This window comes from Phalacrocorax carbo, chromosome 18 (genome assembly GCF_963921805.1).
Source record: "Phalacrocorax carbo chromosome 18, bPhaCar2.1, whole genome shotgun sequence".
Taxonomy (NCBI): domain Eukaryota; kingdom Metazoa; phylum Chordata; class Aves; order Suliformes; family Phalacrocoracidae; genus Phalacrocorax; species Phalacrocorax carbo.
In genome coordinates this window covers 3727575-3864316 of record NC_087530.1, presented here as the reverse complement: position 1 = coordinate 3864316, position 136742 = coordinate 3727575, and the positions used below count along the sequence as shown (strand labels likewise).

The following is a 136742-nucleotide window of genomic DNA, read 5'->3' as shown; positions in this document are numbered from 1 at the left end:
GCTCATGAGGAAAGGCAATGGGGAGCGTGGAGAAGGCGGGGGGAGAATAAATATATATTTATAAAAAATGGAAAAAGCTAAAAAAAAAATAATAATAATGCCCAAACCTACCCTGTAAATTGTTCCTTTGATCTAATCCAGAATAAATTATACATAATGGAGCTGGTTGGTTTTGCTTGCCGACAGCATGAATAAAAAAATAGAAAGCAAGAAAGAAAGCCAAATCATTTGGGCTAATAAAAATGTGCTCAGTGTATATGCTTCATCTGGTATTATTTTGCAACAGCTAGCACAGATTTTCATGTGAAAGAAACCAATTTTTAAACCGGGGATGTGCTGTGCAGGCGATGCGCTGGCGGTAATGCTCCATGATGCCTGGAGCATCCGAGGAGAATCTTTTTCTTTCTCATGTAAGACCAAGAGATCCGCCAATATCTTCCACTAAAGGATCTGGAGGTCACCAGGTTTTTCAAGACAACGCTTTGCTGCCAGCCTTAGGGCAGATGCATTTACCAAAATGCTGAAACAAGGTCGATTCAACAAAAGCCAAACTTTTTGATTTACAAAAGAGATCCACAGGCAAGTTTTGAGAACTCCGGATTATTTTCCCAAAGCCTTTGCCCTCCCTTCTCTTCCTCCTCTCTCCTCCCTCCATCCTCCTTCCCCCTCCCATGCAAGGGAAGTATTGAGTGAGGCAACTTAACAGAACTGATCTTTCATGAAGAGCTTAGTTTATTGGTCCAGGATGCAGATTCATCAAGAAACGCAGTCCATAAAGAATTCCCACCCAGCTCGGGAGCCGACTGAATTTCAAAGGCTAATGGAAAAATCACTACCGTTAAGAAGTCAGGCTGCACGCTTGCACTGACTTTCTCAGGCGAGCAGGGTATTGACCAAATAGCCAATGCTCCAAGAATAAAAATAGTCCCCCAGGGTTGGTTTCAGCATCCAATTAAAAATCCTAGCGAAAATACCAGCCCTTTTAAGCATGCAATTACAGAGCCAGGGAATCAGCAGGCGCTGATATGGGGACAGCCAGGGTCAGCAGCTAGCCAAAAATGCCCCCTCAAATTTACTCTTTTGTCATGAAATGAGAGAGAAAGAGATCATCAGTGGCAAATGGCAATCAATTAGCTTGGGAAGAATAAAAGGTCTCTGAAGACTTGCACTTAATCAGCATCCTCAGCTAAGGAGGGCTGCAGCCTCTCCCCAGCGATGCTGATGCCGGCTCAGCCCTCGCAGCCATTGCTCCCGCCGGCGCTTTCAGGAAAAATCAGCCTGCTCTTTATTTTTTTTGAAGGAAAGCCACAGTTTTCCTTCTGGATCGCTGCTTTGGGAGCAGGGAGAGTTTCCATCACAACCAGTCGCCTGCTCTGGACAGCTGCTGCCTGCGCAGGGGCCGCGCGGGCGTGGGGATAAGCCAGCACCTCGCTCCCTGCACCGTGAGCTCACCGCGAGCGCGCCGCGAGCCTCCGCAGCTGATCGCCTTTCGGAAAATCCACACGAGGAGGCTCACGACAAAACCAAGGGTGAACTCAGTGCCTGCCATGTGAAGTTTTACTGCGTATCAACACTCAGTCGCGTCTGTGCAAAGGGAATGGGCTGCTTCGCAGCTCTTTGAGCCGTGACCCTCTTTTTCACCATTTGAAATGTCTTGTTTATTTGTTCGCAGTTCTTTTAAAATCCACCTTGGGGGAATTCGCTTTCCTCCTCCCATCCCATCCTCAGGCCACGATGCTGCAGCTGCAGCACCAGATGTGTGAGGGGAGAAATGGCAGTGCTCACTGCCTTCATCCCAGGCTCCAGAGCGTCCTGAGGACAGCAGTGCTCACACAGCCCTGGAGAGGTGCTGAACGTGTCTTAGCTGCACCCTAAAGGTGCTCAGCCATGCAGGAGGCGAAGAAGCATTGGTAATGATGCTTAATTCTTCTCTATAATTTATTCAGTGGTGGACCCAAGGGGGTCTGAGCTATTCTCATCATTTTATAGGTGGGCAGCCAGCTTGTGAGGTGGCTTAGGAGCTCGTGACCTGTGGAAGAGGAGCGATGTAGGGACGAGATTTGGCTGGTCGTCATCGAGCTTTGGGAGGGCATCCACATCTCATAGATGCACAGAAAAGACCAGGTCACAGCAGCACCTAAAGCCTTTTCAGGCATCAACCATGCAGCGCTGATTTGTGCTCCAGGAGGATGTGACCAGTTGTTTGCCAAACTAAAGCACCGTGCTGTGGCTCGGACCCACCCAGGGAATTTCCATTCGCTTCGGGTTCAGGGGGCCTTGCTTGTGAGCGAGGGACGTGTCGCTAATTGGTACCCGGTCGCTGTGAGTCGTTCAAAGGCAATATTAGGCCTGAAGCCTGGGTCGAAGGAAACAAGTTACCTGCAGCCGAGTGGAGACATGGAACAAGCCAAGCAAAGCTTCAGCACCTTGCAGATCAATCACAATTATAACTCTAGTTAGAAGCAGGTGAATGTTCACCGAGGTCACTTAAGGGCACTCTTCTTGGAGAAGTCTATTAGCAAAGCGGCTAATAATATATGTTAGGCTGCCAAATTGTCTAATTACAAACATCACATGGTGGCACAGGCACTTCTGCTCCCTGCTGGTGCCTTGCTTTGCTCCAGACACTGGCTTTGTGCTGGAGGTGACACATTTTCTTGGGGAAGACGCAGATGTTCCTGCAGTATCTATGGGTCCGGTTGTGCCTGTCTGTGCCCCACCATTCAACAGGCTGCCTCTGCCAGCTCATCAGCAGCCCTCTGCTCCGGGACCGGGGGCTTGGCTGGGGTCAGGCTGGAGCTGGCGGAGACCACCAGCACTGCGAGAGGCAGACAGAAAGCTGCAGAGCCATGTTTTCAGGGACAGGGAACTGTGCAGAACATCTCACTCATTTCAGACCCCTTTTTTCCTGGAGAGGTGGTGTAGGTTATCACAGTTTACATGGGACACCACCTGCCACATGTAACTTCGCTAATCACTGGGAGCGCGGTTTCCAAGATAGTGCTGCTTGTGTGTTTGACCTCAGTGCAACCAAGCCCTCCTGGATTCATGACCTTCGGCCAAATTTGGGGGTTTTGCTTTCTTTAAAGCTCTGCCTTTACTTTTTGACACTGTAACAGCCTTGGTTTGGATTAAATCATAAAAATTCCTCCACCCGCTGGGGAAATGTGACCCCCCTGATGTTGGTGTTAAATCCCGCAGCTCCAGGCCGCCAGCAGCGAGCTCTGCTCTGTTCTGCGAGCCCCTCTTGGCCCCTTGCAGCCCACCATGCCCATGCACGGCTGGCGTTGGACCACTGGCCCTGAGCTGTGTCCAGCCTGGAAAGGCAGGATAGATCAGGAGCTTTGGATGTGTTTTCACATGAAGAAGCTCCAGGGTGAAGCTGAGCCAGTTGCAGAGATTAGTCTAATGCACACACTTCCCCTCTGTCCGCAGAGTGGAGAGCAAGGGGTATAAATGACTTCTAGGCTGAATTTCTACCTTACCATGATCTGCATTTTCACCGTGTGCCTGGCATGGGCTCAGTGGGGCTGTCGGTTGCTCTGCTTCATACAGGAAAGCTGACAGTCGAAGCCGTGCCCCAGGTTTCCAAGGACAAGGCATTGCATAACGTCTGCCCCCAGCACGTGCTGGATCAGCTCCCCGGCTGGTATAAATCAAGAGAGATCCACTGAGGTCAGTCCTGGCCAATTGTATCCACTTAATCTCCTCTCAGGAGGCATCACTTAATTGATTTGCAGAGCTTGCAGGGAGTGGACTGCATTCGCTAGGCATCCTCTGCTACCCACCCATCTTCAGAGCCCACTCGAAACCTCTTCCCAAAAGTACCAGAACAGAAGCATCTTAAGCAACAGCTTCTTTCTGGCTGTCCGTGCCACAGCCCGTCTGGCAGAGAGCCGAGAAGCAGCTTGTTTCGGCTGGGATCTGGGATGGGGAGCCAGGCATCTGGGCACCCGGTGCTGCCAAACCACACTGGTCCGGCGTGAAACAGAACCAGCTGCCCTTAAAACCATCAGTTTGTTCCAGAGGATCACGGGTAACTCCTGGTGAGCACCCCTCACCCATCAACAGCCCTTTTTCTCCAATAATAATTTTATTTTTTGTATCATGGCAGGAAAAGATTCCTGGACGTTGCAAACTGCCATGGATGTCTCCAGCTGATGAATTTTTGTCAGGAAGTTCTGTACGAGCTGGGGTTTGACAAGTTCATTCTGGGAAGGAGAGAGGCATCAAAATGGTGTGCTTTGGCTTCCTGCTTTGGTGGTCCCTGCCAGCAGCCCCCGAGGTACCAGCACTCACAATGCCAGGGCCAGCAATGCCCCCACTGTCCTGGCCCCCACCCCAAACAGCCTTCACTGGAAATAGCATGGAATCTATTAATTTAAAAGTAAGCAGGATGAAAATTGTCCCCATCAAAGCAGCCAGCAGGCTGGGAGGGCTCTTCAGCTGCTGGGGGGTTCTCTTGCAATTGTGGTTTTGGGGGTTTTTTTAAACATGGATTTATTTTTCCATTTCATTTGCCTGAAACGCCTGGGGGCTGGGGTGGAAAGAACAAACATCTGGGAAGGAGGATTCTTGATAATTCATATTCCAGGATGGTCCTGCTTGCAACCCCAGCAGGGTTCTCATATTTAATTAAAAACTGTAAAATATTTACACCTATTAAGCGCAGTGATTTCTCTCCCTCCCCAACCCTTCTCCCCATCTGAGAGCAAGGGAGATGGAGCGAGGCAGTGATATTTGTGAGGGATCCTTCACAAACAGCAAAGTAATTAACAGCTGGGGAGTTTATGGCCAGGTTATTTTTTCTGGTGGATGTTTCCATCACCATAACTGCTGTAGCAGCTCTCAACTCTAATACAAAGCAAAGGGAGGCTTTGTGTGGTGCTGAAAGCGTTGGGGCTTTGTAGGGGAGTTCTGCACAGTCTTCAATGCTGGGAAAAAACTGAGTCCTGGAAGAAGCAGCTTTCCCCAGCAGGTGATCGCTGTGACCAGCCCAGAAGCAGCTGGATCAGGCCATGGGATGCAGCCGGGACACAGCATGGGAGAGGCAGCTCAGGAGTCCCACGTGGGGAGCTTCACGGTGCGGGTGCTGAGTTACAGTGTTGTCGTTCAATCATTTATTCCTGAATTTCTCAGTGCCCGGGAAACTAGAGAAAAAAGGAACAACACTGTTTTTCCATGCTTTCACTGTTTGTTTTAATCAGCTTGGTAAAGATTGTAATATTTCATAAACAGCTGCGTTTTCTTATGGGAGAAGATTACTGTAGACAAATTTATTCCACAATAGGAAAACTGCACTGGAGAGCTGGTGTGTGTCCATCCTGGGGCCCAGGGAAGGTGCTGCTCTTGCTCTCGGCTGAGCAAACATGCATGGCTCCAGGTGCAGTGGTGGCACAACGTGGCTCCCAGGGCCAAGCACGTGCTGCAGCCTGCAGGCTTGGACCCTTGGATTGGACTGGGAAAAAATAGCAGAGACCCCATGATGTCCCCAGTGCCAGGCAGCACCATGAGTTTCCCTGGGGTGCTGCAGGTCTATGCTCAGCCTGCACCTGCAGCCAAGGGAGCTGAGCACGTCAGGGAGTCGCTGGGTGAAGAAGAGCGACTGCAGGCATCGCTCCCCATCACCAGCCCTGTCTGCCCCCCTCGGCATCTACCTCCCCATCGCTGTGCCCCGTGATCAGCCTCGCTGACCCACTTCCACAAAACTAGCTGGATTTTTCTAAAGCCTCTCTTACAGCTGGCTAGTTTGCAGGCTGAATGCTCTCGCTCCCCCAAGGATTTACCAGCCTCGAGGGGAGAGCGCCTGTGGCTTGGGGATGCTTCGCTCCCAGAGGGCTGCTCTGCAGCTCCCACATGGGTCTCATCCCACACCCGGGGACACGGCTGCCCCGTGGGATCCCCACGGCACAGGGCAGCGGCACGCTGGCCTGCCGGGCTGTGGTTGCCTCCAGCTCCCACAGCTGGTGAGGCAGTGGATCCAGCTGATCCGTGGTTAATTTAACCTCACTAATGAACCCCCCTGGCTAATCTAACACAGCAAAGTATGGGAGGGCAGTTTGTTTCTGGATTAGTGTGTGCGAGAGGCACGGAGAGATGCAGACAGCATCCCTGTGCCCAGCTGGGCTCGGACACGCAGTGTGTCCCGGCCAGGGACTGTGGCAGGCAGAGGCTGGACCCCCAGCGCTGGTCACTGTTCCCATGCTGCAGCAGCCGGAGGTGATGGGAGTCTTATCTTTGCAACCAGAAGGTGATGGAGGGCAAAAGTGGTTTGCATCTGCCAGATAAAAATAGTCTTTGAAAGCCCCATCTAATGGTCTGTAAATTTTACACGCGCCTAATGGGGTGATGAGTACTACAAAGCTCATGGCTCATGTTTTCACAATATAATTACCTTTCTTTCGCCTGCATCTGCCTCCTCCCTGTGCTCTTGCTGCTGTAAACACCCGTTCCCACAAGCATGCCTCCTACCCTGGGGATTCTCCCTATCTCCTTCATCCCTCCTCTAAATACATCACAAATCTTTTCTCCTCTAATGGGTAGCATCCTTCTTCAGGATATTTAAAAATCAGGTTTTGCTATGTACTGCTGCTGTCTGTTGTCTTTTTTCTAATCTTGTAAAAAAACAGCAGCGCTTTCCTTTATTGCGAGCCGCGATTCGCTGCCTGCAGCGTGGCAGCTCTCTGCACCGGTCCCAGGCATGGGCAAGCTGGAGCTACCCTGACACGGCGAGCTGCGGAGCCCCCCATGCGTGCAAACCCAGACCCCCTTGCCGGTAACTCGGCGTGTGAGCGCAGCGGTGTGACAGCAGAGAACTGTTCTCCCTTTTCGGGTTTCGTTGTTTCTCCTTAGAGGAGCACAAAGTCCAGCATCAGACCGATGCGGCCCGGTTCACCCTGCCCCTCGCGCATCACCCGCGCCCTTCCCGCTTGGCTTCTTTCACAGGGCTGTTTTGCAGAGCATTTCTGGTCGCTGTTTTGGCGCATCCTCAAGGCCACGGTGACATTACCCGCCGTAAGCCGCTGTCTATCTTCAGAGGAAGGCTGTGTCCAGCAGAGACGGCAATGTCTGACTGTACCCAGCTCTGATTTCCAGACCAACACTGGAGCTGAGACCAGCAAAATCCTCTCTGCCAGTAAATGCCGACCACATCCCAAAACACAGCCCGCCATGGAAAGCCTCTGCTCTGATGTCCCTCCGCTTGCATCCGTGTGTGGGAAGGGGCTCCCCAAGAACGGGTGGTGGTGGGGCATAGGAATAAGCATCCCGTCTTCCCAAAGCCCCACAGCTGCAAAGTGCCCTGAAATCCCCAGATTGGCTGTAGGGCTTTATATTTGTTTTACACCAAGGTCAAGAAACCCAGACTGAGCTGGGGCTTAGAGCAGGTCAAAAGCATAAAATGGGCAGGTCAAACACATAAAACAGGCAGGCAGCGAGCTCGGAGCAGACACGCGATGCTGCCAAGGGCAGTGTTATCGTGTCCTTTGCACGGATGAGAAATGAAGACCGAGGTCCCCCAGCACGCTGGCAGAGCCACCCTTGCCCGCAGTGCCTCCTCGAAACACAGCCAAAGCCCCTCACCAAAGTCCTGGCCTCAAGCTTCACTCGCCCTAGAAGCCTCTCCTGGATGGCCTCTGCCTCGTGTTCCCTCACCTCAAGCAAGGGGCAGCCGGGAAGGGCTCACCCACCCCCCAAAATGTCCCCCTGGGACCGTGCACTGCCCTGCTCACTGGTCAGCCCCCGCGAAGGGATGTGTTGGTATCAGGGGCTCAGGAGCATCAGCGAAGGTGTTGGAGCGGAGGCAGGGAGAGCAAGGCTGACCCCGGGTGCTTTGATAGAGACATCTTTCAAGGAATCCTAAACAGCCTTATTAGATGTTTTATTCAGTTTTTATAAGTATTCCTTGCTGTAAAAGAGTAAATGAGGAGCCTGGGGCAATGCCAAGGGGTCTCTTTTTGTTCCTCTTGGCAGTACATCAGCTTTCAAATGATTTTTGCCATAAGGAAAAACAACATGCAAATGCAGGCCCCTCTCCTTTTTATCCCCCCCTCCCCTCTCCTTTTCCTTCTGCTGATTCCCCCTCTTTTAAATGCAGATCAGCCCTGGAATTCCTCATTCACTCTCTCCCTGTTGGGAGGTGGCAACTGCATTTTTCCTATTCAAGCTGTTATTTGGGGAGTTCCTTCTTTCTGTCCTTCCTTTTCCCGTGGCAGGGTGTGGGGCAGGACGTGGTGCACAGGCAAGTCAAGGAGGTCAGAGAAATAGGGCCGGGGTGATGCACTCCTGCTGCACCGGACCGCACCAGAGCATCACAAATTGCCATGTTGCTGGGTCCACGCACCTGCCTGAGCTGCTGGCAAGCATGCTTGACGGTATATGAGAAATGCCAATATCTGGAGCAAACTGGGTGTGGGAGAGGGATGACGAGTTCCCTAAGGGGGAAAAGGGTCACGCTGGGTGTGAAACATCTGTTTTCACCATCCTACATAAGATCCAAAGCGATGCTGCTGGGGAGAGACCGAGCTGCTGCCAGAGCAAAGGTTTAACCTGAATCCAAGCATTGTCACCAAAGCAGGTAGAAGAAATAATTGCTGCCCTCAGCATGCCAACAAGGAGGGAGAGCGGGGCCGGACTCTGCTGTGCAGGGTGGTGAGTGGAGTCAGGCTCTCCACTGATGGAAATTCATTCACTGTGAGCATAAAGTCTCACTCTTCAGAGCACCAAACGTGTTTCCCTGCGAGCATGAGTCTGAGGAATCCTCTACCGCTCTTTTTTCCTATTTGAAAAGCCATTTTAAAAAAGAAACACTGCAAACATCTATAAAAGTTGTAAATAAATTATAAAAGCAACAGAAGGGAAAGCTGAAGAGGAAAATCCATCGGTGGCTGAGAGGCAGCAATGTTCTCTCGGGGCTCGCAGCTGCCCCAGGCACTGGCCCAGCACCCACCGGCTGATGTTGTATTTGAGATGGGACTCACTCCTCCATGTCTGTGTAGCTCAAAGGGCTTTGGGTAAGACCGGATCTTCTCTTCTGATCCTGCCCGGAGAGCTTGAGTCAGACACAAGCATTTCTCAAAGTGCAGTAAGGACAAAACCAACCCATCAGCTATTCAAAGCCTTGCAGTGCTGTGCCTAATGGTACCCTGGGTGCCTCCCGACAGCATCCCGAGCCCTGCGGGATGCTGATGTGAACAGCAGCTCTCCATATGTTTGAGCTGGGATTTGAATCTCCTTCCAGCATTTAAATTTCCCAGAAAACCCAAGGAGTTAATGGGAAAGCTTTCCTCTTTACCCAGGAACCAGAAGAGGCAGGTATGTTGCATCCACAGCATGAACACTACCCTTTGGCAGTAATTTCACAAAGAGAGGAACTCTCAGCCAGGGTGAGGCTGGGAATACATCCAGCGTTGTGTAGCTCAGTGGGTAGCGGCAGCAATGGACATTAAACCAAAAGGCATGCTCCTGGCACCTGTGGGCAGATCCAGGGATGGGGCAGGCGGGAGGCTGGATGCACAAGGTGTTTGTGACCTTGCTGTGACCACCGTCTCCTAGCACGGCCACAGGAAACCCAACTCAAGGGTGTTGACTGTGGGAATGAGCAAGTTTTCAGCCAGTTTTTGTTTGCGGGGAGGGGGTGGAGAGGAGTCGGCCAGGCTGGTGATTTCTGAGCTCCTCCGCCCTCCTGCACCATCCATCAGCCCTTTTGCTCGCACGAGTCTCACGCTGATAGGGATAAAACCAAGTGGATCTATTCCATGTGCACGCCATGAACTCTAACGTCTTGCAATTATTTCTGCAGACAGAAAAATACTCTGGTAGAAACTGAGTGAACTGAACCCCACTGCACCAGCCGGGCAGCCCTTCTCCATCCACTCTTCAGGCATCTTAGTCTCTCTCAGTCTTTTCTTGGGACAAAAAAACCCTGAATATCTAACCTTGTCCTAGAAACATGTAGTATCTAAAAGCTTCCAGCCAACACTCCTCTCCAGCACTTCTGCTCCGGTACATTTGCATCCTGCTCCACCGCTGGTCAGGATGAAAGGGAGGGTTTGCTCCACTGGGGCAACGGGTTTCAAGCACTGCCAGGGCCCCTGAGCCCAGAAACCAAACTCGCCCAGCTCCCTCCACCTTCTCCCACTGCAAATGTGCCTGGAGATTTGCGTCACTGCAATAGGTGAGAGAGAAACCAGGCGGTATGGCGGGGAAATGAGCGTTATACCCAGGGGGGCTGGAATTGCAGCAGGCGGGGATCCAGCAGGGGTCCTGAGCAGTTTGATCCAAAACACAAATAAAAAGAGAAAAGTTGCTCTGAAGAGCAGTCTTAGAGATGCAGACGGCTCCAGTCACAGGGGGCTGGAAGGTCACATCCCCAGTATATATAAATCAATGTGGTACCGTTAAATCCCAGGCAGCTTTTCGCCTCCCGGAGCTCTGACCCACTCGCCTACTGGCTGTCCTCTTGCCTCCTGGCTGTCCTCTCGCCTCTCAGCCTTTATTAAAAACCTGCCTCAGGAGATGTGAATGGCATGAAATATTGCCGGAGATTTGCATAAATAAAACTCCCTGAAACAAATTACTTTCATGGTGCAAAAGTTCACAGCAGAACGGCCCATGGGGCAGCGGGGTGACTTCGGGAACATTTCAGCATTGCTTAATGCCATCAGCATCACACTCTGGTGTTCCCAGTGACAAGGCAGGAGCAGAGCCATGCTGATGGGACTGAGACCAACCTCTCCCGAGAGCCAGCCTGCTTCTTGAACCGCTTGGTACCTGCTGGGCAAACGAGCCTTGCCGTGGGGCTCGCGCCAAAGCCACCAGCAAGCAAAGGTAGGACACGGTGCGCGTGGCTGGATGCCTGCGTGGGTGCTTTTGGGGCTGCGAAAGGACCCTCGTTGGCTTTAGTGACCCTGTCCAAGGGGTGTCTCGGCCGCTGCATGGCTGGTCAGCCCGGGGAAGGCATCCAGACCCCGCACGGAGCAGAGAGCCCTTCCCGGGGCCAAGCCCAGGTGACAGCCCTTGGGTCCCGCTGATGCATGGCTCCCTCCGGGGCTGGTTTGATTTGCAATTTGGCATCGCAGTGTCTGCCTGGGCAGGTCGGAGCGAGCTCTCAGCTCCTGGAAATAACTCTGCCGCCGCTATTCCATCAATACCAGCCTCAGCACAGCCGATTGCTTTTTGTGTTTCTTCCCAATGCACTGCAGCACATGTACACACATATGAAAACACAAACTAGTATGAATTACCTTCCAGGCAAAGCCTGAGGACTTATAAATTGCTTAAAAATCAAAGCACATTCCAAGGGGGAAATGCAGTAAATTAGAAGGGGAAAAATGTGCATATAGACTTTTAATAAAAACAGTGTCATGGAGAAATCTCACAGCCCTTTCAAGATGTTAATTAACCGAGTCCCTGTGCACCCCTTCGAGGCAGAGAAGAGTTAATGCCCCTAACCATTTTCCAGACGGGTGTGTACATCCAAGCCTGCTGAGCCACCCCACCCCGTGGCGGGGGGAGCATTTTGGGGTGCCCTCCTGGGGCGTTGGAGAAGCAGCGATTTCGCAGCTCCGCTGCACTCTGAGCACGCCAAGAGCCAGCGCTGAACGCCGCTCTCCCGGGTGTGCGAGCCAACAACGGCTTTTCCAGGGGAAGGCAATAGGAACAGAGGGAAAAGAGCTTGGAAGAACAGCAAAAACTCCAACAAAAATAAAAAGGGTTTTCTAAATGAAAAATGCCAATTTGAAGTGCAACACCAGCTTTTTTCATTTCAAAGTGATGAGGTTTTAATGTCTGAAGATGGAAGACAACCAGCAAGTGATGGAAAGGAGGTTCAGCCTGAATATCCCTGTTGGGAAAGCAGAGACCTTCGCGCTCCCTTGACTTCAGGATCTGGAGCCGTGATCAATACACGCAGCATTGCAAGCCGTGGGATCGTAAAACATTTGCTTCAATTACTCACATACTGCAGCTGAAGAGCAAGCCCAGATTAAGGACCCACGGCCTCCCTGGGGCTGCCGGTGGGAGCCTCGGGAAGGGCCGCGGTGGCTTTGCCAGGCAGCCCCTGCCCACCCCGGCGTGGCCACCACACGCAGGACCTGCCCGGGGCTCCCGCAGCCGCCGCGCCGTGTTTCGCTGCCATACTCACCCTGGGTCTGGCCTGCTGCTGACCTACCCCCGCAAGCCTTAATATTTTCCTGGCTAAGCTTAGCAAAGCCTGAGACGGAATAGGGATCGATGCGTGAAACGGAATATGTTGAGATATATTCTCAATATATAACTGGGAGCGTTTCACGATGCATTTCATGAAGCCAGCCATGACTCTAGCAGTGTTTTGACCCAGACTTAATCTTGGCACACGTTGGCTTTTCCTCCCAAGGACCCATTAGTCACTCCTCTGGATACAAACCAGGCTTGCGTGTAGCAAACCAGCCAGTTCCTTCAGTCTTGCAAAGATCCCCCGCATTGTAATTCCAAAATAACATTGCACTTCTTTAATGATCAATAGCAATTACTAAGTCATTTATATCCAATAAAGGCTGCAGCAGGAGGTCTGTGTGATACATTACTGTATAAATTCACACTGTGAAACAGATTAACAAAGCATTATGAAAAGCAAGCCTATTATTTGCATGAACACGAGGCTCAAGAGCTAATTGAAGCAATCCAGCAAAATGTCAATGACTTCTTTTGTATATGAAATATTCATTAAAGGCGAGCACTTATTTGTGAGCGATTGTTTATTTATACCTTTTCATTTGCATTCTGCTATAAAACTGGTTGTCTTTCCATTAGGTCACAGCCAGCACCGCTTTCGTTTGGAAACCCTCCGTCTTTAAAATTGCCTCCTGTGCTGTGAGAGCAGTGGGGGATTTTTCTTAAGCAATGGTTGCACCAGATGCATCAGGGCTGATAGGGAGGGAAGGGGAGCAGCTGCATGAGTGACGAGCATCCTCACCCCTCCTCATCCTCCCTCTGCCCTCTTCCCAGGTGCTGCCCTGCTTGTCGTGGCTTGGAGGTGTGCACTGGAAGAGCCTCGTTTGAGGGCAGGTTGGGCACCCTGACCCTCTACGGGAAGACCTGGGGGAAGTGCCAGCCTTGCAATGTTCTTTTTTCCTGCATGTTGGTTTAATATTTTTATGTGTTTATTAAGGCTAATGCGTACCATTTGTCCCATGCAACGGCCATGCAGTGTGCTCGGCCACGCTGGGCAGGGAGAGGCATCTGCTCCCTTCAGAGCCCCCCCAGACACAACCCCTGGTGATGTACTTGCAGCCAGGCTCCGCCGCGCTGCCCCGTGGACCTGCAACCGCTGAGGCTGGTGCAGGATCAGGCCCTCATGGTGTCACCGCCCTCTTGGCACCTCCCTGCAGGGTGAGCCCGAGGCTGGTGGGGCACATGGGGCGGGGGGGGGCTGTGCTCAGCCTAGAAAGATGGCTGGTCCTCTTCCCTCTCCCCAAACCCACTGGAAATGGCTGGTTCGGTTTTTATTGCTCTTGGTGTTGCGTCCAAGCGCAGGGCAGCGAGTGCTGAGCAGAGCACAGGGAGCTGGGGAAGATCCCGCGGAGATGTAAGGAAAAGCATCCCAAAAACAAGCGAGATGGAGGCACAGCCCCAGTTTTGCACCCCCTCGTGCCACGTGCCCCCAGGGAGGAGGAGCAGCGGGACACAGAGGGTCGAGGCACCGTACCCCCTCCCCACGCTTGCTGCATTCTCCATTTTAAGTCACAAATGAAGTTTTTTCCAAGCCCATCTATTTGCGAGGACAGCTCGCAGACTACAAATCAATGCACCACCGTATCTTATTTGCTCTGCAGCCAGCTGAGCAAAACAATGTAGCACCAACAGAGACATGAATCTCCTTCATTTATCTTCGCGCTAGAAAAATTTCAAGGCTGAAGCTTTTTTTGGCTATTTGGTGGCGCTGCCAGGAGCGTGATGTGTTACAGATGGCTGGATGGGGGCTCCGTATTTGTTTTCTCCTTGATTTCCTTGGTCTAAATTGCAGTTTTACTAACACACGTCCGCAGTTACCAGAGAAACAAATGTTTGACCAACAGCTTAGGACGGGACACGGGGATGCTGCAGGGGAGATAAGATTATAATTATCCCTAATAACACTGAGGGGAAATGCCTGTGCATGCGCCAGCAGAAGACCCCGTGGCTGAGGACCAGCTCTCGGGGGGTCGGGGACTCGCTCCTCCACCGTACCAGGGGGTGCAGGGGGGGAGCTGCCGCGGGGAGAGCGAGGCGCATTCTGCTGCCCCTGAACAGAGCCGCTCCTGAGCTGTGGCTTTCCTTCTCCTCCAGACCACCAGCAGGACCTCCTGTACCTCACCCCCAAAAATCCCATTGGAAAATCCCTTCCCGGCAGCAACTTTTAGGATTGCAGCCACGGGCATTTCACCCAGCGTTTCGCTGCTCCCCTGAGCTCCCTCCCCCATGGAGGGGGCTTTGCCCGGACCCCATCCCACCACTCACCCAGCGACAGGAGAGAGCAGGCTCTTGGCCGGCCCTTCCCAAAGCTCTCGGCACATTCCGGGAGCAGTGAACCCCCAGGGCCCCTGCAGCCGCGCAGCATGGACGTGTCAGGTCCTCGCAGCTGGGAGCGCAGCCTCCATTTCTTGAGCCTCAGCAGGAAACACCAGACAAACACAGGCAATAACCCGCTGGCCGCGCAGCCCCCACACGTCCAGCCTGCCATTAACAGCAGCTGTTGTTTTTATTGCCACTTTATTAGCAGAGGTACTGAGAGGCAGAGACTCCATTTATTTTCTTAAAAGAGCCTACCAAGCCCTGCTGGATGCTCTCCCCAGAAGTGGGAGTCCATGGGACAGAGCACGATGGAAGAATACCTGCTCCTGTAGCGGGAGTCCAGCCCCAGGTGCCCCAGCAAGCAGAAGCAAGCCCAAGGATGCAGGGGATGAGCGTGCCTGAGGATGCAGGGGATGAGCATGACCTAGGATGCAGGGGATGAGTGTGCCCGAGGATGCAGGGGATGAGCGTGCCCGAGGATGCAGGGGATGAGCGTGCCCGGGGATGCAGGGGATGAGCGTGCCCGAGGATGCAGGGGATGAGCGTGCCCGAGGATGCAGGGGATGAGCATGACCTAGGATGCAGGGGATGAGCGTGCCCGGGGATGCAGGGGATGAGTGTGCCCGAGGATGCAGGGGATGATCGTGCCCGAGGATGCAGGGGATGAGCGTGCCCGAGGATGCAGGGGATGAGCGTGCCCGAGGATGCAGGGGATGAGCGTGCCCGAGGATGCAGGGGATGAGCATGACCTAGGATGCAGGGGATGAGCGTGCCCGGGGATGCAGGGGATGAGCGTGCCCGAGGATGCAGGGGATGAGCGTGCCCGGGGATGCAGGGGATGAGCGTGCCCGAGGATGCAGGGGATGAGCGTGCCCGAGGATGCAGTGGATGAGCGTGCCCGAGGATGCAGGGGATGAGCATGACCGAGGATGCAGGGGATGAGCGTGCCCAAGGATGCAGGGGATGAGCGTGCCCGAGGATGCAGGGGATGAGCATGACCGAGGATGCAGGGGATGAGCATGCCCAAGGATGCAGGGGATGAGCGTGCCCGAGGATGCAGGGGATGAGCGTGCCCGAGGATGCACAGGGCAGCAGGCTGTCCCTTGTGTGGGCAGCTCATCTCAGCCCAGACTGCTGGAAGTGCCTGATGGTGTAGAGGCAGCCGATGCCCATCCTGCACTGCAGAGCGGGAGGGGAAGGATCCGCGTGCTACTGAAGCCATACAGCAGTGAGTAAATGGCTTTGGGAGCCACGAGCAGCACTAGGAAACTGCTGACACCAGTGCACTGGCTGGGCCCTTTAGCGGCTTTTAAATCACAGAAGTTCAACAGGAAAAAAACAACCCCTAATGTTTACTCACACTTGTGCAGTCTCTTATTTGCATATAATTGCTTCCTATCACAACATGTACCATCCAGCGCCACCTTAATTACAGCAGTCAGACACAGCAGTGTACAGGGCATGCTAGCAGACAAGTCCTCTGGCGCTGTGGAGCTGTGGCCATGGCCGTGGCCGTGTCCTGTGGCAGTGCAGGGGCCCGTGTGGACATTGCAGCTGGGGATTAGTTAGAGAAAGAAGAACAGAAAAAATAATTAAAAAAAAAGAGGCAGGTGAAAACAGGGGATCTCCTTTTTTTCTTGATTGATAGCTATCAGTTTTGGGGATACCAGGAACAGCCGTTGCCAGCATCCAAGCACAGTTCACTTCTGCAGCAGACTTTTTTTCCTATTTAGCATGCAAACCCCTATCATTTAACTTCAGAAGCACATAAAAATTTCCCAATAATGACATTAAATTGGGGTGATCACACAGACCAGCTGCCTGACCCGGCTCAGTCCCTCACTGTGTGCACACCCCGCTGCTGCAGCCTGGACCAGACCCAGCACCCTCCAGCCCAGACATGGTTTTTACGGTGCATTTGCCAGTGGCCTGGGCCAGCTGCAGGGTTTTCTGTTGCTCCTGTTTTTCAAATTAGAAGATAAATAAACTCACTGCAATGCCTCCCAAGCCTTTTAGAGGAGAAACAACTGCTGGAACCCCCCCGGGACTGGATTTGAGGTGAGGCATCGATGGCATGGGATGGCTCAGATGGTCCAGGACTTCCGAAGCAGCACCAGTTACCCAGCACTAGTGGGGGTAGGAAAGCACGTGGCACACATCGTGCCTGTCCTACTTTCCTGCTCATGTGATGGTGCTGACGATGATGCAGCCACGTTGCATTTTTTAAAAACCCAAGTCTGTCTTGAGGATTTAACTCTAGAGACATTTTCTGAGGATGAGTGCTAGAGATGTTGGAAAACGTCATTTCTAGGGAGGGCTGAGAAACAGCTGAAACCAGTCCTCTGTGGACCTGTGAAGCTGTTAATTAGACAAGAATTAACATCCTGGGAAACACTTGATTCCTAACAAGGGCACACCTCCGTTTCATTGGGATTAGCATCACCTGGACTCCTCAAGCTCAGTAACATCTTCCAGTCCATATATCTGCTTTCCCATCTCTGCCTCTCTTAATGCTTTGGTGTTTAAAAGTTTCTTATGGTTTTCAATCTCCCTCTTTCCTTTACAGAGAGCATTTGAGGCTTGGGGGAAACTTTGGTGAAGAAAATCTGGTTACAACAGGGCCTGTGCAAGGTTGTAGCTGTGCCCTCTGCTGCCCCCCCGCCCCTCGCCCCCCCACCCCAGCCTGGGGCTGGAGGAAGGACCCCAGAAAAGCAAAGGATGATGCTGGGGAGACTGTAGGAGCTGCGTAGTCTGGCTGGCCTTTCTTACGTCCTTATGGCGCGGCATGGAAAATGAGGTGTTTTTCTTAGAATCACCGATGTTATTTTTCCTTCCAGCAAGCAGCCTGTGGGGAGTACACCGGCCTCTCCAGGCAGAGGGAAAATAAAAACCAGATCCTTCCCAGGTCAGTTTTGTTACCAGTTTTCACTCTTATGCAAAATGTTGATGCACGTTAGCAAACCAAGCGGTCTGTTTTATTTTGCAATTAAATATTCAGCTCCGCCACAACTGCCTGCCCCTCAGACGCGCTGGAAGGCGATCAGACACTGAACAGGAGCGGGTTTCAGGTTCACTTGGCAGCCCGTTGAGTTTTAGAGCATCTCTTGAGCAAAGTTTCGAGCGTGTGGTGTTCCCTGCATGTCGTTTCTGCCTGCAGGTCCCCAGCTCCGGGGAAGCACCGTGGTCCCAGGACTTCAGCGTTTCGCCTGACAAGCCACCGGTTACGCAGGGACCGTGACATTTTAACCAAGTTTGCCAAGACACACGCCTGTTCGGGCACAGTGGATGGGCTGATAAAAGACAAACGAGGGAACAGATTGAGGCTGATCTGCTATAGGAGGTTGAGATGAGCTAATTATTTCCCTAACAAAAGCTCTTGGGGGGAAAAGTGCCCTGTATTTCGTTTTATTGCATTTTATTTTTCCTCTTTCCTAGTCCCATGCTCTTCCCTCAAAGACGTCACTGCGAGTGAGCACATGTGTTAGCTCCGATGATTTATTCAGAAGCCACGTCGGCTCTGCCTTCCCCTCTGACAGTCTCAGGATCTCAATATTTTATATGGAAATCTCCAGCTTCCTGCCCCTATTTCTGGTTAAAGCTGCTTGTTTTGTACACTCATCTCCGGGGTGCAAAGACGTAATAGGTGCAGCGCTCCTCTGCTGCTCCAAAGTTTTTTTCCGAGTTTTCTGGATGCTTTTGAATCTCTCCCTCCCCTCGGTACCTCCAGCAGCCTGGCCCGTCAGCGGTGTGACGGAGCGTGTGACGAACCTGGGATGGCACCACGTCCCCTGCCAGTGCCACCGTCCCCGTTCCGTGCCTGCAGTTCATCCACGAGCTGCTTCTCCGGGTGACAGCCGCGGCAGGTGCAGCCCTCCAAGCTTGGGCCTGGAGTTAACCAGGTTTTACCTGGTAGGGACCCCCCTTGTGCTTTGGCCCTTCTCTTTTGGGTAAAGAAACTGTCTTTCCTGGAGCTGAAGAAATGGCTGTTTTCAGAGTGGGTGCAGGGGATGGAGGGCAGGTTTTGTCTTTTTCTGCACTGAAATGTGCAAGGATTTGCTTTGTGCACGGAAAACCACACCTGCGATTTATGTTGTACTGGGGGATGCTGAAACCACTGCATTTCTGGGGCTTACAGGGGCCGCAGCCTGGCCGGCATCCTGGGCACCGTGCCGGGCTCCGGGGCTGCAGGCAGCGACGCTTTCCCTGCCCGAAGCCACCGGCAGCACCCACGCGTTGATTGGCATGTGGGATGAGAAACTCTTCCGAGGAACAAGACAAAGAAGCATGTACAACCTAATTTCTCCTAGGGAGGGGGTGATAGTGTTGATTAAAAGCATTCATGGAGAATAATATTAATCAGGCCTCGCAGAAACTCTTGGCAGCGGCACCGTGTAACTCGTTACCAGTGATGAGCTGCTCTAACTCCGCTCAAACTTTGGGAGGAGAAGCGGGATGGAGACCTTCAGCGGGTGAGGAAGGGTGCTGCGACGAGCTGGTCTCTCCCCCCAGAAACCAGCACGGTCCTGTCCCACAGTGAAGCACTGGTCCAGGTGGAGCAGAGGGGCTGAGACAACGCCTCCCTTGGGGCAGACCCTTCTTACGGCTGGATGAAAGTTGGGGACTTTTTAATTTTAAGGTTTGCATTACTCCAAAAATAAAAAGAAAATTCTCTTTTCAAAAGCAATGACAAGCCCACCCCAAATCCGTGGTTTCTCAGGCTACCTTTTGAGGTCCTTGGCACTTTTTTAACTTTTTGAACCTAAATTTCGGTTTCAGTTGAAAGCAATGAGGGATGTCAACCAGCTCGACACAAGCAAACCAGACAGGGAGGTTCAACAAACTCCTGTTCTCCCCCCGGAATATATCACAGATAAGGGGGAGGGGGTGCCCAGGGGAGCAAGGAGGCCTCAGCACCAGGGGCACGCACCTGATTTCTGCTCTGTATTTACATCCCGCTGCATCCCACAGCATCCATATGGAACAGGGCCGCTAGTGAGGGAGACGAGAGCAACCAGAAAGTTATGGTTCAATTGGAGAGAATAAAGGAAACAACCGAGATAAATCAATTTCAAGTGGGGGAAAAATTCATATCTTTTACTGCTCTCCCAACAAAAACATAAACCACAAACAAATCAAAGGGCTGGAAGTGTTTCCAGTCCAGGACATGACCTGACTGAACAACAGGCTTTAATGTGGAGGGAGCTCCCATGAGGATTTAACCGCTGATAATAAATTATTGAGAAATATTAGGCGGTGAATAGGCCTGACGCCAGATTGATTCACAGCAACGTTTGCAAAGAACAAATGTAGCAAAGCAAAAAAAACACTGAAAGAGAAGCAAAGCGGCAACAAGACCATGAGCTTTGAGCCAAGAAAAAGGGAATGGAAGCCTCACCCAGCGGTTGTTTTGGGACATGAAAGGAGCAGGGGCTTGTGCTCACAGGGAGGATCTTGAAATCCACAGGGATTCAAATGGGCAGCAGAGCATGGCTGGGAGCAAACCGGCAATTTTCCCCCATCGTCATCCTCCCTACCATGGGCACCCCCAGCCTTCCTCTGCAGGCAGCTGTGCCCAGCTCTGGGTTCTCCTCGGTTTGGCTGCAAAATCTGCCGAGGAGTAAGAAACCTGCCAGGTGCCTGTGCTGCCGTGCGCGAGCATCCCTGGTGCACGGGGCGCGGGAGCGACCCTGCCCGCTCGCTGGCTGCCTGCTGTCGTGAAGGGAACAAAGGAGCCACACGCAGATGCAGCCATTAAAGGCGGCTCGATGAATTTAATTTAATTTATTTTTTTTTTGTTAATGCTATTAATCACCATAGGCACACGTCAGGAGCCTTATGCATATTTAAACTGGGCCAGGAGCCAGTGATTTCTCGTATGTAATTTCCTAATGTTAATAATGTTTCCATTAGCCATATTCAGGAAATCTGCCATTTTTTGTCCCCTTCTGGCCCATACCTTTTACTTTTAATTATGACCTAGTGTCAGCTATTGAATAGGTTGACGCATTTGAAGCGTCTGCAGAGATTTCTTTTTAATAATGCAATTTCTTGGCTGTAATAGCCCTATAACTTGAGTAACTAATGAGCCACGCCGGCAGTGTGCTCTCAGATGCTACCCATTCATCTGCAGCAACTTGCTGGTGGAAAAGGTGCTCCAAACCAGGAGAGATCCAGGAAAAATCCAACAGGGACTGTTGCTCCCCTCTTCCTTGGAAGAGCAGAGCTGGGTGCCACTATAGCACCATTGCAGATGATGCTCAAGCAGCAAATGGGGGTCTCACCCCTCTCCCCACCACTTATTGCCCATGGGGACGGCTCCATTTTTCCTGGGGGTCTCTCTCCCCCCTCCACACTATCGCCGCTCGGCGCTGCTGCCACGGCAGCGCTGTGCCCCCACGGGGGACAGACGTGGGGGGACAGACTGGAGGGACACAGCGGCAGGGCTGCCTGAATGGTTGGTGGTGGGCTGTGCTAAATGTCGAGCATCCCAAGGAGAAGGGAAGGGCGCTGGGCAGTGGGTGGCACGCAGGGGGCTTTGAGCCATCCTCGTGTGTCGCTGGGACACTGGCAGCATGTGTCCCCCCCCGGCAGCGATGGTGGGGTGGTGACAGCCATGCCATGGGATCCAGCCGGCCCAGCGATGTATCACCAGCCCCTGGCATGCAGCGTCCTTTCCTCCGCAGGGCTGCTTAGCAAAATTAGCCTTGGTACATGAGGAGGCTCTGAAATAGGGACTCATCCTGCCTGCCTCATGCACGGCCCTGCCGAGCGATGCTCCCGGCACTGCAGGAGCGGGGGGGGGGACTCGTCTGGGGCCAGCCCCACACGAGTGACTGAGGTGGGATTACATGATGACAACAGTCCCTCCTGGTTTTAAAACCCATGGATCTGGGCTTCCAGGATCAGGGAATCATTCCCCAGGAGCTACGAGGGAATGTTTAATTCATGCATGTGTCCCAGTTGTCTGATTGCATTGCTTTGCATCACAGAAAAATGATACATGCTGAGATTTGGGGGAGAATTGGGATGTTTTTCTGATCTGTGCTCTTCTCTAGCCTCAGCCCCTTCAAGTGCGGCTGTTTGTTGCTCTCGGTGCTGCTTGTTTCGGAGCTGGTTTACACTGCCCCAACAGAAGCTCTCACTGAGGAAGTCATGTAAGGAACAGAGCAAAGGGAAATCTATTGCTGAATGTATTGATCTGTACATTTTTTTGAGGCGAAGCAGGCTGAGATAGTGGCAGCTGCTCTCAACGTCTGCAGTGCCGGGGGCTGCCGGGGAGGAGGCGGGAGGGAGAGAGGCTCTGGCAGAAATAGCAGCCTGCAAGGGGGGCCGGGATGCCGAAATGCAGCGCCAGGAGCCCCGTCTGCCAGAATCCTGCTCAGGGCCGAGGGGCAGCAATCCCCAGAGCAGCAGGCCTCTGTGTCCCCGTCCCCGTTCCCTTCCCCATCTTTTATGTACAAAGCACCACAGGGGGTCCGATGGGTACATCGCATCCTGGGCAGCCCCTTAGCCCAGTAGCTTCCATGATAATCTAAGGCCACCTTCACAACCTCCCACCACTCCAAAAGTTATGGGTCAAGGAAATACAGCAGCAGAGAAAGCAGATCGTTCGTTAGAAATTGACTCCCTCGTAGCGGGATTTACCATTTATTTTGTACAGACGTGGCAATCCGTTGCACTGATGGGGTACAACGAATTTCACCAATCACTTTGCTACTAATAAAAATACCTCTAAAAGCAAGAAATGCCCATAAGGGAAAGGCCTGGGGGCTCGGAGGGGCTCCTGCGCTGCCAGGCAGGGGTTTGGGCTATGGGGCTGGCAGCTGCAGTATTACACACCGGTTTTCTGCTTCCCCCATTTTTCTCCCGACTGCTGAGCCATGTGAGACAGATCATTAGAGCGGCCGCAGATTTGAGCAGAAGAGATGATCAAGTTGTATGGGAAAAAACAATATACCATTTTAAAAGTGGCTGGTTTTGGCTCACAGCTGTCTGTGACATTAATAACATAATCACAGCCCGTCTCCGCGCTGGCTGGGTGGGTAGGAAAAGTTTGCTTTGCCCAGCGTGGTGCAGCCACATCTGGGGCAGGAGCAGTTTTGAGGAATCATATTGAGTTTTGACTGATGGAGAGGAAGATTCGGGCCAGGGCTCAGGATATAAAAACCTTTCTTCCTCCCCAGGGCACCTCTGAGTCCGTGCAGGGGCTCGGGAGCCAGAGCCTCAGCTGTACAGCTCGGACGGGGCTCCCAGCAGCAGGTATCAGCTGGCACGCTCGGCCCCGGCTCCCTGCCGCCGGGCACGGCTCAGTGCGGAGCTGGGCTCTGCCTTGGCAGGCAGCGATGCGGCGTGTTTCTCGGCTGGCTGCCTGGGAAGCGCCGGGGAGCCGGGCTGGTGACACCTCTTGGCTGTCACAAGAAGCTGGGATGTCCTGGATGAATTTTTAAAATGTGGGGGAGGAAATCAAACAGCTACTCTTGGCTCAGGTCTTCTTCAACGCCTAGACACCAGTGAAACCCTGGGGATATTCAGCCAAGGCTTGCACTGTCATTGTCACCGAAGTCATCAGCTAGGGGGGGACACCAGCACCCGGTGCCGTGGACACCAATGCTCGTGGGCTGGTGCCTTCCCCGGCACTGCACCCACACTGGCACCTGGAATGCTGTCCTTTCCCAGACCGTCCCTCCTGCCAGCCCTGCTCCCAGCAGATGAGTAGAAAATAATCTGATAAAACACATCAGCCGCGGGGAGAGGCCAGGAGAGACGCTGCTCCTGTGCAGGGCTTGTGCAGCGCTGCACCGTGGCCGAGCGTCCCGCTGGGCCCCCACGTCCCGCTGGCCCCTGCATCGCACCAGGCCCCCACATCCCACCATCAGAGCACCCAGCCCGCGTCCGTGGGTCGGATGAAACCTGACAGCAAATGTAAAATTAGCCTTTGGGGAACTAAATGGGGGTTTTGCAGCAAAGAGCCATGAATCAGCCTCCTTGTTCAGAGCTATTAGTGTCTAACTTGTCCTAACTTCAGACACCCTTTGCTGGATTTCATGGCAGGGAACATGCTGTATGTGTGTTATTAAACCAAAGGGGCCAAAAAGCACGTTAATAAATAAGCAACTATCCAGTCACCCCACCTGGCTTATGTCTTAAAAAGGAGTTGGGTTTTCAGGGCTGGGGTGTATCACAGAAATTAATTCACCATGTCCTTCACCCAGGAGGAGGGGACAGACCTGGACGGCTGCGACATGGGGAGAGGTGGCAGCTTCCCGGTCCCCGCAGCGGGGTGGGGGCCCTGCAGCACCTCCGCAGCCGTCCCACCTGGCCGCACACTGCCACCGCTGCCGGTGGCACTTTAATTCCTGCAAACTCACCACCATTTATTAGACAAGTGCATTGGGACAGCAGCAAACCAATGGTGCACCTGAGGTACTGCTGAAACCTGATTCATTCAAATTTCTCAACGAGAGGAGTCCTGGCCCTGCTGGGGACAGTGCTCTGGCTCCGTCCTCCTGCCACACAGCCCGGGGTGGCCACCGAGGCCACGGTGATGGGCACAGGGCTGCAGGGAAAGCGGAAAGGGGAGGGGAGAGGCCGTTTCTGGGTAGCGTGGGTCGGGGCATCCCACGCTTCATATTTGGCAAGAGGTTAATTTATCTGAAATGCAGGGCAAATGTACAGTGCTCTGGTCTTTTTTAGCAACCAAATTCCAAAAGGGAAATATTTTACTGTAAGATAAAAAATACCCCCATCACCTTGCCAGCACGGTGCCTGGGGAGCGCCAGTGCCCGCACCTCCAAGGACCATCCTTTACCACGGCAGCATCTGATGCCCAGGGTGGAGAGGAACAGGACAAATCCCAGCTTCACCAAGCAGCTGGCTCTGCTCGATGCTGATATTAAAAAGATTGAGAAGGGAAATGAAGAGAGCCCTGAGAATCCCAAAAGGTAATTAAGGTAAAACTCGTTAATATTTCAAGCCAGTGCTGTGCCTATTACAGCAAAAGGCCTGGCTGAAGCCGGGGAAGTGACTGGAAAGAGCTTGTCTTGTTGCATAACGGCACATTACGGGATCAAAGCAATAAAACCTAAGAAACCTGCTGAAAGCCTTTGCAGGGCGAGGGGGGATGGCGCCTCTGGAAAAGCCTGGGAGAGCAGAAAATAAAAAAGCTGCCAGTTCTTGTTAGACATGAATAATCACGGAGAAAAATTCCCTGCGATCCTCTTAACATTTTGCTAAGTCTCCTCCAGCCCAGAGGAGCTGGTGCGGGGAAGAAGGCTGCTGCTCCTGGGCTGCCATGGTTTTGGGGGCCGTCGGGAAGGACATCAGCCCCAGCTGGTGCAGGGGGTATCCCAGGGGTAGCTAGAGCTGGGGAAACTGGCCAGCAGCTCCCTGGGACCCCCTGAGCCCCCCAGCATTCCCCACGGGCAAGGTGCTGCTGGGGCAGTCCAGCCTGTGCAGGGTTGGAGGGGCTCAGCTAAATATCAAGGTTGGAAGGGCTTGACTGATAATTGGGGTTGGAGGAGCTCAGTTAATTATTGGGGTTGGAAGGGTTCAATTCATTATCAGGGTTGGAGGAGCTCAACTAATTATCTCTTGCAGTTATTGCTATTCCAGCAGTGGCGGTGAGGGCAGCTCAGCTCTCCGGAGCGGCTCAATCTCCGTTTTAATCTCCACAGGGAGGGGAGGGGAGGGGAAACATGGCTTTTCCTCTGCTTTAAAATTTTTCAGCAATCTTCTGGTCACTGCTGTCAGCGCAGGCTGCTTGGCTCCCCCGAAACCCCCGGGAGGGAAGATGGCAGCATGTTCTGGGGGCTACCAGCCCCTGGTCAGTGCCTGTTCCCAGGACTGAGCCCACCCCTATTCCCCCCCTTCTTTTGCAGAGGAGAAGAGCCCACAAGGGCCCGGTGCCCTGGGCTTCCCAGGTCCTGTCAAAGGGTTGGGGCTGGAAGCAAGAGTCCGGCATCTCCTGGGACAGGGCTTCCCCGCAGGCTGTCCTGAAACTCAATCTCAGCCTCCTCTGAAATACTCTCAATGTGGGCTGTCTTCCAAATATTGGATTAGCAGATATGAGAGCAGAGACTTGCCGAGGTGTGGAGTGGATTACAGGCACTCCAGTGCTCTGGTACCCAGTAATTAATGTCCTAGATTTGCCAAGAATACATCAGCAAATGTTTGCCTCTTAAGTAAACAAACTAAATAAATATTAATTCCCCATTTCACGCATCTCCACACTGTGGACGGGCTGGGGGTGAAGGAAGCCCACATCCATCCCGCGCCACACAATGTGCTATGCAGAGCTGTAAAATTCCCAACTTGTCATGATTTATTGATGCCAGAGATCTCCACTCTCCTCCTCTGCAGTTTCCCTGAGCAGAATGATTCCCAAATCAAATTGCTGCATTTTCTACAGCATCCCACTCCTCTGAATACACAAGGTACGCGGGTTAGGTGAGCAAAATAACACAATCGCAGCGGAGAAATGACAGGACAGTTTCGTTATTTGTGCTTCAAAACAAGGGGCTGGTCCCTCCCAGCTCTGAAAGCAGCACGGTGCTGCGCAGATCAGTGCCGCCAGCCACGGGGAAGGAAATTCGGGAGGAAGCCAGGCAGGCTTAGAAGGGTCTGTGGATGGGGGTTTTTGTTGGGGAGTCTTTAGGAATGGAGAGAAATTTAAAATACATTGAAAATATATAATATAAGCTTTAAGGACTGGCAAAATGGTGTGAATTAAGTGATGGCCAGGAACCAGCAGCTGGCCAGGAGGAGAAGCCCCCATATTTGGGGTCTCCTCCCAACCCCAACCCCAGCTGGGCAAAACAGGGTGAAGGATCCAGCCTCACTGGCCCTGCCCACATTAGGCGAGGAAAGCAGGGAGCTCATTTTCCTGCTGCGCTGAAGATGATACCCAGAATATTCTACTTGGATCCCTCCAGCCTCTGTGAAAACCAATTTCCCTTGTACCAGCAAAAGCGGGTTTTATTAACAGCAATTTGAGCTCTCCGATAAATCTCAGCAAGGCATAATTTCTCCGCAAATGACATGTCCGCATTGTTACTACCTCTGCTGCTCCTCACTCTGAACCATTTAGGACAATACTTACTTGATGGAGTCTATTAAGTGTGGTATTTTGGGATGTGCAACGATTGCTGTCGTTAAGCCTTCTCAGGGCTGCCGGAGCTGCGTGCGGGAGCCAGCGGAGAGTTTGCTCACCTATCTCGGGTCACACCACCTCGTTTGCGGGCTGGATGCTGCCACCCCTGTGTCTTCATGTCCTGATCTCAGGAAAATGTAGTAAAACGGGAGCTGAGTTTAGCTGTGAGTGGCTGGGGTGGAAACCGGCGAGGAGGGAGATGCGGCGAGCGTTGCCATGACCTCGTGGTACCACGAGCATCGGGCAGGCAGAGGCATGTGGAACAAGCTCCTGGGTCATCTGGGACCCACCACCAAGGGTGCTTCAAGAGGAGAAGAACCTTGGCTGCTGCAAAAGTGAAGATTTCCACCCTTTTATTTGCAAGCCAGAGGTTTAGGGCAGGGGTTGACTGCACAGACAGCACAGCAGGAGAGCTGCTCCCTTGTGAAAGGGAGGAACGCGGCCAGGGCAGGATCCTGCAAATCTCCACTCTGCAGCTGGACGGCTCTTCCCTTTTCCTCCCTTCCCTTCCCTTCCCCTCCCTTCCCTTCCCTTCCCTTCCCTTCCCCAGGCAGGTTTGCACCCCCCAGACCAGTCCAAGTTCAAGGGAGGCGACTGCTGCTGCTCAGCCCTTCCCCAGCAAACCCAGGGCTTTGAGGAGGACATGCAGGCCGCTCCAGCAGCACCCATATATCTTTTTTTAATTTGAAGAACAAACAGTTTCCAGGAACTGCTCTGAAGTTAGAAACAATATGATGTTGCTGGTGAATAAGTCATGAGGGCTGGAGCCTGAATCTACATATTTATGTCCACACTCCCTCATCTGGAGGGTTGATTTATATAATTTATACAAGTGAGAATACTCCAAGGCCAAACCGCAGCTGTCAGAGCTGCTCTGCCAAGGGTCCCGCTCACCCCCAGACTGGGCTGTACCCCACAAAAGCCGAGCTGCCGCCCTGGGGTCCCACTGCAAGGCTGGCACCGACCCGCCGGCTTCGACCTGCCCCCCGGGAGGCTCTGGGGGCGCGCTGGTCCCTGCGGACCCTGCCCTGAAGCTGGCGGTTTCCACCTCCCAGTGCTGCCAAAGCCACCAACTGGAACTCTTATTAAAGAAATTCAAAATATTGCCAGCTGATGATATCTCAGAGCGGAGAAGTCGGCAGAGATCTAGTTTCATATACTTTCCATACCAATAGTTATTATTTTTCCTTTTTCCTTTTTTAATTATTGAAAGTTTCTGCTTCAAGAAGCTCTCCCGTTCTCAAAGAAAAAAAAAATTAGAAGGGGCTTTTGCTAATCTCTGCTTTTTAATGTGTGGCGGAGTTGTGCAGTTCTCCTTGGGAAAGCTGACTGCAGAGCACTGCCACCTCCCCCCTGTTTTCAGCAGCATCAGAAAGTCCCGTGCCTTCGGGGTTTGCCCGCCACGCTCCCCGCTATGAAAGAAGGCGAACCTAATTAAATCGCAAAATTGCAACTGGCACTTTTCCTTTATTTTTCCTTTTTTCACCCAGCACTCGGCTGTGCCTTTAATTACCACCTTCAATTATTTGTCACTTCAAGGCCCAAGTTCCACTTTTGAAAATCCTTTTGCTTCAGTCAAGGGAAAAAAAACAGAAGGCTGGGGGAGGCCAGCTCGGGTGCGGACCCCCCCCGGGGAACCAGCCCATGTGCGCAAGGGCTGCGCAGCATGGGGGTGTGATGGCTCATCCCGGAGGGCTTTGTGAGGATCAGAGCATCTCCGTGCCTCAGTTTCCCTGTGACAATCCAGAGCCCGCTCTACCCTTTTCTCCAGGACTGGAGCCCCCAGCATCGTCACTGCCCTGCGAGGACACGGGCATCCCGTCTCGCTGCCCTGCAGGGACCAGCACAAGCACCTGGGAGCCCAGCTGGAGGGCACACAGAGCCCCCCAGCCCCTCCTGCTCTCCTGGCAGAGCTGGAGCTGGTGGCAGCCCACCGCCTCTGCCCTCCCACCCCAGTGCCAGCAGCAGAAATGCCCTCATGGACCTTTGCCCTCTCCAAGCACTCCCCTGGACCCCGCTGCGAAGGGCAGCCTGCAAGAGGGGAGTTTAAAGCCAGCAGTGAAGGGTTTCTCCTGGAGAAGGCTTTCCTGAGCGGGTGGCTTCACAAGCGCCCCAGGCAGGAGAGGTCTCACCATGATCACAGAAATATCAAGGACTTGGTTAGAGATCAAAAGCCTTCCCAGTCTGCTTTCAAAGGCTGCTGGGGTAGCACTAAGAGCCTGGGCTTTCTCTCCCAGCAAGTGTCCTCCTCTCCTCCATCCTTCTGAAGCGCCTCTGCACTTTCATATATCCATCAGTCCTCCCTCCCTATGCTAGCGGGACTGGCCAGAAAACTTCAAAAATGGAATTAAAACCTCTCTGAGACACTTGTGTGCTCTCGAGCCAAGCCCTGGCAGCTGCCAGACCTGCCCGCAGGCTGCCTGCCCCTGCACGGCAGAGGGAGGGCTAGATCATTCACCCTCAGGAGGTCACACCTTAATTGTACCTAATGCAAAGGGGCTATATCGTCCTGAGGGGGATGCACCTTAATATTCCAATTTTCCCCTATTCACCCTCAGCAGGTGACACCTTAATTGTGCATTTTTTGTCCTCCGGGAATCCTGCCCGTGGCACATTCGGGGTATCCCTTGCTGCTCCCCGGCAGGGCGTGCCCAGATGCTTGGGCGTTACGGGATGCTGAGCAGCAAAGCCAGTGCTCAGGGACCATCGGGATCCCGAACCGCAGGGGTTCCCAGCTCAGAGCAGCACAGGGAGCAACTGGGCGAGGTGTGCTTGTGCACGAAGAGCAGCCAGTGCCTGTTCCCTTGCTGGGCTGTGCTGGGGAGCGGGGCTGAGCGCAGCTGGTGCCCCTGGGAAAGCGTCTGCCCCGATGCCCCTGCTGTGGGTGCTTGGCGAGCTGAGCCCCGGGGGGTGCGAGCACAGCCCACCTGCTTAGCAGCGAGTGGTGCCTCCGGGCTGGGCTCCCTCTCAGCTCCAGCCTCTGCAGCAGTGGGAGACGGGCTTCCCACCCCAACCACCTTCCTGTGCTTCCTCTGGAAAGCTAAACCCCCCTGACCTGGCTCCCTGCCTTTGGGCCCTGTGGTTGGGCAGCTTCTACCTGCTCTGTCTCTTCCTGTAAGATCTGGGGGTAAAAAAGAAGCAAACAAGAGCTTGTGCAAGGATCGGAGCGGAGGAGGATGCATTTCCTGGTAATGAGCCCTTTGCATCAAATGAGGAAGGGGAACTATGAAGGATTAGTACGGACATGAAAATTAAGAGTCAAAAGTAATTAGAAGAGCCTGGATCACCGCTTAGCCCCAGAGGAACCCCTGATAACAGTGTGGGTGCTCATTAAAGAGATATAATTAGGAATCTGAAGCCACTGATGAGCCACCCTGCATCCCCAGCGCTGCAGTCTCCGCGCAGGCAGCTCCCGCTCCCCCCTTCCTCTCACAGGACCCTTCACTCCGTGGAGCTGAGGCACATGACAAACGCCTCCACAGCCTGAATCCTGCAAAAGCCTCATCAGAGACGATAGGAAACATGGAGCAAACCTGAAGCATCGCCATGGCGGGCCACCTGCCCGCCCGCTCTGCCCCGCACGCTGCAGGCAGCCAGCACCGAGGGGTCGCTGCCTCCACCTGCGTTTTGCTTTTTGCAAGGAGGTGCCAACATCCACGCTAGGGTTTTTTTTTTGCCTAGGGTAGGCACAGTGAGGAGGAGCAGGCGTCTGTGAGTTATTCCTCAGCATATTTGCTGCCAAACTGCACTCAGCTGCAGCAGAGCAGGGCCCAGCTCATCCCCTCAGACAGGACGCGACCCCAGCTTGCATGGGGTAAGGGACCGCTGGAGCCAGCCCCACTGATGCCGATGGGGCACTGTGTGGGCCGTAAATCTGAAAATGCTGAAATATGGAAACTTGGAGCTGTTTTGATGCTTCAGGTGAGGTTTTGATGGTTCGGGTGAGGCTTTGATGGTTCGGGTGAGGCTGTGCAGCCCTGGGGAGCTGCTGTGCCATGGGTTCAGCCCGTGCAGCTTTGATAGGGTTTTTGATGAGGCTCTATGGACAGAGCATTAGCCCCGAGGGCAGCCCGAGCCCTGGTAGAAGCAGGAAACACGTGGCAGAAATAATTGAATGGGCCCTGCTCACGCCCCAGCTGGACGTGACCCTTGGGCTGCCGAAAACCGGCGACGCAAAGATGCAATGAATTGTTTGAACGCATGATGAAAACCCTTGAGTGAGCTTGAACTCAACAGGGTGTTGTGAGGCTTAATTAATTTATGTCCAAAAGCACTTTGAGGGCGTCAGATGAAAGAGGTTATTATAGGAGTGCAAATAGATCCTTTATCCTGCAAGATGGAAGCAGGAACAGCCCCACCGTGCTCCCTCTTTAAAGAGCATGGACTATTAGCACAAAGTCCAGTGATGAATAGGAGCTATTTTATTATTTTTTTTAATCTTATGGAAGTGATCCTGCAGCTTCTCGTGATGACACATCATCCTGGCACAAGAGGGCATGGAGGGGGAGAAGCTCCTAGTGAAAAACAGAAAGCTAATTATTTCTTCCTGAAAGCCTGCAATAAGCAAATGTTAAGAGTTTGGACCAAAATTCCCTTTCCCCGCAATGCCCCCAGGAGCGCTCGCCTCTGCTCCAGCATCGTGCTGAGCTGAGCTAGGGTGTCCCAGGGCTCCCCCACCACCAGCAGCTCTTTGCAGGGGGAGAAAAGAATCCCTCAAAAGGTGATGGGGAGTTTGGTAGGGGTCTGCCTTGCCACAACCAGGCAGCCCAAGGGAGCCAGGCTCGCGCCTCGCCCCACGGCGTCCCGAGGTCCCCTGAGGTCCTGCAGCCCCCCGCTGCCACTGCTGCACTGATACCCCCCGTCCCCATCTCTTCCTTTGTGGTTTCGAGGCAGAGAGCCGTTCTGGGTACCCTGGGCTGGGGACAGTGGGGGCTACTGCTCAGGAGGTGCCAGTAGGTTTTTGCTGGGAGACAGTGAACAGTCAAAAATTGGGGTTTTCCTGCTGGGATGGGCAAAATGGGTTAGAAATCAACCCTGGTCCCATGTGCAGGGTTATTTTTCCTCTGTCTCCTTCCTCAGGCTGGTGGCTCTCTGGCTGTCAGGGCAGGATCAGGCCCTTTTACATCTTACTTTTCGTGGCTGTGGATCTAGGGAATTGCAACCTGCAGGATAGATTCCTTCCCAGTTGCCCTCGGAAACCCCTCTGGGGAATTCAAAACTTCCCCATGCAGCATCCCAAAGCATGCGCAGCTCCCTGTGCAAGCCCTTGCACGGCTCCAAGGGGTCAGCAGCACCCATCCTGCCCCGGGCGAGGAGGACCAGGGAGCGCGGGGTACGGGGGAGCTGGCACAGGGGACAGGAGGCACCGCAGGGCAGGAGCTGCACAGGTTTCTCGTTACACTGCTATTGCAGCAGAGGCATGTTTAATTGCAGCTCCACAGCAGATAATTTGTAGGTATGAATGTCGTCCTTGTGGGCGTTAATTTTCATCAGCTGTTTATGTGAACAGGGTGAGTTTCTGCTCCCAGGCTGATGCTTCCCAGCTGCCAAGACGCCCCAACGAAGGCACACGTCCAGCTGGGAACACCTCGCCGTCAGCGGGGGGAGACCACCCCTGCCACCCCCGCACTGCGGAGCCCACCGAGGTAGCAGCACAGGGCATCTCAGGGATGGATCCTCCTGCTTCTGCTGCATCAGTGGGAGAAGTCCCTTCATGGGCAGGTCTTTCTCATGCCCCAACCACTTGCATTCGTAGGGCAGGTGCTTCAGCAGGGAGCGGGTCCTGCTTGGAGCCGAGCTGGGAGCAGTGTGGCCCTCCGGCACCCCTGCACAGCGCAGGTCCGTGGGTGGGGAGGTCTCGCGGATGCAGTTGCCACGGAAAAATAAAACCCCTCATCAAGATTCAGAGGAAGCTAATGGAGTCATTAACAAGTAGCAAAAATGAAAGAGGAAGATCATTGCAGTGGTGCTGCTCCGTTGCCCAGGGTGGGCAACTGTGGACGGGAATTGACAAAGCAAAGCAATGGAAAAAGCAGAGAAATAAATCCCACCTAAAGCTGAGCTGGACCACCTTCTCGCTGGGATTGGGATTTTCTGAATTTTGTTTTGCCTTCTGCCCAAAAAGCAGAAGTTATTAACTCCAGGAGAAACTGTTTCCACACAATAGAGAACGCAACGGCACAGCCCTCCTCTGGCCCAGCCTCGCAGTGCAGGTGGCGAGGGACACTGGCCTGGGAGGGACGGCCCTCGCTCCCCCAGTGGGCCCACGGGACAGAGGATCCATGTGGCTCCGTGGGACCTTCAGCCACGGCTGGGACAGGGCACCTGCGAGGGTCCGTGCAGCTGAGAGCCGGTGGGGACCCTGGGAGGACCCCGCAGATGCGTTGGTCTGAGGAGGCTGGGCACCGTCTCAGAAGGACCAGTTTTTAGAAATTATGAACATCCCAATGGCAAAAGGCATCAACGGGAACACAAAAGCTGTGCGTCTCTGAGGGCTCAGTGCCGGCCTCGAGCAGGGCATCTCCACCGTTAGCCAAAGGCTTCTTTCCGTCCTGCTATGAAATACAACATCAGATATATCTCTGCACCAATTTATGCAGCATTGCAATGTGCTCCTTCCATCTCCTCTAGACACCATTTGGCAGATCTGTGCTGTGAATGTCACAGCAGTCTTTCATAATAACTTCTCCCACCATCCCGTCAAGTGCAATGAGACGGGTATACCATCTGCTGGAAGCCATGCCGCATGTGCAGAGTCGCATCCCTCCCTCGCTAGAGAAACCCTGAAACCCTCTCCTGGGCCCACTCAGCCTGCCTTGGGGTGTGACAGATCTGTGCTTAGGCAGCCCTTGTCTTTCTCTCTGGGGAGGCAAGCGGCTCCTTTTCGTCCCCCCTGTAGATGCCCCTCATGTCAGCAGCGATGGCCCCGTGGGTGAGAAGGTGACCAGGTCTGTGGCTTAAAGCACCTTCTCATGCGTGTCTTTAGCACTCAGCCCTAACATCATCTTCCAGGGTAAAATGTCAATAGGATTGTCTCCATCTACAAGACTCCTTCCCTAAAACAAGTAAGTGGCAGCACTTCAAACCGTCATGGATAAAAGACACTCTAATCTGATTGTCTCAGGCAGGAGGATGTCATTCACTGGGGGAGAAAGATTTGATCAGCTTTGCCAAGACGGGCGCTCCGCACAGAGCGAGCAACCTCTGCGAAAGGGCAGCAAACCCGGCAGCGCCAGGGAGAGGGCAGCTCGCCTGGGGACGAGCTCAGCGCCGAACCCATCGCCGCTTCGGGCCGCTCCTGCAGCCAGCCACGGCCACCTCCGCCAGCCCGTGCCACCGCTGAGGCTGGCAGCCCCGGGACCAGCGGAAGGGTTTGGACCATCAGCGGCTGAGGGTTTGTCCCAGCTTTGAACGGCAGGTGGGCAGGGAGCAGCGAGAGGAACTGGGCACCCGCATCCACGGCTGTTGATACAAGGAAACCAGGTTTCCAAATGCTTTTCAAAGCTGATTAAAACATGTTCCTCAAAGAAAGCACCTAAACAAGAAAGTGCCTCCTTGCAGGAGCGCCGGGCATCGCCGGGGCGGCCTCCTTTTGCTTGGTCTGTACAAAGCGACAGCAGCAAGGTGATTTATACCTGTGTTTGCACTGGGGGGGGAAGAGCCTGAGCTGGAAAGGCAATTAGTGCAGGAGAGAAAAATCTCAGGGCAGTTTAATACCATTTTGTTGTTGACGTTGTTGCGCTCAGCACGAGCTGGGAAAATCCAACACAGTCCTTGTCCCTGAGGAGCGCACGGTTTCAGCAGCTTGGATAATGAGAAAAAGTATTTTCTGAGAGAAAAGAAGGGAAATGTTTTTTTTTTTCTGGTGAAGCACTCGCTTTCTTTAAGCTGCTTGCAGCATTTTTTATAATTAAAATACATCTATAACGTCATCCAGAGCTTTTTGATACTTGCTCTCTCTAACAGTATGATTTGGATCAATGAAAATGTCCTAGGAGCCGACGGTAACAACCTTGCTCAGCATTTTCTTCACTTGAAAGAAACCAAAGGAGAAGAAAGGTTCGTGGTTGTGCAAGAAGAAGGATTTTCCAAAAGGGCTATTCCCTACCCTGGAAAAAAGAGTGATAATAACCTCACTCTGGAGTTTCCTATCAAGACCAATTTGCATAATTAACACTAAAATTAGTCTTCGTTCTGTTGTAACGATTAGGACGACTTGCAAAGGGAGAGTGGGGAGAGCAGCGCATGGTGCGAGGCAAACCGGGTCCCGACGGGGGACGTCCCCGGGTCCCCACCGCAGAGCCACGGGTCCCTGGCAGAGCCGGGACTGACTTCGTGCCTTGCGATCGCCAGCCCTGAGCACAGCCAATGCCTGCTGTGTCCAGGCACTCGCACAGCGCCCACAGCAATGGCAATAGCAGTTAGATTCGATTTTGCCTTGAAAATACACTTTAATCGAACCTTATTGGATTAGCATTGAAATCCGAGCATTGCCGGAACAGAGAGCTGCTGCTTCTCCACTGCAAAGTCCTCCTGGCTTTTCAGCTGGGTTCTGTTTTAATCATGTCTCCCACCTGTAGCAATTGTGCTCGGAGCTGAATAATTATGAAAAGGGACTTTGGTGCCAAAGCAAAAAGAAAAAACCCAAAACTCAACCCCAGCCCCCAAAGCCGCGAAGGCTCAGCCGTGCTCGCGCTCCAGCGCACTTGGCATCACGAGGATTCTATTTCCCACCCACCCCCCCAACAAAATGTCAGAAATGTACTTAATACGGAGTTCTCCTCTTACAAATGAAGCAGTAATCTGTCAGAAGGGAAAATCTGCTGTAAACTTAGAGCTCATCCCCTGCCTCCTTGCCAGCATGCATTACAGCTCGCCGGCAGCTGGGCAGGCGGCGGGGCTGGAGTGCCATCTACAGCGGTCAGGGGGAATTACGAAATCCAAAATTCTGCTGCAGCTCCAGGCCCTTCCTTCCCTCTGCTCACCCTTCCCTCTGGGAGCACGCTCCCTGACCTCGCTGGCTTCAGAAAACGCGTGGATGGGTTTTGGGGTGCTTCCAAAAAACCAGGGTGAGACTGCGGCTGGCAGAGCTGTGGGAATCGTGGCAGGGATACGGCACAGCTCCCCAGCAAGTTAATCAGCTCTCCAGCAAAACCACCCTGATCTTTAATAAGAGTTTATTTTGCAACCCATGCTCACAGCAGAGACTTCAAGAAACATGCCGATGCCCATGCCGTGGGGTGTGGGGAGCCCCGCACGTGGCTTCACCGGTGCGAGGAGCAGTTGGGGCGCAGGGCCCTGCTCCGGCTGCGGCACCGTGGGTGGCATGGCAAAACACACCCAGGCGAGCTGACGGCACAGGGAGGAGGAGATCCAGTCGAGAGCCACGCTATAGCAGCTACCAGAAAGATCCGTGGCAGAACATATGGTGTGTTTTTAAATGCACCCATAACATTTATTTAAAATACAAGCTCTAAAGCTTGCCAGCAGAGCCTAGTAGGAGGAAACCTTTCTTTGTGCTAGAATCTCTCCTATTGTTTCACTCAAATCATTAAGCTTGTATTTATTTGGTTTTAGCCTAAACAAATGAGGGGTATTGCAGGGAGAACTGCCTAGGATTCCCCTTGCGTCTGCAGGGTCCCAAATCCAATCTGCTCAGCTCGCCAGTGACTGTCCTCGCCTGCTCACGAGGGCTGGCAAACTCAGCTGAGCTCACTGTGCCCTGACACAACCCCTAAGCCGTAAATGTCCTGCTCACGGGAGGAGGTGACCCTCCTATAGTGGTAGCCCTCGAGGAGAAGAGCATCTTCTCTCATCTGTGTGTCCTTCTTGCTGCCATCGGTGGATGGAGAAGCCGAATCTCCAGGTGGGATGGAGCCGTTCAGTGTGTACCAGCCCCAAGCTGCCTGCTGCAGGATCTGTTCTCCTGCCCAGACCTGCGGGTTTGGCAGCCGCTTCCCTCCTTGCCTGGACATGAGTCAGGGGATGGCAGGCGAGCGGGGTTTCTAACAAAAGACTATGATGGCATTGCTGCTCCTCCGGCCTGCTCCGAACCCAGCGTGAACGGAAACAGCCCAGCTGCCGCAAGGCACGGGGTCACCCCCAGGATCTGTCCCCTCTCCTCCGCCTTCCGCTGCCCTCTGCCAGCATCTCCCCCGGGCACTGCTGGGATGTGCTCTGCCAAGGACAGAGATGCCAGGAATAGCAGGAGACAGGTTTCTCATCCCCTTGGTTCCACACAGCCCTGTGCCCGCGGCTGGCAGAGGGATGATGCTCTGCAGGTATCTGGTGCAGACCCTCAGGCGCGTGATGTGTGCGGGGCAATGCCCCCCAACACCTGTCCTGCCAGCGGGAGAGACGTGGGAGGGGTGATGGGGAGCTGGGGGCAGACCCCAGGGCTGGTGCACCCCACATCCTGCTGCAGGGGCTGGGGTCTGGCCGCATCTCGGTGCTTTTTTGGTGCTCAATGGCAGTTGCACCATCTAGAGGAGAAACGGGTACTGGTGCAGGAGCAGAGGCCAAATCCAGGCAGGCAGAGGGGGTACAGGAAAAGGATGAGCGGAGCGGTCTGGTCACGAGTGAGATGCAAATCCTTCAGCAAGGCAGAGTGTGAGCAGTTTCGGGGCCTCATGAATGAGCCTAGATGGCCCATCTTTCCCAGAGAATGGGAATATGGGGAATAGGATTCAAAGAAGCTGGCACTGGCTGCTTCACATGTGACTGATCTCTGCTGGCTGCAAGGAACAGGGCAGGGGAGAGGGGGGGGAAAATAAATTAAAAATCACCAGCCTGCAGTCAAGCCAACTGCACACCCCTGAGCTGGGAATCAACAGCCCTGAAAGCAATTTCATCGCTCAGCTGGACCTATATTACTCCTCTCTCTCTGAACAGATGTGCCAATGACACTCATGAACTACCACTGTGAAGATGTGAGGGGGTGATGACAGGGTGCCCTCCTCCCACCCTGGCAGCAGTGCTGCTCCTCTCCATGCTCACAGCTCCCCTTTCTGCGGGGTGCCGAGGCCAAGGTGCTGCCTCGTGCTCCAAACAAGCGGCAGGTTTCTGCCCACAGCAGCTGTTCTTTTCTGCTAGAGATCTCTCCAGAGAGAGTTCTGGGGGCAAAACCATCAGGGCCATACCCACATGTATCCAGAGGAAAAGGAGGCTGCGCACCATGGGGCTGGCTGTGCTGGCAGCACACACCAGCTCCCAGAACTGGGGGCTGCCCTCTGCCAGCTCACCCACCTCCTGCCCTGAAGCAGCCGACGAGCCCATACTCTGACTTGCATCGAATATGGGGCCCTTGCACAGTGTGAGAGGGCTTCACCTCCTTTGCAGCCTCCTACATCATAAGGGGATGTAGGAGCTCCTTTCCCACTGATTTTTTTTTTTGTACCACTCAGGCCCCTACAGACTGTGCAAGTCACAAGGAAACGTTGATCATATCCCAAATACAACCACTAACGCATCTCAGCTCTCAATCTGCCTCATTTGCTGACACCCAGTTTTCTCCTCCTCCTCCCACGAGCTCCTCACAGCAGGTTCCTTCCTCCTGGTCTGCGGCACGTACGTCTGCAAGCTGCTCCGGCTTTCCCGTCCCACGCACGGCTGTGAGCACAGCTCACCCGAGGCAGTGCCGGCAGCCCGGGGCACTGCCTCCACTCCTTCCTTTCGGTGCTTATGGTTTTCTGAGCCTTGGCCAAGCTGGGTGGTGGGCAGGGAAGCCTGGCCGAGGGTCAAATCCAGCCCTCGCCCTGTACGGTGTAGGGTGCAGCAAGGAGCAAGCAAAATGCAGAGCATGTCAGGTAATGGGCGCTTTTTCCCCCTCTAATTCTTCCAGACCAGTTGGGGCAGCGCCAGGTATCGGTGCATCATTGGACCTTCTCTATGAGCCACATTTTGGGTGAAGATTTGTAGCCCCACGCTGTCACCTCAGCTTGGCAGCTCCCGACCCCCCAGTGCCATGGAGCCAGCTGCCCTAGGGGTGCTGGGTGGATCAGAGAGGGTTCGGGTCGTTCTTCAAGGGGCTCAGACCATTGCCAGGGGATTCAAGACCCTGATGAGGAAACACTTCAAAAGAGCTGTCCATTAATGCCAGCAGCAAAACCCCATCCAGGAGAAAGTGCTGCTCTAAATACCATGTTTTTCTTAAGGCTTACCAGAAGGACAGGATTTGATCTTCTCTGTTTCCAAAGCTATTATGGATCTGTTGCACTGAAGGCATTTGCGACGCCCAGTCGATACTCCTCCATCCCCGACAGCTCTGCAGGATGGGAGAGTGAATCTGACACTGCATTTCGTCCAAAATTACCATCGTTGGACATATGCCATGGCCCTAAAAGCCCCATGTAAAAGTAGAAGTGCACATAAGTGTGAATGCGGAGTGTGTGCAGCTGCAGCGAGCACAAAGCAAGGGTGGCCAGAGCTCCTGCCCTCCGCCTCTCTTGGCTGGAGCACTGGGAGGTGGCTTTGGCCCACAGGGGGAGCAGAATGAGGACTGAGGGAAAAGAAATACTTAAAATAACTATGAGCATGTTTGCCAAATGCTGCTTCAACCAGCCTGAAACTGCTCCTGGGAAGTCCCTTCACCCTGCAGAGCAGCAGGGAGGCTTGCGCTCTGTCTGGCTGCTCTGCTGAGGGGGATTTGCTCTGTGCTGGTTTGCCAGAGAAGAACCCAAGTCAAAGGACTGCACGGACGCTCTGGCCCAGCACGTCTTTTCACTTTGATGAAAACTCAAAACAGTGGTGAACTTCGGTTTGATCCAAAACTCATTTAAAGAAGCATTTTAACCACTGAATCAAACAGCACTTGTTTGCAAATCCTTAATCAAAGCCTGCTCACGCACAGCGCATTTTGCAATTGCAAAGGCGCCAGGGAATGAGACCCGCTGGGCACCGCGGCCCTGGACCCTGCCTTCCCCACTGCCCGCCCCAGCGTGACTGGGCAGGCACAGCATCCAGTGGTGGCAGCGTGGACTCAGCCCGCTCCGTGGGGACCTCGGGGACAAGTCGCTCCCTTTGTGCCACACTTCAGCCAGAGACTTTGAACGCCTGCCAGTTGCCCTGTTGTGAATTCACCGCAGAGAGGTTTCACTTGTTTGCAGCCAAGAGAGCCCATGGATGCTAAAAATAGAGTACTCCTTGAAGGTGGTCTGAAAAGCTTTCCCACATGGGAATATACCTTTTAAAAATGCCGGCTTAGAGCTAACGGGGGCTGGGACGGCGCTCGGGACGGCTCTGCCGGGAATCGGGAGTTGTTCAGCAGAAGTCATCCAGCAGTCCCCTGCCTGACGGGAGGCCACAGGGGTGCTCCTCAGCAAGCAGCCGGCCAAGAAAGGTGCTCTATAAATGCAAGGCATGATAATTGCTGACAGACAAGTCCATGGCTGTGCTGGGATTTTTTCATTAGAAGAGTCTGAAGAGCAGTAATGAGGGGAGCTGGAGCGCAACGTGTTTTCTTTTCCTCCCCCAGCCCCCTTAAAGCTCTCGGCAATTGCACGGCAAAGTCAAAGCAGAACAGTTTCCTTTTGAAATATGTAGTGAGTACAGCATCTCGGTTTCATTATGGCTTTTCTTCCTGTAGCAGGGAAGGTATCTATCCCACTGTGCATCTTTGATCTTGCCCTTTAAATAGGCCATTTTGATGCTCACAGACCCCTTTTCATCACCTTCCACCTTGGCTCTTGGCACTTTTCTGTCTCTGAATGAATCCCCGTGTGTTCATCAGTGCTCCCAAGCCCTGAGATGCAGGAAACATCTGAGCTGTCCCAGCACCTTGAACGCATGCTGTCGGCGTGGCTTGGCACCAGCCTTCGACACTCAACTTCAACTGCTCATTCCCAAGAGGACGATGGACGAGGTGGGAAGAGACCCATGACCGCTCTGGCAGCACCTCAGTGACCCTTAGAGCAAAGCAGATCCCAGAGCAGAAGCAAGGCGTTATTGCAATATGAAGTGCTGGCCTGAGGAACACAATTACACATGATCTAAAATACAAATGCACTGCAAAACCCCTGCAGTACTGGGGCAGGAGCTGCTGCCTGTGAACGCTCAGCCTGCAGCCCTGGGATGAGCTGGCAGTGGCTCTGGAGGAACCACAGCCGATAAAGCCTGAGCCAAGGCCAGCAGAAAGTCCCCGTTTGGCCCAGTGAGCACCACACCACCCAGTCTGCCCTTTCTGGGTAGGACCCATAGGCGAGCGTGCAGCCAGCACCCTAGACAAGCTGTGGCGGCTCCTGGCGTCTCATACTCTGCAGAGCCCAGAAACTGGAGGAGACTGTGCCGATAACAGTCTGACACCTAATGGGCACAAGCAGAACTGTGACAAGAACAGGATCCAGCTGGAAACATCCTCACGGGAATACAGAGAGTACTGCCTCAAAGCAAAGCCCATCGAGCTGGATGGGAAGAGTTGTATAAGGAAAACTCTTAAGTGCCTGTACAGCACATTTCCATGATCGTAAACATGAAAAATTTATAATTTAACCTAGATAGGAATGAGTTTTACAAAAACTATTAAAAGGTTCTAGGTACAGAATATGAGAGGTGCCATCATTTCCTCTGAAATTTTGGAGGTCTCTGCCATATCATAGCAAGGAAAGGGCAGGGTTGCAATCAAACCTCTTGGCACTAAATTGTATTTCTCGGGTTGTGTTCTTATGCCAGATACACTGGGAGTTACTACTCAAAAGGGACATCTTCAAAAGCAACCATTGTGCCCCACAGTGACGTTTCGTATAATGGTCAGTAATGAATGGGAAGCTCATCAGATTTGACTCAATTAAATGTATTCTGCAACCACGTCTCTGTGCTATACTTTCCACTTGACGTGTTTCATGGAGCCAGTGGGTCTGTTTCCTTAAAAAAAAGCTGGCATCCAGAGGCGATTTATGGCAACAGTGTCTTCTGAGGCAAGACACAGCAGAACTTGCCGGGACTGAGTTCCACCAAGCACTGCCCTCAAACCTCCTCCTCCCCTGGATGCTGCTTCCCCGGGCAGCATCCAGCCCTGCTGTAAGGAAGCTCACACCATCTCTGCTCCATTCAGAGGGTAAACAGAAGCATTCGATATCCAGCACTGTTTACTGGCAGCTTTCACAGGCATCTCTGTTCCTTTTTTCTAAATTAGATCTTTCTATTATAACTTCAAGGCCTCATGAGTCTCCTTGGCATTTATTAAATAACAACTAAACTCCTCAATTTACCATGTTACCACATGATCCAGTTGTGCTCCATCTAATACGTCACCTGCAATCAGATTGAAGGGGCTGAACGGGGCAGGAGGATGTAGGAGCCGGGTGACCACCGTGACCTGCTGCCACCCGGGATGTGCCCAGTGCTCACTGCAGCTCGTAGCATGGGCAAAGTCGTGCAGGAGGGAAACAAGTGCTCAAGCCACACCTGAGCCCTGTTTTAAACCTGTTTTGAGGTGAGAAATCTGCTTGATTTATTTTAAAGCCAATGCTGGCACTACTTTTTCCAGAACAGTTTTGAGCCTTCTGAAACTCGGTGGAGTCACATGATATACAGACCTCAAATACTGACTGAGCTCTAGGTTCGGACTGGAGTCCATCCACCTCCTTTCCCCGCTGCTTCTTCCACCAAAAACTCAGTGGTCACAGTGGGATTTCACTTTTGTGGATTGGTTTTGCCCCAAAACCCAAAGATGGGCTTGGGGAATGCAAAAGTGCCACCAGCAGAGAAAAGGGTTTGCAGAACCTGAGGCTACCGACCTCCCTCGTGTCCTAGACATGGCTGTGCCCTCGGCCAGCACAGGGTGTGACTCACATTCCCAACGGAACAGCAGCACGGCAGAAATGCCTGGTGTTTTAACACAGCTCCATGTGAGAACTGTAATTGGCCACGAAGCCACAGGTTACCTGACAACAGGAAGATCTGTGTGGTAAGTCCCTTTATTCTTACTATTTTGTTTTTAATCTTGTCCTTTTTCTTGCTGGGGGGGGGGGAAGCCATCACCTGAGCTCCAGTTTCAGCCTCTGACAAGCCACAGCAGCTTTTGCCTCCAATGTATCCAGAGCCACCCATAACGAGCACCAGTTCCTACCCCCTGCAATAAGCCGCAAATGGGATGAGCAGATCCTGAGGTCGGGGAAGGCGTTTCATTTTGAAAACATGAATGTTTCCCTGCCATTCCGGCCATCCTAACAAGGGCTCCAATTAGTGCTCGTGACTTTGTCATCCATCCAGCGGGGACAGAGGGACAGGGACCACTGCCCTCATTTCCGCAAAGATCATGGATCAGGAAGACAGATCATCCCTAATGGGATCTCGGGGAGAGGCTCTGCTCTTCTTTCAAGTCAAAGGCTGCACATGGAGGCACCTTGCTCTGCAGAGCCATGAAATGCCACCTCCGCTGGTAACAGCAGAGCTCTCCAGCAGCAGCCAGCCTTCCCCTTCCAAGCAACTGCATGTGCACAAGAACACTTATCACTCTTCTGGCCATAGCTTTGACTTTCATTTTATTTTTAAAGTGCATTCACATGTAAATTGACTTGGCCCGAGAGGATACATGAATACAAGAGCCCTTTCTTTCCTCTGGAGTGGCATTAGGGGGAATATGGTGAAAGGAGCAAAGTTTCCTCACCTCCGGGCTGCAATTCTGCAGCTGAGGAAAAGCAAGTTCATTGTTTCCTTCTGCACGCAGATGCTGGCTGTGCTGTTTTCAGCAGTCTTGTTCAAGCAAGCCATTTCAGAATATAAAAGCATATTACATATCCCAGGGACAAGAACACACAGGCAAATGTCATATCGGCTCTGTTTTATCTATTGTAAGAGCAGGAGAGAAATGAATATGAGTCTATAACTGTGTCTGATGGTTTGAAACATGGTCCCATCCCACACCCCCAGGGTCAGACCTGGTTTGGTAGGTAGCGGACCCCTGGGAAAGGAAAAATTAGAATGTGAGGTTGGAGTCCAGGAAAGGGCACAATTCCTCAGGGCATGAAAATACACGTGCTCTCCAAAAGAAGCATCTCTGGGCTGAAAGATGGAAATCTATTCCACAGCACTCAGCATATGTCAGCCCCACATATGTCAGCATTGCCACAGAGTGAGCACAAAATCGTCTGAAGAGCCTTGCAGCTCAGAGCCGCAGCATCCAGCACCTACCCTGCACCAACACCAGCGACAGGGCAGGTTCAGTCCAGCCGCATTGCCAGCTCCGCCTTCTCGTTCTGCAAGGGCAGAATGGATTCACCTTGGAGCCTGGCTCTGGTGTTCAACGCTGCATCGGAAAACTGTCCTCTGAGTTAAACAACTTCTGAGCTGCGCAGCGGTGCTGTGACGTGCTGTCAAAGCTGCAGCAGAAACGGCAGCATCAGCCAAGCAAAGCGTCTGGAGCTTTGAATGAAGAGTGACAGAGAAAATTATTAATTGTACACGATATACTTATTAAAGATAACAGTCCTGATTCTAACATCCAGCACTTTCTTGTGCACAGGGAATAATTCCCCTTACGGCAGAGGAGCCTAGTGGGGCGTAAGCACGGTGCCTCATCTGCACTGGCAGAAGTTGTCACCCAATTTTCAGCCTGGGACCCTTCGTACCTGCTGTTCCCCGCTGCTGTTCGCTCGATGTTTCCCAGCTTGAGCATTTTCCTTGGTGATTTTGGCAACACCCAGCCAAAAGATGCTGGTTTGCTCTGTAGCATCGCAGGTGTTCAAGCACCATAGGGGGGAAAAAAAATGCACTGGCAAAATCAAAATAGGCAGCACTTTGGGTTGAGGCACCAGGTTTTCATTTGCCAGAAAGTAGGAATGGAAATGCTTGTGAAGGTTTACCAACTGAGAGTTATGACTCACTCTCTGTTTTTTTTTAGTGAATGAGCAGGTTGAAACGGGTGTCCTGAAAGAAAGAATTCCGCAGCTTGGCTCCGCTCGGAGAGCACGGGGCTGGTAGGACACGGCTGGCAGCGCATCCTCAGGGAAAGCCTGCTTGCCAGCAAAACAGAGAAGAAATAGAGCACTAAAACTTTGCTGTTTCTTTACATGAAAGCAACAATGCCCCAGTAACACCAGGAGCCAAAGCACCAACCACTTCAGCTTCTGAAAAAAAACCAGTTCTCAGCTCTCTTAACCCTGGTCCTAGTTTTGCATCCCCCAGACTTAGGGTTTGGACAGTCACTGGTGCATTTTCCAGATGTTTTGAGTTTTCCCCACCTTTGGCAGCCCCCATCGCACCCCAAAGGGAGCGTGAGGAATTACTCTCCTCCTGTGCATCCTACACAGCTCTTGTCTCAAAAGTAAATGGTGCAAAAGCTCGGTTCGTGTGTTTTCAAAGTCCCTGCCGGGACAGAGCTGGTCAGCCTTCGCAAGATCGGGGTTTGGGGCCCCAATCTTGCCCCGAGTCTGCCAAAGGCCCCAGCTCCGCAGGGCCGGCGGGGACTCGCCCTCCTCCCCGGCGGACCTTCCGCTGTCCATCGTTCCGGGGGCTCCAGCCTCGCTCCGCGCCGGCCCCCGGGGCGGCCGCGCCTGCCTTTGTGCCCCGGCGGCGGCGGGGCCGCCCGGCCCGGCCCGGCGCCCCCCCACCCGCCCCGCCGCTCCCTCGGGCAGAGCCGGCGGCCGCCGAGGGCCGGGCGGTCGCCCCCGCCTCCCCGGCGGAGCCCTGCGGCGCATGCCTCCCGCTCCCCGGGGGCAGGGAAGGAAGCGCCGCCCGCCCCTGCACCAGCGCGGCGGGCAGCGGCGGAGCGGAGCGGTGGAGCCCGGCGGAGCGGCGGCGGAGCGGGGAGCCCGGGCTGGGCGCCGCCGCCACCACCACCACCTTCCCCCCAGCCCCTCTCGGCCTCCCCCGGCGGCGGCGGCAGGTGAGCGCCGGGGGGCGGGCGGGGCGGCGCGGCGGGACCCGCCGAGGCTGAGGCCGAGGCCCAGGTCCGGGCCCGGCGCGGCCGGCTGAGGGCGGCGGAAGGCGGGAAGGGGGAGCCATGGCGGCGCGGGCAGGGCCCGGCTGGCCGCGGGCGGCGGGCGGGGCGCCCCGCGGCGGTGGCCCTGTGTATGCCGCCTCCGGGCGGCCCCCCGGGTGGGTGTCCCCTCGTGTGTCCCCTCGCACAGCCCCTCTGTTGGTGTCCCCTCGTATGTCCCCCTGCACAGCCCCTCTGAGGGTGTCCCCTCGTATGTCTCCTCACGCAGCCCCTCTGAGGGTGTCCCATTCGGGTGTCCCCTCACAGTCCCTCTGTGGGTGTTACCTCATGTCTCCTCACACAGCCCCTCTGTGGCTGCCCCCCAGGATGGGTGTTCCCTCACAGCCCATTTTTGGGGGTGCCCCCCAGGTGGGTGTCCCTTTGTACCCCCTCACACCCTCTGTGCCCCTGGGTAGGTTGTCCCCTCGCACAGCCCCTGCGGGTGCCCCCCAGCGAGTGTCTCATCGCGTCCCCTCCCGCAGACCCTATGGATGCTCCCCTGTGGGTGTCCCCCCGTGTCCCCTCGCGCCCCCTGTGGGTGTCCCCTGGCTCATGTTCCCTCACGTCCCCTCTCAGACAGCTTCCAGGTGTCCGTGGGTGTCCCCTCATGCCCTCCGTGGGTGTCCCTAAAAGCCCGCAGCCCTGGGTGGGTGCCCTGGCCCGAAGCGGGGCTGGGACGGACACGTTCATCCCAGTCCCATGTAATTCTTGCAGTGCGACTGCGATCCCGGCACAGGGCGATGAAGGCAGCTGCCCCTTTCCTGGAAACTGTGGAAATAGGTTAATAGGAAATAAGTTGGGGCTTTTTTTTTAGTGAAGCTGGGAGCCTAAGTGTGTTAATTGCATTTCTTCAAGATAATTAGGTATTCTAATTCTTCCTTTTTGATCCTTAGCTGCTTATTACAAGGAAAAATATTTTTAATTTATGTTTGCCCTAGCGAGTGTGTTGTAGGCTGCTTTAGAAATTGTGTGTTGGTTTGCGTGTTTTCTGACAGCTTGGGTTGTGACCCGTGTCATGGCGGGCTGTGGTGGGATGCGTCCCTCGTTAGTTCATGACCGAATGCATGAGCCGTCGGGAGCACTGTGCTTTATTGGCGCGCGTAGAGCAGAAGTCAGTCTAAACTGTCTTCCTTTGACTAAAAGGTGGACGTTAAAACAGCCTGTGCTGGGTGGCTCCAGGTTCCACCCCAAGAGGGATGTTCTTGATTGCTACGCTTAAAACTTTAATTCTGCAGGAACAATATTTTGAAAGTAATTACGACTGAGGAAAAGAAAATCGGAAATGGACGTCCAGAGCTTGAGTTAAAATGTATTCTGCTAAGATGTTCTGCGGCAGAGAACTAGCAAAAGAAGCAGCAAAAGCATTATTAATGGTCTGTCCAGAGCTAACCACTCTGCAGACGTCATGTCAGGGTGACTCTGCCTTGGTCAGTAAGATATCAAGAATATTCTAGTCTGCTAACAAGGTGGCAATAAAACTGCTCCCTGAGCACAGGTCCCAGAATAATTTTGACAAAAGCATTTGTCATGTTAAATATAATGGTCTTCATTGGAGCACTGGGCGCTTTTTAAAAGCAATAAAGAATTTTCTTCCCTGGTTGTCTCTTATCTTATTCTCAGTAGCAAATGAATATACTTACAAGTTTTAAAGAGTTTAGAGTCATTAATTCTTTAAAATATTTATTGCCGCTGATTAATTTGAAACCAGAAGTAGTGAGTAATTGGCAAGGGCAAGGTCAGAGAGGATTCGGAGGCAGAAGCACGTCTCTGTAGGTCGGTAGAGTCCGGTGCCACGCCGCAGCCGAGGGTTTGCGTGGGAGACTGTGAACTGGGCTTGAAGAACCGCTCTGCTGCGGTAGCTTTTTATTGGGGTTGCTGTATGCCTTGTGTCAGCCAGGTACTGGTTTGATCCCACCAAATGGTCCTGCAGGTGAAACCTTCGGCCCTCATGGGACCACGTGGAAGTTGTGCACTCTTTGGCGTGCTATCTGGCATTTTCTGGGTGGCTTTGTTCCCTTTTCAGTGAATCAGGGCTTCACTGTGTTTGGGGTTTCAACTATAATACAAAGAATAGTTCACCACCTTCATCCTGCCTTTGCAAACTCCTAAAGATGTGTGTTTGCCAAGAGCTTTTACCCTGCAGCGAGGCCAGAATGATTGATGTCTCAGTGTTATTGCTGCATAGTATGTTTCAGGAAGAAATAAGCTTCCTTCTCTTTGAGCTGCCCCAAGTCCCTCAGTTGTGTGTGCTTAATGCCAAGCCAGAACTAGTAAAATCTGTCTTGGGCTAGGGTGTGAGTTCAGGCATCATGCTAACGCAGTTACTCTGCTCTTTGAATATGAGTTGGTTTGCCTTCCACCATCTGAGGTCGTGGGCACGCTTGCTTCACATCTGCCTGTTATACACCATGTGGACATAGCCAACGTTGGTTTTGTTGTAAAACTGAAAAGCTGAGCTATGCATGGCGGGAGTTCTTTAAAAAGGGCAGTTATGCCAAAGGAAACACGGGGAGCAGAATATTTTGCAGGGTTCTCCACTCCCACCAATTCTACTTCTTTATGAAAGATTCCCTTAAAATTGTTCTTTCCCTCTTGCCACAAAGTTAACTGTGAAAATATGAAGCCAATGTTAGTGCAGAAGGGGATCACGCATGCCTGTGCACTGAAGCACCATCAGAGTGATTCTTTGTGAGTCTTGACAATATGTGGTTATTTAGGAGCGTGCACAAAAGAGAGTGCAGGAAGAGTTTCGGAAGTGACAGTAATTACCCAGATTGGATTATGGCTGTGCCAGAAAATGCTGAAAACCACAAATGAGTGCTCTGTCTTACCCTTAATGGTAGTAGTGACTGATTTACCCGTTAAAGTGATGTTGAGGAGTCGCTCTTGTGATTATCTAGCACAGTAAGTCTGAGTGTTAGTAATTTACAATTTATGTCACCAGTATTATTACATGGAACTTTTGGAGGGTAGGTACATAATATAAAATATTTTTTCTCTTTCTTTATTGTAGGATGGAAGAGAGACCAGTCTGAAGAACTGTTCCGTTGTGGACTTTGCCGTTGTCTGCTAGAATGTTCCTTATGAATGCTTCTCCTTTGGTAGCTCTTCAGACAAAATGGGAGTCCTTTGGACCAGCAAGGAATTGTAGATATCCTGTTTGCTTCTCTGAATCTGAAGGGGACGTGACAAGAACCTCTGTAAGTGCAAAAGTTCAGATGATCATAAACAACCTGCAAAGTCAAGAGTCTCCCCTGGGTATGAACAATGAGTATGATTGTATTATGCAGAAGAAACAAAAGGGAGAAAAGGGCACTAGTAACAGAGTCACATCTAGCACCACGCTGCTGCGGAAGCGTCCGCAATATACCAAGTGCGGTTGCCCTGCTGATTCAGACGACGCTGAAGTGGAAGAGAGCGTGGGGTTTGGGACTCTCTTGCTCGATTCTGATAGCGACGATTCTGTTGACCGAGGTATAGAGGAAGCCATTCAAGAGTACTTGAAAGCAAAAAGCAAAAGTGACCAGTCCTTGCAGAGGAATGCAGAGTGTTCTGAGAACATAAGCAGAGACAAAAGGTTTAAGAGAGAATTCTCCCAGAACAAAATGGCTAGTAACCTTCTCCCTGTGAAATTTAAAGCTGAGATGCTCTCTGAAGAGTACCTGTCTGACCATCTTGGAATTGGTAAAAGGCTACAGCCTGCTTCCCCTCAGAGCATCAGTAGCGATGACTCTTTTGAACAGAGCATACAAGCTGAAATAGTGCAGTTCTTGAACGAGAAGAAGCAGCAAGAAATTAGTAAGTGCGTAATCGGGGAGGATAAAAAAGATTCCCATGTGAGATCTGTCCTCAAATGCAACAAAGAAACAACTAACAAAACAAACTGTGGTGCTATAAAGCAAGGTTGTAATGCGCTCCTCTTGAGACACCATCCCAAGCTACAAAAAACCAGCACACAGTCCAAGTGTTTGCAGTCCAAAATCCAAGAACAGCCTGGTGATTTCAGCCAAGTGAATCAAGCGTATCTAGAAATGGCCACTGCCAGCCAGCCCTGGTTAGCAGAGCAAAATGAAGAAAGTGGAGCTAATTACTGGGAGACAGGGGGAGTGCTTATCAACGAGACCGTGCATGCATCTGACTCAAGTAGCGATGATGGCATTGAAGAAGCCATTCAGCTTTATCAGCTGGAGAAAATCAGGAAAGAGGCAGGTCATGCAACAGACTGTGTCCCTTTGCAGAGGGAGCAATTTGATACGAAGGGTATGGCGGATATTTCTGCAAGCCTGACGATTAGCTCAACAAAAAGTGCCTCACCAGAAATCCATAAAAGCCCTATAAGCAACAAGAGAAAAGAAATTAATTCAAAGTCACCAGAATTAGAAAGCACCAGCAATGAATTTAACGAGCTGTTTAAACCAGTGAAAAAAGCCAGACATTTTGCACCTCCAGAAAACAAGATTGCTGCTTGTGAGCTCACGTTGCAGGCCTCTTGCAGAGCAGACACTTCTGCAGAACTGATGTGTGCGGAAGCTATCCTTGATATTTCCAAAACAATCATGCCATCCCAAATGGGAAGCGACGGCAAATCACTCGCTCCAGACTCCTTCTTTTCTCCCCAGCTTCTCTCATCCTCTCGTTGTGAAAGTGACAGCAGCCTTGTGGACAGCGATGATAGTATAGAGCAAGAAATCAGGGCTTTTTTGGCTCTGAAAGCACAGTCAGAAAGCCTTGGATCAAAGCCTCCCAGCCTGTCACACTCAATCCAGATGCCTTTGCCTTCTGATCAAAACAGCCTCACCGGTACCCTAGAGACTTCTCTTCCCAAAACACTGAAGCTATCGCTGAGTCGTAAAAGGAGGCTTAAAAGGGAAGGCAGAATAGCAAAACAAGGTGCATCAAAACCACCTGAACAGCTGGAGACAGGACTTTTTCAGCCAGGTAGCTATTCAAAATTCCCCGTGCTCCAAGAAGGGTGTGCCCTGAGCAGCCCCGCAGAACTTTGTGATGCTCAAAGGCTCAGTAGCAAAGAGACTAGGCAGCAGCAGCTGACATCTTCTGAATTATCCAGATCTGTTGGCAGATACGTGGCCTTGGACTCTGTAAACCCCTTCATGCAGGTTCAGAGTAGCACAAGAAAGTTTATGAAAAATACCATCCAAACTCAAGAGCGGGATGGTTCAGATGATGACAGCAGCTCTCTCGATAGTGATGAGGACCTTGATAGTGCTATCAAGGACCTTTTACGGTCTAAAAGAAAATTAAAGAAGAAGTCCAAGGACCAGAAATCTCAGTGCAAGAAGAGAGTCAGATTTAGCGAGACAGAAGCTCAGCTGCTAGATGAATTTAGTAGCCTCCAACAAAACGAGTGGAAATGTAAAAATCCCATGCTACTGAAAAGCTGCCTCTCAAAATCTAGGAAGTCTGTGAAAGAGAATGCAATCAGAAATCCTCCAGACAACATAAATGCCAAGCTTACCAATGAAAAACCAGAAAGCATGAAGAGCTTAGAGTTTAACTTACAGCTTAAAAAAGGATATAAACCTAAACCAGTTTCAAACCAGAATAACCTGCAGGTAGCTAAAAATAAAAAATGTACTTTCACAGCTGCGTCAGATGCTGATGACAGCAGTTCAGTGGACAGCGATGACAGCATTGAACAAGAAATTAGGAAGTTTTTGGCAGAAAAGGCTAAAGACTCTGCAAGCAGTTCAGAGATACAGAAAGACGATGCAACTCTGGACCTATTGAGAGTGACCAAACAAACTGCTAATAAAGGAAAAGCAAAGCAACAGCCGGTTGAAAGTGAGATTGACCTCATGCTGGGTCAGAGTAAAAAGGCTGAGGTATCTCAGCAAACTGATGAGTTGAAGAACTCTCAGAGAACAGAAGGGAAAAGTGCAATGTTACACGGCAGTGGGAAATCTGCTTCCTCTGCAGAGAATGTTAATCTTCATGCTACTGGTCAGCCAAAAGCTAAGCAAGGATTGGTGGGGGTTAAAGGTGTTGCTGGTGGTGAGTTACCTGGAAACACAACGGGTAGAAAGGATGTCCCTAATACAGTGCCCATGCAGAAAATGCTTCCACCTAAAAGCAGCAAAAATGAAGGTTGTAAAGTACAAAAAGTCATTAATGCGAAGTCTAGATCTAAAAGAAAAAACACGTTTCACCTAAAAATTTCGAGTAAATTTATTGCAGGTCTAAAATATGCTCGGGACAGGAAGAAATCCATGCTTCTGAACAAAAGGCAGAAAGCAGAGCGTTTGCTCGCCCAGAGCAGTGCGTTAGGAATGGAGGCAGCTTCCCGGGGTACAGACGTACTTAACCAGGGAAGAGGAGCCCCCTTGCCAGAAGGTGAATTTAGTGGGGAGAGTACGACAGCAATAAAAGAATCCAGTTCTCAGAAGCTCGCTGTGGAAGTGTCAAGTCCCCACGTAGTAGAAACCTGTGAAAGACTGGAGGCTGCTCCTTTGTATATCAAAGAGGAAGCAGAGGGCTGCAGAAAGGCTAATGCTTCAGGAGACCTGTCGGATTCATGCTCGAGCCTCCCCTTGCAGGAGCGGAGTGTGGCAGCAGTAAAAGCAGATAAGGTTTGCAGGGAGGCATCCAAAGCTGAGAGCACACAGATGTGGACTGAGGAAGGAGATATCCACAAAGGCAGCTGCACGAATTCAAATGTAGATCCTCCACACCCTGAACACAGTACGGCAGTGGTAAAAGCAGATAAAGTTAGCAGAGACACATCTCAGCAGAGTGTGCATGCGTGCAGTAAGGGAGAAGATAACCAGCAGGACAAGACGCCAGATCCAGGTTTAGGTTGCCCACTGCAGGAACTAAATGTGGCAGCGGATAAACCTAGTGGAGGAGCATGTACAAATAACAGTACGCAGATGTGCATTAAGAAAGAAAAAGTTATTTGCCAGGACAGTGACAGGCAGGAAGAAATTCAGGTATCCAGCTCCAATTTGGAAGGAAAAGTACCTGTCCTGCGGAATAGGGAAACTGCTTGTGAAGTGGACCAAGGGCAGGAAGTTTTAGACAAAACCTGTGCAAAATATACTGACCTACCTGCAGGGGACTGCCCAGATTCCCTCTTGAAAAAAAAGGTTTCAAATCTGTAAGTACACTTCTTTTTACAGTAACAGTCTTTTTAGAAAATAACTATCGTTGTAATTACCTTGATAAAACTTGAGACATGAAAGGAGAGACAGTGGGAGATGCTGATATCTGTATATCATATACACACTAATGTGAAAAATGCTTTTATTTAACAGGGATATCATGGATAAACTTAGATAGTTTTTGTAGATTTTGTAAATTATTAAAGTACTCTAAGGAAATATTTTTTATAATGATTTTTAGGGCTTGCATTACTACAGGGTGCTGTAGTGACTGTAGATAAGAGGATGCTGGCTAATCATGCTTTAAATTGAGGCCTCTAATCATATATCAGAAGGAAACCTGTTTGCGCGCAGAATATATTTGGCAATCTGTTAAGTGATCCTAGGAAAACACAACGCTAGGAAATAGCAACGCTGTGCTTTTGAAACAGATTATCTGACATCTGCTCGTATTCGAGCTGCCTTAGGACAATCCTGTGTAGTGGTTTTACACTGAGGTCTCAGTTCTCCCACCCCGAGGACTGTCAGGCAAGTTTGCTAAGCAGAACTCCAGCGAAGTCGGCACAGCTGTAGGTGTGGAGACCCATCTTGGAGACAGACGTGGGAATTCAGGTAGATAAAGCGGATCGGTCCGTCTGCACGCCCCGCGTAAAGCGATCTCAGCAGCTGCTGAAAGTACCTGTTGAATATCGGAAACCTCCCGCTCGCAGATGATGCAAAGCACAACTGGAGTTTGAGGAAAAGCGAAGGAGCGTGTCTGTTCAGACAACGTGGTTTCTCTGGATTTACCTACTGTTGAGCCTGCGAGGCTGAAACAACTCATTATTCTCAAGTCTACATTTGATGCCCTGCAGTTACCCAGAGATGGCTTTTGGTTTCCTGAAAGAACTTTCCTGAATTGAGTGCCCTTACTTTCCCTTTTCAAAAGTGGTTTCTAAAATGTTACATTTCTGTGAACTTTTATTTTCATTTACAATTTTTGTGCAATAGAACAAAGCTAGATTTGCTGTAGGAAGTCCCTAATGTAAACGCCAAGGATATTTTCAGCACTGTTCTTTCATACTGGTAGTGCTTTCTCTGCCTCCATTTCCAGCAGCCGGAATAAAGTGATTTTTCACAACTATCTTTTTATTTGTACTAACTTTAAATGGGGTTGAAGTAGCGAGTTTGTATCACAAAAAAGTGCCCCTGCACTGGTTTCACTGAAAAAAATCCAAAAGGTGTGAATTTAAGCTGTCGGCTGGTTCTTTCCTTTTCATTTGTGTGCAGTGAAGTCCTTCGAGTAGTTTGTTCTTACATCTTGTCCCTGTGAATTGATCCGATATTCTCTTTATCTAGTCTTCTACAGAACTTCTCTCAGCCAAACTACCACTCGGTATCAGTTTGTTTCTCAGTCACTTCAGCAGTCTTCCTGGAGGCTGGCTTTAATGTGGCAAAATGGAGCAAAAGCCGTCAAGAACAGATCCGGTATCGCGTAGTATTCCCTGGTATGATCGCATTTGCAGAATATTGGCAAAACTACAGTGTAGCATAGAGTAGAACAAGTAACTGTGGCATGTAGAGAAATGAACAACATCCTTTGTGTGTTTATACTGTCGTGCAGTTACATTTTAAACATGTTTATAGTGGTCACTTGGCATTTCTTACTGTCCAGCCACCTTTTTATAGTCCTTGGGTCGGTTGGTTTGTTTTAGAGATCCGTATGCTAGATCATCTCATTTTTGTGGTAGGATACCTTGGAAAAGTGGTTTTTACTTAGCTCATGTGCCTGCAGTCTGTCTACAAAGGCAGATATTTTTGTCTGCCTTGAGTCAGTTGCAGGATTTGGGCCTTTTGTTTGGAATAGGTAAATAAGCTGGTATTTTAAAATAGAAGTTTTCAGAGTACCTTGCTTTAAAAGGATTAAACTGTATACTTAATTTTAATAGAGATGGTGAAAGCACTATGTACTGTTTGTATAAAATAAGCTGAATGTTTCTCCTCAAAGTTTTCAGTAAATCCACATTAAGACTTAAAAGGTGTCTCGTGCCCCTGTCGATGTGTCTGTGTTCTCAATACTACTTGTGAACTGATTCACTTTCAGTTAAGATGCAATTCCGATTACCTTGTGCTTTAAATAAAACCTAATTTCAAACAGCACTTTTTTAAAATTGATAAACTTGATTTGTATATAGGAAATGGTGTACATTGATAAGTTTATAATGTTTAATAAATGGGGTTCTGACCATGGACCGTGAAACCAGAGTGCTGCTATGATTTGTGTCATTGTCCTCAGTGAGTGGTATTTTTGTGTTACCTTTTTTTTTCCCCTCTCCTGACTGTAGTCGGAAGAGGTAATTAGCTTGTGGCCGTCATGTTTGTGAGTAAAGGATGTCACCCTCCAAGGCGGTCACAGTGTTTGCGTTAGCCGAAGCTGGGAACAGCATCTCGTCTCATCTGCTGCACTTGCTTCTTGCCTCCTATTGTCTTCAGCCACCCGCTTTCAGAGACCATAATCCCCTGTGTGAGAATAGCACGTGGTTTCCTTGTGACTGAAACAGAATCCAGACCTTTAAAGATGCGTCCATTTAAGGGAACATTGTTCTTAATAACAAAAAATAAAGGAGAAGCTACAAAACGCATAGGCAAAAAAAGTTGCATGTATTCTGGGAGGTGAGAAGGGTGTTTGCAGTTTTAGCAAAACCCTAATAGCAGTTTTCTTTCCTGGTGTCTGTGGTCAAGAAGTGGAGTCTTTCCTTGTGCTTGCCCCTCTCTGTTAGTAGCACAAGGGTTAGCGAAAGGGGAGCCTTGCTTTTGAGGCAGAGCTCAGCAGGTGACATCTGTCATTCAGTCGGAACGCACACGGTGTACCTCTAAATGGCATCCTCTGTAGGACAGCTCCTGCAGCATCCAGGATTAGCACGTGGTCCCCGCTGCCCCACTGTCAAAACTGGCGGTAGTGAGTCGAGGAGCCCTTGGTGGCGCGGAGGTGGGATAAACAGGGTTTCTTGCTCACGGGTAACGTTGCGACAGCCAGCACTGAGGTTCCAGAAGGCGGGGAGACTCTGAGCTAGTCTCCAGGGTGGGAGGGAGGGAAGGAAGACTGCTGTTTATACTAAAACCATCCTGTCACCCTTGGTGTTTCTGTACCAAATGCTATGGGTATTGCTTTCTACCTCCAAGTCCTCCCAGTCATCTTTGACCTCGGCAAGTGATTTTTCCAGACTTTGTCCCATGAGCATTGCTGACTTGCCAAGGAGGAGCGAGCACCCACAGGGGACGTGGGTCAGCGGACAGCTCTGGGATTGGTGCTGCAGCCATCAGGGGTGTGCCATGGCTCCGCTGGCAGTGTCACCATGCTGGGTACAGTTCTCATCACTCGTTCAAAAAAGAGAAGTCTGGTGTCTTGGAGCAGTGAGAAATCACTCTTACATGTTACAGATGAAAGGTTGAACAGCTGAGGAGTAGAAAGATTATACTGAGTGAGAATGAATTCATGAACAAGAGTCCCACGCGTGTGGTACCACGTTTGGAACTGCAGTACAAATCTCTTGAGGCTGAATCTTGATAGATGTGGTACCAAAAGCATTTTTTTCTTCCTATTGATACTGATCATAACAGGCAGCCAACCGTAGAGTAGGCACAGACCGTACGTCCCCCCTGGCCCTTTTCAGCACGCCAGTGATAGCTCTGGTGAGTGCCTGGAAGCAGCTCCTTTCTCCATTATTTCATCCCACCTGAAGCATTAATTTGATCCTTTACTGCAGTAGATGCATTCATGGAACCATGAACTCAGGTTTACTCGAGCATGTAAAGAAGTTACGTTTTTCTTTCATAAGTGGTGGTTTATATTTTTAAAAAATGCACAATGATATTATTTTTTTTCGGAGCACAAAACTTTCTAATTTGGACATTAAGTTATTAAAGTACTCAGTATATTTTATTATGGCCACTGGTAAGTTAGAGCATCCTGACTGTAATACCAGAATTCTCAGATAAATCAGCGCTCGCTCGGGACTTTGAAAATAAGTATAATGTTTTATTTTTATCACAGTGACTATTTATCTGTGCTTCAGGAAGGGCAATCCTCAAGGATCCTCAGCAGACCACAAGGACTACCTTAATTTTTTATAAACAGTTCTTTGCTGCTATTTTAGGAACACGTGTTCTGCTGTGCAGCTGCTTTTTATACAAGGAAGGGACGCACCATCTCTGCCGCCATTTCTTTTATTAATGTATATGCTTTTAATTTTTCAAACCTTTAAGAACTGCTGTTTGACTTGGTTTGTCTTGGTGCAGCCTTTGATAATTTTGTCTGCAAATGTGAAAATCTTGCTTTCCAAATACAGATTAGAAAGTGTTTCGGGTAGATTCTCTGCAGTAAAATGTGACACTTTGAATTTGTACGGGTATTTCTTAAAAATTAAAAAAAAGCATATTGGGTCTCCCAGCACCTGAATAGACAGGTCAGTATTGCATAAGCCTGCTAAAATAGGGAAATGTGGGAAATTAAGCCCGAGGAAAAGATTCCTTTGACCTAAGTAACCTGAAACGAGGACACGGGACATTTCAGAGAAACAGAGTGTGCAGAAGAGATGGGGAGGAACTGCGGGCCTCTGTAGTCTTGAGCAAATCGTGTAGAGGCGTGTCTCCTGGGGCTGGCTGCAACCAAAGCTTGCGTGTTGCTCCCTTCTCCCTGGACCTCAGTGGACGTGAATTGGATAACCCTACCCCGAAGTATCTCGGGGTACAGTCTGTGTGAGGGTAATGGGAGGTATGCTGCATGCAAAACCGGTCAAAGGAACTGGGTTTGGTTCAGGAATAAAACAAAAAGGGAAGAAATTAAGGCAAGGAAGAAAATTAGTGGGTGTTTTTAGATCAAGTATAAAAACAGGTGGAAAATATGTGACAAAAGCCACTAATTTTATATTTTTAAGAAGCAGTCTTATCCCTAAATTATTCCGCCTGCAGAAAAATCTGTGGATAAGAATATATGTAAAATTGTCACAACTGTTTGTATTAATACAGTGCTTTATGTTATTTTTCATTTCAGGGGAAGAAAGGGAAGTTATGAGAAGCTCAAGGTATTGTCTAGAGTCTAATAGAAGAGTAGCAGTGAATGACAGAGGGTTGCTCATTTATTTTTGTATGTTGAATATTTTAAAGGTTAACTTTTCAGGCCCGTTACTGCTTAGTCTATTTATTTGTTCCAGCGTATTGGTGTGGTTTTAGCAAAGGTGAGTTTAGCCGGCTGTTCTGTTTGAGATAACCAAATGCCTTGGAGCGAACACTGGGATTGTTTGGCCGGCGTGGCCGAAATCCTGCTGGTGGGTCCAGGAGCATGTGGCTACGCTGGCGTTTGAGTGGTTAAAGAAAGCGCAGGTACAGGCCTGACACTGTTCAGCTGTGAACTTCAGGTTTTTGCTTAGTGATATTATAAACTGAACACCTCTACCGTGCAAGTGTGTTCAAATCTGTTGTCGTCCTGCTTCCTGCGCAGTTGATAAGACTATATAAAAATGACACAAATAGGGAATATTTCTAACAGAAGAATATAATTTGCAGTGGTACTTGGACATAGAATTACACTAATTTTTTTTTAGTGAACAGCTAGAATAGCACTATGCTCATTTTTAATGCAGACTATCAGTATGCTATACCTGTAAGGTAGGGCCCTTTCTCATCCGTAACAGGCAGACTAGTTTCTCTTCAAGACCATGTTTTAAGCCAGACATGCAAAGGTGTTCCTTTTAGTGCAGTTACTGTCTAAATGATGTGGTTTCACCAGCTGTGTAACTCCGGTTGTTACAATAAAACTTAAGAAAACATTCTCGGAGTGGTTGTCTTTATTTGAATAGTTTCTTAAAACATTGTACTTTTGAGAAGTAAGAAAGATGAACGTGCTCTCTACATGAAATCAAAAGGCTTAATGAATACCTCTGGGAAACGTGCGGTTTGGTTATTCATTAAATAGTACGGAAACAGTTTAAAAATCTTAATTTTTAATGATATGTGGTACATGAGCCAAGAGTTTAAAGGATCATTAGTGACAGAGAAAAGGTTAAGGGAATATCTATTTATGTCATGTATATTGTTCTAGTATTTATAACTATATGCTGCCTATAAATTAAGTAAAATGGTTCGTATGAGCTATTTAACTGACATTTAATCACATTAAATCCTTATAAATTAAGATATTACTCCTAATAACAGTCATTATGTAAATTAGTGGTTTTCATCTAGTACCAAAGTGGCCGTATATGGTTTTCCTAACAAATTATTGAACTCAGTTTTGATAACACAGATTTAAACTCCTTTTCCCCCAAAGCTAAATTTGTGACCTTAAATAGATAGGAGTCCTGTTAAAAACAAAAAACCCACCACAGTCTGGGCCGGGGCTGGTTATTTTTGGAAATGTCCTGCTACCTTTAACCTGCTAATTTTGTAGCTATTCATCACATTGTAACAGCAGGTCTCACATTACCGAGCTGAAAGGTTTGGTATTATTTTTTCCTGTGTTCAGAAGAAAAATGCTCATTAAACCCTGACTTAGGTGGTGAATAGCGTGCAGCATGTGCGTTAATCTGCTGCTGCTCAGTGTGCCGTATAAATTGTTTTCCTGACGGTCTATGCAGTTTTACTCTCCTCAGCGATAACAACTGCGAGATCCCAGGTCTGCGTGCAGGAGAGGTAACCTGAAGCCGAGTGCTCTAACAGGAGCGCGTGCTCCCAGCCCGATGGCGTGACTGTAACAGAAACCTGCCGTATTCTTGATGAAATAGCCTGTCACCCCCTTTAGCAGCTACACTGCAAGGGCGTAGGGCCTCCTGTCGTGCTTTCAGATGAGGCTTAGCAACAAGTTTAGGATAAGGTCAGTGCTGTTTGCTTGCTCGTGGGTTTTTGGGGGGGTTTCATTTTTTTTAATCTAGGCAGCCAGCAGTAAACTGAAGCGGCTTCCTATTGTCATTACTGCTGGCGATCTAACAGAACGACGGGCCGCTTGGGTTGTAGCTGGGATGGAAGTCGAGGTGGTTGTAGGCAGTGATGAAGTTGTCCGGGCCGGTGACGTGGCTCTTGTCCAGGGAGGTGTTGAGCCCGTTCTCCCTGTACATGCCGCACTGTGCCAGCGCATTCGAAAACGTGTGCGAGGTGACGTGGAAGGAGGTCTGCGAGAAGAAGAAGGGGAGGAAGGAGATGTCTTAAATGCCGCGGTCAGAAAAGTGGATCCATCACCCAGCGTGCTACGAGCCAATAGTCACACGCTCAGGAGAGACACTGCAAATTTATTTCAGGGTTGTGCAAGCCCAGGTGCTCGGTAGTTTTCCACGAATCAAGCACACCAAAGCCGCTACCTTATTATATTTATCCAAGTCCATACGTATTCTAGCTATCTAATCCATATTCATTCTAACCTACACAGGTTGTGTAATGGCATTAAGTCATTCTTCCTGGCTCCGCTTTAGATTCTTCCACGCGTGCCTTCCTCTCTACAGGGGTCTTTGGTGATCTTGATGGATGAGGTATCCTAACCCTTGTTACACAAGAATAACCTAAAGCTATTTTCTCCTATCAGCTCTCCTTCATTTTTCTTCTAAAAAAGAACGCTTGTCACAGATTAAATGAGTGAGCTGATGGCCAAGACATCCCGTCACTAGGCTTAGATTAAATTTCAACAATGCTTGATCACAAAGAAGGGAGTCTAGATTCCCGCTAACTAAACATATACGACACCCTTTTTTTTTCCAAGCGCGGGTTGTTCTCTTACAATGCCACCATCAGGACATGGTTTAGGAGCCCTGGGGGTGTTGGGGTGACGGTTGGACTCAATGATCTCAGAGGTCCTTTCCAACCTGAGTGATTCTATGATCAACAGCGCCGGCAACACGCAGGAGCTTGGATGCAATAAGGGCACTTTATCCTCACGCGCTCAGGGAGTTCATTGCCAAGGGATGTTGCAGAGGCCAGCGCTCACTCGGAAACCCCCGGCTACAGCCCGGGGGGTGCCTCCGGCCCCCCGCACCCCCACCTACCGGCACTTCGTGCACCGTGGGGGCTTTGCTGCCGTAGGCCTGGTTGGTGGTCCGGTACCGGGGGTGAGGCTCCGGCTCCCTGCGGGGGGGGGAGGAGAGCACAGGTGGAAGAGGGGGTGCCGGGGGGCTCCGCGGGGGCCGGGGCCGGGGGCCGCGCTCACCCGTAGCCGCGGAAACAGGCGGGCTGCTGGAACCGGCCGGGCAGGCCGGGGCTGGTGCGGTACCAGTCGCTGGTGCGGGGGCCGGGGCTGCCTCCCGCCGCCGCCGCGGGGCGGGACATGGGGGGGACGGGACCGGAGGGGGACCGGGAGGGAGCGGGGGCGGGGGGGGTGGGGGGGGACACCGGGCCGCGGGACCGCGCGTTGCCCGGCGACGTGACGCCGCGGGCGGGCAACGATCGCTCCGCGCACCGGGACCGGCCCCGCCCCGCCCCGCAGGAAGCGGAAGGCGCCGCTTGACCTTCCTCCTCCTCCTCCTCCTCCTCCTGCTCCTGCTCGCCCTGCGGCCGCCGGGCACGGAGCATGGCGGTGCCGCGGCTCCTGCGGGCAGGTGAGCGGGTCGTGCCGTGCCCACCGCACCGCACCGCACCGCACCCCGGCCTCCCCTGTGACCCCCCGTGTTTCTCTCCCCGCAGCAGCCCCGCGGCTCTACAGCAGCCTCCCGGCCCCGGCCCCGGCCCCGGCCTCGGCCCGGCCCCGCGGTGAGTCCTGCCGCGCACCGGCCCCTTCCCCCGGGAAAGGGGGGTCCCCCGAGCCGGCCCCCCGCACCCCTGGGGCCGGGCGGTGAGCGATGGCCTTGCTGCTGTCGCCGGGCCCTCGGTGCACCCAAGTGGCTGTGGGTGCATCAGGGCCCTTTGTCCCGACCCGGCTCATCCCCGGCAAACCCAGCAAGAGGGAGGAGTGATGTTTTTTTTTCCCCTTCTCTCAGCCGAGGATGACAAGCTGCTCTCCGAGCCTCTCAGCCACCCCGACTTCTTCAACGTGAAGGAGCTCTTCTCCCTGAAAGATCTTTTTGATGCCCGGGTGCACTTGGGGCACAAAAAGGGATGTCGGCATAGGTTAGTGACCCCGGTTCGTGATCCAGAGCTTGTCGACAATCGGGAGTGTTTCCCTAGACCACATCGGCCTTTGGGGGCTGTGCCGGGTCCGTGTGGGGCTGGAACTGCCCACACTGACCCACGGTTCTGCCTGGGCACGGTTACCGCTCAGCAGAAGTACAGGGACCCCGCTCCACGTGGGCACCAAGCGGGGTCTCAGACCTGCAGCCCCCCTGAGCCCAGCTGGGACAGGCGCTGTGTGTAAGGGCTCTCTGCAGAGAGCTCTGGTACCATCTGGGAGTTGGCGTGCGAGGAGGTTTCTGTGGGGCCACGCCACGTTCAGAAACGCTGCTCGATGCCTGTAGCTCCCCGTCCCCGCGTCCCCTTGTGTCACCCTGTCGTCCCTGCAGGTTCATGGAGCCCTACATCTTCGGCTGCCGCCTGGATCAGGACATCATCGACTTGGATCAGACGATGCAGCACCTCCAGCTGGCCCTCAACTTCACCGCCCACATCGCCTACCGCAAGGGCATCATCCTCTTCGTCAGCCGCAAGCGCCAGTTCTGCCACCTGGTCGAGCGCACGGCACAGGCGTGCGGGGAGTATGCCCACACCCGCTACTGGCAGGGCGGCCTGCTCACCAACGCCCACATCCAGTTCGGGTCCGGCGTCCGCCTGCCCGACCTCCTCATCTTCCTCAGCAGCCTCAACAACGTCTTTGAGCCCCACGTGGCCATCCGGGATGCTGCCAAGATGAACATCCCCACGGTGGGGGTGGTGGACACAAACTGCAATCCCTGCTTGATCACCTACCCCATTCCCGGGAACGACGACAGCCCCACCGCCATGGAGCTCTACTGCAAGCTCTTCAGGATGACCATCATCCGCGCCAAGGACAAGAGGCGGCAGAGTGATGTCTTCAGCGAGCTGCGGAGCAAAGAGGAGGGCAATTAGAGCCCTAGGGATAGGCTCGGCCGTGCCTGGCAGCTTGGTGACGGGCGTCCCGCTCCGCTCCCATGGGCGCTGCAGGACTGATCCCGCACCCAGGGCGCCGGCTTTCGGCAGAGCTGGGCTGGTTGTGGAAGGGACGCGGCAGCTCTGCTGCTGCGCAGAGATCCCGTGGCGGTCACAGCTGCTCTGGGTCTCTAGCTCAAGATAAAATTGCCCAGAGCGACGCAAGGGAAAATGTGGCCAGGCCCAGCTCCTGTGCTTGTCGCAAGGTGCTTCTGTCCTGTGGCGTTCCCCATCCTGAGCTTGTGATCTCGCCCGAAACCACTAGTATCTCACGCCTCTTCCTGATGTGACAAATAAAGGGCACTGTGATCCTCTGTCTTTCTTTCCTTGTGAGGATACGGGGAAGTCTCTGGCAAACGTTTATGGTCACGGAATGGGGTGGGAAGAGTGTTCCCAGCCCAGGGACCCGCAGGGTGTTGCAGGCTGGGAGCAGGAGGGGTGCGAGTGTGGCTGGAGCGTCACAGGGTTGGCAGCTCCCCACTTTGTCCCAGGGTCCACCCTCTGCCACCGCCGCGGTGACTGGGGGACTCTGGGGTGCATCTGAGGAAAGGGAAATACAATTCCTAACGTGCCTTGTGTCTCTGTGAGAGGGGCTTAGGGCAGTCCTGCAGCCTTGGGGTTCAGGCCCAGTGTAGGGAGGGAGTGTGGGCCAGAGATCCCCATCCCTGGGGTCCCTGTCCTTGAGGTCCCCGGCCCCGTCGTCACTGTCCCTGGGGACCCCGTCCTTGGGGTCCCCGACCCTGAGGTCCCCATTCCTGGGGTCCCCGGCCCTGGGGTCGCCGTCTCTGGCCCCGGCCGCTCCTGCTCTGCGTCCTCCCGCCCGGCAGGGGGAGCCCGCGGGAAGCGAAGGCGCTGCGCGGAGTGTCCCCGCAGCGCTTCCGCCCGCCCGCCCTATATAAGCGGAAGGCGGGAGCGCGGCCTTCCTTTCGGCGGGGCGAGCGGCGGCGGCGGGTCTTTGTGCGGGAGCGGGGCGGCCTCTGCCTCCGTCCCGCTCCGTTCCGGCGGGTGAAGGGAGGGTCTCTGGTACCCTGGTGCCGGCCGAGGAGGGCCCCCGTGCGGCGCTGGCCGCCGGCTGCGTTCCCCAGCTGCTCCTTCCCCCGCCATGTTGCAGCGAAGCTGCTTCAGGGCTGGCCCCGATGGCGGCTTTTGGGCGGCCGCTTCGGTTTCTGTGCCTCGGCCCCGTCGCTGAGCAAGGGAAGGCTGCGGCGTGAGGGGACATGGCTGCGGACCGTCAGGCCCCACTCTGTGGGGGGAGGAGGAGGAAGAGGAAGGCGTGACTGGAGGTGCGGGCGGTTCCTGTGTCCAGCTCAGCGGGCTGCCCGCCTCTGGTGCTGGTCTTGCTGGTCTGGGTGACCCCCGGGGAAATGGGGCTCTTAGACCCCAGCCTTGCGTGCTCCCCTGCGCCCCGGGTGGGCCCGGTAAGCGCCCCACGGCCGGGCACGGCGCGGGGGCTCCGCGCTTTGCTCCAGGCGCTGCTGTGCTCGTGTAGATCATAAAGCGATGTGTAGGAAGGTGCCAGGATTGAGGCGAATACGGCTGTTCTTCCGTCGAAGGAGGGGAGAAAACTGAGGACCGCAACCTTTTCAGGTTTTGAGCGAAATGCTTGTAAAGATTTGAGTAACTAAAGTGAATCAATTCATTTTTTAAATTGCGTTTTAATCTCGTTTTATGTTAAGTAGTGCAGCTCACAAAGAAGGTGGTTATGCAGTCAGCTAAGCACTTGCTCGTTATTAACTGCATTCTTCTCCCGTTCTTTTCATTTGTCTTTCTTCAGACCGGCAGGAGACAGGGTGAAGTGGAAAAGATTGGATAATGTCTTGAAAAATCGAGGGTAAGTGGTGCTTAACACAAAGGCTGTCCAGGCAAGCTTTGGCCGTCTTGCTAACTCTGAGTGGCGTGTTACGTTTAGTGTCGACACGTGCACCGAATACCTTTGTAATACTGCCTTCCGAGTAGGCGATGTAATCTTGCTCTTACCAATAACCTGTAACCATCACCTTTTCCAGGTTTTGTGCGGGTTTTTCAGCCTGCCACAGGCGTTGCAAAGGTGGCTGCTGTGGCATCTTTGTGTCATTAGGTGGCAGAGAGAGACAGGCTATGTTCTACGCTCGTTTGTTCTGAAACCCGTGAGCACTCAGAGTGATTGATAGCCTGACATTATTTATAAACGGGCTGGTTGATAGGAGATTCTTGACAAACTAAGCCTTTCCTGTTTTTTTTAATTGCCTTAAAAGTGAGATCTGTACATAACAGTAAAAAGGCATTCTGTTTGACCTGTAGTGGGTGTGCAGCAGAAAGGCTGTGCGTGGCTTTCCGATGATTTAGCCTTGAAAAGGGTAGGATCCTGTTGGTACGTGGACTTGTATTACAGAAAAACGAGTTGAAGTGATCTGTCTGAAGCCACGTGGCAAGTTGGTGACATCGCCGGGAGTCGGATGCTGGCAGCCCTGACCCTGTTCCTATCTGAAAGTAGAAATATGCCTGCACTATGAATTTATTTCATTAGCTTCCCTCTTACTGGGCCTTTCAAATTTCTGTTATCAGTGAACCAGTAACTGTATAACCAGGCTTTGAAGCATGTCTAAATATGTAAAATAAATGCTGTATATATTTTCCACACTTTCAGAGAGAGCCGTGTGACGTGGCAGACCCAGGAGCCCCTCTAAGACCTGAGGTGAGCAGCAGCAGATGCGAGTTCCCCTGTTGAATAGCTCCCTGCCCCAGCTCGTGTTGCAGATGTGGCTGTAGTGCCATGTTTGTGTCATTAGGTGGCAGAGAGGAAAAGGCTGTGTCTTTGCTGGTGCTCTGAGACCTGTGAGCACTCAGGAACGATGAGCAACCTGACAATTATTTCTTGATTCCCCCTTTTCTTTGTTAAACTGTGAAGGACGGGCAGCTGTAGGGGGACAGGGTAGAGAAGTGTGGCAGACAGTCATTCTCTTAGTGAATGCCTCGTTTATGTGACAGGTAAGAGATACAACTGATGTTTCTGTCATCACTTTCTAAGTTTTAGAAGCAAAACTTAGGTTTTACTAACACGCTATGTTAAAAGCTAATTCAGGTTTCTTGTATATCGGATCTTTTGTTGTTGTGGAGGAATGGCAAACTCCAGTATTCTTTATTCTAATAGTCGTGAGTCCTTGGAGATTTGCTTTCCTGACATGTTAATATAATTAGGGGGCAGAGATGAAGGGGCTTCCTGTGCCTGAAACTTGTAACTGCTCAGAGATTAGTAGTAGCTTGACATTGTTTCCATATGTACGTTTTTCTCCAGAGAATTAACGGAAGACAGAGCAAAACTTCTTTGAAAAGCAGTTAAAATTGTGCCAATTTTAACTGTATCAAGGGAAGGTCCGTCCTTTTTTATTTTTTTCTTTTTGCAAGGACAAATAGAAGTGACAGCTCTACTCTTGAATTCTATTTTTGCCTTCAACAATCCTTTGTGGCCTGCAAGGCATCCTTGCTTGCTGCGCATTCTGAGTTTTGCAGGGTTTAGCATTATGGAGATATCAAGAACTGGCCCTTGGGAGGGGAGGAGCTGGGGGAAACAGGCACTTAAGTTTGTTTCCAAAGTATTGGCATGATCTAGAAACAGTTGGGGGTGGATTTAGCATATGGAGAAAACTTCAGCCTGTTCCCAACATTACTAAAACACTCAGTCAACAACATCTCGACTTCCAAGGGTGCTGAGTAAGCTTGACCAGAAGGTGCAACGAGCAGTCTTCTGGAACGCAGCTTTGTGATAATCCTGCTTGGTTGGGGGGGTGGAACAAAACAAAAAAAAAACCCAACCCAACACTCCTTCCCCCAAAAAACCCAAACTAAAGATTTTGTTTTTCTTTCCTACAGTTACTTTTGAAAACAGGGCTGGGCTCTGGAACTTGCTTCAAATGTTGAAGGTAAGTATTGTGTCGTTTCTTGGAAACGTACTAAACCTCAGCGAGCAATCTTCTCATTCGTTTTTCATTTCCTCAGGCTACTTTTCTCAGCTCCCAAACTGCAACCTTTTAAGGGGGGCTGTCGGTCAGAACAAGAGACTTTTGAGAGCTTAATGCTTTTACATATATTAGAGTGCCTGAGATCATCAAAGCAGGCTTATACTACTGCAGTTTTGTGCTGCAGAACGCTACTGGAAAGTTTGTCACAGATGTGCAAGATAATGAGATTGTTTCTTAGGCATAATGAAAAAAAGAAAGAAAAAGATTTCAGTAATCCAAGCAAAAAAATTCATGCTGAAATCTGAAGTTTTTTTCCAAGTCCTTATACCCTAACAGCTGTGTGTGTCACTGCCCTTTCTTGGGCCATGTGGTGCTCATGAGCCTCTGCTGCCCCAGTGTTTAACGGGGTGAGAGAAGCTCACACGTAGGTAGTATTGTGGAACTCTGAGAGGCTTTGCAGTGACTAATAGCTTGACAAAATCTGGCAGTGCTAAATGGTGGAAAATGTTCTCATTAAATGGGCATTATGAGGGCCAAAGGTGCCATTAACGAAGCGGGTAACTGCTGACTGCAAAATGAGCCATTTAATTGGGAAAAGTCACTGCCTACCAGCAGTGGCTTTGGAAAAGAATGCTAATAAGGTTGTTGGGGATATGGTTATGCAAAGACACATGCCTTAAGGTGTGACTCTTCTATTTCAATTTCCTGACTTCTTTTAACCCTGAAATACATATTTTTGAGTTTTTTCATCAGCCTTTACTCACATCAAGGGTCCTGTAGGGGTAGTGAGTGCCTAATGAGTCTCTTTAGAACTTCACTGTGTGAGGCACAGGATAGCTATTAAAATTATCCTAATGGCATTTGCTGCTAACCCCCTTCCCAAGACTGAGCAGCAAGCCCAGGCTATGAGTATTGCTGTACTGAAAGGGTTGCCTGGCTCTCAGCTGTGGAAAAGCTTAATATTTTGTATTAAAGTGGTTTTGAGAGAAATTAAAAATCTTTCTGCACATTAACTTAGCCCATCACCATTTAGAACTGGTTTATGTTGCGGCTTTGAATGCTGGAATAAGCCCAGCTTTTCTTTCTTGGCACTATTAATAGCTTGCCGCTGCATTGAGGTTGGCAAACTGACCTTTGATGTTTTTCAGGGAGCCCAAGAGTGAGAGAGTAACCGCGAGCAGGCTCTAGCTATCGTGCTGTTAAATTATCCCTTTCCCAGACTCACCAGCGTGCACCGTGCCTAGCTGGGAGACTTCTCTTTTTCAAAACCTTTCTGCTCTAGTGACAAAGAACCTCTCTGAAATTAGTCTTAATGTATTAGTGCCATCTGCCTTCGGTCACTGCTTTAGGTCCCGATTCATACAAGTTTGCAGGCACAAGGTTTCCACTGACTGCAGTGAATATAGCTAGGGCGAGTTAAGGTGTGCCTGTGGTTCTGCTCTGAAGTAAATTGCGTTCTGAAGTTTCCCTGTGAGTCATGATAACTGAGCCCAGCTAATGACTTCCCCTAAAACTTGGTTTCATTTTAGGAAGGCTTTTTATTTCCTCTGGGATGTGAAAAACCTTTGGACGGTCCCAAGACAAGCATGATGTAATTCATCAATTAGCTGAAAGTGTTGCCTTTGAAATAAAAAGCAATTCTCTGTCCTGACCAACTGCGGTGCCATAGCTCAAACTGCTATAGGGAACAGCAGGAGTCTGGATGGTATGGATTAATTAGCTTCTTAGTATGGACATTTATTGCTAACTTGTGCTGGCTGTATTTGAAGTTGTCTAACATCCTGGGCCTTTTTCTTACTTGCAGATCATGCCTCGAGTTTAAGAATCTGTAGCAAAAGAAATGGTGAGCAGTGCCCGCAGTGGAAGATTCCTAAGAGTTCATCTTTCCTCACACGTGGGTTCGAAGGCGCTACAGCCAGTGAACGTGCGTGCGATGCTGCTCGTGGCGCTGAATGTTTGCTGCAACCTGTGTACGCAAATGTCAGTTTAAAAAAAAAAAGTTAGTTGTGCTCCAAGTGTCCTTTCTGCTTTGGCTGGGCTGAGCCGCCAGAGTTGTAATCTTGCCCTTCTCCCGGTCATCTCGGCTCATACACTGTCTTCACAGCCAATATTCTAAAGCACTGCTGTTTCAATCCATACTTTCTCTGCCTGGTTGAGAAGGATTTAAAAAAAACCAAACCCCAAAACTAAATAAAGATGCCACCTCGAATAAGTCTGAAATGATTATGCTTGTGTATTTGTAGCTCCCCAAGGAATATTAATTTTTAACCATTCTGGGATTTAAGACTTTTATTTGTGGACATGAGAACTGGGATAGTTTTACTTCAAACAATGCTGCTTACCTCCATCCCCTTGTAGTACAGATGTACTGTGCCGCTAAAGCAGCGGCATCTGGTGCGATCAGATCATCGGTCTCGCAGTATTCTGGCTCTTTCCAGCTAACGTGGGAAATCTGGAGACGGCATTAGGAGCATTCAATAGCTTTGCCTTTAGACATTTTTCTCCCGTCATGTAGCATAGCTCGTAAATCGTAAGCATGTGTCTGAAAACACTTGTGCTTTTTATTAGTGATGAACAAAACTTGGTGCTCCTGGGCCGTGAGTCAAGTGATGCCTGCAGTGTCCACTGCTCTTACTGGGGTGTGCCGATGGGTGGCGTGGGAAGGCGACGGCCTTGTGGGAAGCGTCTTTGAGTAAAGCTGTCTTGGCTAGTTCTTTGAAGTACACGGGCCGCCTTCCTCCTTGAACTTCATCTTTTATCATAAATGAAAGCATAAATGCTTAAAGAGATTCGGATATGATCATGGGGATAAGGAAGGAACGTGGTCGTCCTCCACTCTGCTAGGTGCTTACCCGCTGCTTCATCTAATACTGCTTTTGGGGAAGGGAGCAGTGGGGATGACGTGTGGTGGAAATGCTGATTATATGGACAAAATTTACTAGTAGGTTTCAAACGTGGGGGGGAGGGTGAAAAATGGCTTTCCTGAAAATCTGAGGAGAGGATTTGGCAGGGTTGTTAGGCTCCTTTTTCTAATAGCAGAAGAAAATTATTCAGTGGAGCTGGTTGCCATAGGAATGCAGGACGATGGGGAGGGAGCTGGGGTGGCTGCAGGGAGCCTCATTACAGGATTCCAGCCCTTCGCCTTCCAGCAGACCTGCACCTGCCCAGGCAGCCCAGCGCCTGCCCGCGCGGCCTCGACCGTCTTTGCAGGGTTCGTACAATTAAGGGTGACTCTGAGGGGCTGAGGAACTTGCTGCCTTTCAGACAGAAACCTTACAAGTGCTCAACCTTCCTACAGGTGAAATATGTCGAGAAGGCAACTCCTCTGCGGGAAGCGAGCTGCGCTGGCTCCGTGCTAGATTTAGAGCACTGTTGACACTGAAACATTTCCTCCATAAATAATAGTGAGAGGTAATGATGATCCTATAGAACTAATAGAAGGAAATACTGATATCTTTCCTCCAAAGGGCTCATAAATTTGCAGCCGCGGCACTACTGATTGCCTTCGCAGGCTGTGTATGCTGTCAGGCATATTTTTTTCTCGGTGATTATATTTTAGATACACGCTCCACTTCACTAAGCAATTGTTGGCAAAAGCACTGGCATACGGTCCATCAGCAGGACTAGGATTGTGCTGGGAACAGAGCAAGCTCGGGGTAGTTTACATAAACTCTTCCTCTCTACCCGTAGTTTTAAACGGTTGCTATAATTGAATAAAGGAAACAGACTGTAGTTAGAGACCTGGTAGTATTTACACAGCCAAACAAATGTCTTGAAACCTGCTGAAAGCTTGCCTGGAAATTCATTTCAATAATGGGAGAAGCACTGGATTATGCTGGTGTTAATCTTTAACCTCTGCAGTGCAAGCCCAGCTTAATTTTAGGAGATTTAAACTGAGAGGTTGGCTTATCCCTGCACTGAGTATTGTAGGAAGTAACACATGACACATGTACGTTAACTGGTCAGGATTGTTCACGTTGTAGCCCTTTCCCTTTAAGCTATTCTTGGCTTTAGCTGCTTCCAAAGCCGCCGCGTGAGAGGGAACGGCCTGTGCTGCCAGTTTCAGGCTGCAGGCAGGAGCAGCCGGGTGGGAGCCTCACACCAGCCATCACATCGCTGTCTGGGGTCAGGCACTTAAAAAAGGAATGAAAGAATTGCCAGGGTTCTCCGCTGTGGAAAAGACTGCTTATCTGCTTCCTAAGTTACAGCTGGATCTGGAGCTGGATGACTCAGACACTTAAGGAGAGACTTTTGAATAGGGAAATCTACCTTTTTCTCCTTTTTAGATCACAAGCAAGCTGGTACTTAAAAGGCTGCTGTTTTGCTATTGATGTACTGGTGTGATTCACATAAAAGCTATTTATTTACATCAGAGACGTTCATCAAAAGAAGATGTGACAAGTACAGCATGAATGATTCATTCTCATCTCTCTGCACTGCTTTCCTGTTAATCAAGAAACAGGTAGATGCGTCCAGCTGGGCTCCGCTTCTTTATCGCTTTCCGTGTCATCTTCTTCCCCCAAGCCTGGTCAGCCCGGCTCCCGGTGTCCCAGCTCCGCAGCACGCTCCTGCCGACTGTATCGATGATCCCGCTGGGCGGTGGAAGTCATGATGCTTGGTTTTCCATGAAGGAGAAGGGGCTGCAGCTACGCTGAACTCCCTGTGTAGAGTGTATATTTCCTGTGGGGGAGACGATGGAGAAACAGGCCTTCAACCCTTGGATTTTACTCCAAAATTGCAGATTCTAAACTCCAGGGCTGCGCTTCCCCCGTTAGGAATATTTGGTGTTTGAAATCTTCTTCCAGAGCAAGGTCTTGAGGTTGTTCAGCACGAGGGAGTGGTGCACTTCCATCTGGCTGGCCAGGCCGCTGAGGGTCATGCAAGTTCGGAGCTGTTTCTGCAGCTCTTCTTTCAGCTCCGGTGGTGCTCTGTACAGCAAGTAGTCCTGCAGCAACCCGCAGACCTTCGCCAGGTTGGGCTGCACCATGTCGCTTTTGCACTGCTTCATGAGTTTGTCGCACGTCGCCATACAGTCCTTCCCGTAGGTGCAGTCCACGTTCTGCTCACAGTGACGTCCCTTGAGGAAACCTCTGATTGTCATCTCCGTTGCCACCTTCCTCAGGTTGACCATTTTGAAGTCATATTTATCATTGTAGCCCACGTTCTTAAAGCCGGTCTCGCAGATGTAGAAGTTCCCATAGGTCCCGTGGAATATCTCCTCTACGAACTCCAGAAGGCCGATGGCGATCTTTGCCCGCCGGGGCCACGCTGGCGCGAACCACTGGTGGATAATTTGGTGGACAACTGAAGGCAGCAGCGACTGGAGGAAGGGGGGGACATCCACTCCGTAGAGGGAGGTGTGGGGGATCTTCTCGGTGACATAGAGGTCCCCGCAGTGCCCCAGCAGTTTGGAGGTGTGCTCTTTCTCATGCAAGGAGAGCATGAGAAGAAACTCATTGAGCTGAAGTAGCGCCCAGATGGATTTGGCCTCTGCTAAAGACACTTTCCCATCCCGGTTCACATCTGCCATGGCGATGATCCGGCTCACCAGGGCTGCAAGAGAAGGCTGATCTCCCAGGTTGGACTGCGAACAGAACAAGAAGCGGCGTCAGACCCTTGCAGCTCTCTCTGTTCGGGCATCGTAGCGCAAAACCTGACCTGGGGAACCAAAGAACTGAGCTTGGGAGAGGGGGAAACAGCCACCACGCTCGAGCAAATTTGGTGCCTTGCCATAGCGCACCGTTGGACGGATTCAGCTCCAGCAGAATTTTACCAGCCTCGGGGCTGCTCTAGACCCTATGGGAGCAAGGTTTCGCGAGCAAAGGCTGGGCAGCGCTGCCGTCCCAGGGCCCTGCACAGGGGTAGCTGCTGCAGCGGTGCCGGCGCTGCCAGGGCCACCCGTGGGCTCGTGAATAAGCTCTGCCCAGCACAGATGCCACCCGCAGCTGCGGTACAGGGGCCTCCAGGGTTGCTGCTACTAAAATCTTGCAAATAAGAATTCCTGTGTGAGAACGGAGGTTTTTCTCAACTAGTCCAGTACTTGCTCTGCAGTAAGGGTAAGGAGCCCTGCCCTGCGCCCAGCAGCTGATGGGGGAGCGTGGGCTGGAGGAGCTCTCGTTTAAGGGGAAGGAAAGACGCGTTTAGTCTTTCTGACTTGCAAGTGGCAGCCCATGCCCACAAGATCCCGGAGGGACCCTCCTCACTGACCTTCAGGAAGTTCAGGAGCATTTCTTTGAACTCATCCATCGACGTCCCTCGTGTCGGTTTGTCAAAGAGGACCACGTCCCTCCTGGGCACAGAGTCCGGGTGGCTGTCTGCCTTCAAGGCTTCTTCGATGCCGCATTTGATGATCACCTCTGTCTCCCTCCAGAGCCCACTGTAAACCTACAGCAAAGGAGAGGGGACACGGTGGAGACAGGAGGAAAACAACAGCAAGGGCAGAGAACTGGTTTCTGGTTCGGTTCGGGATGGGTACGGGGGATGGGGGGAGGAGCTGACGTGCAGGTGGATGGAGGAGGACATGGCCCGGGTTCGATGCTCGCGCCCATCCCCTGCCGCGCCGTGGTTTCTGCAGCGGGGATGGGACCTACCTGCTGGGTGGGAGAGGAGGAGAGGCAGTGCTGGAAGAGGAGGCTGCGCTCCTCGCACAGGTCTTTGCAAGTGGAGCCAGAAATAATTCCTTTCTTGTACTGGTCACACTGGGGAGGGGAAGGCAGAGAGAGAAGCTCAGCGGGGGCTGCTCCCTGGTCACCCAAAAAATTCCAACGGATCCGGGCTCAGTCCCACAGCTTGTGATCTGGGGCACCCAAAGCACATGAGCTGGGGGCTCCGGTGCTGCTGCCAGCCCTGCGCCCGTCGCCTGCCATGCCCAAACTCCTCACCCCCCGTTCCTGCAGCAGGGCTGGGGCCAGCCCTTTGGTTTTTCTATGTACCACGTGTACCTGACAGCATCGTCAATGCCAGCGCGTCCCCAGTGAGCCCGTTTCCTCTGAGTTCATGCGAGGCTCTTATACAAGAGAAAAACACCCCTTAGAAGAGGCACATCTGATTGCAAAGTCACGCAGGCTGTCTGGAGGCAAGAACGGTATCTCCAATTGCCAACAATTTCTTTCTTTCCTGGGATCTTGAGGTTCTCGAGCACAGAGGGGCTGCTCGGGGTCACCACCCCAATATCACTTTGGGTTTGGCAGCCCGCGAGCTGCCGCCTGCCGCAGGGGATGCCAGCTGTGCCGGCACGGCATGTATGTGGCTTTGGGCGACGTCTGCATCTTGGCAGCCGTTTCAGCCAGTTCAGGGTTTCTGGGAGGGAGGAGAGCGCCTTGTGCTCAGACTTTCATCAGGGAGATGCAGTGCCAGTTGCTCAGAGTACAGCCCCTTCCAGGACCCCAAACTCCTCACTCTGTCTTCCAAAGAAATCCCAGCCCAAAATCCCTGCTCTAAGACCCAAAGATTTCTACTGGCCCTAGAGGAAGGCCTTTAATGGGGAGACATAGGGAGAGAGGAGCGTGTAGGCACACATGGGGCTGAGCCCCAGCCAAACAGGCAGCAGCTGAGGGCAGAGCTCCTGGCTGCAGCCGGGGCCCTTTGGGGTGGCTCTGTGCCTTGGGCAAGGTGGGCTGGGCTGGCAGAGACCCCCACGCTGTGGGAGGCACCGCAGGGGATTTGCACCCAGGTGCTCCAGCCGCAAGTCCAGGGGTTTAGGAGAGCTTCCAGGACTGGAGGAGAGGGAAGCATGGAGCTGGGCGAGGATGGGGACGCACGGGCTCAGGCTGCTCAGCAGAGCAGCAGCCTCTGCTGTGAAATGGGCTGGTCCCAGTTCAGGAGGTGGCGGGGACAGGGACAGGCAGCGGCTCTGATCCGCAAGTGGGGCGGCTGGGTCGGGAGCTGGAGGCATCCCTGGGCAGGAGAGGCTGCAGCTCTGCAGCGTCTCAGCGAGGGCACAACAGCCTCAGGGCTGGAAACAAACAGGAGCTGCAGAAATTCACTGCATCTTTTCCCTCTTTTCTCCCCAACACGGTGGGAATTAACCCTTAGACCAGCTCACAGGTGACACGACCAGACACAGTGGCTTAGACCCCGAGCTCAGAGCAGGAATTAGCGCCCAAGACCCCGTGGTCAGAGTCATGCAGAAAATCAAATTAAACGATCGTCACTGTTGTTATGGCAATTCCTGCCTCCCTTCTCTGCTGAAGGATTGATGAACGAGGCGTTTTCAGCCAGAGCCTGGCATCCCCCTCCTCACTTGGGCTGGGCAGGCGACCTGCTCCCCTGCCATGGGACACAAACAGCAGTCCCAGGGGGCCACACTTGGTCACCGGCCCCAGGGATGCTGTGGGGAGCAGGCTGCACCCCACTGCAAACCCCAGGCAGGGGAAAAACACACCAAGCCAAGCTCCCGCAAGGGGTCTGCTCTTCGTGCTGGCTGATGCTTTCCTTAGGGCACATCAGCAGTTAGAGAGGTACCCGCAGCCTGGCTACTCCCCTTTTTTCTCCAGCTCTGCGGAGCTCAGGGGGGCTGGCGCGATGCTCTCCCTGCCCGCAGATCCTGCTCTGACAATGCAACTTCATCTCCACAGACGTTAATCTGCCCACGACTGCCTGGCCTGCCCTGCCCTGCTTCCCTCTGACATCTCATTAAATTGTTTTGCCATCGCCCTGGAAGGATAAGGTCACCTCTCCCGCTCCGACGCCGGGGACGGTGCCAGGGAAGCAGCTGCCAGGAGGGCTCCTCCGCCCAGCTCTTGTGCAGGATGCTGCCCCAGCGCTGCCTGCCCGGCTGCAAAGCACCGCACAGCCCTTGGGGGGCTGGAAATGGGGCTCCCGCAGCCCCGCTCACCCCGATACCCCAAACCGGGACCAGCGTGGCTGCAGGGGCCGCTGGCCACCACTCACGATTATCATCCGGCAGACGTGGCCGCGGCAGAGCTCAGAGTAGGACGAGTAATGCATGTACGCCACCCAGCTGCCTACGAAGATGCCCAGCCACACCACCAGCAGGTATTTCACCTTGATGCCTGGGAGGCGACTCTGGAAGGAAAAGAAAATGCTGGTGAAGGCCAAGGGCTCTGCATGGGTCGGCAGTGGCTGGACAAGGACGACTTCTTCTATACAAACCAACCTGAGCATTGGTGAAACCTTCAGCCTTTTTTATATATATTCACAAGTCTATTATGCAACTCCTGCTGCAAGTAGGTCACTTAAAATTCCCCAAAAGCAGGGAGATTACAGGGCTGGGCTGCAAAGAGCTGGCTGCCAGGCATCCCCATGCCCAGGAGCCGCAGCCACGTACACCCGCTCTCCTACCAGTGCGACGGCAGAGCCCGCTGCCCTCTGCAACCCCGGGGTTCACTGTCAGGGCTGCAAGAGCCTCTACTCCTGCCTGGGGGGACCCTTCTCAGCAGAACCCCCACCTTGCAAAGCTCCATGGACACGGGAGGCTGCCGCCACCAGCTCCTGTGTGGGAGCAGGCGAGTAACAAACCTGGAAGCGCATGGATAATACTCCGTGCAAACATCTCGGAGGCTTGCAGCATGATTGTCTTTTCCTGGCTTTATTTCTTCCCCTCTGCCCCTGTAACAGCAGCACTGCTGCCATCTGGCCTCCCCGCAATATAGGTTGTTTACCTGACCCCTGTAACGCAGCGCAGATCCCCAGCAGTTCCTAAGGGCAGGGAAATAATCCTTGCGTCAAACACTCCATTCCCACCGGTTTCACCACGAGAGACCTTGGCCAGTGGCCCCCTCCAAACCTTCCTCTCTCCTTGCAGCGCATCAGCTGGTGAGAGACCATGACCTGCTGCTGGGATAGGGCTGGATCCAAGCGCATGCAGCACCGTTACAATCTGCCAGGGATCCTTGCTTGGGTCTTGTAGCCCAAAACCACTCCCGCCTCCAAAATGCCCCCTCCCTGGCCCCTCGACGAGTGCCCTAAAGGCTCTGCCCCGCGGCAGTAACCGGAGGTGGTGGAGCCTCCTGCCCTCCTGCCGCACTGGCTGCAGGCAGCAGCTCGGCTCGCCCCAGCCCTGACGAACAGGCTTCACGGGTGAAAGCAGCAGGTCTGCCCTGAGATCGCGACATCTTGCACGTTAATTGGAAATACCAAAGTCTGAAGCGGGCCACGATGCCCAGTTTGCCTGTCGAGCAATGGTACCGCCAATTAACGCCTGTTAAAGGGAACCTGACCACGGTGACGACTTGGCAAAGACAAAGGATGGGTGGCTGCTCCCCCGAGCTGAAAACCAGCTCGAGTGCCTGAAGTCAGACGTACACCACTGCAACCCGTGAGATCCTCCCCAGCACAGCAGCCCCCTGAAAACTGCCCAGTGGTGGGTACATGACCAGCAGCAAAGGGGCCCTTTCCATGCACTTCCTGATAGAGACACGTCTTGGGGTGGCAAAGCCCTGGAATCGCCGAACTGTCTCTTTTTGCTTATTCAGACCTAGAACCCATCATGCTCCTGGGGCAGAAAGGGGCGTCAGGACTGTGACCTGAGCACAGCATGAAGAGTGCCGGCTTCATCATCCCCTAAATGGTGGAAAGAAACATGGGGTTGGGGGATGCATTGCAATGAGAGGTTCTGCTGGTAATATTTTGGGTTCATGGCTGGTGCAAAGGTTTCCTCCAGGGGCTCAGCCTCAAGGCAAAGGAGCTGCTCTGCCCGCCGCCTTGGCTGGCAGCCTGCACCCAAGGGTGTTCTCCTTCGCTTGTGTTAGTTTTAGGGTGACTCGAGGACCTGGTAGTGACTTCGGGCCAGAGCTGACTTCAAAGGCAAAATGGATGCAGCATCACAAAACCCTGCTCCATCCCCGCTACTCCCCTGCAGCGCGCTGGGAATGGGGGGCTGTTCCATGGTGGGTCCCAGCGGTGGGGACCACACCAGGGCTGGCGCGCTCCCAGGGGCAGTGTGGCGTGGCTGTCACCCCCCTCTCCCATGTGGTACCTGCGCAGGGCTACCCCAGCTCCCACCCACACTCTCTCTGCACCCAGCTTCACCCTCCCTGCCAGACCCAGGCCCCAGCCCCTGCCCACTGCCGCGGCCCCACACCACAGCTCCTCAGGCCTTTTGTCCTAGAAGAAAACAGCCTGTGGGGGCTGCTCAGCCACCAAAGGCCCATCTCTCCTGGGAGCAGAGCCACAGCACCCATCCAGCTCTCGGCTGTCCTGGGGACCCTCAGAGCCACCCCCTCTGCGCGTTCCCCGCAGCCATGCAGCCCTTCCCATGACCGGTGAGGCCAGGGCTCACCCCTGCTCTGCACCCCCCTCCTGCCAGCATCCTCTGCCTACCAGATACCCCCTGCCATGTCTCTCCCTTCTCCCCTCCAGCAGGATAACCTCTTTGGTCCAGGACCTTTGCCAGACTCTCATTCCATGGCTGCAGAGAAAACACAGAAGCCAGCATCCCTGGCCCCGTCAACGCTGGGTCCCCGGAGCGATGAGATGGGTCCCCAGCCCCTCACCCCGGCAGCTCAGGGATGGGGGGGGGGGGGGGGGGGGGAATAAAAGAAAGAAAGAAAGAGAGGGAAGGAGTCACGCCTGCCCTGCGCTGCTGCAGCGGCTGCTTCATTCAGCGATGCGGGCTGCCGGCTGGGCTGCCCTGGTGCTTCACGGCTCCCCCAGCATCACGGATTATGCAACCGCCTGCGGCTCCCAGAGCCGGTCCAGATCCCCCCGGTGCTTGTCCGGGTGCCCCCGGTGCTGGTCCAGGTCTCCCCGATACCTGTCCCCGACCCCCAGCCCCTCGCATCGGCCGACGGGGGGAACCGCAGCGGAGCATCCCTTTGTGCACGACCGCACCGGGATGCGGAGATGGGCATCACCGAGCCCCCACCCCCACCCCGCACCGGCCCGGTGCAACCCCCCCACCAGCCCCCGGTACCTGCAGGCCCTTGGAGAGGGGGCAGAAGAGCACCAGATGCACCAGCCGCCGGATCCTCCGCATGCTGCGGGCGCCCCGCGGCCGCGGGCTTCAGGCTCCGGGGGGCATGGCCGGGGCCCCTCGCCGCCGGGGGGGGACGGGGGGGGACCCGGGGGGGGGGACCCGGGGATACCGGGTGGGGGGCGCCGAGCGCCGCCGCCCGCTCGCTCCGCCGCAACGCGCCCGGCCCGGCCCGGCGGGGCTCGGCTCGGCTCCGCCCGGCTCGGCGAGGGGCGGCGCTCGGCGGGGCTCGGGGAGGCGGGGGGCTGCAGGCCGGGAGGAGGGGGATGCACCTCGGGGAGGCGGGGGGCTGCAGGCCCGGGAGGAGGGGGATGCACCTCGGGGAGGCGGGGGGCTGCAGGCCGGGAGGAGGGGGATGCACCTCGGGGAGGCGGGGGGCTGCAGGCCGGGAGGAGGGGGATGCACTTCGGGGAGGCGGGGGGCTGCAGGCCGGGAGGAGGGGGATGCACTTCGGGGAGGCGGGGGGCTGCAGGCCGGGAGGAGGGGGATGCACTTCGGGGAGGCGGGGGGCTGCAGGCCGGGAGGAGGGAGCGGAGGAGGGGGCTGCAGTCCAGGGAGGAGGGGGGATGCAGCTCGGCACGCCTCGGCCAGCCAACCGATCCCGCGGGGAATGCCACCCACCCACCCCGGGTTAACCCAAGTCCAGGGGTCCCCCATATGGGGATCCCACCTGGGGGTCCCACCCCACCGCCTGGCGGTCCCACTCTCCCACCCGTGGATCCCACCCCCAGGCTCACCCCACCACCCGGGGGTCCCACGCAGGGTCCCCCAACCCCAGGGCCGGTCAGTCACCCTGGCAGAGGGGGGGTTCATGGAGATGCTGATCCCCCCAGCTCAGGTGTTAATTAAAGCTATTCCAGGAGGCAGCCTGGAAGAGCCCCCGTTTGCAGCAGGTAACCTGCAGGCACAGCCCAGGGCCCGCGAGGGCTGAGCCCAGCCATCGCCCTTCGCCTCCTCGCTGTCTCCCATGCAAATCCTAAAGCCGAGCAGCGGCGGCAGTGCCTGTCCTCCCTGTTTGCATTGCGTCTGGGCAGGGAAACCTCAAGGCAAGACAGGGACTGCTTTGTGTCAGGCAGCGAGCAGACAGGCCAGGGACAGCCTCTCATCCAGGGGGGCTGCAGCGTACACAGGCAAGCTAGAGCAAGGGGGAAAGAGAGGCAAAAATATGATGGAAGATGATCTGAGGGGGTCAGTCATGAGGCCATTGTTAAGATAATTCCTTGCTCGCTTTTAATAACTCTTCAGATCATCCATTTTCATGGTCCATATTGCTTCCTTCCATTCGAATTTGGCTCAAAATGACCTTTGAAAACAAGCTGGTCGCTTTGTACCCAGTGGTGCCTACTTGATGTCAAGCACCGGGTGCTCACGGACTAACTAGCAAAAGCCTGAGCTGGCCTAATCTGATCAGCGGTGATAAATAATGACCATCATAACAAAAGCGAACTAAAACATCCCAAATCCTGCGGCTTGTTTGCTGCCTTCTTTTAACACCGAGGAGATCCCTGCTGCTCTCACGCTGGGCAAAGCCAGCGCAGCGCTGTGACCTCCACGCTCGCCTCCGAACGAGCAGACATTGCCCGCGGCGTTGCTTCAGTAACGGGGCCGGGTTAACGTTGCCTCGTCTGCCTGCAGCTCTTGTTCTCGTGCAGGTTTTTACGTCCTGATGAAGCCAGGGTGGTTCTCTGGAGCTTACGCAGCTTATCTTGAGTTTTAATTAGCCCAGTAGAAGAAAGAGCCTCTGTGATTATTTTTTTTTTTCTTTTTACGGTGGAGTTGGTAATTTGGAAAACAGCGCAGACAGGAAGATGCGTTGCTGGGTGCCTGGCAGCTGAGCCAGCTGTGAGGATGAGGAGGGTCCCAGGGTCCCCGTACTGCAACACGCTGCTTTCCTTTGCAGCTACAGGGAAACAGCTCTTCTACTCAAGCACCAATAAATTCCTTATTTCCCTCCCAGCCTGAAGATGTCTTTTTTCATGCTCGCCTGAGCCTTCCCCAGCGGGATTTGTCTCCCACCCCCCTCAGAGCCGTCTCGGGAGGCTGAACAGCGGCAGGCAGCTCCCCTGCCCTGCCCTCACCTCCACCCTGACTCCTGCCTGCCTAGGCTCAGCTGGATTAAGCACAGAGATGCCTTTTGGTATTTGTCCTGCCAGGGCGGCCACCTGCAGCGGGGTCCCCTCTGTGTCCGTGGCACGAAGTCACTCCCGCTGCCTGGGCTCAGCAGCACCCCACGCTGCCCACGAGCACTGCCCGGCTCACCCTCCTGCTGCAGCTCCCTGCACCTCGAGCCCTGACTTCGGGGGCCAAGCATGGTGCCTGAAGGTAGAATGAAACCCTCATTGGATATGGGAAACGATATGCCTGGGACAAAGCTGAGAGAGGCTTGAAATGCCATGGATCTCTGCTGCGGGGCTCTGCAACGTTCAGGGGTGGATTGTCCGGAGAATCTAATTAGGAACGAGCAGACCTTCCCGAGCTGTAATATGCCAAGTAATTAAGTGATTAGTATTGATCGTTGGAATGCCTAATGAGCAGTTATCACTGAATGATTAATTAATCCAATCAAAAGAGTAATAAAAATTCTGCAGGTGTGATTATATCTTATAGCCAGAGCGCAAGGGCAGCGGGATCTCTCCCCGCGGTGCCTGTCTCCCATTTATATCCCAGGCACACGGAGGACCTGGCACTGGAGATGCCTGTTTAGCCACCCCGCTCCCACAGCCTGGGCTGCCCCTGTGCAAGGGGTCTGTCCCCTCCCCAGAAATCCCCCGGCACTGCCAGGCAGGGCTCCAGCCATCCAGAGCTGCTCCATGTGGCATGGAGGAGGGGAAGGTGGTCCCCAGGAGCTGTCAGCATCCAGAAGATGCCGAAAGCAGTCGATGCTGATCTCCTCCCGGGGAATCTTTCCCTTGCTCCCTTGATTAAGCTCCTTCGGTTTCTCCCAGGTCACTCTGCCCGGGAAAGCCCTGCTAATCCCCACTAAACCTGAAGCACTAAACCCGCCTCTGGTCACTTCCCAGCCATGTGGTGGCTCTGCAGACACATCCCCAAGAGCACTGCGCCCTCGGGACATGGGAGCTCTCAGGGCACCCACAGCCCTGTAACAGTCATTTGCTGGCCCATAATATTTGCCTGATTACATGATAATGTTATTCGATCCTGAATAAATTATCTTGCCAGCTAGTGCTAACAGCAAAGTACAGAGCAAGGACCTCCACGCACCCGTCCCCTTCAGAGCACCCTCTGCCACCCGCCTTCCTCTGGGTGGGATGTCAGCGGTGAGTGGCAGCACGGCCCGCTGCCATCGCCTGCAGTGCCCAGAGCCGCTGCTTGGCAGGGGGGTGCAGGACCCAGAACCAAAAGGGCACGTGCTCTCCCCCCTGCCCTCGCTCTCCCCTCTCCAAGCAGTGCCGTCAGGATCGGCCCTGTGGCCACGAACCAGAGGGACTTCTGCCCCAGGGTCTGTGATGGCGCCCGGCATTCCCGGTGCTAACGCGGCTTGGGAGATGACGGATCCAGGCTCTAATGTTCTTTTCTGTGCATCCTTTAAGGATCTGAGGCTGATCGCCAACGCTTCCTTCATGGCATCCACAGCTGGCTCCGAACAACGCCGTCAGCTGCCTCTGCCTGCCTGACGGGCCCTGATGGGGCTGAGCATAGCGGTTATAATTAGAAATGCTAATCAGCTCTTGTGTTTCTGGCTTGTCAGCCCTGCCACCCCCAGCACAATCTTCCCTCCAATCTGTCCTATGCTCGCCCCCTCTGCTTCCTCTCCAAATCCTGCTACTGGTAACTAAGCATTACAGAATTGGGGGGTGGGGGTTGAAAGCTGGGGCTGCTGGGGCTCCTTGCATGCTTTGGGCCAGGTATGCAGCCCCCGCAGAGCTCCTGGCTTGCTGGGGATGGTTTGGGGGTCTCACCCGCCATTCACCACCAGCGCCCTGGGCTGGAGACACCCGAGGGACACCCCTGCCCCTCACCAAGAGCCCCAGCACTGAACGATAGGGTGGAAGAGGGGCAGCCCAAGGGCTCTGCTGCAGGCAGCGCGGGAGTTAAAGGCAAAGGGTGGCGGCTGTGGCTGGAGCGTGGGGCTCTGCCAGCCCAGCAGCTCTGGATGGGGAAACGCTCTCATTAGGATTTCTGTCATGTGCCAACCGCGGGCTTTTCCCAGCTGAGGAGGAAAAGGAGCTTGTAAAGGAGCGTGGACAAGGAGGCTGAGCAAGCAGATCCCTGCACAAGCTTAGCTGGTTATGGAGTTATTCATCATCGTGGCTTGCACTAGAAGACAGAACCCAGGGGATTCCTCCCTTGCTGGTGCTCACAGACAGCCCCTGCCGGGGCCCAGCCCCTCCACACAGCTCCCCACCCTGAGCCGGAGCGCTCGTGTCGCTGCGGGGGCCAGGACTTGGCTTCCTCCCTGGGCATTTGGCTCCCAAAGTCAGGCTTGGCCAGGAGGCCGTTCCTTGGAAGCAGGCATGGGGCTCAGCCGGCCAGGGAGGAGACAGAGGTGGGCAGGTAGGACGAGCACCCTGGCCACAGTGTGCAGACACACACAGAGCCCACTGTGCCCCGGGAGGGACGGCATCCAAACACATGCTGGCGCCTCGCCCTGGCAAACGAGCCACCGCGGCACAGGCCAGGCAAAGGCTGGTGGTCCCTCGCCCCACAAGTGCCATTCAGATGCTCACAGACACCCCTGCAGCCTCCTGGGGTCGTGCCCAGGGCGCTGATGTGTTAACAAGGGGTCGGGGTCTCCCAGTTGGTGTCAGAACCGTATGGAGTAACCCACAGCATTGGTACAACGCAGCTGCACCAGCATGGAGCAGGAAACAGATCTGATCTGGAGCCACAGCCTAGACTTGCCCGCCTGAGCTGTGAAACATCACAGCGTCTCTAAGCTGGGCTGTTCTAGGGGAAAACATGCGCAGCTCTTGGGTTTTTAAGCAGCTTTCATCTTCCAGGTGCTCCCTGTTTATTACTCTCAGGTGGCTGCAGGAGAGAATCTCTCATCTGGAGGCCCCATGTGCAAAAGGGCAAGGGTTTTCAGGAAGGCAGCGGCTGCCTGAGAAAGATCCCCCCTCACCTCCTCTGCCCAGGACCCCCACGCATGGCCACGCTTCACCTGGGTCACCCACCTGCTCGCTGCAGCATCCTACGGCACGGGCTGGCGGTGGGCATGCGGGAAGCAGCAAAAGGCTTCCCCCTCCTCCCCACGCACCCAGCACCGCGATTTCTGGAGAAAGAAAAATAGGAGAAACACAGAGGTATCACAGAAAAGGTGCTGGGAGGGACAGAGCATGGTGGCTTTGATGGTGATGGACTCATGAAAAGGGCCCGGCAGCACGGGCAGCTGACTGGGAAACCTCCAGGGACAAGCTGGATTGGATTTGTCATGACTAATTGACTCCCTCCAGTGCTGCAGTACAGGTTTCACGCATCATATGAGCGGGGGCCCGAGCTTCCAGGATTTAATGAGGGTCTGACCCTGTCTGTGCAGCCGCTTGAGTTTTCCAATGCAGACAGCCGGCTTAAGAAGCCCCTTTATTCTTTACATATCAGATCAATCGGGATAGTTATAATCTAGTCCTTGTGAAAGCTTGGAGCAGCCTTTGCTGCCCAGCTAGCTCAAGGGGAAAAAAAGCAAGCAAGAGGGAGAGGTCATGATGAACTATTGATTGAGCAGGCGGCGGTGCTGCTCCCAGAGATGGCTTTTGCAGAGAACTCGCCCGGGACAGTTTGCCTCTGTATCTCTCGCTAATGCTGCTCCATTGATCTTCCGTGACAGGCAGCAACTACAAGATTTTTTTAGCTGGAGTCATTAAGAGGCATTAATCAATAACAGGGGAAACAGAGAGAGAGGAACTGTTTGTTTCATGGAGACATATTCCCTGTGTGGATTTTAGCCCACTGAGGTGCGCGTGTTTTACTTCCAGTGGGCAGGGAGGCCTGCCAGGAAAAGAATTCACCTTGTGCTGGACTCTGGCACTTGGAGGAGATCCTGAGCTGATTGCGATATGCTGGCAGCTCCGGCCAGGCTGTGCGATGAGAGGGGTCCAGCTGGGAAGTTTGTGGCATCCGTTTGCAGGTACCGCAGCATCCTACCCACTACCCCAAATCACGCAGACCCTCTGTTCTCACACAAGTACCCTGGGAAGAGCTGGGTACTAATTTCGTACACCCAAAGTGCTGCGTATTGGTTTCACATCATGCTTCTGCCAAATCCATTTGCCACCTTGCAGTGGTGCAATGGGTCCTGGCATTCGAGCTCAGGCCCTGCCCAGGGGCTCAGCCCAGGGTGCTGCTGCTGTAGGCAGGACCAGAGTTCATTCCTGTGGCAAGACTGGAGTTGATTGCAAGAGAAATGGTCTTTGTGCTGAAAGCACCCCAGACTGCACCGCTCCCTCCTGCCCTGCCCCAACAGCGTCAGTACATTTCCATTGCTCTGTGGCAGCAACACCCATTTTTCTTCTCCAAGCAGCTCCTACGCTCAGCCCCAGCAAATGGCTGTGCAGGTGCTGGAGCCCATTTTCCCTTGGAGAGCTGCAGAAGAGAGCTGGAGACATGCTCAGGAGCAGGAGGATGGGATCACCTTCAAAGGTGACTGCAAAGAGAGGCGGTGGTACCAGCTGCCTGCTGTAAGCCATGTGTGCTGTTGCAGGCAGAGCAACCAGGGGCCCCAGGGCAAGCTCAGGCTGTGGAGGTGCCTCGGGCTCCCTCGTGGGCTGAGCCCAGCTTGGGGAATAGCCTGTGATGCAGAAGCTCAGCTGATTTTAATTGCACTTGTGGACTTAGCCCGAAGGCTCTTTAGTCCTGCTGAGTCGTGGGGTGCGGGCACACCCTGTGGCACCGCGCCGGCGGGTCTGGCAGCATGGGAATGCCACGCTCAGCAAGCTGCTTGCTGCCCATGCACCCGAGGGAGCGCGGGGAGAGAGCACGGCTCCTGCTACCAGGGCCAGCACCGAGCAGGCAGCAAGTGATGCTTCAGAGTAAGGGAAATGCCCTTTTGGAGGTGGGGATGGAGATCCCAATGGAGATCATCATCCTTTTCCTCCTCTCTGGGGCACATCTCACGTCGGCTCCCAAAGCCCCAGTCTCCCGCTGCTCCAGCTCTCATGGGCCACTGCGCAGTGGTAATTACTGCAGCTCTCCGGGGAAATGGGATCTTCATCTTTGCTGTAATTACAGCTACACATCCACAGCAAAGCGATCAAAGGGAGCAGGAGAGGAGGGGATGAGGAGATTGCCATCTCAGAAGCAGGTTGCACCGGCATTGCACGCAGCAGGCATGCTCAGGCACATGCTGGCCATAAACACTTGACAGTCACAGCACTGAAAAAAACCACACACGCAGAGCTCAGCACCATCACTTGAATCTAGCCGAGAGGGGGCAAGTTATACCGCTGCTGGCTGGTGGCTCCAAGATGAGTGTCTGGCGTGGGAGATACAGCAAACCCCCCTTCAGCCCCAGGGTGTCCGACAGAAGCCCTTGGCTAACGGCTTTGCCTTCCCTGTTCAGTCCATCAGTCTCCAGGTCAACCACCCAACCCCTTCCACCAGCACAAAATCCATTGGAAACAATCTGATTTCCTTTATTTACACATGACATTTGGGAAAAAAGCCTAATTCTATTGCAACTGGGGAAAAAAAATAAAACGTAATTCCAGTTTTACAGCGTCGGGCCTGGTGGAGCTCGAGTGCTGCAGCTGGACGAGATGCTGTTTCCAGGGCTGTGTCCTGTGCTTGGTGCACTCTCATTTCACTCAGAGCCTCGCCTGGGGCGGATGGTGCAATGTCTTGCCGAGACCATCAGGTGCAGGGGGATTTCCAGCCTGGGTGTACAAATGCAAATGCAACAGTAAGATCTCACAGACTCACATTTTTGGTGAGTTCACCAAAAATAAAAGCCAGTGTTGGAGGGCATAGTGGGCCATAAGGGCTAGCAGTAATCCTTGACTGATGGTGCATTGACTCTGCAAACACCGGTCTCCAGACTCACTGACAGCCAGAGGAGCAGTGCCCTGGCGCTCATTGGGGCTGCTCATGTGGCAGACAAGCATCGTGCCAAATCAGCCTTGTATCTTACGTGGATTTCAATAGTTGGTTGAGTTTTTCAAGGCAGAGGTAAGACAAGCTTGGAGAAAGCAGATCTTTAAAAAGCACAGCTGAGAAAATGGTTTCGGTGTGTTAGGAGCCGCAGGGCCGGGTGTCCCAAGGCACCTGCGGAGCACAGGGGCGTTCCCTGCAGGGCTGGCAGGGGCTGCGCGGGGTTTGCACCTGAAACCTCCAAAGTGCTCGGGTCCCTGACGAACCCTGATGAATGGGACCATAAAACCACAGCTGGCTGGAGCGAACATCCAAGCAGATAACGCACTTACTTTCTCAATAGAACTATTTGTAGGTGAGTGAAGGTTACAGGAAGGGAGGCTCTAATTATCTCATATACTTTTGCAATATATTTGTCTCTTAATTGCATGTTCCCAGAGTCAAACTTCCTCAGGCTCTTTCTCCTCTAGCGACCAGTGGAGGCTGTGCATGCAGAATGCCAGCACCAGGGCAGTTTAGCAATCCCATGCTTCTGGTTTTTGTGTAACCCTGTTGCTATGTAGTCCTGTGGCTAACTGCAGCGCTCACATTCAAACCATGGTCAGTCAACAGCCCAGTTCCTCCCCAGGTGTTTACTCTGTTGTCACAAGAGCGCTGACATGTTATTACTTACAAGCACGGCAACTAAAGGGAGTGTGACCATGGGGCAGCAGGAGCCAACGCAGCAGCTGGGGCTCAGTCTGAAGCTCTGCCTGTGCACACGTGGGCTCGGCTGTGGGCTTTCACACCACTCGTACGAGGAGTGACAGAAGGGCTTCACCTCCCATGCACTGATGCCCTTTTAGGCTGAAACAAGTGAGATCGAAACAGGATTCACCCACATCCTTTGCACAAACTGCTCTTGTCCACCATCCTTGCTGAGCAGCCTGCAGCGGGGCCTGCTGTGCGCAGCAGTAGATACAGCCCAGCCCAGGCCAGGCCTCTTCACTGTCTTTGCCAGAGCAACACTTTCAGGTGAAGATTTCAGCGCTGCCACCCTACTGATGTCAGCCCTTAGGGCAAGGATGGTCCAGGTTACCGGTCTATACCTCTGCCTATGTGGGAGCAAGCTATCGCAGCGCAACGACATCTGCGTTGTGATGCTGGGCTGGTTTATGTGCCCTGAGCTGCACAGAGGTGACAGTGACACCAGGCTCCAAGACATCTCGCAAAGCCAGCTGCTAGTTGAGACAGGTAAAGAGGGAAGAGGCTGGATCAGCAGATGGATGGATAGACTGATCAAGGTCTGGAAGAAGTTTAAATCAGATGCATGGATCACCTTACCGTCCCCAAGTCTGTGACAGTCAAAGCTGCCTTGTACCACCCAGGCTGCTGTCTAGGAGCTTGAGCAACCCGCGGCTTCATGCTGCCTGCACTATCAGCCCTTCCTGGGAGGGCTCGCAAGCCACGCACATACGTGCCTTGACATGGCCAAAACCAGGCTGGTCGCTTCCTCCTCCCCCTGCTTTTAATGTCACCAAACCCAGCTGCTGCTTTCAACACATGTCCCTTGGCAGGAAGCGGAGCGAAGCAGGCCGCTGCGCAGAGCTGCCAAAGACACCGCAGGAAGTCAAGGGCAGACGCGTGGTGAGGCAGCGGGGAGCGAGACGCCGCTCTGCAGACAGACCCAGCCCTCCTTCGCCACAGCCTGCGCCCCTCGGGGGGTCCTCGCCGAGCACCCGCCTGCCCAGCCTCGCGCCTCCCGCTGCTCTACAACCTGCTCAGCCCTGCAGGGCGATGCCAGGCGATGGACACGTCTCTCCTTCCTTCCTACGCTGCTGAGCGCTTTCCCTCCCTTCCCTTCTCCACTCACCTTCTCCCCACACGCATGGGAGTCCTTCACCCTGGCTCCATTGCTTTCCCAGTCAGAAGCAAGTCATCAGAAGTGAGGTCACATGTTGTTTCCAAGGAAGCAATAAATTCAGACAAATAAAAGATAAAAAGCACAGCCAGGTTATTTTAAGACATCAGAAAACTAAGGCCAAGGGTAACGCTCTCAGCTTTATGGCTTTTCACAGACCCAGCCACAGAAATCCCACTATCAGCGATGCTGTGCGGACCCTTCTGCTCACCACGCTTTGCCGTTAGCACTCTCTTACCTTTTCAAGGTAGTTTTTCAAGGCAGCTTTCCAAGGTCCCTGCTGAGGGTGCTGGAAGGCACTGGGTGCCACAGACACCCTCAACAGGCAGTGCCTGCCACGGAGAGTTTACTGCCTGCCCGGCACTGGCTGGGTGCTTGTTCCTGCCAGCGTTTCTGGACCCTGCTCAGCTGGACTATCTGCAGGGTACCCTTGCAACGTGTCTAAATAATTCAGTCAGTAGTTTAAATATGCAAAACACGCGGCGCAATCTAGTAAGCTGGGTTTTTTAAAAAGAATTTGGAACTGCTTCTTTCTGGCTGCTGAAGCTTGGGAGGGCAAGGAGGGGTTTGCCTTTGCCTCTGCCCCAAAACGGCCGCGTTTCAGGGGGGATGACGCGATCCCTGTTGCGTTACGCAGCGCACTGAGGGTCACAGGCCCTCTTCCATCAGGCAGTTTGTTATGATAATTCTAATGCACAGGCTGTCGTCATCTGGCAGCGTAACCGCTTGCCTTATGAAATAACTCAGCGTGACAGCTCTGCTTGCTAGCAGGCAGGCCCATGTCTGGCTTCTAATCTGGCATCAGAAATCACTCCCCTTCCTTGAGCTACAGACGAATATTAAACGTTTCATTTGCATTATTCCAGATAATCTGTTGCAGAGCGTGGGAAGAAGGGAATTACTGCCGACCTTGTTTAGGAGCCCACGGGTGAAGCAAACACGCACCTGCCATCCCCACCACTCCATATCTGCTAATGCTGTTTGCCATCAGCTCTGTGGCCGTGCTGGAATTCGCATTTCAGTTCCCTAATGTCAGCCGGCGTTTGCGGGTTGAGCCGATCGCCTCACGCCGTGTCCCAGTGATGGATCACCAGTGACTTTCTTCCCGTGTCAACAAAAGCGAAAGTCACGAGGATAATGCAGAATTGCTCCAGGCCAGCATATGTTCAGCTGAAAAGATCTCGGTGACTTCCCAGGCATATGCTGGCTGGCGCGGCGCTGGAGCAAGGCTCTCTGGACAGCCTGTATGACACAGGCTGGAGGGATTAATCTAACGCTGCGTCGAGATGCTAATACAATAAGGGTTCTTTGTGGCATTAGCAGGAATCATGAGACCAGCTCTGAGATGTCATTGCCTGGCAGCTGTAGGGAGTGCTGGCCTTGAGCTCTCCAGCACAGAGAAGGAGCTTGTCTCCTGCTTCAAGCATTAAAACTGCTGAGGGGCAGTGAAAATGCAGTGACCACCGCTCTGTTTCGGTGACAGCTCATTTGCGAACAGCCTGCTACCTCTGTTGTTGAGTCTAGGGAGAATCGAGGGAACAAGGGTTATTTGGAGAGGGACAATCGCTTTTCCTTGAGTTTTCCAGGAGCTGCAAAGCTGTGGATACCAAGAGGATGCTCAGGACTGCAGCGCCGGGGGCATATCTTACCCCCGTGAAGTTGCTGCCCCCCATGGGACTGGGGGTTTGCTATAAAAACAGTTGCAAAACCTGCTGAGGCCAGGGAAACAGTTTGTGCCAGTTCCAGCAGACATGCTTTCATCTCTCTTGCCAGCTTCACACCCACAAAGCTTTGGGCCTGATCCTGACCTAACCCCAGCACCAGCGAGGAAAGCTCCACCCTGCTCAGCACGTTTGCGCCGGTGGAAAACCAGCATCAAGCACCAGTGGAGAACATGGGTGGGACAAGGGGCAGGGAGATATGGCAAGCAGGAACCTGTCACGAACATTAGCAAGCTGACCCATGCTGACCTCACTCAGCTGCAAATTTTCATGACAGACCCAAAGACCCCACACCATGCAGGAGGGACCCGAAGACCCCACATGGCACCACGAGGGATCGAAAAACCCCAGTGTAATGGCATGAGGGGATTCAAAGACCCCACATGGCACCAAGAGGGGACCCCAAGCCCCTACATAATGCCATGAGGGGACCCAAAGACCCCACATAACACCATGAGGGGACCCAAAAACCCTGTATAGCACCATGAGGGGACTCTAAACCCCCACATAATGCCAAGGGGGCACCCCAAACCCCTACATAATGCCATGAGGGGACTCTAAACCCCCATTTAATGCCAAGGGGGCACCCCAAACCCCTACATAATGCCACGAGGGGACCCAAAGACCCTGCATGGCACCATGAGGGGACCGTAAACCCCCACATAATGCCAAGGGGGCACCCCAAACCCCTACATAATGCCATGAGGGGACCCAAAGACCCCGCACAGCACCATGAGGGGACCCCAGACCCCCACAATACGCCATGAGGGGACCCAAAGACCCCGCACGGCACCATGAGGGGACCCCAGACCCCCACAATACGCCATGAGGGGACCCAAAGACCCCGCACAGCACCCTGAGGGGCCCCCACGCCCGCATGGCACCACGAGGGGACTCTAAACCCCCACATAATGCCAAGAGGGCACCCCGAGCCCCTACATAACGCCATGAGGGAACCCAAAGACCCCGCACAGCACCATGAGGGGACCCCAGACCCCCACAATACACCATGAGGGGACCCAAAGACCCCGCACGGCACCATGAGGGGACCCCAGACCCCCACAATACGCCACGAGGGGACCCAAAGACCCCGCACGGCACCATGAGGGGACCCCAGACCCCCACAATACGCCACGAGGGGACCCAAAGACCCCGCACGGCACCACGAGGGGCCCCCACGGCCGCAGCGCTGCGCAGGCCGCACCCCGCGGCCCGGCCGCCGCGCCCCGAGCGCAGCGTCCCGCCCGGCGGAGGGGAGCGGCGGGGCGGGCCGGGCCGGGCCGGGCCCCTCCGCACCGCCCACATAAGGCGGGGGCAGGCCGGGCCGCTCGGCGCGGCGGCGGCGGCGGGAGCGGTGCCTCGGTCGGGCTGCGGCGTGAGGCGGGATGGAGCTGGGGTGGCTGCTGTGGGGTACGGCGGTGCTGCTGCTCCTCCACGTCCTGATGGAGCTCAGCCCCGCCGTCAACTTCGTGCTGCGCATCGGTTTCTATTACCTGCTGTGCATCGTCGTGTCGGCGCTGACGGTGCCCGTCTGCCTCCTCGTCAACGGCGGCCGCACCGTCAAGAACATGCGGTGGGTGTGGGGGGACGCCCGAGGCGAGGCGGGGGCGAGCCAGCCCCGCGGGCACGGCTGTAACGGCAGGGCCGGGGCGCGGGTGGGTGAAACACAAACCGGGGAGATCGGTTTCAGGCCCGGCCTCTGCGGGGGAGCCTCGGGGCGGGGGGTGATGGTGGCCTCCTTTGCCTCAGGTGTGTGACAGCGGACCCTCGGGCGGGCGCTCTGGTGGCGGCGGGGCTCCTTCTTGGCTCCTCGAGGCTGCTGGGGGCTGTGGTGAGGGGCTGCTCCTGCCCATGGCTGTGCCCTCGCTTTTGGAGAGCCCCATGTGGGGATGAGCACCCTTCGGAGGCGCCTGGAAGGTGTGAGGATGGCAGCAAGCGGCCGTGCTCCAAGGACCGCGCAGGGTTTTGGGGAAGGCTGTGTGACAACAGTGTTTGTCTGGGGTGGGTTTTTTCCCCCCTCCAGAAGTGGAGGCTGTGCCAGGAGGGCCGTCTGCTGGCAGACGGTGTTTAATATGCTGCTCTCAGCCTGGCGCAGGGAGCGTGGTGGCCATGCAGCTGCGGGGGCACGCTTGTTGCTGTCGGGTCTCGCTGCGTGCGTCCTCTGACGGGGCGCCCAGGGCAGTGGCAGAGCTGCTGCTGGAGAAAAGCAGCTCTTCTACCTGCAAAGGCACATTTTAAGGGCAGAGCTGGCACTTCTGGCAGTGCAGGAAGACTTGGGTTCCTTGCTTTGCTCTCCCATAGGCAGCTTTTTACCTACTCTAACCATCCACATCCAGGCCAAGTTATAGGGGTGCGGGGGAAAGGGGAGCCCCGTTGCCTTAATACACCCTTTTGGATCAAAGGTTGGGCAGCGTCTCAGCTGGCGGAGCTGGACTTTGCTTTGCGGTGGGGCTCTCGCAGGCTGGGCTCAGGGCGGAGCGAGCAGATGCCGGCCGCTGACGTCCTGCCTTATGGGCTCTGCCCTGCCTGCCCAAGCCGACGGTCTGCGATCCGCTCTCGTGCTGTTGCCCCAGACACTGGAAACAGCAGTCTGCTCTGGGATCTCCAGCCTGGCTCTGTCTCCAGCTTTGGTTGCCTTGGCTCGCCCAGGAGCAGCTTTCCTGCGCACAACCAGTTTTGCAGCTGGGAGAATTTATGATGTTAGGTATGGAGACACTCTCTTTTCCTTCCCCGCCCCTAAAACTTTGTGAATCTCCTGTAAACTAAAGGAACTGTTTGGGAGCAAGAACTCTTTGCATTGGACAATGCCTCCTGTTGAAACTCAGAGCTGTATTTTGGCCAGAACTGCCCTTTTCCTGTAACTTAAGCCTGTTATTTCCATGTGCTGGCACTGGCTGATGATCCTGGTCATGTATCCCAGCCCCTGAGAGGTCTGTGGCTGAGGTGATCCAGTGAGCTCCTTATTTCTGCAGCATCTCAGTCTGCTTATTCCAGCTCGGGGAAGGGGGTTGGAGCAGAGCACGTGCTGGTGGAGAGACAACATTAATAGCATTGCTGCCTGGTGCAGAACACCCCATCCTTGCTGTGCTCCTGACTCCAGTGCCAAGCTGGTGTGACTTGGAAGAGGTTGCCCTCTGTGTCTGGTAGAGATAGAGCTGTTTATCTAGCAGCGAAACCTCTTGCAAGAGTTTCCAACCTGGTAAACTCACTTCATTAATCCTTGAAAATCAGAGGATCTTAAAAAGGCCTCTGTCACAGGCTGCAGAGCAGAGCACATGAAGCTGGGCATGCTGGATTTCAAACTCAGGCTGTTACAAATGCACTAAAAAAGCACATTCCCTCTCATTTTTCTATTCTCTCCTTGCGTCTGGCAGTAAGTGCATCAGATTTACAGCTCTCTGCAGCTATGACTGCACTAACTCAGGATCATTTGTGCCAGCAGAGAGGTGGCTTGCAGGGCTGAAGGGGAGCAGGACCCATCTCCTTAACCCTGTGGGTGACATGGCCAGCTCAGCAGGGGTGCTGGTCACCTGGTTCTTTACTTGCTCTGAGCTCTGCCCCTTTCCCTCTTTCAGTAGCTAAGGCCACATCTTGTGCAAGGAAATGCTGGCTTCTCACTGGCAGGAGGAAGTTGGATGGTTGCTCTTGAGTAATGTGTAACCAGCCCCTCCCAGCAGCTACCAAATAGTGTGACTTCCAGAGCAGTGACCTCTTTTTTGGTTGGCAGTCAGAAGGGAGGAGAAGTGGGATTTAGGTCAGTCTGGTGGTGTGACACCTACCATGACCACACTGATTTGTGTCACCCTGACTCCCCTCACCTGCCCCCTTTGTCTCTTCATCTGGAGTGCAGGCCCATGGTGCTCGGGAGCTCTGCAGCCTGGGCACCTCCCTGTGTCCTTTCCCTGGGAGCAGCTCCAACCTTTGCAGCAAGTTTGAATACTGGCGGACTAACAGCAGTGGTGTTACTCAGCCGTGTCTCCTGTGGCCATTAGCCTGGCCTGAACTCCAGTGTCCAAGTCAGTGCCTGGGTCGTCTGCGTGGTGGGGCACCCCACAGAGAAATGAACCCCACTGTGGGTAGGAGCAAGCCTGGGAAAGGCACCTTGACAAAGGTGTGTGGTTGAAGAGCTGGTGGCAGGGGTGGGGATAATTCTGGAGAATGGATGCTGGGAGCTGCTTCCAAGCCATGATGAGATGTCAGCTGGCTGCTCATCTCCCACCCTGGGTGACAGGGGTGCTTCCCAGGCTGATGGTGCTGTGCAGCCCTCCAGCTGGACCCTGTGGTGGGGGAAAAGCTGACACTGTCGCTCAGTTTCTTCCTGCAGGGAAGAAAGCTTTGTCCTCTGTCTGCCAGGGAGAAGGTAGACCCTGAGGCAGGGTTTCCAGGTGCTTGTTGGAGGGTAGGTGGGCTCCTGAATCTGCTCTAGGGGGGATAAGAGCAGAGCCGGTGGCTGCTCCTGGGGACTTTGTTCACGTGCAAGCTCCTCTGCCTCCTGTCCTGGCAAATGGCTGCCCAAAATAGCCCCTGCGTGCTGCCAGGCTGCGTCCTTTGGCCCAGTTGGAGGGTCCCCAGCTCCCACCTGTCTCGGGGTGGCATAGATGGGCCCTGCTCCCATGGGCTGGCAGTGTCTCAGCCGGCGAGCCTGGGCTGAGTGTGCTCAGCAAGGGCATGGCAGCCTGTTTGATGGGTTGGCCGGGCTGAGTGGAGCTGCTGGTATCTCCTGCCAGCTGGGCTTCCAGCCCTGGGGCACAGGAGAAGAAAGCTTGGGAGCTTGGTGGACAAACCTGTAGATCCACTGGGGAAGTGAACTGACAGGCAAAAGCTATTTGCTTGAAGATGAGTTTGCCAGGGGCACCTAGCCTCTGCCAGGCTGCATGGGGAGCATCCCATTTGCTGCTTGCATCCTGGTGCTGTACAGGAAAGTGTTCCTCACCTTCATTTTCCTCCTTTCTTGGACTCCCCTGGGATAACAACACCCTGTGTTTGTATTGCTAAGCAGCCTCTTCCAGCACTGCAAGGAGGAGAATTGGCAGAACTTTCCTTGGGTGGCGGGTGTGCAGGCTAATACCCACGTGCTGGGGAGCAGCAACTCCTGGTAGAACCGTCTGAACACCTTGTGGGGCTCTGCTGATTGCAGAAGGAAAACATTCGTAGCATCGGAGTAGACTACGGCCATGGCACAGGGGGCAACAAACAGCACTAAATGAGCAGGACTGGCAGCAGGAGGAGTGGTCCTTGATCCAGCACTGAAACCACCATCTCTCCCTCCTGGATTCTGGGGGGCTTCCAGTTTGCCCTCTGTTTGCAGGGCTCTTGCAGATGTGCTAGGGTGGACTTGCCTCTTCTGAAGAGCCTGTAGTGAGCCTGGTTGTGAGCTGATGCCATCAGCTTGAAGGAAGCGTGGACCATCAAGTCCAGCTGTACTGACCTCAAAGTTACAGAATCACAGAATGGTGGGGGCTGGAAGGGACCTCTGGAGACCCCCTTGTCCAACACCCCTGCTTGAGCAGGCACCCCCAGAGCAGGGGCACAGGACCGCATCCAGGCGGGGGGTGAATGTCTCCAGGGAAGGGACCCCACAGCCTCTCTGGGCAGCCTGTGCCCCTGCTCTGGCACCTGCACAGGGAAGGGTTTTTTTCTCATGTTCAGGTGGAACTTCCCGTGTTCCAGCTTGTGCCTGTTGCCCCTTGCCCTGTCGTTGGGCACCACTGAAAAGGGCCTGGCCCCATCCTCTTGACACCCACCCTTCAGATATTGATAAGCATTGATGGGACCCCCCCTCAGTCTTTTCTCCAGGCTGAACAGACCCAGATCTCTCAGCCTGTCCTCATAAGGCAGAGGCTCCAGCCCCCTGATCATCTTGGTAGCTCTTCACTGGACTTGCTTGAGTAGTTCCCTGTCTTTCTTGAACTGGGGGGCCAGAGCTGGACACAGCACTCCAAATGTGGTCTCACTAGGGCAGAGTAGAGGCGGGGGATAACCTCCCTTGACCTGCTGGCCGTACTCCTTTACAATTGGTTTCCCCCAGGCTTCCAGTAAAATTCCCACACTGGGAGTGTGCAGGGCTCAGCATGCAACTGAAGCACTTCAAGCACACGGGACCATGCAGGACAGACACCTGGATGGACCATGGAGCAAATAAGACTGGAGGCTCTCTGTCACAGAGCTGCTCTTGTCTCCTTCCACGCACCCTGGGTATAGCAGACCCTGTCACCTCCCTGCCCTGCTGCTGACTGCTCTTCTCTTCTGCAGAATCATCAGAACTGTGGTCAGGACCTTCAAGTATTTCTTCGGCCTGAGGTTTGAGGTGGAGGGACTGGAGCACTTCAAGGTGGAGGGCCCTGCTATCATTGTGTCCAACCACCAGAGCACCCTTGACATGATGGGTGAGGAGCTGATGGGAGGGAGGGAGCAGTTCTCTTGCTCACTGTCACAGAAATCCTGCTGTCATCACCTGGCCAAGCAACCCCTGCCCTGGCTGGTCTGAGCTACCGAGCCAACTGATCCAGCTTTCTCTAGCACTGCTGGCTGCAGGAAGGGTCTCCCCTCTCCCTGAACAATCACACCCCCATGCAGCACCCCAGGTACTGCTCAGCTTCAGGTGCTTCTCAGCTCCCTTTTACATTCCTGCCTTGCTGATAACCTGGCTGGCCTAGCACCTGTGGTGGCCCCACTGGGCACTGTGAGGCTGAGGAGTAAGCTGCCTCTGAGGGCCACCCTGCCCCTGTAATTTTGCTGTGTACCAAGCCTCCATCTGCTCTGTTGATGGCAGCAGAAACCAGCAGAGAAACGAGACATTGGCCTGTCCCTGATACTCCCCTCCCCACCTTGTGTCTCTTGTCCCATCCGAGTGCAGGATGGGGGTTGGGGGCTGCTTCTCACCCTCTGCCATCACATTAGGGCTGATGGAGGTCCTGCCTGACGACTGTGTCCAGGTGGGCAAGAAAGAGCTGATGTACGCTGGCACTGTGGGGCTCGTCATCTACCTTGGCGGCGTCATCTTCATCAACAGGAAGAGCACCACCAGCGCCAAGATGGTGATGGCAGAGGTGGCTAAGACTATGGCAACTGACAATGTGAGTGTGACTGTGGTGCTTGGCAGAGTGGCATGTGTCTGGGCATCCTGGGGTGGCGTGGGGGGATGTGGAACTCCTGGTGCTGGCTCACCTGGAGTTACAGCCACCTCCAGCTCTTAGTGAGGCTGGCTGGTGGCTTGGCCAGCAGGAGTGGAGCACTGCAAGTGGATTGCTGGAGCAGAGCTTTATCTCCCCATGTGCAGGTGAAGGTGTGGGTGTACCCAGAGGGCACGAGGAACTGCACGGGAGATTTGCTGCCATTCAAGAAAGGAGCATTTCACCTTGCTGTCCAGGCACAGGTAATGGCGCTTTGCTCCTGTATGGGGACCCCAAATGCTTTTGCAGTGGCATTGCAGGCTGGTCGTGCAGTGGTATGGTTTATTTGCTCTCAAGTGAGCTGTGTTCCCAGGTCACAGCTGAGCTCCTCAGCTAAACCACCATTAGGTGTCCTAAGTACTGCCCAGCAGGAGCTGAGAGCCTTCTCCATCCCCTCTAGGAGTGACTTGACCCCATGTGGACTGGTGGCTGCAGGCAGTGGAGGAGCTACCTTGTCCTCTCTCCTGACTGCCCCAGCACTGCATTCCCGGTGTCCCATCTGGAGGGCAGAGCATGGTGGGCAGGCACACCTGACCCCCTAGCTCTAGGCTTTGCTGCCTGGCAGCGTGGCGGTGCAGCGTCTGTGCCTTGCTCCTGGGAGCGCGGCTGTAGCCCAGAGCTTGCTTCTGACAGGGAGCCCCGTGGATGCTGCACTTTGTGAGCTTGCCTGGGGAATCCCAAAGCTGTTGATGCGTTTCTCAGTCCCCCAGGTTGCGATAGTGTAGCATTGATTGAGGATTGTTAATGCTAGTGCTTTAGAGCAACATCTGGGCTTGTTCTGTGTGAAAATAGCTGCTCCCTCCCAGACAGCCATATGGTGCTTCTTGGTATGTCTTAAATGCCTTCTCTCTCCAAAGTGACAAGATCCATGAATGGGGGAGCAGACAAACAGCTCCTTGGATTTGGACAGCTAGAGCTGTCAGTGCTCCTGGAGGAGCAGCGGTGCTGGCCTGGGCAGAGCTCTGGGGCAGTGTGCTGGGGACACTGAAGACCTGGCTGTGCTGCCAGCGCCCAGGCGGTTGCTGGAAGCTGAGCCACCCTGCTCAGCTCCTGGCTGCTGGGGGTTAGGCGCCCGAGAGGCGGCTGGGAGGAGGTGGGTGCCTTGCCTTCCCATGCATGCTCTGCCTCGCCTCTCAGGACTGGGATGACTCAAGGCCTGAGGGAAAACTGCTTTCCCTGAAAGAGGTGTTATAGCAGGGATCCTGGAGAAGGGAGTAGGTGCCAGATCTTTTGCTGGGTTCAATTGGCCAAGCCCAGGGTGTAGCCTGTGTTGTACCATCCCTGTTCCTGCTGGGGTGATGCAATGAAGGCAGGGGCTGGCAGCTGCCAGAAGGAAAGGATGTCAGTGGAAATGGTACACACCTCTGCTAACACTCCCCCTGAGTCACTGACTGTAGATTGTCTCTGTTACCACCACTGAAATAATGATCCTGTGCCTGCCCTCTTGCCTGTCTGAAGCTTCTCTGGAAGTAATTGATTGCAACTGGTGACTCCTTTTCTTAGAAGCTGAAGGCACAGCAACTGGCCTGCCTGAAATGTGTGCTTGTGCAGCATGGCAAGGCCTGTCAAAACAGGCAGCCTCCAATGTGTGCAGGTCAGAAAACACCTGAGTTTTGAAGCCAGGTGTGGGAGAAGGAGCCCTGAGAGCCAGTGATGTCCTGAGGCTGAAGTGCCTTCAGTGTCCCTGTGCCTTGAGTTGCTGGGACGTGGTTTCAATCCCATTTGACTCCTGACTGTCCCAGCCTTTGGAAGTGGGTCTTGCTTGTGGGGCTGCATGTGCCCTGTATGGCTGAGAGCCAGGCCAGGTCAGCTCTGCTGCCTGGGCTTTGCTGCTTATCTTTGGCCTGCTCTGAGTTGCTGCAGTGTAACTAACTCCTCTTTTTCCTCTTCCTCCCCAAGGTCCCAGTGATCCCTGTGGTGTATTCCTCCTTCACCACCTTCTATAACCCAAAGACGAATCTATTTACATCAGGTACCAAAGAGCCTGAGGGCCTTTACAGTCACTTGGAGACATGGTTGATGCCATACCCATGTGGAGATGTGGTTCACAAGGGTGTGGGAGGGAAGCGGAGCTGGGGTGAACAGGAGTTGTCTGTATGGGATGTGTGCAGAGTCAGTTCAAAGCACTTGGCACCAGAGCCTGGGCTGGGTTAACTCAGGAAAGAATGTAAATAAATGTGGTGAGGGATGTTTTCATTAAAAATTGGACACTGTCTCTCCCTCCCATAACTGGCACAGCCCAAATCCTTTGGTGAGGGCTTGGGGAAGGAAGCAAGCATGCTCTCAAAGCAGGGACCCCTCTGCAAGCAAACCAAGGAACCTGGTTGTATCAAAGCTCTGAAGTCTGTCAGTACAAGTTCTGGGCAGAAAGTTGGCTTTCAGTCAACTTGGAGCAGTATCTCTCATTTCTGGGAGGAAGCCTTGTTCCCTGCGTGGATGGCTGGAGCCAGCCAAAGGTAGATGGAGGGAAGGGAGCACCCAGTGCAGGCTGTGCCTGGCATGGCCCTGGAGCCGAGTGGGTCTGTGGCCCTGGTCTCCCCCTACTCTCGGCCAGCAGGTGGGGGCAGAGCGGGGGACACCAGCCTTGGAAAGGGGCAAGCTCTGGCTGCGGTGTCAGTTTGGGGCACAAGGGAAATACTGTGCTTGGTGCAGTTGTTGGAGGGCAGGGTCTGATCCCCAGAGCAATCCCCCTACCCCTGACCCCTGAGACCAGTGCAGCCTCTGCCTGTGCTCCAGGGATGGACGACTGAAGCCCACCGAGGGATGAGGGCTGTGCTGGGGCTGGCCGGGGTGGGGGGGAACAGGAGTCCCAGAAGGACAGAGAAAGTTGCACCTGTGGTGTGTGGGTTTCTCATAGGCTCTTCTCTTGTCCCCAGGCAAAATCAAGGTTAAGGTCCTGCCTCCAATAGACACCAAAGGCCTGACATCAGACGATGTCTCCGACCTCACTGAGAGATGCTTCCGCACCATGAGGGAGACCCTGTTCATGCTGTCGGGCAATCCAAGCAAGGCAAAGGACTCTTCCTAGATGCTTCTCCAGTGGCGTCACCGTGTGGTGGTGGCTGAAGGAACCTGTCTGTTGCCAAATACCGACAGAACTTCTCTTCCTCTGCAGTATCTCTGGGAACAGCACGGGGTGTCAAGCCAGCGCTGAGGTTCCCCGTTGAGTGGATTTCTCTTATGGGTTCATTATCTTGCAATGAAACGTCTCCTTTTTCTGAATTTCTCAGGCATCAAACTTGTGGTACCAAAGGGCTCAATGACCAGAGAGGTGAGTTCCCCCAGCTCAGGCAGCTGCTGTGGAGCGACAGCGAAAACCTGGCTGGAGACTGGGCTCTGCCTCACGTGAGTGTCCCTGCACCTGTGTTCCTGCAGGCTCAGCTAGTGCTGGCCTGGCTCCGTGCTGTCTCAGAGAAAAACCACCAGGCAGCAATTTGAGCAGCATCAAGGTTGTGCAGATACAAAGAGGGCCGAGAATCAGGTGAAAATCCAGGCTATGGCTCTTGGGCAGCACTGGTAGTGTGGCATCCTGCCCGGGCAGCCCGGAGCACTGCCATCCAGCAAGGTGGAGCTCACGGGCGGTCTCTGGGGCAGGGTCTGTCTCCTTGAGAGATGCCTTTGTGTCACAGCAGCATCTTGTGCTGGGGCTTTGTGTTGCCCAGGCACTCCTGAGCCAAGTCTTTCACTTCTTCAGAAAGCACCTAGGGTCAGTAACCTCAGCTGGGCTGCAGAGGGGAATGTGCGGGGCCAGTCAGCCTTACTGTGTCTCTTTGGGCTTGATTGCCTTGTCTGAACAAGTGCCCGCGCTCACTGAGGGGTGCAGCAGTGGAGAGGGAAGCTGTGGTCTGACCAAGCGAGTGTGTATGGTCTGGGCAGAGTTTGGCTGAATGCTGTCCAGCCTTGCCAGTTTAGTCATCTTCTGAATTGAAACCCCATGCTTTTTTTTTTTACCATTCAGAGCCACCAGCTTGATTTTTAAAAACTGCACAGGTCTATCGGAGTCCTGGGCAAACCTGTCCTCAGGTGTGACTTGGTGGTGGTACACCTCTGGATGCCGTGTGTGGCGTGCACCTGCGTTGGCTCCCAGCTTCCCTGGTGTTGGGAAACCGTGCTGCCAGCTCCCTGCCGTGGCTTGACCCGCAGTAGTGACGGCAGTACTCGTTGCAGATGCAAAGGGCTCTGTAGTGCTTGTTTTGCCTTGTCATGGTCAGCAGTGGCCGAAAGATGGTGCCTGTCCCACATGTCTTTGTGCAGATCTCAGTGGAGCTGCTGCTCTGCAAGGCTTGTAAAACACCTGCAGAGCTGCAGGACGGGTGAGCTGTGACTCTAACAGGGCTTGGAAGCTTCAGCTCTCCCTCTGGGGCAAATGGGCTCCTTCCCCTGTTGGGATGAAGGGGTTTTCACTGTGCTTTGGGGTTATGGACCAGCGGGGCTCCTGGATCCCTCGCTGGGAGCTGCAGAAATGTCAATGGCTTCTGTGAAGAGCAAGGCTGGGTCGGGTCCATGGTTCCAGAGGGTAACCTTCACCTCTAACTCGGGTTCAGAGAGGCTTTAGCTCCTCTGTTCATGGCACAGGCTGTATAACCTTGAGATAAACTGCCTGGGGCTACTCAGGTAACCAACACAGCCAGCTTTTGCAGCCTGTCTGGGGCTGCACTGGTGGAACTGTGGCATTTTGGGGTTAAAGCCTCAACTGGGAAAGGCAGGGAGTTCCCACAGAGCCAGTGGTCCCCAAGAGCTGGTGCTGGCGGGGGCCAGGGGCTTTATCAGAGGGGCCTTACAGTACAGACTCAGGGGTCAGACCTGCTGTGGGACAGGTCAGGGTAGGAGGATGGGAACCAAACCAGCACTTTGTAGGAGCAGCAGATAAAGGGCTGTCATGGAGGTTAAACCCAGGAGGGTCTTGGGAGGGAGATAACCACATCCACGGCGTGACTCCTGCAACATCCTTCCCTGGGAGGAGGAAGCGGTGCCTCTGTGTGCAGTTATCTGCTGTTCACTTTTAATTGGATTGAGACTAATGTTATGTGCTTTAAAAAAAAAAAGTATACCTTTGGTTATTTAAATAAAGGAGACTCCTGGTCTTGTGTGGGAGCTGAGGGAGGAGGGCAGCTGCAGGAGGTTTTCTGCCCCTTCAGCTCTTGCAGGGGGCGGGTTTGGTGACTGAGAGGGAAGGGCAGGTCCTTGTCCCCACCCTGTGTCCCGCAGCCACAGCCTGGCCTGAACTATGAGGACAAATGCCTGCAGGGACCTGTCGCAGGGGAAGAGGAAGGTGGTGCCTGTGCAGACGGGAGCCTACCTTGAAGCAGGGCCCTGCAGCAAGCCCCTTCCCATCAGTAACGATTCCACAGCCTCAATGTGCACAGCAGGAGGCTTTATTTTGGTACAACCTCTGCAGCAACCCGTTGCCCCCATGGCACACGGGTCCTCCTGCAGCTCTGCTCTGGGCAAGTAGGAAAGTATTGTACCAGGTCAGTCACGTCTGCTCTGCTGTACCGGTGTCCTTGGGCTTGAGCAAACAACGCTGGGGGGAGGTGGGTGCATGCACAGCGGCTGTCGGATCTGGGAGAGACCGGCTACACCAACAGCTGGTGCTTGTGCCAGTGTAAACGTGGGTGTGCCAGCCCTCGGTCCCCAAACCAGGCACGCAGAGGACTGTCCCTCCCTCCTTGGCCTCACCCTGTTGGCACTACTGAGTGGCACAGGCTTGTCCCTGTGTGCTGTTGGGAGTGGCACAGGGAAAGGTTTTCTATTAAAGCAAGTAAAAACAGACTCTGCACCTTCAGACCCATGTAAGAACTTCATCCTTGTTACTGCTCTGTCAGGCACAGGGATGGTGCAGAGGACTGTGAGCAGGAGCAGGTAATCTCAGAGCAAGCTGCTGCAGCTGCTGTGCTAAGAAGCATCAAGGCGCCAGCCCACCTCCAGCGCTCACGGAGGGAGGCTGCTCCCAGAGAGCAGAGCAGAAGCTGCAGGGAAGGGCACCCGCACCCCGTACCCAGCCAGCGACGTACCTTTACAAGGACTAGCTGCGCCCATCCGCTGCCGTGATGCCTGGCTTGGGGCTGCCTCCTCTGCCACGAGGCATTTTTGGCTGTAGTTCTCCAAACTCAGGACTTGCCCCCACCTCCTGTGGGTGGGAGCAGATGGGGGAGCATGGGGGGGCAGCTGTCCTTCCTGGGCCAGGTCCGTGCTCCTCCGGGAGGTGACGTCCCAGGGTACCGCTAAGCAAAAGCCAGGCAAAGCTAAGCACCGCACAGCTTCACACACAGCCGGTCTCTCTGGCACAGCCAGGCAGGCACTAATGGCACGAGGTAAGGCATTTATTTGCTGCTGCTCCAGCAGGAAGGGGGTGAGATGCAGAGGGCTCAGAGTCCAGTTTGGAAGTAACTGTGTGACCTTTGATAAGGTGAGTTGGAAGAGAAAATGATGGAGATGCTGATGGGAAACCAGCCTTCTCCTGCTACCCTGTGCCTTCCTGTAGATGATGTGGCTTCATCCCCAGCCTGGGGCTGGAGAGTGAGGTAAGAGCTGCAGATGCACTCTGCTTGCTCCAGATCCTTAGGTGCTTGGCTAGAGTTCGTTCTTGCAGGAACCTGGGAAGATTGGGGGGAAAAAAAACAAAACAACAATGCAGCAATGTTTTTTAGCCTGGGTTTGGTTTGTCTCTTTCCCCAAGACAGCTGAGGTTGAACTCAACCTCTGAACGTCACCCACACTTGCTGCTTTCCCTTTGCCGAACAACCCCAGGCTGCCTCCGTCCTGCCACATTTGGGAGCATCACTCTGGCCTCCCTGGCATGCCGCAGTCCTTGCCAGCCTCGCCTGGGCCTGGGAAGTCCTGTGCAAAGCGTCCCAAGGTGGGGGGGGAAGCCAGTGACAAGGACGCTGGCTGCCCGAGGACGGGAGGCTGGGACCAGCCTGTCCCCGCCGCAGCCGGTGGCTCTGCGTGACGCTAATGGGAAACAGGCGCTGCTGGTCACTGAAGTCCCCAGCACCCAGGGAGCTCTGCGGGCTGGGAAGGGACCGCACGGCACAGCCGCTGCCCAGCCACATGCAGCTGGGAGTCTGTCGTGCTGCTAAGTGGCTGCGTCACAGCTGAGCACCGACCGTCTGTGCTGAGCTGGGGGTAATTCAGGCTGAGAGGGGCTTAAAGAGGTCTGACCTTGTGCCTTCAGTGGTGGTTTAAAGAGGAAAATGGTTTTTAGTCCTTACATGCATCCCCGCTGGGCAGATAATTGGAGAGTGCAGTTGTATCTTAGCATTCAGTTGTGAAATGCTTCGCAAGGCACAGAAAATGGATGGCTACTTAACTCTCCATGGGATGCCCTGCAAGCCCCAGCGCTTGCTGGAGCACGAAAGGACAGTCTTGTGTCCTTCAGGGACTTTCAAGACCATGAGAGGGACAAAAACAAGTTTTGCTTGCTGGAACAGGTTTGGTAGAAGTTAATTTCAGGACTTTGGAGTCACCCCTTGGAATAAATCCATGTCACCTTGTGATACCGCTCACATTCCTCAGTGCTGTCACTAATAATATGTACAGGGCAATACTAGGAAACTTGGTCTGCTGGAACGCTGAGTGGTTCTGATGATTACCCCTTTCTGAGATGTTTTTCAAGTGTCTATTTGCAGCTACTTAGTCTTCAAACAAGTTCTTTGAAGTCTTTTATATCTAAGCCATTACTGCAAGCAGTGAACTGGGACTGGGTATACCCTGAAACAGTTTCCCCTCGGGTCTTTCCGAGCACACTCACCCCTCTGCCATGAGCGCCAGGCGGCTGCTGTACAGCAGCTCCTGAGCTGGCCCAGCCATGCCTAATTTCTGGATGTGTTTGACTGGAATTATTTAATGAGAAAACGAGCTGCAAAGAGCTACCTATGAACACTGTTTTGATATGGTTTGTGCTCTACGGTTTGTGAGTCAAGCTGCAGCGCTCCGGGGAGAGCGTTGCACATACCTCAGGGCCCCGAGGGGATGCTGCCCCACTCTGCAGTGCCGCGGGGGAGCGTGCCGGGCAGGACCCCCTGCATCCAGCCAGTTCGCACATGAGCGCTCTCACCAGTGTCTGTCTTCAGAGTTTGCTACTTAGGCGCCCCTCTCTGGTCCACTGCTCGGCAAAGGACTGGGCTGTAGACTTCAAAAAGAAATGCCTAAAACTTCCCAGGCTCATAAATCTGCCAACTTCTGCACGCTCCCTAAACTCTCCTGATTGACTTTTTGGATTGTTAATTTCCTAAGAGCAAGGTTTTCTTTTCTAAGGACTGAGCTATAACAGTATAAGAAGGGAACACAGCCGGCGAGGGTGCTGATTGTGAGCCATGACACACTGCTCATAGTAGGTTCCCTCTGCTTCTGCCCCAGAGCCACATTTCCATTGCTGATCTTATGATTTTTGGCTGCTCCAAGGACAGTCAGATGATGCAGCCATAGAAACAGCTTTGAAATGAAGCTAATGGGCTGTTTGTGTTCATCTTTTATTAATTACAGGCTGCTGAGCTTGAGGGAGATATAGATCAGGAGTGGCATATGTGTTACTGATCTCACTGGCCTGCATCTGCTCACCGTGGCCAGTATGGGTGGAACGAAACACTTCAACCCTGCTTTTTCCAGGCACTTACATGTCTCCAGCCGCTCCTCAAGGAAGGAGATCTGCTCGCTCAAGGAGTCGATTCTGTCTAGTTGCTGAAGGGAGTGGGACAAGCGGCTGATGGGGTCTGTGCCGACGTCCTCTGGCGCAGATGGCATGAGGTTGTGGAAGGGCGCCAGCACCAACTGGAGTTTCTGCAGGGAGAAGGGGAGCCATGAGCACGTCCTCCCCAGCCACAAGGACCACCCGGTGGGATGTAGCACGTCGCCTGCTGCGGTGCACCCCACCGGGACGGCACGCCAGCCAGCTCATGGGGCTTTGGTTGTGTTCAAAAGGCTGCCGGGCTGCAAGAGCTGCTGCGTGGGTCCTGTCGGCAGCGTGGAACACAGCTGGGATCGCTGCGGCATGAGGCCAGCATGATGTTAAAAATAGAGCTGGGACGGAGGGAAACCCTGGCTGCGAACAGCTCAGGGAGGGAGCTGGCTGAGCGTGGCCTCGAGCTGCTGCGGGGCAGTGAGGGCAGGGCAGAGGTGTGTGCTAGAGAGCTCACCTGCTCCAGCGCTTCCACTCTGCTCTTCAGGTCTTTCATTTCTTCCTTCATTTCACTGGGGGAACCTGAAAAAGTGACCAAGAACAGGACAGTGAATAAAAGTAAAGTGGAAAGTGCTGGGGAGAGACATTGCTGCAGGGCTCAGGCCAAGCTCTGCTGCTCTCCACTCCCCTCCTAGTGAGCCCCTGGCATCTGCCCCACTGGGACCAGCCCCTGGAGCATCAACCAATTCCAACGCCTGCTGCAAGCACTGGCATCTAGTCCTGCTGCTAACGCACACAAGCCTCTCCTTGCTGCTGGAGTACCTGCAACGAAGTGGGGAATTTTTCAGGCAGTGGGGTGATGCTTAACAGATAAGATGTCTAGCGAAGCCTGGCCTCTCATGCCTGTGCTGTCAGATTAGTCAGCACCCGGGTCCACCCTGTCCCATGGTGGGCACAAAGGATCGTCCCTGCTGAGGGACCTGGACACAGGATAAGGGCAGGTGGCTTACGGGGTATGTGCAGACGGTGCCCTGCTTTCCCAGGCGTTTCCTGCGTGATGCCCGTGCTGGCCACAGCGCATTATTACTCACGGTACGAGTTTGAAGTGTCACAGCGCGTACCAAAAGTAATAATGGGCCATTACCAGCAGCGCCCGCTGCTCCTCGTGGCTCCAGACTTGCCCTGCGGGAAGGACGATGATGATGATGGAGAGAACAGCTGCATCCCGGCCACCGCACACCACAGATAAGCTCTGTCACCCTGGCAGATGGAGCACTGGCTGGATTTGTGCACAGGGGACGTTGTTTGGGTGGTAGAGGGACCTCCAGGTCACTGGGAATAAAGCTGAGGGGTTCCAGCTGCCATCCCCTCTCTTGTCTTTTGCCAGTCCTGCTCCAGCCATCCTGTGATGCTGAGTGTTAATCCCAGCTTCCACTGAAGGCCCCGAGGAGCCGGGGCTGTCCTCCAAGAGGTGACAGGTTACCTGCTTGGCTGAAGGTTTCTGGCTCGGGGGCTGGCACCAGGGGCTGGCACGCCTTGTCGTCAGCAGCGAGGCTGAAGCCGTCCCGGCAGGCGCAGTAGTAGCTCCCGGCTGTGTTGATGCAGAGCTGACCGCACCCGTGGCTCTGGCCGGCACACTCATCCACATCTGAAACCACAGGTACAGCTCAGTGAGAACAGGGCTGGAGAGGAGGCGTTTACCGGGGCGAGGGCCACAGATGGCTCAGCCCCACTAGCAGGGGTCCTGCTCCCCTCCCTAGAGCCGCACGGACTCACACAGGGTGGGGATGCGATGGGACCCCAGACCGAGCTGGCGTTTGTGCTGGGCACAGCTCTGAGTGCTCTCAGCACTGCAGGGTGTGAGCACCAGACCTGCCAGCACCTGAGACAGCCTTTCCTCTTGCACCTGGCTGGAGTAAACCTGGGCTAATCCTGAGGGGGATCTGGCCTCCTTCCCTCTGCCTGCTCCCCCCACAAAAGAGCCAGAAACAAAAGCTGTGGTCAGAAATGTCCCACCTCTGACCAGGCGGGCACAGGCAGGGCTCAGCTCTCATCCTGGATTTATGGCCGGGGTTTTGGTTCCAGCCAGCCGTGGCGAGGAGCTATCAGCCTTTCAAGTGTGTACAAAACCCAGTAACCTCTCCTCACACGGGGGAGTTATTAAAGCTGTTCCCACAAAGCAAAATGAGCTGAACCGCTTCCCACGCCCAGGCAAATCTGTTTTAAGCAGTGGGAAAAATCCTTTCCCCTCTGCACTGGAGCCGGAGCTGTCAGCGATGTGCTCAGCCCTGCCCGGCCCAGCATGGGTCAATGCCACATGCTCCTCCTCTGCTTTACGGGAGGGCAGAAAGCTGGGAAACACCATGGCAGGGTTTTGCACCGCACTGGTGTGCTGGGGTCTGCAGAGCACTGCTGCCCTCCACGCTGCCTGCTTTCCCTGCACCCTAGTGAGGAGAATTGGGTTGCTCTCACGCTGGAGAGGAGCTCGGTGCCTGGAGAGCACCAGGCTTTCCCTCCACCCCCAAATATTTTCAGTTTACGGATTTAGTCTCTGCAGTAAATGGGCGTCTTAGTTTACAAAGCTTGGGAGATACACAATCTCCAGCCAACCGCACAAGTGTTAACGGCTGCTCTGCAAGAAAGCCTTTTGCTGGCTGCACAGTCACGGCGGAGTACAGCCTCTGCTCGCACTGACACAGCACGGAGTAGCAGCAGAGAGAAAACATGGATGCCAGGGCTGTACTTGAGGACTGAGAGCACCAACCCAGCCAAAGGGAGGTCAGAGATCCCCTGGGAGCTAAGTTTCCCATCCTTTCCTGGCCAGACCATCAGGCGTCACTGCCCTGGAGCAACACGTGTAAGGGGGGGGGGTGTGTGGATGGCTGACATGCTGGTTCTTCTCTGTGGTTTGGGTCGCACCAGGCATGTGCCATGGCTTGGTAAGGAGCACAGTGCTGGTCCGTCCCCCACCAAGGGGTCTGTCTGTGGGCACAGGACCTCCAGAGGCCCATGGCAGCCCCGCTGCTCCCTGGAGAAGCTCTCCCAGCAGTGGCAGGGCAGGCCCCACGCAGGAAGCCCAGAGGGGAGCAGCACAGCCCGTACCTGTCTGGCAGGCTCGACCCGTCCAGCCGGGTGGGCAGGCACATCTGCCAGGGAAGGTGCAGCTCCCGCCATTCTGGCACGGCACCCAGCAGAGAGCTGCGGGACCAAGAGCACAGAGTCACCGGGCAGCTCTGGGGGTCCCAAGCTCCCTCCCCTGCCACAGTGGATGCATGTTCGCGCCCCAAAACGCACCCCAAAACGCACCCCATGACACACACCAAAACACACACCAGCACCAGCCTGGTTTCAGGATGCTCTGCACCAGCCCCAGAGCAGTGAGGCTGAGCTGACCGGGGTACACAGGGCACAGGATGGGTGGGATGAACAGGACCTTGGTTTGGCAGCCTGGAAAGAGGCCAGGGTGCCTGCAGCCAGCACAGCTGGGAGGGAGGAGGGCCGACGGGCAGCAGCAGGCCCTGGGAAGCCCCTGGTGCTGCACCCCGAGCTCATCTGGGGACAGAGTAGTTGCTGATGTGTTTTGCATTTGCTTTGTGCTGTACATCATGATTGCCTCCTGAAAACATTTCTTTTCCATTACTGCTGATTTATATGGAGAGGACTTACTCGTTTTATTTATTCTCTGGTAACTATAAAGTTAATAAGCGATCCCAAAGGGAAAAGGCCTGCAAGGCTGCAGAAGGAGGCTGGGAATTAATCAGAAATTGAACCATATTTAGTTGTGACGCCAAAAATTTAAATGCTTTCCTACAGGGAGAATCTGCCTGACAGGCAGAGTGCGGGTAAATGAGAGAGCTGGCTGCCAGAGATCTGAGCTACCCAGCCCATGGGGTCTGTGGGAAGGGAGAGCGCTGGCACCGGGGTGGCACAGCAGCCTCTTACCTCTGTTACAGCTGAGCGCGTGGCTGTTAGCTCTGCTCCAGCCGGGACAGCATGAGGCCGTGGGCTGGGGCAGCTGCCTGTACGCCTGCCGGTAGGCAACCCTGTAGATGGTCCTGCAACACAAGGACGGGGCTGAGCTGGGTGACTGAGAATCCGCCCCAAGGCCCCCATCCCATTCCCACGCTGGTGGGTCAGACCCCTTGCGCTGGCACCCCTGCCCAGGAGACCCTTCCCCACGGATCAAGGACTCCTCCTTTCTGCAGCCCCCACTGGTCGCTGCCTTGCTGGGATAGATCCAGCTCCCTTTCAGGGTCCAGGTCCGCGTTGCAGGCAGCTGCCCTCACCTGTAGGTGCTGCAGAGGCGGTGGCCCTGGCAGGTGGTGAGGTAGGGCTGGTAGACGGGCTGGACGTGGGACTCGGCGTAGGCGACCGCCCGGCTCGGCGGTGCTGCGGCACAGACTCTGCGGCTGCATAAAGGGGAGCAGGTCAGACGCTGGCTAATAAACCAACCCGCCGCTTCTCCCCTCGGGACAAAGGGGCACCACCGATTTACACCAGCCCAGGAGGTGGCCTGACAGTCACTCTCTACAGAGGACTATTTAAGTGGCAGCGGCTAATTGCCTGAGTGACCCAGGAGGTTACTTCAGGCTGTTTCGGGGCAGTGACACAAAGCTTGAGCATTGCGGGCTGCGTGGGCTCTTCCTCCCCAGCCCCTGTGCAAAGGCACCGATGCCTCCTCATACACTCACCCCGGCACAGACCCTCCATCTTGGGAGAGCAGTCGGGGCACAGATTTAGGGGGGATTTACTCAAAGCAGTTCTCCTTCCATTCATCACCTCCTTTCCCTTAAAATCACTCACTATCTGGGTGGATTTTTCCTTTCTGAGACTGCTGCACTCCTAAAATGGATGCCTCTGTGGTCACCAAGAAATTAATGATTTCACGGGAAGAGTCAGGCTTACCACAAAAAGGTAGAGGCCAGAGGAAAGTCACCCTCCAGCCTTCCTAAGATAACTGAGATCCAGTCAAAAACTTTCCCAAGGCTAACAGCCAAAGTGGTCTTGGTTAAAAGTTCTTTTTTTCCACATTTTCCAGCCCAAGCAGGTCAGTCCCACTGAGGAACTTGCCTACTTGTCTCACCCTCTCAGCCCAATTAGAAACTAGAATAAAAAGCCTGGGAATTAGCATGGACATCAGATGGCTTCCATTAACTCTAGTAAACTCGTTTCAGCCTCACTGATTAATGCTATAGAAGATGGAATTTTTAAATGGCAATTGTTTGCTTTGCAAAATTTAGAATAAAGCTATAGCTGCAGCCTGTGCGTGCGAGCGAGTAATCCAGCCTGTGGTTTTAGTCACGACCAGAATGCAAAAGGTTTAATGCTAGAGGAGAGTATTTCAATGTAAAAATAAACTTTGTAGAAAATGTGAGCTGTGTCTGGGGGGGTGGGCGTTGAGCTCGAGCTCATTTCGGCTGGAGAAGAAACTGGGGCACCAAGCTCTGGGCTTCTTATGATCCAGTGGGAGCCGAGTTGTGCCTGCCTGGGCCGTGCTGGGATCCAGGGCACTGCGTCGGGCCCATTTCCCGGAAAGGGAAGGGGAATTGCTGGAGCTGCCACTCCTGGGCTTGCGGGACCATGACCGCAGCCGCCGCAGCATCCCAGGGAGGGCAGGGCGCACTGCAGGCAACAACCAGCCGGGGTTTTCTGCACCTGCATCCCCTGGATGGTGCATCCACTCAGAGCTGGGAGGCTGCATCCTCCTTTGGTGGCTCATTTGCAAGGCTTGACTGGCGTGATAGCAAGACTGCGCACGTATTTTTGTGCAAGGAGACAGTAATAATTCATGAACAGTGCAGGGCCTGATTAGCTTTTGACTCTCCTGGAGAAAACACCCAGTGTTTTTGTGTCCCCTGCATGGAGATAAACAGTGTCGGGGCATTTTCTCTGAGAGGCTTTTTTGCTTCAGTGACAAAGCAAACAAACACCAGCAAAGAGCTGCCAAGCCCCTGCTGCCCCAGGAGGACTCGGCTGAGCCTTTTCCCACCTCCTTGTATGCATGTGCAGGCTGAACAGGGCTCTTTGTCACTGGGAGGGGATGTGACTCGCTGTGACATGCGACAGTGCACACCTGGGAGATGCAGACAAAAAGGGGGCTTACCCTGCCCGGGCAAAGCCGTCTGTGGTGGTCACGCTGAGGATTAAGAGGAGTCCTGAGAGGAGGCAGCCGACGTGGCGCATGTCCTGTCCCTTCCGCGGTGCCCTGGGCTGTGCGGCACGACCGAGTCTCGCTCTTTGGTGGGAAGCACTGGCTCCTACCGCATGTCTCACCCTTCAGCGGGGAACCCTGCAACCAAGAGGAGAGCGGTGTGAATATGTGGCATCCGTCCCCAGCCGGTGACTTCGGACAGAGCCGTGGGGATGGGGCCAGCCCCCACTCCCCGCGGTCAGAGGGATGGCGTCGGGTGTGCACAGACCCCCGAGGGCAGCGCAGGGGGCTGGGGCAGGACCACACTTGCTGGCAACAGTGCAGGGTGACAAGCCAAAGCATGGGGGAAGAGGGGACAGGAGGGACCCGTGAACCCCTGGCAAGGCAGGAGCTTTGCCCTATTCAAGTCACTGATGCAGCAGTGATTTACCCCGGGAGGACACCTGGCCTGGCACGCAAGAAATGCTCTCACGGCACCGGGGGCCACGCAGTCACTTGTTGAGTGGCAAGGAAGGGACCTGTGTTGCATGAAATACACTACTGGTTCCAGACAGCAAGGGCAAAACAATGGCCCGTAATTTCTTAATCCATACACAGTTGTAAAGCTGCCTTTTCCCACCACATAAGACACAGAAATCTGATCTTCTCTTTAAAATACAAGTTCTTGCCAGAGAAAAGTGCTGTAAGAGCCATATGTACCGTCCGCAGAGTCAGTACTAACCGAGTCGCGAATAAAGAGGCTTTGATTTTCCAGCAGAGGACAAATATGAAACAAGGCTGAAGATGGACAATAAAAATATCTAATTTAATATCTAATTTAAAGAAAACATTTGGCCTCCGGATGGCAGCAGTTAAAGGAGTAAGAAATAAAGAAACCCACCTTAAATACATGCCAATTAAAGAAAGAATTGGTCTTCCCGATTAAACCTTGAGAAAGCTTTATGGGGAGGCAACACAAAATGAAACATCCTTCTGAAACCACAAATATGGTGAGCTGCAAATAAACTTTCTAAAATCCTGAGGTGATGTGGGATTGGAGATCACAGATTCATCCCCAAACTCCTTCGGGACAATTCCTAACTCCGAGCCAGGTTGTTGGGGATAACTGGCATAATCCTCGCAAATCTATAGGCCCTGCAGGTCTCAAAGCCCTTCACCAAGGCACTCAGTATCATTTTTTCCTTGGTGCAGGTGAAAAAACTGAGGCATGGAGCAGTGAAGACCTGCACCTGGAAAGAAACCAGCCTGGTGCCTTCCTGCCCATTAATATCAAATGTCTTGTGCGTGTTTCCATGCAGCGATGGCACTGGGCAAGGCGGATGCCTGACTGAGCAATAGGGAGGTTTCGTGTCACAGCAAATCGACTGTATCGCTATAAAACGCAGCCGGGACCCCAGTCAGTCCCTGAACTCAGCGGTACTGCAGAAGCTGAGGGTCTGGCTCCAGGACAGGGAGGGGTGGCAACGTGCCCACCCTACTCCTACAGCAGTACGAGCAATTCCCATGGAGCCGCAGCCCAGCAGGGAACTGCAGATGCCCAAGCCCATCGTAACCTCTGTCCAAGCCCAGCTTCGAGGATGTAAGGAGGATTCTGGTGATCTAAAGCCTTTAGTCCTCCATTCTCCTCCAAACATAGAGAAAAAATTCGTCTTCTAATGATAAATATGTGGTATCTCCACCAGAAGGAAATCAAATCTTGGTTGACCTGCAGAAAAGTTTTTTTAAAAAAAAAACAGTGAAGAAACCTTCCCCAGTCCTTCTGGAGACATCCCAGGGACACTAGTGTACAGAGATGTACTGACTCCCCACTGCTCAGCCAGCCGGCTTTTCCCAGGGCTATACTGGGACACATATGTTCCTTACAGTCACAGATCCCCAGACTAGCAGTGCTTCTCCAGAAGTCTGCCAACCATCTCCAGCCTCCCACAAGATTCCCGTGACTGGTGTGGGAGCTTTCCCTGTGGGGAAGGCAAGAAATGCAGGGCACAAGCCTAAAATATAGGCAGTTTGTTTTTTCACTTTGAAATGGAACAGCATTGCCCTACCTCAAGTGGTCAGATTATCCCTCTGGGGCATGAAATTATGGTTGCTTCATACCAGAAAAAGTTTCAGAAGTGGAAAATATGATAGTCTATACTTGCCTTTTTATGAGTTTATGAAAATCAGCCTCTTTAAGCCACTGAAGATCCTTCAACATGTTGCCACTACTGACTCTAATCCTCCTTTTTTAAAGCATATAAATTAAGGAAAATGTTTTCATGAGTAAGAAAAAAAAATAGGGATTTTTGTCACTGCCTTTCTAGAGTCTCAAATGAAGAGGTGAAGCCCCACGGTCTGGCAAGTGAAACTATGGGTGCATTTGAGCTTCTGCTGTTTCAGGGGGCAGCAAAGCCTCCTGGGCTGGCCATGTGCTCCCGGGAGTCTGGGGGTCCCAGAAACGTCCCTGTAACTCTCCTAACTCCGCTCTTGCCTAACCTGCTGCAGCAGCTAACGGGAAAACACAACCCACAGTGTGGTTGAGCAGCGCTTTGTCCGGCTCTGCCCATGAAACCAAGGCTAAAACTCCAGCTGACGGCAGCGGCAGGACTGGGGGTCTGCCTGCGCCGCGGCGCAAGGGGGGCAGCGCCTCGGGGGGACGCGATTACCCTCACGGGAACGCAACCGGCCGCACTTTTTCAAACAGCCTGGCCTGGTTCTGCAGGTGAAACCGCTGCTCCCAGCTGCGCGCTGGACCCGGTCCGTGCCCTTGGAGCCAAACCCTCCTGCGGAGGGTCAGCTACCACCGGCAGGGAGATGGGTTTTTTCCTTACAAACAGCTCCAGCTGTTCTCCGCTCAGGCTGGGATGCGGGCACCGCGGAGGGATGCGGGGAGGGGGAACACCGCGGTGGGGGCTGCAGGGCGGGCTGCGGGGCTACGGCACCCCGCGGCAGGGTGCGGGGACGCGGGGACGGTGGAGCGGGGGCTGCAGGGATGCTCACCCCGGTCCGCAGCAGGCCGAGCCCCGCTCCCCCGGGCGCTGCAACCCCGGCGGGGCGGAGGGGGGGGGGACAGGCGGAGCCCTCCCCGCCGGCCCGGCCGCTGCCCCCAGCCCTGCCGCCGCCTCCGGGCCGCCCCCTCCCCCGGCCGCGCCGGGACCCCCGCTGCGGCTCCCAGTCCCGCCGGTCCTCCCCCGCCCCGTCCCTCCCCGCCGGAGGATGCGGCCGCGGCCCCCCCCCGGGCGTGCCGAGCTCCCCCCCCCCCGGGCGGCGCCCGCCGGGACTCACCGGTGCCGGAGCCGCGGAATCGCCGCCGCGCCGCGGCCCCCCGCGCATTTCCTCCCCCGGCCCGAGCCGGTCCCTCCGCCCCGGCCCAATGAGCTCCCGGCGGGGAGGAAAGCGGAGCCTCCCGGCCGGGGGGAAGCGCCGGGGCCCGGGGAGCCTCCGCCTGCCCCCGCCCCGCCGGCCCCCGCCAGCCGCCACCTGCCCCCCGCATCCCCGCCGGGCTGCCCCGGCACCCCGGAGGACGTGCGGGACGGGGCAGGGTCCCCCCGGAGAAGCCTGGTCCTTGGGGGACATGTGGGGATGGGGCACAGTCCCCCCCGGAGAAGCGTGGTCCTGGGGGGACGTGCGGGGACGGGGCAGGGTCCCCAGGAGAAGCCTGGCTCTGGGGGGATGTGCGGGACTGGGCAGGGTCCCCAGGAGAAGCCTGGTCCTTGGGGGACATGTGGGGATGGGGCAGAGTCCCCCCAGGAGAAGCCTGGTCCTTGGGGGACATGTGGGGATGGGGCAGGGTCCCCCCCGGAGAAGCCTGGTCCTGGGGGGACGTGCGGGGACGGGGCAGGGTCCCCCGCAGCTGCCCAGCCCAGGGTGGGGGACAAGCCGGTGTTGTGTCCCATATGTTGCCGCTGGTGCGCTGACCCCGATGGAGGCAGGACTGAAGGGGATCCCTGCCCTGGCGTTGATCTGGAGGCTTACCTGCAGGCTCCCTGCGGCAGGCTGCGCCCCGCAGCCTCCCCAGCCCGTTTCTGCATGCCCCACGCTATGAGGACACAAGGTCCCTGACCCCCCAGGCCAGCTCACCGGTGAGCACGGGATTAATGGCTAGAGAGGGACATCCCAGCGTAGCCCCCAGCCCCTCGCCTGGGGGAGTTCAGACTCCCAGGTGTTATGGTCCCTCACCAGTGCAGTGGCCAGGGCAAATTTATTTCTTTTTGCTAAAAAATACTGTAGCTGGTTCTGCACTCCCCAAGAGGACACTTAATTATAAGAGGAGACATCGTCTTTCCCCAGGTTAGTGACCTAACACACCGTACCGGTCCATAGCCTCCCACCGTGCCCCGTTAATCCCCCTCAGCTCATTACAACAGCAAAGCCCTCCAGAAGCAGGCGATGAACTGCCAGGGCAGGGAGGCTGGTTTCCAGCGAGCCCTAAAGGATGCTTAAAGGATTTCTTGACCACCCCTGACGCCGTGGAGCAGCATGAGGATTGACCACAAGAGATGCCCCAATTCAACGCGCAGACCCACGCAGGGTGCAGCTCCGCTGGCTCGCCAGCACCAGCCCCGGGACAGATCGGGCAGGCCGGTCCCCCAGCTGCCTGCAGGTTTCTCCTGTTAAATGCCTGGTTGTTTATCAGAGAAAATTCTGCAGTTTGGTTTGTGTCAAACCGCACTCGTTTTGTCTACATTTTTCTCTGGGAAATAAGAACACAGAGGCTTATTGTTTTTCAGATGACTTAGGTGCCTGCCCATGCACAGAACCAACCTTAAAAATAGCAGGGTTCTGATGTGCAGATGAATGGCAGGATACAACCCCCTGGGAATATTTGTTCCCATTAAGCTTTGCAACTTTTCTGAAAGCATGTAACCATTTAAAGGAAATATTTACCAGTTAAACAATAATGGCTCCAAAAGAGCAATTGAGATCACTGGCCCATCCCCTGTATTTCCTCATGCCTACGCTGAGGCTGCTGATTGAACTGGAGCTGTCTCAGGCCATGCTGTGCCCTCCGGTGAAGCTGATGGGTGCTAGAGGTGCTGGCGTGGGGCTCTCAGGTGGGCCCGTGTAAAAGGAGCATAAACTGCTTTGGTCAGGTCCTCGCTGGGGAAGGGAGCAGAGCAGAGGGGAATCAGCTCTGGGACATGCTGGTGAAGATGGAGCTCCATTGCCGGGGACGATGGAGCGCGTGGGAGACGGGATCCCTCCCAGTAGCAAGGGAAAGGTTAGCTGATGCTAGTGGAAGCCCAGCTCCATGGTACACAGCATCTTGTGTAGCACAAACAGGTTTGCTCGCTCTGTCTGGATCCAGCCTACCTCTGGGGAATGATTTCAGCTCACTTAATCTCATAAACACGAAGCACAGGCAACTTTTCGCAAGAGCCTTGAAGGGACGGTAATTATCTTATTATGCAGAGAGCGTATTGTCTTTTCTGATGCATGGGGGAGATGAAGAGAGCCTGATACTCAACTTGCCTAATAATTGCAAAATGCATTTGGAAGCCAATGGAAAGCTGCTCCATCTGACCATACCGAAAGCACAGGATCTAATGTCACGGCCAAGACACTCACCTTTTCTGTGGTGCTCCATCATTTGTCCTGGGCAGGGATCCTTTCCTTATGGAGCATCTTGGTTTCTTACTGTCAGAACAGAAAAAGCCCACTGTTACACTCCCTTTGTCGTGCAGGCAGAGATCAGTGACCCAGCCCTTGCCCATAATGGCCCAGTTGTGGGGTTCCCTGGGTGCTCCCAAAGGTCTTTGCGGGGTGGGGTGGAGGGCAAAAGCAGGATCATGGCCACAGCATGCCCGTGTCTGGCATTGGCACTGAGCTCACACCGCAAAGGCTCGCTGGCAGGCCGGAGAGGCACAGACACCGTGATACCAGTGGTAGGGCACAGGGAGCCCTGTCCCTTCCCTCCTGTGCAGTGCAGATTGCACAGTGGGTGTTTTAGGAACTTCCTATGGGTCCTGATCCTCCCCTTGCTCACACTGTGTGGGTCACCCTGCTGTGACCCCGGTGGGAAAGGCCAGGCAGACCCGTGGTGCTTTTGCACCCTTTGGGGTAGAGCAGGCAGTGATACAAGCAAAGGCTGCGCAGAGCAGAAGCCCTGGTTCCACCTAACACAGCGCTGGGGCTGCGCTGAACCGAGCCACCCCCTCCAGTGGTCTCCCTGGTGCCTAAGGCTGGGATTTTCCAAGAACCCAAGAGAACAGGGTGTCCTGTTCCCGCTGACACTCCCCAGGGTGTATCCAAGTGCCCTTACGCTCATTGGAAATCCCATCTGCCGTACCCCAACACTATATTTTACCGTCTTCAGTACGTACACACACTCATTTAAGGATAAAGACCCCTATCTGCCCAGGCAGCCTTTGCATGAGTCCCCAGGTTCCCAAGTGGTGGTGAGAAAGGAGATGGACTCGTTGACACCCAGTGTCCCACACAGCACTCAGCTTTTGGCTCCTTGCGGGACAACGACACCCAGTGCAGGACTATGCAGGGTGTCCGGGGTCTCTGTTAGAGCCCTCTCAGCCATTACACAATTATTCCCTAAGTGCGCTGCAGCATTTTAAAATTCTTCCATTATTTTAATTGCAAAATGTTTGCTTTCAGTTCCATTTACTGGGTCAAATCTCTGCTCAAGTAAGTGCCCGTGTCAGCTGCTTACGGACTGCATATAACCCGTTAAAAGAGCATTTAATCCTTTGCTCATAGGGGGGTTCAGTGTCTTATATGCTAATATTCATTATGCTGGGAGGAAATCCCCCAGGACACAGCCTGGCGAAGTTCCCTTGAAAGTAGAATGACGCCAGTTCAGAGAGGGGGAAGAGCAAGCCTGTTGGATCTGTTAATATCAGTGTGATGAGCTTCTGACAAAGGCGGTAAGGGATTTTGGCTCCCAACTGCAAGTCTGTCTGAATTTGAAGTCCTCCCTGGACCGATGTTTTACATGTTTCCTCCAAAGCTTTCTCCCTTGCACACTAGAAGCATACTCCCACGGCATCTAATATTAATGCTTGTCTCTGGGCCAAGAAAGAAATGTTTCTGCCCAACCTCCCTCTTAGATTTAACAATGTTGACATCTCCTCGTCTCCCACTGGTTTTACCACCAGCGTGAGCTACAAGGCATGCTGAGTGCTGTCCCGGAGCAGGTCTCAGGCTGAGCACCGGGTTGGCTACGAAGGTGAGATTTTCACCCACCTCCCCGTTTCCTAGCGCCTGTCCTACAGACCTGCCAAGCCCACCGCAGCCGCCCGGGCAGCAGCGCCAGATCCGACATCACCCTGAGAGCATCCGTGGTGGACCGAGGGCCGGAGGAGTGGGTTGGGCTCCCAGCGTTCCCCTGTGCAGTAGGTGAGCTCAGAGGGTGTGAGGGTGTCTGGGGCTGGGGTGGGGGGACTCAACTTTGCTCTGCCTCTCTAGGCGTGAAAAAGGAATGATTAACAGAGGAGACTTAATAGGAGACCAGCACTAAGGCCCAACATCAGGAAACTCCTCTTAGAGAGGAACGCTTACTACCCATCGAGTGAATGGGATGTGCCCAAGCACATCAGCTCTTCCCCAAACTGGGGCCGGAGGTGCTGAAGAGGCAGATGGAGATAGATAGATGGGGGGACGGACAGATGGGTGGGGAGACAGACAGAAGAGTGACACCCATACAGATGCAAAACTTCTCAGCTACAACAAGCCGTGGCTGACCCCACACCTGCTGTGTACAATGGGCTCTCGCTGTCCTCCACAGGGGTCTCGCACAGAGCTGGAAGTGCTTGCTAAAGCAATAGGAATTTTTGGTGCTTCTGAAAAGAGGAGGAATGGCTTTTCCTGTTTTAGGACAAACTCTTCTGCTCAGGCTTTTCATAAGGCTGTTTGTAAACTTTACACTAAGGTTTAGGCTTTGGAGCAGTCCCTGTTCTGCAGAGCTCTGTAATGAAAATGACCTCCCGCTATTCTATTATGTCCCATATTGTTCTCGATTGCACCAGCTGCAGACCAGGTACCTCAGTGGAAATCTAGCGGAGTCCACTGATGTCAGTGGGATCAAAGCAGGTCAAACCAAGAAAAGTGTTTGGCCCATAGTTCCCAGTCTGTCGTCACCAGTCGCCCAGTGCTATGCACATTATGACCGAGATCTGATTCCCACAAAGAGATTTTTTTTTTCGCCTGAGTAAGGACTTTGCAAGCATTACAAACCGGCATGTTATAACTTAAGGCAACCATAGACATACAAGCAGCCTAGCTCTGCTTTGCACACAGCTGTAGCTGTGCAAAAACAGATGCGTGAGCAGGGCAACATCCTGTAGCCGGGTTTATTTTCTCTTACGTGCACACGGATGAGTCCTTATTTACATTTAGAGGAGGCAATAATGGCTGCTGCGTAAAAACTGGGAAATGATTCATCACATCAAGGAATAAACTGAATTTTGCGGCTTTCTGTGAAACTTCCCTGGCAAAAAGTGTCATTAGTCAGCGGGGAATGGTCCCCCACCCCGCTGTCCCCCTCTCCTTTTTCCCAATGAATCACTCCCTGAGGAGTGCATGGAAAGTGCGGTGGGAAGAGCTGTGAGTTGCGTGCACGGCTCGGTGCCTTCATCACGCCATCCCAGTGAGCAGCGCAGGAGAGAGCATTTTGCACAGGGCTGTTTTTTGCTCTGATTATCTGTCTCTGTCAGGAGAGAGTGTCCAGCTCCAGAAACCTGCACTAAGCGGAGCTCCTCTCTGCAGTCACCTCCCAGACTATGGGCAGGACGGGAATCCAAGCGTTCGCTTTAGAAGAGAGGACAGAGAGGAAAATACCATTTCTCATCATCCTCTTCTATTTGCAGAGACCCTTTCCTTTCCTTTCTCTGTCTGAAGGATCAAGTTAAATCTTCCCTTGTGTTTCACCATGCCCTTCTGCTGCTGGTGTGACTGTGAGTCAGGTTCGTTTACTCTAATTTGTTGCAGTTTGTAAATCTGTCTCCCCAGAGCCAGCCCCATCTGCAGCAGTTGAGTCTGGGAAACGGCTCAAATGAGCCTGCAGCCCAGATTCAATTTCTCTTCTTTACCTCTAGGGAAGCTTGTGCAGTGCTGGTAGTTTAACAGCATAGAGGGGGACTAACTCAATCAGCAGAATGAATGCTGGATCACAGGGAATACTATTCAAAACCTGCCAGAGCAGACTCAGTGTTTTCTGCTGCTACCCAGAGGAGAGGCGGATTTTCAAGGAGGCTTAGGGTCCAGCCACCACATCTGGGCTTCTGTCTCGCACAGCTTCCCAAGCAGTGGCAGAGCTTCCCAATCCACTTTTAAATTAATTTTATCACTGACAAAGCCTTGTTATTTCTTCTTGTGTTTGATTCTCTGCCCAGTGAAGTGATTCCGTGAATGTCAGACCCTGGGAAAAAGTATGTCGCGTTATTTCTACTGAGAGCCATTCACTGGCGTGGTCCTGCTCTGTATTCCCTCACAGCCAGCCAGTGCCTGGGTATCCCAGCTGCTCCTACCCACAGCTAGCCTTTTATCCCCAAATACCCCAGGTGAGTCACTGAAAGCCTCCTGCCTGCATTGTGCGATGCAACAGATTAGGACGGCAGGACTCACAGATCTACAGGTAGCTGAAAACAGGTAGCATGCAAATCATCCGGCTCCACAGTTATCAATTTGAGAGGCTTTGCTGAGCTCCTGGCATGCAAACACTGGCACGCTCCAGTCTCGGCTCTTAGCCAGTGCAAGCCTGTGTGAGAGCAGGGACAGTCCCTGACCGCAGCCCCGTCCAGCCCCGTGACCTGCCCGTTCCCCGTGGTGTTGTACCGGAGGTGTTCAGAGAGCAGGCAGATGGAAAAAGAGAATGAGTTATGGAAAGAAAGGAGATTTGCTAAGAATTCCCAGCTATCTCGCAGGTATTTGTGCAAGTGTTTGGAGCCTTCATCTATACGCACAAGAGGTAAAATTTACAGTCTGAGTCCTCTGCTCCTGGAAAACAGCCTGAGTGCCAGTGGGGTGACTTAAAAATAATAGTGCTGCAGACTGGGCTCTGCTCTGAGCAAACCACTGCTGGAGACACTCAGTTCAGCATGTGCGTGGCTGACAGTGGAGCCAGCCTCTCTGGGAGCAGCTGAAGGATGCTTTTAAAAACTTTTGCTCCGGCATCCCCTTTGCCAGTGCTAGGTGTTCAACCAGCCCCTGAGACACCATCGTCTCTGCCCCATATGGGGCAAAAACCCACCTGAAGCCCACAGGGTCTGCCCTGGCGAGGACACACTGCCACCGCCCCCAGCGCCAGCTCTCCATCCCATCCACCCCATCCACCCCATCCCCGCTGTGGCGATGGCCGTGGCTCCTACGGTACCTGCGGCGTCCCGCCGTCCCACGCCGCGCCGGGAGCAGCCCCACCGCTGTGCTCCCCACCGGCTCCCAGCAGCCATCCCTGCCCGGCCGCCCTGGGTCTGGCGGGCCTGGGCGCCCGCCTCGCGCCCCCGGCATGGCCGGCCGCCGGCCGCGCACAAGCAGGAGGTGGCTGCTGAGGTGGAAGGGTGGCTTTTTATGCTTTTCTTCCTGTATAAATCAGGCCGGGGATGGACAATCCCAGACAGGACTTCCTGTGTGTGTTGTGCGCTGATAACGGGCGCCGCGAGGAGAACAAACACGGCCGCCCCGCACCCGGAGGGGGAGAGGGGCCACGGGGCGGCAACCCCACACCGTGCCCACGGGGGACGGCCACGGGGTGCTGAAATGGAGAGGGGGCAGCCACGCGTCCCCAGGGACGTGGGGAGGGAGAGGGCTGCCCGCCTGGGCTCCCCGCCTGCACCGCACACCAGGCCTAAGATGGCTGCTGCCCCCCGCCCTCCCGCTTCACTGGCACGGGGCACGTTTCAGCAGCCCCCACCACAGCCGCCCCTCATTCCCCCTCAGAGAGGGTGGATGGGGCACCGGTGGGGAACCCCACAGCGCCAGGGCCTCCTTCACAGCCCGTGCCAAGCATGGAGGTGCCTGTGGCCATCTTCTCAAGCAGGGACCATGTTGGCATTGGGGACCATGTTGGCATTAGGCACCAGTGGAGCACATCCTGGGTTATTCGCGATGCCCTGAAATTTGGGTTACACCTCAGCAGTCACTCAGTTTGTTGGATGGCTTGTCACACTGTACCTGTGTTGGGAAAGAACAAGGTATGGGCAATTTGGCCACTAAACCTGCAGGACATCGTCCAGCAAAGATGGCATCTTCAGTGCTGGGCAGCAGAGCGCGGCGTAGAAACCACTGCCCCAGTGCCCTAATTTTCAAGGCCATTCTGGTGCAAAGCTGATTGTGATTTCAGATTAAATCTATCTGTATGCGTGACCTTGGTTCTGGGTGGCCAAAGGAGGGATAGTATACTTTTTAATTGTAATTTGAAACTCTGATCCAGACTCCATGCTAGGGAAGGAGACATTTTGGAACATGAGGGCTGTGACAGTAGCAATTATTTCTTGCCTCTCAGAGGACACAATCAGGCCATCAAGCAAGCAGCCCTGTGGCTGCCGGACCATCGCTCCCTGCTGATGCAGGCAGCGAGACCCCCACGATGCTTTCCTCCTGGCAAGGCAGAGCTCACGGCATGGGTCTGGGGATGCCTGTCGTCTGGGGCTCCTCTGGAGCAGAGCCGTGTCCCCGGCTCACACCACACATGCCTGGGTCCTCCTGGTCTGGGCAGCATATAGTGCTTGTGCGCAGGCTTATGGTGAGCAGAGGATTACTCCCACCGTTATTCAGCAAAGTATTACTCTGGGCAAGTCCCCTGGGAGTTGCAAAATATTCCTGTGTTTATTTATAGAAATGCATAGCTAAAGAAAGACCCCACTTGTTTTCCTTGGCAGACAGGTTATTAAAGGCTGTTTTCTGCTGCCCATCATTCTCTCCATCAAGAGGTGATTTTATACTGTGTGCTGGCTGCCGCAAGCATTGCTGGCTGAGGGACTCCGTGGGAGTGCACCTGTCCAGGGGAGTCTCTTCTGGGCACAAACATGTGTGTTTGTGTGTGCATCCTACATTAACCAGCAGGGAGGGTGTATCTCCAGTGGTTTTTATGCTCAGTGCTGAGCTGAGTTTTAAGCAACAGGTCCCTGTGGGAAGTTACACGGCTTGCATGGATGGCACATGTCACCTGCAAGAAGAGGCAGCACTGGCTGCTTCTTTCAGATCAGAGATGCTGGACACTGGTCCAGAGCTGACGACTTTCTCCACTAACAACAGACACACAAGCTCAATCCTGCAATGTACAGAGCCTAGACAAAGGCTCCCAGCATCCTCACTCTCCGCCCCACCTCCTCCAGACTGAAGCCTGTGAACTTTGGAAAAAACTCTAGGCCCAAATTTTATCCGTCGCAGCAACCACCACTTGGCCCTATGCCATCTCTCCCATGTCGTCTGCCCCAGGATGGACGCAGGTCATGGTGCACGGCTGGGACACTGGACACACACCCCTCCTCACGCACGCGGAGCTCAGCACGGAGCGGGACTGCTCTGGCCTCAGCAGCAGAGCTGCAGGAGTGGAACGGGATATGTGGAAAACGCTTCCTGTTTACCCAGTCTTTAGTATCTTTAGTAGTAGCTGCTGGAGCGGGAAGCGGTCAGCAGGGGCCATAGGAATGGGTATTTTTGAAATTGAAATCATGACACTTTGTCTTGCAGAGCTGCCGCTACCCTTTTGTGGAAGCTGGTGTTGGGGAAAACCTGGGCACCAGCCAAGGCTCAGTTACGGTGTGCAAGAGGGAGGAAGCAGCCGGCTGCTGGCACCGCACACCTGGCCCTGCGCAGCCGTGCCCACAGCCCTGCCTCCGCCTGCACCTCCCCGTCACCCCCAAACCTCCTGCTGCCATCCTCCCCGGTGCGCGCCGAGGCGCAGGCTCCCTGGCAGCCTCCCCAGCCCGTCACTAGGTGACCTTTTTGGTAGCCCGTGGTGGCAGGTGGCAGCGGGACCCACCAAAGCCAGAGCGCGCAGATGGGCAGGCAGCCCCAAGCCGGGACATGTGCTTTTCCAAAGGCTGTGGAGCCCGCTCGCCGCTCTGCCCCAGCTTAGCGGCATTCAGGGCCTGTCAGGCGTGAATTGAGTAGGGGGATGGAGGGGGCTTTAGCTCCTCATTAGCACTAGCCAATTAGTGTGGCATGCTGCTCCCCGTCAGCTGATGTGGCTGCCGTTGAATACCCCCTGCCCACGCTGATCCCTCTAAGTTTGAGGCCATGTTTGGTTTATGATCTGTTTTCCTCCATGGTTTTGCTGCAGAAACTTTTCTCTTAAATGTGTCTTTTCCCTCTAAGTCTCAGCTGCTCCTGAGAAACCAAGTCTGTCCTGCCTGGTTTGTTTTACTGGCCCTCTGCTAACGTGCTGATGTTCGCTCTGGTGCTGCAGCCAGTCAGGGTTTAAACAGCATACAAGTGAGTATCAGGGAAAATGTTGTCCTGCAGCAACATTTGATACTTTAAATAATAAAGTCAGTTACCAAGCAGCAATCAAAATCAGATGGCAAAAACTCCCCCTTCAGTTTGTACAGCCTTTGCCAGCGCAGTGAGCCAAGGGCAGCCCAGCCGTATCTGGCAGGGGTGCGCAGGGCGCTTGCAAGGGATGTGGCCAGAGCCTCAGCCAGCATAAAGCGCTGCTGCACCCCACAGACCTGATCCAGACCTTTGTCGGATTTAGGAGCACCATGCCAAATGTTTCCAGGCTTGGGCCACTCCGAATCCTTGAGTGATGACTGCTTCTGGGGGAGCACACTGCATCTGGGAATGGTCCCTGGCTGTCGGGCAGGAGCATGGGATCCAGGCCACCCAGGTCCTGTTTCCACCCGCTTCCTGTATTCTCCATGGAAAAACTATTTTTTCATCCCTTGCCTGCTTTTTCATCGGTGGATAATAAAAGTGCCAGTCCCACCACAGGGATATTGGGCTGTTTACTCAACTAACACCCATGAACTGCTTTTAGATTCCTGCACGAAACCTGCTACATAAATTTAACTCCTAATTTTAGGTGTGTGAACTTTCACTGGCTTTAATTCTCTTCTCAGCAGAAGAAGTAGATGCTTGCTTGAGCCTCAAAGTGCGAGAGGAAACACTTTTTCAAACCTGAACCTCTTCAGGGAGCAGAGGAGGAGAAGCAAAACCTTTTGCTGCTCATTCTCCGCTGAACCCAGGTTGCCATTTTCACGCTTTAATAACCTCTTCGTTCCTCCAGCTGCTGAAGATGCTGCACATGGGATGCACAGGACACCTGTGGGGACCTGGAGCCAGGCCCCAGCACTGCTCTGCAGTGTGCCCATGCCATTGCCAGGGTGCTCAGAGCCACCAGTGCCAGGGCAAGACCCCCAGCAGCCACGTTCAAGCACCGGGGACCTTTCTTACATGCCCTGTGCACCCACCATTCCCTGGGTGAGCTCCATAGCTGCACCCCAGTCAACTCATCCCCTCACTGGTATTTCTTGTGAGGCACAAGGTCTTGCATGCCCAGACCTCACGAGCTCCTGCAGAGGAGTGGCACCTCTAAACCCTACTTGGCTGCCCTCCAGCCCATCCTCAGGGTGAGGATGCTGGTGAAAACAACAGGCGACAGCGCTGGGCAGAGTCCAGCCCAGAGATTATGGTGTGCCTCCTGCTCGCCGGGGCAGGACTGAGGAGTTTTGAGGGTGCCGTGGGAATACCCGCGCAGTGCAGACGTAATTAATCAAGTTCAGAGATTGTATTCTTCATTAGCGCTTCTCAGAGCGCAGGGAGAGCCTCAAAAGTCTGGCAGGCAACCACAGCCTGGCTGGAAAACAGATCTGCCTTCTCCTTGTGAAAATCTTCTATGAAAAGGAATTTTATGCATGTTTTGCAGGGAATGTTGCAGTTTTCAGAGAAATTGGAACTCAGGAAAAAAGTCCCTCTGAAACTATCAAAATCTCCCAGTTCAAAACTTGAGTTTTGAACTTTAGAGCCCCAAAGTTTGAACAATTAGCTGAAATTGTATTTTTCCCCACTCAGATTTCCCTAAGGGTTAAAAAAAAAGCTTTATTGTTAAAACAAAAACTCGCCAGTGAAGTATCTGGGGAGGCCGTGAGCTGGGGCACCCGGTGGCTGGTTTGGGATGGGGCCATGCAGCGTGCTGTGGGGTGATGAGCTGAGATGGCCGACAGGCTTCTGCCTGCAGAGTGGTTTTCAGGTCACTGTGCAGCGCTGTGTCCAGCAGGATCCTCCCGCCCAGCACGGAGAAACAGTACTGGGGAAGGCTCTTTTGGCAGAGCTGTTTGGGGAATATTTGTTCCCTCAGGTCTTTGATTAACAGTCTTTTCCTTTTTAAAAAAGATCATAAAGAGAGGTAAAGAAAAGATGCTTTGGGATAGCTGTCCCTTCCGAGGTCTTTCCCTGTTGCTTCAGCTTGCCCAAGGCTTTTTGTGTGTCTAGAGTTTTTATCTCATAGCAAATGCTTGTTTTATCTCTGACAGTAAGAGTCAGAAAGACTCCTGATTTTCAGCACTTGGGAAGCACCATGCACCATCATCCAGGGATGGCTGGATCTGTGGCCAGCACTGCCAGGACCAGAGGCTGCGGATGCCGCTGGAGAGCAGCTGGGTCTTTTCCTCAGAAGGCAGCTTGGGCCTGCTTTGGGCAAAGACCTCCTTTTGTGCAGCTCTCTTGTTCCTCAGGAAAGATTCCACTTTGCAATAAAGACTTTTTACAAGGTGACCTGACACTTATAATTCCTCCTCTCCCTCCCATTGGTACTAGTAGCTGCTCATTACCACCAAAGGCTAATTGCTACTGACTTGCTAATTAGATATTCAACATCACGTTGCACAAGGAGTTGGGGTTGTGATGACAGAAAGCCGGAGGTTGACCTCTATAATGCCAACTTCAAGCAGTGCTTCCTACAGAAGGTTGTCAGGTTCTTCCAGGACGTCTCTAACATGAAAATAAGCCAAAGCAAAGGCTACGTGCGTGAGCAGCCAGCCCGGGGCTTGGGACACAGCCCCTGGCCAGGGAAGCGTTTCTATTGTGGGCAACGCCTGAATGCATGCTTGAAGTCCTGCACATGCTCCTGTGCTGCGTCAGAGACGCGGGGGAACCTCAGCGCCAGTGAGCTGGTGTCACCAAGGTCAGCTTGTCCAGGCCCATAAATCAACTCCAGCAAAATTAAGACTGGCATCAAAAGATCAGCCAGGCCTTACCGTAAAGCACCTCATACATCCGTGCTTTCCTGAATCAGAGCTGCCCCAAGGTACTGCTGAAGCACCCCCACACATGTAGCTGCCAAGGTCTGTGTGCTAGTTACCAAGAGAGCCTGTGTGTGATTTCCTGTGAAAAATACACTCCTGTAAGAGCGGAGCTGGGCAGCTCCTGCGCAGGCGGGCTGAGTGGCACGCCAGCCCTCGGTGCGCTTCATGTGAGCAACCCCGCGTGCTCAGTCTCCCCTCTCACTCTCGCTCCTGACAAAGAGTTCAAGGAAAGCCTGATAAGAGAGTGGGGGAAAGTGAGCGAGACAGGGAGCAGAGGCTGAATATTGGGCAAGTTGGTGTCTTGCACCCCGGCAGCAAACCCTGGGCTGGGGGACAAACTCCCCTGCTCTGCAGTGGTGCAGTTTGGGGTACTACTGGGACCCCAGTGTACCCAAGGTTGGGGACACAGTCATACCTTGCTGCTGTTGTTGCGATAGCATCGAGGACAGAGACGGGAAAAAGCCCAGAGCCTCCTTTTTGCTAAGCCAGTTTGGTAAAGGGCTCCTTTATCTGCCCTCTGGTGTGAGATAAAGTTTCATTGTTGACCTGCTGGAGCAGTTTTCTATCGCTCATAGATATCCCCCTTGCTGCAGAAAGGTATCAAGCAAGACCATATCTTTTTGAAACCCATGTGCAATGGAAAGACACACAGGGTGGATTAGATCTACACTGCGAGGGTTTCAGTGCCTCCTTGTCTATGCGAGGACAAAGGAGGTTTCCTCAGCTCGTAGGCCTGGGCTCTGAGGGCCTCTTTCATTGTGAGTCCCTACCGAGGATTTTTGCAGACCGAATAGGGACCAGAGTGCCTGGGCTCCTTACCGGGCTGGGAAATGTTCCCCCAAATTCCCTGGGGTGGAAGGAGATGCAGTCCCCGCATGTTCCTGGTGCATGCCTTGGAGACAGCTCCCACCAGTACAGAAAGATGGGAAAACATTTTCCACTGCCAAAATTTCACGCAGTTAATCCAGCTGCCCCTTTCTTGCACCAGGAACATCTATATAGATGGATACATTTGCAAACATTCTTTTATTTTCACTGTTGTTTGACAACAGAGTTCAAATCCTAAATGCAGAACTTTTCTTTCGGCAAACGTCCAAAATATACATTTTGAATTCTCCGCACGATGTAACACCAAATGATCAAGCAAGTAACAACCACCCCAGACCTGCCTTTATTGTGGGGATGCAAAGAGAAAACATCCCCTCCCTGCTTCAAAGCTTCATGGGTTGCTTTGGTGATATACAAACATCTTGAGAGCTAATCAAGATTAACATTTGCCTTAATGAGTCAGTGAGAACTGCGACTTACTGCAACAAGCCACCTACTTTAATGTCCCTGACATACGTGCGAATTTGAAAAGGATGAGCTGGATTTCTCCAGGATGATCTACCACCACCTGCGAGTTCAGCTCTTCTCTTTGTGCTCTGCCCTCCCCTCCAAGGGACCTGGTTTGGAAGACCTTCACTCACCATTTTTTTCTATGAAATTGTTATGCAACACGATGAGGACAGACCGGGAGGAAAAGGCATATCATGAAAATAAAGCATAAGGAATCAAAGCCGTCCCTTTGCAGGGTCTGACAAAAGAGCCGTGCACCACACCGGAGCAGTCGTGCGATTCGGGTGGTGCAGAGGCATCAACCTCCCAGTGCCTAAAGCTGGAGGCTTGAGCAGCGCCTTGGTGCTGGCTCACATGACGCTGGCTCCTGGGTGAAGGCACCGAAAGGGGAAACATTTCCCCCTCACCACAACAAAGCTATTTGCACAGCACAAAATGGTGTTAGATCCTGGGGAGGCAACTTCTTCTGGGCTGCTCCATCCTCCACCAAAGTCCTGAGGGCTAAGAGCCCTCCTCCTCCCTGCCTGCAGCTGACACTCCCTTTCCCAGCAACTCTTGCTGGTCATTACAGACAATAATTGACATTTTAAAACTGCCCAGTTGCAGAACAAAACACTTGCAACTGATTAAAACCTCTTCTACATCAAAAATAACTTGGTGTATTGAAAAACGCACTCGAAGGGCTGGTTCTGATCTCATTGTGTGGGACTAAGTCCAGAGGAGGTCTCCATGGAGAAGACCCGAAGAATAGACAGGACGTTACACTAATGGCGTTCTACAGAAATGATTAAGCCAGATAACATGCAGCTGAATAGAGCTCAATGTCTTTTTTATAAAATTAATAAGGCATGTAATAGATAACTGTCTCCCCATTAGTGGATCTAATACCTTGGCTTAAAAGTCCTACCCAGGAAACTCTCATGGGTTTTCTGCTGACTCCACTCGATTTCAGCAACATAATAGACAAGCGGAATTCAGCCTAAAAGTCAGACGGTGAATGCAGAAGTCAAGTCTTAGGAAAAAGACACAAAAAAAGAACTGTTGATATGTCTCCTCTGACACATCGCAGTGTATCAAAATGGCCACTGCCTTTATTTTGTTTAATCGCTTATCGCCATGGAGGGAAGAGGAAATTCCCAAGAACGCATGACCGTTAAAAATATTAGCCAGGGCCTGGTGATTATTTTTGGTAGCTAAAAGCTTCCTGACTGAAGGGTTTTGGTTTGCATTGGACTTCAGTAAATGTTTTAGTATAACTTTCATAAATACCCATTATACTCAAATCAGCCTGGAGTTTACAATTCAGCTGGGAAGGGCGGGGATATGTTTCTCTTTCTTTTGTTTTGCCATGCAGCATGCTAAAGTGCACAGCGCTACACTGAATTAGCATTTAGCTCTTTTCTTGTATCCTTAAATAAAGGACTAGTTCACACAGTCAGAAATCTCTGTTTCCTTTCGGGCAGGAAAAAGGAAGTGAATGCGAGGGGCAGATTTGGAGTTTGCTTGCAAGAACAATTGAACTCCCATCCAGAGGGGAAGGGGATCTGCGTCAAGAGGAATTCACTTTTTTTTTCTCTTTTTTTTCTTCTTTTTTTTTTTTTTTTTTTCTGGAAGGGAAGAGAAAATGACCTTTAGTTTAAAAGCCTGAAAGAATAAAGGTCCGAGCATTTAGAGCTGCCTGCACAAATATAGTCATAAAGGCTTTTTCCTGGCAAAGGGCTCCCGCAGCCGCTCGCGCCATCCTTCAGCAGCGGGGCCCGACTGCAACGGCTGCACCGCGTGCTCCCCTCTCAGTTATCCTAGGTGAAGGGCGTCACCGAAACCTGTCAACAGTTCCTGGCTAGGAGGGACAGTCCCTGGGCTTTTTTGAAAAATATTTACCGTTTTTCTCTTTGTCCCTCCCCTACGCTGCCAGTCTAATGTGTCAGATGAGATTTGGTGGATGGGATTTAGTGGATCCCCTTGCCTTTCTCCCCGAAAGTCCTATTTACAGCTGTCTGTACAAGCGGGCAGGGCATCAACTCAACCTGTTACGTGGTCAAGACTTTACTCTGCCCCCACCATTTTTGGTCCCGTTTCAGTCAACCACAAAACCTTCTCCCAGCTTCCCCGGGAAGAGGATGTGAACTGAGGCCGCAGGGGCTTGACTAAGTGTCAAAACATTATCTGTGTGGTCTCGTCTATGAATCCCAACCACTTTAGTCCTCACCACAAGTCTCCACTTTAGTGGCTCCTGAATATTCACATTTTTCTCTGTATTCCTTTCTCCCAGCCATGCAAGCCGGATTCCCAAGGAAGCTCCAGAGCTGGAGAATACAGGAGCCGAGACCTTAAAAGGTGCTTGAGCATCCTATCTCCAAGGGCACTAAGCGCTTCAGGACGTTTGAAGCAATGAGCCCCAGAGTGGGTCAAGGCGAGTGCCACGATCTGGGACCTCCCTGTGGTACCCAGCGCTTTGCAAGAGCAATCCTGGTTGAAGAGTGTTAGCTTATAACCTGCTGCAGCCGAAGGCACTCATTGCCCTTCCCTCCTCACTGCTTTTCACAGCCAGACCTTCACCAAACCCCCGGCACAACCCTGCATTTGCCAGTGGAGGGGTTTCTGCCCTAAAAGCAGAGCTCAGGCTAACAGCTCACATTGTGCACGCTGCAGCGAGAGCATCGCTTTCCCAGGCCTGCTTTCCTCCAGGGACACAGGTAATAAACAGGGGATCCAGCTCCAGTTTGGGTTCCCACATACTTGCACAAGCTCCTCAGAGCGGTTTTTCTCCCATCCAAGCAAAATATTTGCTCAGAACGTGAAGCCGCGGCTGGGCAATGTCAGCAGCAAATGTCAGCAAGTGTCAGCAGGAGAGAAACTAATTAGACAAAATGGGCCAAATTTCTCCCGGGGGGAGCTCCTCTGCGATCACTGCAGGAAGGATGAATGTGGCCTAATGGTTAAACAGATTATTTTGTGCTCTTTTGTTGCCTCCATCCTGGTTTTATGCAGGCAGGCAGCCTCACTGATTTTGGCCAGTGCCAGCCTGCCTGACCAGAGGCTCACCTGGCTCCGGTGACTTATCCCGGGGCGAAGCAACCCAGGCACGGAGCCCCCTGACAGGGCATCACGGACACCTCACAGCTGAGCTCAGATGAAATCACCTCTCGATACTAAAGCTGCGGTTCTCCAAATACATCTTGGCAGACTTCCACTTTTCTTCTCCAAAGTTGTCTGGCCTCAATGCGTGCAGCTGGAGGGATGCCCCTGCCAGCACTCAGAGGGATAAAACCGGAGCCGATGGAGAGCCTGAGGGACACCTTCTCTGCTAAGGTCATACGTCTGCAGAGCCTGGCGCTAGGCAAAGGTGCATCTGGAAACGCCGTGGCTGCGATGACTCACTGCATAAGGAAATGGTGTCACCCTCCAGCTCCCTCGCCTCCGCCACTGCCGCCAGCCCCAGCACATATTTTTACCTTTTACTACCAAAAGTTTCAGACCAAGCCCCACCAGCTGAAGCCTGAGTGTAACTTGGGTTCTGCATATGGGCCTGTTGGCATCAAGGGAACCAAGCTGGGCGAGCCCATCCCTACATCCAGCCCGGGATGTCAGCAGAAGAGCGGTGTGAATGGTGTCTGGAGCAGGCAAGGATTACAGTGAAACATGTGGATAGGGGCTTACCAGTCCCACGGTTTTCTATTCTTATTTCTGTTCCCCTTGAACTCCCAGCCAGCACCTTGGTGCATAAATGTAATTCATTAACCTGCAAGAATAAGGAGGCCTAAACTTTCCCCTAGTCACTGCGACAGCTCACAGTCATGCTGGTGTGTCAGGGGCAGGCTCCCGGAGCCGTGCCAGCAGCGCAGGGAACGTGTACACAGCTCCGCAGGAATGCACCCTCCGAGCAGGGGCTGGGGAGAGGGAGAGCTGCGGAGGGACGAGGGAAAGGCGCAAAGTCCAGGAGACCCCGGAGGGCACCCCCAGGGCATGGTCAGGGAAAGGACAACACAAACCCCAGTTCACCCTGCTCGTACCCAGTGGGGCAATCCCCATCACCCAGGAGAAAGTGCTGCGGAACAGTCAGGCTGATGACACAGAGGCACCACTGATTTGCAGTGTAAAAGCCAGCAACGGGTCATCTGAAGAGCAGGGAGCTGGTGTTGGTGGAGTTGGATGGGTAAGGCTGGGTACCAGGAGGTATTTTGCTCCCCTCACTGGAAGGATGGGTTTAGCGGAGTCATGGCACTGGGTTTGGGACTCCAGACCAGACTGGGAGGAAAAGTGCTGTTGTGGTGGGACCAGGCAGGCTGTACCGCATGGGCATGCCGAGGCAGTGCGGGTCGTGACAGGGTTGTGAGTGCTTGTGCAGGGCCAGGGTTAGTGGCAGACCTAGAGGTACAACAAGAGCAGCCCTGAGCTCGTCATCACCTGCAGGGCTGCAAAGTCCCCCGTGGGGCTGGAGTAAGCTCATTCCCTCTCCACACCTTGCTTTGCCCATCAGAAGGCAGCAGGAGTCAGCCCCAGCCAGGGCTGAGCACAGACATCAGGATTTCCAGCCCACTCTGGGCACACAAGTGCTCCAATGGTGAGGAAACAACTCGTCTAGCAGAAATGCTGGGACCAACCCAACTTTCATCGAGCAGCGAAAGGGAACTTTCCCTCTACTTCTGGAGGACCCGGGGCTCAGTGAGGCTGCTGGAGGCTGTGCCAGCCCAGCACACTGCAGGGAGCCTTCAGCTGCTTTATTCATAGAAATCCACCCTGCACACCAGCCCTGGAGCTGCTGCCTCCCTGGCGCCAGCCCAGAGAGGGTCTGTGCTCCGAGCGAACAAGCAGGTCAGCAAAAGCACCACTGCTAATGTCACAGCGGGAGCAATAACATCTATATCAGCCAGTTGGTAGCAGAGAAATCAAGTCATTGGGGCAGGACATCGTCACGTGCCCAGTTCCTCCTGCTGCACAAATGAACACTTCTGTTTGGATCGTGCATCTTATTTTCCATAAACATACCAGATTTTGCATCCTGGATTTGCGGGAGAGTGCTGCTGGGGCAGTGCTTTAAGCTCAAGTATCAGCCTTAAATCTGAGCTTTACTGAGGCTAGTCCCAGGTACAAAGCCACCAACACTCAGTAGGTTCTATAGGAGCACAAAAATTGGTTGGATCAGGATTCCTGTGGCACACAGTGAACTAAATTATTGGTCTGTTAATTCTGGATTCTTTTTTTTGTTTGTTTTATTTTTTTTCTTTGTTTTGATTTATTTTTCTGCTATCATAGGAAGCAGCCCAGAGATCAGTTGTGACATACCCTGGGCTAATTCAGTGGAAAGCCTGTTTTCAAAAGACAACATTTACCATCTTGCTCCCAGCTTTGATTTGCCTGTCCCTGCTTGCTTGCCGGAGCTTATTCTGCAACGTTAATAGGAAAGTTTCTTTGCACGGAGCCAACCGGCTGTTGTGCCCAAGTGATTTTGTTCAAGGAATAAAAAGCACATTCACTTTGTGTTCGAGGAGATGACATTTGTTTGATTGGTGTGTTTGAGAGCTCGGTGGGGAATACAGCAGAGAAAAAAACATTCTTGTGAGGAGCTGTTTCAAAAGAAAAGAAACAAGAATCCAGGAGAGATAAGAAAATGAATGTTTGCAGAATCTGGGAAAGCCTTGTGCAGAGGGACAGAGACAAAGTACGAGAATGCACTTTATTTGTGACAAGCTTTCCATCCTGGGCAGCCAAACAGGACATCCTGCTTCAGTTCTCCTTCCTCTCTTTAATTAGAGTTGTGTTCAGGACACTGCCATTAATGTCGTCTCAGCATTTCCATGATAAAGCCCTGTTTTTGCGGGACTTTAGGAACTTGGCCCTAGAAAAATCTGTTATTAGTGTAGAACCGCTCGGTCCAGAGACTGGGGCAGGTTTGCAGCCAGTTGCTGCAACATTTCCATCACAGGGAGCCAACGCCAGCTCAGAGCGAGGTGGCCCTGTCCGGGACGTGGGAGCGGTGGAGGAGACCGAACCCCATCTCTGGACACAGCAGGGTTAGCGGTGCTCTGTGCACCCCAGTCTCCGTTTCGGATCTGAAACGTGGCAACCCTCTGAAGGCCGTAATGTCACTGAAAACACAACACCCACGGTTCCGAATCTGTAAGTCATCGTAGAAACCTCTGTGTTCAAATAATTTTATAAAGCCTGAAAATGAAACTGGATTCTCCAGCAATGGTATTTTCACTACCTGGAAGTAGGGCCTGGCTTCATCCCACCAGTTGAACTCACCCCAGAAATGAAGACCCCTAAAAATCACTCCAGGAAGAGCAGATCCTCACGGTGTAGTACACCCTGCCCTCCCCAGCCTGGGGCCACGCTGCCGCGGCTTCCCAGGGCTCCCTGACCTCTGCAGCCACTGCAATTTCACGCTGAGCCGAGACACGGAGCAGCAGCAACAGAAATCACTTGCTTTCCTGCTGGCTTCTTCATTGCCGCCCTTCTCCTTCGCTCAGGATTGGCAGCTCAGCTCTTGCAGGGCTGAGGCTACTGCCGCTGCTCTTTATCAGTCCCACATGTGGGTGAAGCTGCTGCAAACGGTGTCTTGTCAAATCTGCTGTTTGCAACAGCAAAGCAAATGAGACCAAACAGGGTACTAAAAGTAACCAAAGAGGGGCTGAAACCACACCGGGGCCATGTGGGAGCTCCAGGCCCCAGGGCAGTGCTGGCAAAGAACATGGCTGACACGTGAGCTATAAAAAAAACATGTTTGAAAGATACTGAAATGCACCTTAAACACCAGGACAGCCTGGGCGAGTGTTGAAACCTGCTCTAGTGACAAACCTGATTCCCACTGTGTTTTGTTATACTGTATAGACTCCTCCTTCAGGTCTCCATGGCAGGACCTGGGGTTTGTGCACTGGCTCTGAGCACACGGGTGGGAGAAATCCTCGTTCCCATCCCACCACTGGCACCACTAGTGACACCAGGCCAGGCAGACCGTGCTTTGCTGAAACAGAGGCAG

At 53.5% G+C, this 136742-nt stretch overlaps 6 protein-coding genes, 2 long non-coding RNA genes and 2 other non-coding genes across 15 annotated transcripts; 6 read left to right on the top strand and 4 right to left on the bottom strand.

Moving 5' to 3' along the window:
- The first annotated feature begins 45333 nt into the window (after positions 1 to 45333).
- Positions 45334 to 58484, top strand: PPP1R26 (protein phosphatase 1 regulatory subunit 26). Its single transcript, XM_064469030.1, has 3 exons — positions 45334 to 45497; positions 48604 to 52704; positions 57741 to 58484. The coding sequence occupies exons 2-3, from the start codon at positions 48665 to 48667 to the stop codon at positions 57787 to 57789; spliced, it is 4089 nt and encodes a 1362-aa protein (XP_064325100.1). The 5' UTR covers positions 45334 to 45497; positions 48604 to 48664; the 3' UTR covers positions 57790 to 58484.
- A 31-nt stretch (positions 58485 to 58515) lies between these two features.
- On the bottom strand, positions 58516 to 61010 carry PIERCE1 (piercer of microtubule wall 1). Its single transcript, XM_064469033.1, has 3 exons — positions 60879 to 61010; positions 60718 to 60796; positions 58516 to 59853 (listed from the first exon to the last, which is right to left on the bottom strand). The coding sequence occupies exons 1-3, from the start codon at positions 60995 to 60997 to the stop codon at positions 59668 to 59670; spliced, it is 384 nt and encodes a 127-aa protein (XP_064325103.1). The 5' UTR covers positions 60998 to 61010; the 3' UTR covers positions 58516 to 59667.
- Positions 61011 to 61125: 115 nt separating this feature from the next.
- MRPS2 (mitochondrial ribosomal protein S2) lies at positions 61126 to 63081 on the top strand. Its single transcript, XM_064469032.1, has 4 exons — positions 61126 to 61266; positions 61352 to 61417; positions 61645 to 61774; positions 62164 to 63081. Exons 1-4 carry the CDS (start codon positions 61239 to 61241, stop codon positions 62705 to 62707), a joined length of 768 nt encoding a protein of 255 aa, XP_064325102.1. The 5' UTR covers positions 61126 to 61238; the 3' UTR covers positions 62708 to 63081.
- A 645-nt stretch (positions 63082 to 63726) lies between these two features.
- On the top strand, positions 63727 to 68925 carry LOC135316174 (uncharacterized). 2 transcript variants are annotated; one of them, XR_010375618.1, is made up of 6 exons: positions 63727 to 64050; positions 64542 to 64598; positions 65394 to 65734; positions 66042 to 66118; positions 66617 to 66666; positions 68510 to 68925. It is a non-coding gene; the product is annotated as an uncharacterized LOC135316174 (long non-coding RNA). The 2 variants fall into 2 exon arrangements; XR_010375617.1 differs by lacking the exon at positions 66042 to 66118.
- LOC135316259 (small nucleolar RNA SNORA17) lies at positions 64794 to 64926 on the top strand. Its single transcript, XR_010375682.1, has one exon. It is a non-coding gene; the product is annotated as a small nucleolar RNA SNORA17 (small nucleolar RNA).
- On the top strand, positions 65482 to 65615 carry LOC135316260 (small nucleolar RNA SNORA17). The gene has a single exon (XR_010375683.1). It is a non-coding gene; the product is annotated as a small nucleolar RNA SNORA17 (small nucleolar RNA).
- Positions 68926 to 68986: 61 nt separating the features above from the next.
- DIPK1B (divergent protein kinase domain 1B) lies at positions 68987 to 78820 on the bottom strand. The gene is made up of 5 exons (XM_064468430.1): positions 78581 to 78820; positions 75598 to 75732; positions 73296 to 73403; positions 72913 to 73089; positions 68987 to 72289 (listed from the first exon to the last, which is right to left on the bottom strand). Exons 1-5 carry the CDS (start codon positions 78641 to 78643, stop codon positions 71477 to 71479), a joined length of 1296 nt encoding a protein of 431 aa, XP_064324500.1. The 5' UTR covers positions 78644 to 78820; the 3' UTR covers positions 68987 to 71476.
- A 7388-nt stretch (positions 78821 to 86208) lies between these two features.
- LOC135316241 (uncharacterized) lies at positions 86209 to 91423 on the bottom strand. Its single transcript, XR_010375672.1, has 2 exons — positions 88536 to 91423; positions 86209 to 86469 (listed from the first exon to the last, which is right to left on the bottom strand). It is a non-coding gene; the product is annotated as an uncharacterized LOC135316241 (long non-coding RNA).
- A 203-nt stretch (positions 91424 to 91626) lies between these two features.
- AGPAT2 (1-acylglycerol-3-phosphate O-acyltransferase 2) lies at positions 91627 to 100698 on the top strand. 2 transcript variants are annotated; one of them, XM_064469067.1, is made up of 6 exons: positions 91627 to 91877; positions 96557 to 96690; positions 97205 to 97380; positions 97584 to 97679; positions 99376 to 99448; positions 100353 to 100698. In XM_064469067.1, the coding sequence occupies exons 1-6, from the start codon at positions 91690 to 91692 to the stop codon at positions 100502 to 100504; spliced, it is 819 nt and encodes a 272-aa protein (XP_064325137.1). In that variant the 5' UTR covers positions 91627 to 91689; the 3' UTR covers positions 100505 to 100698. The 2 variants fall into 2 exon arrangements, with proteins under 2 accessions (XP_064325137.1, XP_064325136.1); XM_064469066.1 differs by lacking the exon at positions 91627 to 91877 and adding an exon at positions 92491 to 93008.
- Positions 100699 to 102460: 1762 nt separating this feature from the next.
- EGFL7 (EGF like domain multiple 7) lies at positions 102461 to 122725 on the bottom strand. Of its 4 annotated transcripts, none has more exons than XM_064469062.1 (10): positions 122551 to 122725; positions 117795 to 117863; positions 112200 to 112385; positions 110383 to 110505; positions 110039 to 110151; positions 109199 to 109294; positions 107580 to 107744; positions 106614 to 106678; positions 106095 to 106257; positions 102461 to 104072 (listed from the first exon to the last, which is right to left on the bottom strand). In XM_064469062.1, exons 3-10 carry the CDS (start codon positions 112277 to 112279, stop codon positions 104050 to 104052), a joined length of 828 nt encoding a protein of 275 aa, XP_064325132.1. In that variant the 5' UTR covers positions 112280 to 112385; positions 117795 to 117863; positions 122551 to 122725; the 3' UTR covers positions 102461 to 104049. The 4 variants fall into 4 exon arrangements, with proteins under 4 accessions (XP_064325132.1, XP_064325133.1, XP_064325135.1 ...); XM_064469063.1 differs by lacking the exon at positions 122551 to 122725 and adding an exon at positions 118031 to 118125; XM_064469065.1 differs by lacking the exon at positions 109199 to 109294 and having other exon boundaries at positions 122551 to 122723.
- Between the last annotated feature and the right edge of the window lie 14017 nt (positions 122726 to 136742).

What these genes read in the sequence shown, in the direction of transcription:
- PPP1R26 (XM_064469030.1), top strand. Translation starts at nt 48,665, where the DNA reads ATGTTCCTTATGAATGCTTCTCCTTTGGTAGCTCTTCAGACAAAATGG. An exon ending in AAAAAAAAGGTTTCAAATCT is followed by an intron (nt 52,705 to 57,740) that starts GTAAGTACACTT and finishes TTTTCATTTCAG; the next exon opens with GGGAAGAAAGGGAAGTTATG.
- PIERCE1 (XM_064469033.1), bottom strand. Translation starts at nt 60,997, where the DNA reads ATGTCCCGCCCCGCGGCGGCGGCGGGAGGCAGCCCCGGCCCCCGCACC. An exon ending in GCCTGTTTCCGCGGCTACGG is followed by an intron (nt 60,797 to 60,878) that starts GTGAGCGCGGCC and finishes CCCCCCCCGCAG; the next exon opens with GGAGCCGGAGCCTCACCCCC. An exon ending in CCACGGTGCACGAAGTGCCG is followed by an intron (nt 59,854 to 60,717) that starts GTAGGTGGGGGT and finishes TTCTTCTCGCAG; the next exon opens with ACCTCCTTCCACGTCACCTC.
- DIPK1B (XM_064468430.1), bottom strand. Translation starts at nt 78,643, where the DNA reads ATGCGGAGGATCCGGCGGCTGGTGCATCTGGTGCTCTTCTGCCCCCTC. An exon ending in CCTCCTCTCCCACCCAGCAG is followed by an intron (nt 73,090 to 73,295) that starts GTAGGTCCCATC and finishes CCTTTGCTGTAG; the next exon opens with GTTTACAGTGGGCTCTGGAG. An exon ending in TGCTCCTGAACTTCCTGAAG is followed by an intron (nt 72,290 to 72,912) that starts GTCAGTGAGGAG and finishes TTCTGTTCGCAG; the next exon opens with TCCAACCTGGGAGATCAGCC.
- MRPS2 (XM_064469032.1), top strand. Translation starts at nt 61,239, where the DNA reads ATGGCGGTGCCGCGGCTCCTGCGGGCAG. An exon ending in GCCGCGGCTCCTGCGGGCAG is followed by an intron (nt 61,267 to 61,351) that starts GTGAGCGGGTCG and finishes CTCTCCCCGCAG; the next exon opens with CAGCCCCGCGGCTCTACAGC. An exon ending in AAAAAGGGATGTCGGCATAG is followed by an intron (nt 61,775 to 62,163) that starts GTTAGTGACCCC and finishes TCGTCCCTGCAG; the next exon opens with GTTCATGGAGCCCTACATCT.
- EGFL7 (XM_064469062.1), bottom strand. Translation starts at nt 112,279, where the DNA reads ATGCGCCACGTCGGCTGCCTCCTCTCAGGACTCCTCTTAATCCTCAGC. An exon ending in CGCGCTCAGCTGTAACAGAG is followed by an intron (nt 109,295 to 110,038) that starts GTAAGAGGCTGC and finishes TTGGTCCCGCAG; the next exon opens with CTCTCTGCTGGGTGCCGTGC. An exon ending in AGAAACCTTCAGCCAAGCAG is followed by an intron (nt 106,679 to 107,579) that starts GTAACCTGTCAC and finishes TCACTTTTTCAG; the next exon opens with GTTCCCCCAGTGAAATGAAG.
- AGPAT2 (XM_064469066.1), top strand. Translation starts at nt 92,815, where the DNA reads ATGGGCTCTGCCCTGCCTGCCCAAGCCGACGGTCTGCGATCCGCTCTC. An exon ending in GGGAGAATTTATGATGTTAG is followed by an intron (nt 93,009 to 96,556) that starts GTATGGAGACAC and finishes TCTCTTCTGCAG; the next exon opens with AATCATCAGAACTGTGGTCA. An exon ending in GAGCACCCTTGACATGATGG is followed by an intron (nt 96,691 to 97,204) that starts GTGAGGAGCTGA and finishes CCATCACATTAG; the next exon opens with GGCTGATGGAGGTCCTGCCT.